Source organism: Leopardus geoffroyi, chromosome B1, assembly GCF_018350155.1.
Source record: "Leopardus geoffroyi isolate Oge1 chromosome B1, O.geoffroyi_Oge1_pat1.0, whole genome shotgun sequence".
In the NCBI taxonomy this organism is placed as follows: Eukaryota; Metazoa; Chordata; class Mammalia; order Carnivora; family Felidae; genus Leopardus; species Leopardus geoffroyi.
In genome coordinates, this window is record NC_059327.1 from 102,222,617 (window position 1) to 102,344,512 (window position 121,896).

At 38.4% G+C, this 121,896-nt stretch overlaps 1 protein-coding gene across 3 annotated transcripts; it reads left to right on the top strand.

Moving 5' to 3' along the window:
• The first annotated feature begins 47,086 nt into the window (after positions 1–47,086).
• Positions 47,087–121,336, top strand: TRPC3 (transient receptor potential cation channel subfamily C member 3). 3 transcript variants are annotated; one of them, XM_045468532.1, is made up of 13 exons: positions 47,087–47,708; positions 64,875–65,646; positions 72,353–72,541; positions 81,379–81,543; positions 84,254–84,470; positions 86,131–86,364; positions 88,666–88,930; positions 91,669–91,864; positions 93,175–93,384; positions 94,710–94,757; positions 96,575–96,658; positions 117,498–117,573; positions 120,475–121,336. In XM_045468532.1, the coding sequence occupies exons 1-13, from the start codon at positions 47,482–47,484 to the stop codon at positions 120,615–120,617; spliced, it is 2,826 nt and encodes a 941-aa protein (XP_045324488.1). In that variant the 5' UTR covers positions 47,087–47,481; the 3' UTR covers positions 120,618–121,336. The 3 variants fall into 3 exon arrangements, with proteins under 3 accessions (XP_045324488.1, XP_045324498.1, XP_045324494.1); XM_045468538.1 differs by lacking the exon at positions 94,710–94,757 and having other exon boundaries at positions 47,088–47,708; XM_045468542.1 differs by lacking the exons at positions 94,710–94,757; positions 96,575–96,658.
• Positions 121,337–121,896: the final 560 nt, after the last annotated feature.

Sequence of the window (121,896 nt, forward strand, 5' to 3'; positions counted from 1 at the left end):
TTTCCCATAAGAGGAGATTATATTTTTATTTATTATTTTTAAAGGTCAAGTAGGACTCAGTTGTCCACACTCTTTTTTTTAATTTTTTTAATGTTTATTTATTTTTGAGACAGACAGAGGCAAAGAACGAGAGGGGGAGGGGCCGAGAGAGGAGACACAGAATCCAAAGTAGGCTTCAGGCTCTGAGCTGTCAGCACAGAGCCCTACGCGGGGCTCAAACTTGCAAACTGCGAGATCATGACCTGAGCTGAAGTTGGACGCTTAAGTGATTGAGCCACCCAGGCACCCCAAGGAGATTCTATAAATTGTTAAGGCAATACATTATATCATACTCTGCAGAAATTCTATGAAGTATTTTTTGTAAGGTGTGGAAGTATGTCCTAATTTACCTGTTATACAAATCAATAGTTAATAGTAATGTTTTAGTAATTATTTATTTTAGAATAATTTAATGATAAATTAAATTATCGGCTTCCTTCCTCATGACTACGATGGCAAAGAACCCCTCTCTATGTGCCCCAGAGTTCTTCAGAGTAAAACAAAACAAAACAAAACAAAACTTTATTACCAGCTATTCTGTAGAAATATGTGATACTGTAACAAATTTATTTCCCACTACTAACAAATTTATTTCTCGCTACTAACAAATTTATTTCTCGCTACCTAATGGTTAGGAAAGCTTCCTTACAATGTAGAAATATTGACAGTCAGCAAGTGAGACAAGAAAACAGAAGTGTTACTTGTGAATTATTCCAAGAATTTGTTTCTCCACTCTGTTAATCCCCCCACTATCTTTCCTTCTAGTACTGAATGGTCTAGGTTTAGAGATGGAGAAGAATATGTCATATGCAGAGACAGAAGATGAAGTATTTCCCCCTTTCTCTCAGTGTAACATGAACTTAATGTGCTGGAAATTTTTATAAACCCACTGTCTTGGTCAGAACTATTTTGGGTGGACACAACTAAACCCAACTAGTGCTGGGACTTGAGAACAACTTGATACCAGGTCTCAGACTCTGCTACTCTTACTTTCCCCCCATCTCTCCTTATGATGCCTGTCTCTCAATCACTTGTAGGTCAGCTTTTTATTCTTAGATCTATTACCTCATGGGTATATAACCACCAGAATCTCTTAGGCCAGATATCTCCTGGCTTCATCACCAGAGGGAGACTGAGACTCTGGTCCCGGTTGAAAGTTTGGCGGGGGAAGTCTGGCCTGGTTCGTGTTCTCCCAGCTGAGCCCAAACCTGGAATCAGCTGCAAGCAGGGCCACCCAATCAGAGAAGGCACAAGAGTGGGATCTGTAAGTGAAGGGCAGCTCCTACTTGCATGTGGTTAGAGCAGAGGAAGAAGCATTTCCCAGATGAAAGCTGTAGGGTTGTGGTCAAACAAGAGCCACTCTGCCCATTCTTACTCCAACAAGTGAGGGTTAACAGGCTCCTTTGTATGTGTTTATTCAACATGTATTTACTGAATGCTGCCTTATGCCAGCTAGAAGCTTGGAGTTGGAAGAAGCAGCTATGTGTGTATTCCAAAGCCCCGTCCAATTTATGGTATGGATGCTCAATAATTAAAAACTTGGGCTCTGAGTTAGCAAACATGAGCTTAAATCTCAGCTTTCCCATTTACTTCATGTGTGATCTTGGGCAGGTGATTTAACCTCTCTCAGTCTCAATTCTCCTTACACTCAAAGCACTTCAGCAAAGAGCCTGCCATATAGAAAGCACTCAATAAATGACAGATATCATTATTTAACGACATCTCAAGAAGATCTTATGTTCCCCACTGTGTTAATAAAATGGTGGACTGTCTTCATGAAGACCAGATAGAAGTTAGAAAAAAATCCATACTATTTTGGGGGCGGGTGGCGCTTGGGCATCTTTACCAGAATACCCCCTGTTCTGGCACAGAATATACAGAAGCCTCTATACAAACTAGACCTTACCTCAAATAATTTTCTCAGTTTTTTGTGGCACCTAGTCCTAAATTCCTTGTGTGTCTGGATTTTGTGCCCTTTCTCTGCCCCTTCTCTAACACTTGCTTGCCTCGCCATCTGTGTTTTGACACTCTGCACTCCTGATTCGCTGTGCTGGATTCAGATCTTCTTCACCTTCACCTTCCCAGCAAGTGTTCTGACTCTCCAAACAACTGAGGCCTACACACTTTCATACCATTGCTGGGGTAGCATACTGAATAGAGAAGCAGGGACACATTGAGATATCAGCATCAACACGGGAAGAACAAATCAAAAACAGCGAGATGGTGAGTCTATGTATTGGAGTAGATGGAGATAGAGTGAAAGTGGCCCAAAACCCTTACAAGAAGAGAAAGATATATCTCAGAGGACAACAAGTAACTACATTTTAGTGGAGGGTTGCCATAAGGCAGTTTATGGTCTGATCCAGAAGGAGCTAAGAAACAGCAAAGCAAGGAAAATGAAGATACATAGTGTGAAAAACATGTGCGAGTGGAAGGGTTATCAGGGGCTCCTTAAATCGCCAGGAGGCTGGACAATCTACTTGGAAATGGGCAGGCACCAAGGCAGCTCTGGAAGACCAAGAAGGAGGAATCCTGGCAGAGTCTTCTGATAGGTAAGGACACCACTAATAAAATGTGCAAAGTACCTATGTTCCTTTGTTGTGTCCCCCACTGCAGATTCAGACACCTAGGAGAGAGCATCTGATTGAGGACGCATACCCCCTTGCTGGCCTGGGAATTTGAGAGGAGAGATCGGTCACTTCAGCTGTTATGGAGGGAAGGTCCCAGATTCACCATCTGCCGGCATCACATTCAGTGGGAGACAGGTAATTCCCCGAAGAAAATCAGGATGCTAGGGAATGGGGAGCAAATACCCTCTACACATTCCTACAACATAATATTTTGGTTATTTCAATATGGAAAAATAAGTTGCACCGATTAGAGGAAAATAAATGTTTCCATGATTCCAACATTCAGCGATTTTTTTCTTCCCAGAATCCATTTTTGTAATTGTAAATTTTATGTAGAAATCCAAATGCAAAACAGATAAAAAGCAAAACTACTGCAGTAGGAAGGGGGAGAAAAGTCCCCACATTCAGCCCCACTTTGGGCAGCTCTGAGGTATGACCATGGAAAACCTGTTGCCTTGAGAAACACAGTTATGTGAATGGAATACTACTGGCAAGGAGAAAAATTGAAATCCTGCCATTTGCAGCAATGTGGATGGAACTGGAGGGTATTATGCTAAGTGAAGTAAGTCAGTCAGAGAAAGACAGATATCATATGTTTTCACTCATACTTGAGAAACTTAACAGAAGGCCATGGGGGAAGGGAAGGGGAAAAAATAGTTTCAAACAGAGAAGGAGGCAAACCCACTAGAGACTCTTAAATGCAGAGAACAAACTGAGGGTTGATAGGGAGGGTGCAGGGGAGAGGTGAAAATGGGTGATGGGCATTGAGGAGGACACTTGTTGGGATGAGAACTGGGTGTTGTATGTAAGCGATGAATCACGGAATCTACCCCCGAAACCAAGAGCACACTGTATACAATGTATGTTACCTAACTTGACAATAAATTATATTAAAAACAAAAACAAAAACACCAAAAACAAAACAAAACAAAACAAAACAAAAAACCTCTGCTGAAAGTCCTTGATGGCTATTTAAAAAAACAAAAACAAAAAACAAACCAAAAACTATGACCACATATTAAAAGGCAATTCTAACATTAGAGTTTGTACAGGAAGAAAACATGAACCAACGTATTTATATCCTAATTCTCATCCTCCCTTCCTGTGAGCCAGAGGTTCAATTTTGGCTGCTAAGAAATTAAAATGCAAGAATGACAGACCGCCCATAAAAATGTTTCTTTGGTTTTTAGATATTTCTTCCATGTTACTGTGTCATTTCAAGTTATTCTTTGAAAGGCTAGAAAATGTACTCTTCATCATTAATATGTTGCACTTGGTACTTGAAAAGGATAAGACTGGATGCTGTGTGATTGTTAGAACTGCTGGTGCAACCAGCAGAGACTGATCTCTATACAAGTAGCTTCAGTGGAGAATAAACTAAAGACTGGAGGGCATGAACTCTACAATTGCAGAGGTATTCTCCCCAGCTCAAAACGAAAGTGCACTGACTGGGCAGAAAAGCAGATTGCTGGCACCCAGTCCCGCTGAATGAATAGGAGTTCAGAGAAATCTGCACTTTTGAAAGCTGGCACATTTCTATAGCATCAAAATCTATAGGCAACTTTTTCCCCCCAGTTTAAAATGGTTTCCAGCATCTTCAAAAACAGACGCTTATATAAAATTTTTCATTATGTGCTTGTTTCAAGTTCTAATCTTTTTTTTTTTTTTTTTTTTAATTTTTTTTTTTTCAACGTTTATTTATTTTTGGGACAGAGAGAGACAGAGCATGAACGGGGGAGGGGCAGAGAGAAAGGGAGACACACAGAATCGGAAGCAGGCTCCAGGCTCTGAGCCATCAGCCCAGAGCCTGACGCGGGGCTCGAACTCCCGGACCGCGAGATCGTGACCTGGCTGAAGTCGGACGCTTAACCGACTGCGCCACCCAGGCGCCCCAAGTTCTAATCTTTATGTTTGAAACTTTCATCCCTAAACCCCTTTGCTTAATTGCAAAGTAAATCATGGCCACCTGAATGATACACATTACTATCTTGTTCTTCCGTCCCAATTAGAAAAGAGACAAATTTGACTGTTTAACAGCTAGGGTCAGAAAGAGGAGATTCAGGAACTTAAAGAAGTTGTTGTTGTTGAAAAAGTAGACTCATAAAATCCAGCACAGATTGTACTAAACCTGCTAACTTTCATTTCTAAAGAAGCTGAATATGGGTGACAGGAAACCGGTAGTGGTGGGGGGCGGGGATTTCAAAGAGATCTCACGTTCTAATTCTTTTTTTCACAATCTGGGATATTGTTCAATATGCATTTAGGGGACAGGCAGAGGAAATGCTAACATTAATTAGCCCTTGAGGAAAAAAGCAAACTTTCAGAACAGCTTATTTATATATAGGAATTGATTTTATCCTCAGAGAATTCATTGTTGTACCTGTGAGCCAGAATTACTAGGGCCAAATTCTTATATTTAGCCCATGCTAGAAGCATACGATGATATTTATGGAACATTTATAAGCCTTATATAACTTCTGACTTTTTATTCACCTACACAGATCGGTGATAATTGCTTTGGGGGGGTCAAGTAATAATAATAACAATAATAATGATCATTTTTTCCACTTGGAATTGATAATCCAGTTGGGTAAGTAAACGTATACACATGGAAAAGTAAATAACAAGGCAAAGCAGTACATATTTAAGATCTAAATAGGAAAGAGCATCCTAGGAATTAGAAGAGAGATATCACCATGAGCTGTAGCAATCATTGAAAAGTTTGTGTATTGTGTAAGACCCTTAGCTGAGTTTTTACACATTGGTGGGATTTTGATTAGAAAAAAAAGAGGGAAGACAGAATTCATTTTAGGCAGGAGAATTCCCATGCATGATACTGAGGGATACATTAGGGTAAATAACACTAGCTGCTATAATAAATAACCTCCAAGTGCCAGTGACCTAACACGATAAACCTTACTTATTCACTTGCATCCCAATCTAATGTTGTGGGGCCAAGAGTGGGGAGAGAATAAGGTGTTCACCTGTCCCCAGTCACGCAGAGTCCTAGACTGATTCCATCTCTTGATGTCATCATCTTCCATGTGTGGTTTCCAAGGCTACCACCAAGGAGATAAGTAAATGGAGGACTGTACATGGGACATTTTCATGGGCCAAACCTCACTGTAGTGTAAATCACTTCTGCTCACATTCCACTGTCCAGAACACAGTCAGATGGTTCCATCCTGACTGCAAGGAAACTGGGAAATGTAGTTTATCTGTGTACTCAAGAGCAAACTTGAGTTATTTGGTTATTGAGTTATTGAGTTACTGGTTATTGAACCAGGCATTGTTTTTGCTTCAGGAAGTCACATGAAGGACAGTAGGAAAAGCATATCACAGTGGCAACTTTAATGGCTATCACTGGTCACCTCCCTAATACCCATTTTCTCCTTCCCAATATTACCCCAAGTTTTATACCCTATGTACCTCCTTCACTTCAAGGGATATTGACACTAACTTTAAGCTGGAAGAAGAGAAGACAAGTTCAAATTAGGTGTTAGAGGGTATAAATTGGATGCCATTCTTGGTCCCATTATAGATAACTGACATGGTAAAAATGGCAGTATTCAACAATGGTATGAAGTAGACATGAAAAAGAGGGGAAAGGCCCAAAAAGAAATAACATATTTGTAATTTTTTTAAGTTTACTCATTTTTTTTTTTTTGAGAAAGAGCAGGCACACACATGAGTGGGGCAGGAGCAGAGGGTTTGGGGTGGGGGGGGAGAGAGAGAGAGAGAGAGAGAGAGAGAGAGAGAGAGAGAGAGAGAATTTCAAACAGGCTCCACACCTAGTGCAGAGCCTGACTCAGGGCTTCATCTCATGACTATAAGATCATGACCTGCACTAAAATCAAGTTGGGTGCTTAACCTACTGAGCCATCCAGGTGCCCCTATTTCTGTAATATTTTTAGAAATATTTTTCTTATTTGTAATTTTTTTCTATAATCTCTTACTATTACTAGACCATGAGAGTCTGGATTATTGTCTTAGGAAGGAAGAAGGCAAATACCAGAAAAAGCAAAAGACGCCAGGATGATATTTCAGTATCTCAGAATTTAAATGGCATCTGGGAGGAAGTACAGGATAAGGGGAGGGAAAGAATCCAGAATTGACCAAAAGCTTAAATGCTAAAGGACAGACACTGCAATAATTTAAAAATACTTTTTTAACCAAAAGATGCTGACTTACCTTGGACTAAATAAATGTCCCCCCCTCATTACAAAGTAGAAGTGGAGACATCATTATTGCAAATACTAAAAAGTATATTTCTACCCATTACAGTTACTAATGAAAAAGTCTGTCTGTCACAGACCAGTTAGAAGAGTCTGTGTGTTCCCAGAAAGCAGGGCTCTGAGACAAGGTTTGCACGCAGGTAGTTCACTTTGAGAAGTGATCTCAATGAACAAGGGGTGGGGGAACTGGATAGAGTGAAACAGAGAGGGAAGAGAGCCAATACAATGGTGTGTTGTCTGGCCACCACTGTAGGCTATAGGGGCTTGATGCCGATGGCACTTCCTGGGGAACCATGTAGGGTGAGCCTCAGATCTATCCACCCAAGGGATGAAGGAGCAAGGCTCCCATCTATACCCACTGTCAGACTGCAGGTAAGAGGCCCAGCAGGTCCCATGGGCATCACACACTGAGGCATCAGAGGAGGCCCAGCATATGAATCAAGAGATGCTCAGAGCACCTTCTGCAGCCAGGTGCTCCAAGGTGATCCTGTGTGAAGCTGGGTGGCCCAGCAAAGGCCAGAGCAAAAGGTAGACTGGGGTGATGGGAGATGTCTGAGGCAGTTGCCATGTTCCAGGCACAAGATGATGAGGGCACAAGCTAGAGTAGTGACAGAGTGGATGAAAAGGAAAAGATGTCCTGCCGCCCTACCCTTTCACCTACAGGGCTCTTCCGTCCTTTCAAAAAGAGCAATAATCCCAGCCTACACACGAAAGCAACATTTACTTATGGACTTTAATGGATATGTGCCACTTAAGGAAGCCTCTTAAAAAATGGAGAAAGGGGAAAAGGCTACCAATTTCCCTTAAAAAATTTCCACCAAGTAAGTCAGACCAATTTGAATGTCATGCCCCCCTCAGTGTTACCACCAAGTCTAGTGTAAATTGTGGCTTTCCAGAGAGCGAGTCATTAATTAATGCATTTTGCTTGCTTTTTCTATAGAATTCTGTGATCGTTGCCATTACACAGAAAAAGCAGCTAAAATACTTCTGTCCCACTTATGTCCAGTATCCTGCCCAGTATAAATGAAATGCTTTTGGCTTATACCCATGGTCAGACAAATCTTGTTGTTGGTTGTTTTTTGTTTTTTTGTTTTTAGTTTTACCAGATAATGGTCTCTGGGCACTGGATTTAGTCCTTTAGAGAGTTTCTCATATCGAAATATTCCCTATTCCATGCTCCTTCGTTCCTGCTGGGTTTTCACAGTTCAGCATTCTTGACGTTGTCGTTATGCTGATAGCATAATGATAGCAGTAGCCAGTAATGTCATAATTAATAGAGTCAAAACTTTACTGCAGGTTCCAAAAAAAAAAGGAGATTTGACATGAAAATGAGGATAAAGAAAAATGTCTTGGAATTTTTCTGTTAATCACTGCACTCATATTTTTCTAAGCACAAGAATCCATTTAGCTAGTGACACCTCTTTTAAATGATTACAACTTCAGTTATTCTGATTGAAAAAATTTCCATGCTGAGTACATAAGACAGAAAATTACAAGCAAGCTGTGATTCTAGAATATATTGCTAATGTAGTCATTTTTTAAAAAACTGAGCTAACATGGAGAATTTTCAAGTCAGTGTTAATACATCTATTTTTTTCCAATGTTTATTGAAAACCGTTTTTTTGAAACCTGTTTATTGAAAGCTGTTATGTGCTAGATGCTAGGAATTCAAATTTGAGGAATTCTCTACCCTCAGGGAGTTCACAGTCTAGTGGAAGAGACAGAAAAATAAATAATGATACTCCCTGTGGAAAATGCCATAAAAGCAGCATGCATAATGTGTTAATGGGTTGGAGAAAACCCCTAACTACTTCTGGGTGTGTGGAGTGCTGTGAAGGGGATAGGGATCGGAGCAGATACGGAAGAAGGCTGCGCAGAGAAGTGGCTCTTCTTGCATCCAGTGAACAAGCATCAGAAAACAAGGAGGGGGAGGGGCAAGCGCCAAGACGTGGCTCTGTGGTTTATTTGAGGCGCTGCAAGGCACGGGGAGCGCTGACTGTGGGGATTCTGCTGAGCTTGAACTCGACACCTCATCCAGGTATTGGGAAGGCAGTCTGGGGATTTAAGCTGGAGAGCAACATGATCACATTTGCATTTTAGAAAGAAAACTGTGGCGGCGGTGTGGGAAGTGGATTGATGTGCTGGTACAGTGCCCAGTCAAAGGCAACAAGCACCTGAAGGAAGGCAGGTGATGGAGTGAATAAAGAATGTACTTGAGAAATATTCAGGGTACAAAACACACTGTGTCTATAACCAACAGTGTGAGAGCCAGGATAGGGTTTGGGTGGACTGTGTTTGCTCTTTTTCCTTTCCTTGCTGACATCAATACTCCTTGCTGCCATCGCTGCTTGCCTTCCTGCCAATAATTCTCCCCACATGAGTAGATGAGTGACAGGGTAAAAGTGGTGTCTTGTTTGAAGGTACCAGTTATAATCTCACCTTCTGGCATTTGATTTTGATGTAGAAGATGGGCTGTTTTTAGATATCTGGGGGACAGTCACGTTTGCACTAGAATTCTAGAATAATAACTCGAATACATGTAAGTCTTTGCAGTTCACAAAGCAATTTCCCATTTGTCCTTTCACTTAAGATGCAGGGCAATGCTCCAGTGGGTAAAGCCAACTCTCACAATTCCCATAGTGCCACGGGCAGTTGTGACTGAGGAAGGGTAAGTGACTCGCCCAAACCCACGCAGCTTCTGAGGAGCTGGCCCAGGGATCCCACATTATCTTTCTCATTCCACAAGTTTACAGTACCCCACATTAGCTGAGCCTTTTCGTTTTAGTTTGGAATGCCATACATTGCTTTTAATTTCTCTTTCAATGCTTACCACGTCTAACAAACTTGCTTATAATTCTCAAAAGGTTAGGAGTTAGGTGCTATACCAGTTTGTGTTACATCACAGATTTCTGGGGCAGACAACTTAAAATGTAATGCTAGACTTGCTTCTTCTGAAGATCCTTAGCTATTTCACCAACTCTAGTTTCTCACTGAATTGCCCAACTCTGGCTCTGCCTCCCTCTTCAGCTGCCATAAACAACGAAAACAATAACAATAACAGTGGTTCTTCCCATTGCTGATGGGCAGGAAGAGCACTTTGCAGCTGTCTAACCTCATTCCCCAATTTAGTATCAAGCCCTTTTCAAATGGCCGAAGATTCTATGATGGTGGGTCCCTGCCCCAGGTCTCGCAACCCCCCTAGCCTCTTCTCTAGTCTCTGCAATGAGAGAGCAGACAGACAGAGACAGATTTCTCCGCTGAAATGAATTATGCGACCTCTTCCTTATAAGGGAGAAAGCCACAGCCAGTTTTCGTGTCAGATGCATTTTTTTTCTCTTGGTAACATATTACTATTGTACATTGTGGTGATGGATGCTGCCTGTTTAATAAGATATAAAAAGATGATATTGAATGAATTGGGCTTTTTTTAGATATCTCTTCATTCAGTCAAGACCTTCACTGCCATCCTAGGACTTGCCATCTGTACTGACTGTAGCAGTGCACAGCCCCTCAGGTGATAACTTAAAAAGGAGTTGGGCTTGCACGAGATGCAAGAAAACTCCTTGCAAAGCAGTGCTATAATTTTGACTTAGATAAACCGCCTCTTAAATAGCTAATTTTTCTCCCACCTTTGGAATAACACAGTGTCTTACAATTGCATAATGTCTATAAATTATTGCAAAGTTTTCAAGTTACCTCTATTTGAGATAATGAATGTCTTGTTTTCCTGGAACAAGAAACTAATGTAGTTGTCTTTGTGCCAGTGAAAATGAGGCAGTCTCGAATTCATGCAGATGTGGACATCTGGTTCTTCACAAGGTGAATCCCTGAACTTATACTAAATAAAAAGTTCTGGGATTAGAAATAGAAATTAGAAGTATGCCTTTTGCTTCATAGGAAGTCCTTCTTGAAATTTTTCCGGTAACAACACATTCAGTATCTTGTGACTAGAAGATTTTAATATAAGCTTTTTAAGAAAAAAAAAAGAGTAAAACACACTTTTGCTTTCTAATACATGAAGTCAACTTCATAACTAAATTGTCTTTTCTGACAAGCAGTCAGAAATGTTGTATGAGTCCAATTAAGTCATGTACTTTACATCCGGGCTTTTTAATTGCCACTTTGATGGAGCATAATAGATAGCTTCACTCAAGAATTTTGCTTTGTTTTCTTTAATCTGTCAACATTTTGATTTGGCAATATATATAATGTCTCTGGTTTCAATTGCATTCCTTTTTCAATTTACATTTGATGATCAGACATATGTGAATTCACAAATCCCCTTCAATTAAGAAATGGAATTAGTTTTCAGAATGATTGAATAGAAGACTAAAATCTTAACCCAGTTCTCAAAACTGAACTGGTATATTAAGAAAAAAAATCTTAAATTCAAGATACATTAGTGTTGGATTCAGAATTCTTTATTTTTTTTAATAATTTTTTTAATGTTTACTTATTTTTGAGAGAGAGAGAGACATAGTGCAAGCAGGGGAGGGGCAGAGAGAGAGGGAGACACAGAATCCAAAGCAGGCTCCAGGCTCTGAGCTGTCAGCACAGAGCCCGACACAGGGCTCAAACTCACAAACCATGAGATCATGACCTGAGCCGAAGTCAGCCGCTTAACCAACTGAGCAACCCAGGTGCCCCTAGAATTCTTTATTTTGACTTCTGAATAACATTTGTCTTTCCCTGCAATATTTGCTATTAATAAACTAAAATTCCAACAGTAATTCATTGCAAAACAGTAATAAGAAGCTTGCTTTTGACCTGCCTAGAATCCTTTCCCCATCTTCTTAAACAAAACCTACGTTATCCTTCAGAAATCACCCCTCCTACACTCTCAGTCTATAAGGCTGGGGTAGGGGAGCTCTGCCTCTCCCAGCCAGGGCAGGGTGTGGGAGGAGACCTGCCAATCAGAGCACTGTATCTCTCAAGGATGGGCAGAGCCAAGAGATGGAGAAAGAAAGAGCCTTAATTGTTTGAGCCTGGATCCAGCTGGGCCACAATCCAGTCTACCTGGAGGCCCTGATTATGTAATATTAAATCAACTTGAGTTAGATTTCCTATTACTATGGACAGAGTCCTGACTGTAAGAAATAGCTTCAGGGTGTATTTACTTGGCAGTGTCTCAAAAAATGTTTCCCTTTAGTTTATCCCTGTTTTGCCAATAAGCAAGTTCTTGAAGCTAGATATAAGTCACTTACGGTGGTAATGTCAAAGGTGGCCTAATGAATGTGCTTACATTCAAGAACTTATTATTTCTGCTTCTGGATTGGTAGCTTTAACTCACATGTTATCCTCAGGAAATCTTATTTGTAAATTCACAGTTTGTATTGTCAAAACTATTTCTGAAATCCAAGTTTGCGTTTCATTTAATAGGTTTTGTTTCTTTGCTTCTTATTTTTAAACTTTCTAAATGTTTTAACATCTCACATGAGAGAGGGAAACTGGACAGTATGAGATGGCCTCTTCAGTGAGGAAAAAAATATCTTCAAGAAGCCTGTCCTCCTATGTTGCACCACAATGAACATTTCCATTTAATTTTTTTCTGTTATTTTTTTTTGTAAGAACTTACTTTTATGTAAGAATTTCTTTGATTACTAAGATATATAAATTGAGCTGCTTTTAGCTATAAGAGGAAAATCCCAACTCAATTGGCTTAATAAAAAAAATTATTATTTCATATACCAAGAAGCCTAAGGAGGAGTAGCTTCATGGCTAGTTAATTCAACAGCTAATTGATGGGTTCCTTCTCTGTTTCCACTTTGCCCTCTTCAGGGAAATTACCCTCAATAGCAAGATGGCTATACCAATGCCAGAAGTTATGCACATATGACAATGTCTAGGAAAGAAGAGCTATTTCTTCTCTGGTGTCTCTTTTCATCAAAGATGAAATCAGATCCCATTGGCCAGCACTGGGTCATGTGTTCATGCGTAAACCAGTAACTGACAAAAGGAATGGGAATATACTCTTGACTTAATCCATCTTCCTGGATTTGAAGATGGGACCAGCCTTCCCTAAAAGGACAGTCGTGTAAAAGAGAAGGAACATCTGAATATAGAAGTTGGGAAGGGAACCAAAGAGTTCTGCACAGGGTCAGCTTCATGAGTGTATATCCTTTATAGTTGCATAGAGCCCAGCTCCAAAGGGCCCTGTCCTTAGTTTCATATTCTGCTAGCATGGAATTCTTAATTAATTTAGAAAATTAGTTAGCCTTAGTTCTGGTATATCAAATAACTGTGCCAGTGGCGTGGTAGAATGTCTTCTTCACCTTTTTCTTTTCCATCTCTCTTAGAAAGAATGCAAAATAAAATTGGATTCTGCAGAGGTGACACAAAATTTGGTAAAAAAAAAGGTTGAAGACAGTAGCTGCCAATGTAAAGAGGAAGCTGTCAGTACAGATTGAGCAGTCAGAAAGAAAATAGAAGGGATGGAAAGTAGAAAGCAGGAATGGACAAGAAAGAGGGATACCCTGGAGTAAGCCAAAACAGGTCAATGCAACTCATTTTCAGGGAGCTTAGTACTAAAGGAGATTGTATTCTATAGGAATTGGTCAAAGCAAATGTGGTGGTTAACTTTATAGCTGTTTACTTATCCTTGTATTTGCTTATAGTTATTTTTATTTGTTTTTTAAATCTCTCTTTTAACGACTCTATTTCTCATGCTATTTTTTTTTTTTTTCTGCTGTCTCTCCAGGTTTTTTGTTTTTGGTTTTGTTTTGTTTTTGTTTTCTGTTAGCTGCTTTCCTCACATGAGTTATTGTCTCTTTCCCCTTTTCAAGAATAGTTTCTACTGTTAGGTAAAAAGGGGTCTGCCTTATCCACATGTGAAAAGGCCTGTTGAGAACATGGGGCATGAGCTGAGCCATAATGAAATCTTCCCACCTAACACAGGTTCATAGCCCACTTATCGCTTGTTGCTGTTCATGTGGCTGACCCCACACCCAACCCCATCTCCAGGAGTGGGCACATGGTGTAAGCCTGGCTTGCCAGTAAGGTCCAGACCCCTGGACCCAGTGGTTATTTTACTCAGCCACTCCTTAAATAAAATTTATCTCCAGGACATCTGACAGAACAGTTGGAAAAGAGGTGCTCATTATTTGCTGGAGCTCATAAACTGATAGGATACAAGCCTGGAGCTGCTGGCTGACACTTTCTTCATGACTTGGTCAGAGGTTGAGAATGAAGCTAGTGCAGGGGCAAGCAGGGCAAGTAGGCAAGGAGAGCGACAGATTTCCAACAACTGCTTTTGAGCACATGGGGTTCAGTGAGCTGGAACTCTAGCCCTGACTTTCAGTTATAAGGAATAACAAATTCTCTTTTTGGTTTAATTCAGTTTAGTTTAATCCAGTTTAATCCAATCACTTTTAATCTGAAGAGATCTGACTAATAGATGTCATTATCACCACCAGACAATATAAATGTGTAAGTATTTACAGCCACTTTTTAAAAAGAGATGTGTTTTCAAGGAAATTTCACTTGCTCTCTTTCCAATGGTTTAATATCATCTTAGAAAAGTAAGAGACAAAAAGTGCAACCTGCCCTTGTGAACATGCCCTCTGACTGGCCAGGACTAGTCAGATGCAATGGTCTCAGCCAATCAGAACTGAGCAGGACCTGGTCCTCAGCTGCCAGGAGGGAAGGACCATTTGCCTTCACAACTTATGGAGACAGGGCAGCGGAAATTGATGAGGCATTGGGTTAAATGACATAGATCAATTGAAAAGATGACTAAGCCCCAAATCTTTAGTTTATACACATGAAAGAAATGTCTTCAAGCAGTAAAGATGAAAAGAACAGGGATTTTAAATCAGATTACAAAACATATATGTATACATATCTAGATGAGGTGGTAACTTGAGAAAACTTCAACTTACTCCCTGTAGGACTTTTCACATAGCCCTAGATTTCACCTGCTTTGGAATTCCACTGGCCTTCTTGTTACTCTTATCTTCTTGTTCTTATTAGTAGCAATAAGAATAGACAACAAAAGGTGTTGTGGTTGCTAATCATCACAGACACTAAAGTCTGTTTTCTGGAAATTAGCCCCATTAGCTACAGAGACTATTTGAAGAACAAATATATTTGTAAATTATACCTATTATGTTAACATTACCAAAACCTCAAGATTTCAGTATTTCAAATGTGTAGTAAATCCTAAACTTAAGAAGCAAACCATCTTAGTACATACTTTACTAAAATCCAGTTTAAATCCTTTATTCTTTTGTTTTTGTTTTTGTTTTTGTTTTTTGGTAGACAAATTCCTTAAAAGTACTTACTCCACTTAGAGTCACCATTTCTTCACTTTATTGTCCTACTTCTGGCCAGCCAGATCCACCACCAGACCATAAAGGAGAATTAGGAAAGGCCCATTGAAGCTCTCCACAGTCCCCCAGCTTCTATCCCTGTGTTGTAACATGGTTTTCCTCTAACCCTCTCTTCGCAGCTTCACACCCCAGGTCTGCAAGCCCTTGGAACACAACTTCTCCAGAGCCTGAAACCTGACTTTACTTAAATGACTATAATCTGATTCCCTTTCCCCTATTACCTTCCCTACACACACACACACACAGTTCTTTTTGTGCTTTGAGGGGAAAATTCTGCCCCTAAATTTTGGTACTAAAGAACCCAGGGTACTAACGAAAAGTAGTGTGGGGTGAATCAGGGAGTGTCTGGAGGCCCTTCTATGTTCATATAGAACTTCATCTCTTCTTATTCCTCCCTGTCACTCTATGCTTTCTAAAATAATTCACCTCAGATTTTTTTAATACAAAGACCCCTTATTGTATGTGACTACTGTTTAATTTACAAAAATCTGACATGCACATGAATTGAGGGGAGAAATGTTTGTATAAAGCTGAGTATGCTCTACAAATATGTATTAACATCTAGATTTCTCTTTGCAAAGGCCTATGTGTTCTGTAAGCAGAAAGAATATAAAAGTTTTATGTTAAGTGTAACCCTCTATCTTATCCTAATTGAAAAAAAAATTAAGGGGCGCCTGGGTGGCGCAGTCGGTTAAGCGTCCGACTTCAGCCAGGTCACGATCTCGCGGTCCGTGAGTTCAAGCCCCGCGTCAGGCTCTGGGCTGATGGCTTAGATGCTGGAGCCTGTTTCCGATTCTGTGTCTCCCTCTCTCTCTGCCCCTCCCCCGTTCATGCTCTGTCTCTCTCTGTCCCCCCCCCCCCCAAAAAAAAGAAAAGAAAAAAGAAAAAAAATTAAAGGCAATAAAGTGTTTGCCTACTGGAAAGCTGCTAAAGAGAGCTGGAGGAAATGTCTTTGAGGAAGGGGTTCCTAGTGTCTCTGCAGAAGTCAATGCCTGTTCTCCCCACAGACAACAAAGCAGAGACAACTGTGACCAAGACAGATGGTGGGGAGAGTTTCTTAAGACAAACCCAGTATCATGTCTAAAATGATCCACATCCTTCTGAGACTCTGAATCAAAAGAACACAGAGATGATAGTGAAGTTTTAAGCCATCAGATTATAAACCAAATGGCATTTCCATCCACAAAGAGGCACTCACATAATCAGACATGTTTACAGTTCATTCTTTTCCTTTCATTGGCATGGATTAGAGTGCATACTGCAGTGGTTTTATCAAAAGGTTGTAATGTAAGACATTACATGCTGAATATCCCTGAACGGCAATAAATGGAGTATGGCTCCATGAAAGAAAAGAGTCCACAGAACTAGAATAAATAGTGAAAGACTGAGATATTCAACAAATTAGTACATATGTAAATTTTAAAGGATACTTGAACTAAGGTATTTTTTTTTTAATCTGAAGAGAGGTATTGTTTTCCCAGGCAGAAGTAATATGCTCTATATCCAAGTGATTTTGGCAATTAAATTGTAAAATCTGGTCTAATTATTCTTTAATTTTCCTTGGATTAAGATGAGTTTTTAATGTACTAGTTTAAAAAAGAATTGGCTATAAAATAGATTTTGGATTATTTGTTCACAGAAAGTGACCTATGTTTCATTTGGGAGTTACTGGGATTGAGTAAAGGCTAATGTTTATATAGTGAAAAGCTTGAATAAATTCATTAATTCATTTAAAATGGTATTGTTCAATTTATACTGGTAAACATGAAAATGTGGGGTTTATAGTCTAGTGGAGGAGAAACAACAATAATAAATAGATAAGACAACTTTTGAGAATGGTAAGTACCCTAAAGGGAATAAATAAGATGGTATGAAAATAGGATACTGGTAATAGTTACCATTTATTGAATACTTACCATACACTACATTCTTTACATGTAATCCTGTAATGTAGGTACTATTATTAACCCCATTTTACAGATGAGGAAATCGAGGCATGTGGAGGTTAAATAGCTTGTCCGAAGTCACATAACCAAAATACTTAAAAGAAATATATTCTTAAAATCATCAAAGAAACAAGACAGTTTTTTAAAAGGCCAAAAGTGAAGAGAAAATGAGAATTCTGGAAGGCAAATTGGCACAGAAGTGGGCATAGAAATGCTTTTGCCTTGAAGGAATTTCCCAATCTGGGTAAATCAGAAGCTTTGTTTTAATGGCTTTGTTAGATAAGGGAGAATGACTCAAAGTGGAGAATTCAGTAGAAGACCTCTTTTCAGTAAACTGGGAGCTCTCCCCCAAGAGGCTGCACATTCAGGATAAGCATGAACCAGTTCAGAAGAAAATGAAAGCCTGTGATTTAATTATTATCTCAAGACATAAACTTAGTTTAAGGTGAAAGTGCTCCAGAAGCTTAGCAGCAGCAAACAAAACTTCTCTCTAGAGGTTAGTACTTTCATTTGTGGACCTCAAATTGTTTCCATAAATGATTTTCACATACAATGTCCAACACACAAAGAAAACCAGAAATATAAGAAAACTAGACTTGAGTAAGGACCAGTAGAAACCATAAACAGACTCCAAAAGACTTTGGAGGCAACAGAAGAACTATGCTGACTTTGTTGAAATAAATAAATAAATAAATAAAAGATAAACTTGAATTCATCTGCAAAAAATAGAAAGTTATAAAAACTGGCAAAGTAGATTTGAAAAAGAAAAACCCATAGATCTTCTAGAAATAAAAAATATAACCAAAATTGAAAAATCAATGAATGGATTTAACCTCAGATTCAGCTGAAAAGGTGAAGAAAGAATTAATGAACTGGGATACAGTTTAGAAGAAATTATCCAGAGTATTGTATGTTATACAGAGAGACAAAGGGAAGGAAAATACAGAGGAAAATGAAGAGAATTAAAGGGTAGAGATGGTAGGGTGTCATTTGTGGGCACCTGATTAAGAAAAGATGATAAGACAGGACACAAAACAGTATTATGTAAGAGATTTTGGAAGAATTGGGAATATTTAACATTTATGATTCCATTTTCTTCCACCAACATTTGTTGAACATATCCTTACAGTCGCTGTTACAAAATATACAGGACTGGTTCCCAGTCTCAGAATGTTCATAGTCTCATTATAGTGTAAATAACAATAGAAGATAGGGATAAAAAGGATAATGGTCTTATTTTTGAGGTTCATTCTAAGGAAGAAGAAATAGGTATAATATCTAGGTAAGAATCAGGAACTCTGAACAAAATACTTAACTTATTAAAATGAACTATTTCCCCAAGATGGAATGTACGACTTTATATATTAGTAAGTTTTCTGACATCTGAGCCATTTAAACATAAGGTGAATAGCACTTTGAGGAGACTCACAATAGGATGTAAGCTTGAACTGTGTTATTTTAAAAAAAATTTGTTTTATGTTTTTATTTTTAAGAGAGAGGGAGAGAGACAGAGCATGAGCAGGGGAGGGGCAGAGAGAGAGGGAGACACAGAATTTGAAGCAGGCTCCAGGCTCTGAGCTGTCAGCACAGAGCCCAATGCAGGGCTTGAACCCATGAACCATTAGATCATGACCTGAGCCGAAGTTGGACACTTAACCGACTGAGCCACCCAGGCACCCCAAACTGTGTGATTTTTGAAAGATCCTTCTCACCCTGAGAATCTATTACTCAATGTGTATTAGTTATCTCTTACTGGTTAACATATTACCATATACTTACAGTCTTAAAACAATATACATTTACTGTCTTACAGCTTCTGTGAGTCAGGGATCCAGGTATGATATAGCAGGGTTCTCTGCTTCTGGGTCTCTCACAAGACTGCTACTAAGGTATGGCTAGGACTGAGGTCTTATCTGGAGACTTAACCGGGGAGGAGCTAGCTGTTGGCAGAATTTCAGTTCTTCAAGGACCATTGGACTGAGGACTGTTGCCCATAGGCCATCCTCATTTCCTTGGTGGGCCTCTCCAGCACAGCAATTTGCTTCATCAAAATATGTAAGGGAGAGAGTCTGTTAACAAGACAGAGGTCATTCTTATGTAACTTAATAATAGATATGACATCCCATCCTATTCTACTAGTTGGAAAAAAGCCACAGAAGCTGCTCACATTCAAGGTGAGGGGATTATTTCTTGTCATGCAATGAAGGTTTAGTATTAGGAAATCAGTTAAGATAATCCACCATATTATCCGAATCCAAGGGAGAAAACCTCCAATCCATGATCATCTCTACACATGCAAAAAAAAAAAGACATTTGATAAAATTCAACATTCACTCCTAAGTTAAAAGACCTAGTAAAATAGGAATAAAAAGATGTTTCTTTAATAAATAACTTAAAGTGCTAGAAGAACAGTAGCTAGTATGGCAGATTGATCACTTGATGCTCCAAATTAATAGCCTCCCTGTATCCATGCCTTTTTAATTTTTTTTTTCAACGTTTATTTATTTTTGGGACAGAGAGAGACAGAGCATGAACGGGGGAGGGGCAGAGAGAGAGGGAGACACAGAATCGGAAACAGGCTCCAGGCTCTGAGCCATCAGCCCAGAGCCCGACGCGGGGCTCGAACTCACGGACCGCGAGATCATGACCTGGCTGAAGTCGGACGCTCAACCGACTGCGCCACCCAGGCGCCCCTATCCATGCCTTTTTAATGTGAATTTGCATCTCCTCCCATCAAGAGGTAGTCTGCTTCTCACATCTTGAATCAAGCTGGCCTTGTGACTTGCTTAGGCTAAACGAATGCCACAGAAGTAAACATATGCCAGGTTTAAGCCTAGGCCTCTAGAACCCTTGCATGCTTCCACTTTCTCTCTTGGACCTTTGCCTCCAACCTGAACACACACTCTGGCTAGCCTGCTGGAGGATGAGAAATCACATGGAGGAGAGCCAAAAGGTGCCAGCCAAGTCCAGGAGGCAGAGCTACCCGTCATCACATGGGTACATGCAGACATGTGGGGGAGACCAGATGATACCACCCTAAATTGCCTACTTGATGTGCAGTATCATGAACTAAATAAGTGGTTGTTTGAAACCATTTAATTTCAAGGTCATTTCTTATGCAACAATAGCTATTGATACAGTTAGCAAGTCCATAAAAATCCTCAACTAATGTCCTTTGTTTGGGAAATGATAACTTCATCCCTTCCCCTCAAAAGAATGGAAACAGGGGCACCTGGGTGGTTCAGTCAGTTAAGCATCCGACTTTAGCTCAGGTTATGACCTCACAGTTTGTGAGTTCGAGCCACGTGGGGCTCTGTGCTGTCAGTTCAGAGCCTGGAGCCTGCTTCAGATTCTGTCTTCCTCTCTCTCTGCCCCTCCCCCATTCACATTCTGTCTCTCTGTCTCTCAAAAATTGAATCAACGTTAAAAAAAATTTTTTTTTAAAAAAGAATGGAAACGAAGAAGGGAGAAGAAGGGAGTTCAGGTTATATCCAATTCACTGTAAATTTCTGAATGATGACAAAGGAAACAAGTCATGAAGTGATTATTCTATATAGATAAGAGCTTTAATTATTGATTTTTAGATGCGACTTAGGATGCTCATACTTTGCTACTCTTATCCTAATGAAGTTATTTCTAAGAAAGCCCTGATGAATTTAAAGAATAAGTGGCTTGAAAGAATTTTAGCTAGCATTCACCTTTTATCCTTACTCATATCTTGAAATTTAGATTCATGATAATTACTCCAGCTTTATATTCATTTTTTGCTTTTGCCAAGATGCTTATTATAAGCTACAACACTTTAAGTCACAGTGGAGACATTAAATTTCCAGAGTCATAATATTACCTTCATCTTTTGGTTCAAAATTCATCTACCTCCCACATGTTCTTATGGCAGTTGAGCATTTTTCTCCCATTTTTGTGCAATTAAAATGGAATCCTTACATTTCTGTTTCCTTTTGGAAAATTTCCAGCAAATGATGGCATTGGAAGGATGATTTGGGGCACACTATCTCATTACTTCTTAATTCTTTTCATTTTTATTGCATAATACTAATTGCTCTGCATTAAATCCAACTTTTCCTTTCCTGGTGCTATGCAGAATTTGCTCTAAAGTACAATGTAACTCAGATACTCAAGATTTTCCTTTACAGATTAGCTAGTCATTCTAACTATTAATAAAAATAGGACCTCTAGTTTACATAACACAAACCAATGTAATTCTGGGAAAATAGTCTGTTAAACAACCAGGGTCATGATTAAATACCAATGTCAGCTCTAGTCTCTTCCTGAGGATGAAGTGATGGGCCTTGCGGATCCTTCCATAAGTCCCCACGATGTTCTTGAATCCAACATAACTGAAGGGCATAAGTAATTTCAAATTTGTTTAAAATCTCCAGAATGGAGATTTCCCTCTAAACTTAGTCCAAATTTAAAAAATACAAAATAATAAATGAATAATAAATACAGAAACATAGTCCCAACTCTTGAGTCTAATCTAAAATGAGGGAACCAAATAGTCTTCAAGGGTAAAACTTTTCCCTCTTTATTTTTATCTCTGAGAGTCTATTGATTTTCTAATTACCTGAGTGTAAGACAGCTCCCCTGACACAATAGTTTTAAAATTGTATCACTGCTTAGGATTTCTCCTATCTTAGTTTTTCTCTGTTTGCTACAATCTCTTCTTGATATTTATTTTATAGATACTTATGGAGCAACTAATATGATCATGACAATAGAGAGATAAAAAAGTTCATGGTTTTCCTTCAGGAAGAGAAGATATTGAAGTTGTTCTTTTAAGAACACTCCTTTGAAAGGTATTGTTACCTCTATTATCAAGAAAGCTTTTTGGCACTTGTGCCTTAAGGAGCACATCCACAGTTCCTCCTCTTTACTAATAAAGAGAATTATGTTTTGTAGTCAATTTCCAAGCTCGGTTTTCCTGCTTAGAAATGAATGCACTCTGGCCAATAAATTAAATTCTGAAAAACTGTAAAAAATACATTTTCAAATGCTTGGCTCTGACTCAGTTCTGGTAGGTTCTGATAGTGAATTGGGAGGACAGAGGAGGTGCAAAGAGCTCCAAACACACTTCTCTTCCCATTACCATCATCAGAACGCACAATTTGGCTTGGTTAAAAGCGGTGCTACTGTTAACCCCATGAGATAAAGGAGTCTGTTTCAGGCAAATCCTTTTCACATGCACCACTTCATCACTTTGGTTTTTGTTTGTTTCATTTTGCTACAAATATACTCCTAAAATAGCCTGCAAACTGGGAATCATTTCACTAGCAAGATGGTTATGCAGAAAATGTAACATGGTGTGAAAAAATTATGAACCCCTGGGACCAGGTTTTGTGACAATGATCCTATTCCTCTTAATCATGCCGTACTCACACCCAATCAGATTCCTGTCAAACTCTCCTTCCTAAGTTCTTTTATTTCTCTACAGTCTGTCACCATGACCCTAATTTACTTCCTTTCCTCTGTTCTATGACTTTGGGTTTTAATTCGATCTTCCTATTTTCTGTCTTTCCTGATTTCAGTCCATTCTAATTTTAATCATCTTGAGGTCAACTTCAGTCTTATCACTGACATGTTTAAAATTCTTTCCTTGTTCTCCATGACCCACAGGATAGGATTCGAAGCTCTGTGGAGGTATTAACAACACTGTCTCACCCCAACTTCTGTCTCCAACTTTATCAGCCCTTCCCTTCTTTACACACCCTATGGCAGAGCCCAACTGATTTACTCACTTGTTCCTATGTCCACTTTTCTCATTACTGCCCTTATGCCTCAGTTCCCTTTAACTGAAATGTCCTCCCTGTCACTTCAAGTATATATATTATCTTTCCTTCACAGATCAAATCAGATGCTGCCTTTTTCACAAAATCTCCCTAATAATCCCCATATAAATGTAGCTGATCTATCCCCCTCCCCCAGCTCTGGTGGAAGAAACATTCATTTTCCCTTTACTTTTGGTTCAAATAGCTCTGAAGTGCTACTTCACAGAATATCCTCTCTGTTGGAGCGTCCTCCTTCCATAGTAACTCCAATATCCCCAGATGTGCTTTCTCAGTCTCGGTGGTCGATATTAATTTTCCTATCTCACAGGGTGGGAAGGGTGGGAACCAGAAAACCTATTCCATCAGCCCAGGGGCCTATCCTCACACCACGCTTCATGTCCATTACTTGAGAATCTTTGTCATCTTGGACAGTACTACCACCAAGTCTGGCAGCCTGACAGCTGGCACAATCCCTGTCTTCCGAAGAAATTCCTTGGTTCATCTAAGATTACACAACTGTTGTTGCTCTGACTGTCATCTCCACAGCAAGGGGAAAAGGAAGAGTCTCTCTACCTGCAGGCACAAGCAGCTGCCTTCATCTCCCACCACTTAACGTTACTGTTCTGAGGTTCCATCTTTCCTTAAGTCTACAACAATGGGCAGAATGTGGGTAGTGCCAGAATAGCTCTTTCTTGAGACATTTCTATCTCAGCCCCATGCCACTCCATCCCTTGCTGCCTGACTTGCAACTTATTCTGAAGACTGAGGCTTCCCATGGCTGTCCATTCAGTTAAATAAGCCTTCCAGGTAATCATCCAAGTCCTTAGGAGATATGTTAGTTAAATTCCTTAAGTAATAAAACAAACAAACAAACAAAAAACAGAAAAACATGAACAGACAGGAAAAATCTCAAACTGAATTAAACAATAATGAGATTTGCTGAGTGACACAACTGGAAACTTAGAAGTAGGATAGGCTCAAAGTTGACTTAGCCCAGTAAACAGCCCTTTTTCCTTGTGATTCTTGGCCCCATCTTCCTCCTAGTATTGACTTCATCCTCAAGGCTGGTGATGTGATAGCCTTAGAGGTCTGAGCCTTACATCCACACATGACAAGATCCAGAAGAAAAGTTAGAGGCTCGATTCTGCAAGTATTCCTGGAGTAATAGGTAAAAAACTTCCCAGGAGCCCCAGAAAATCTCTCTTCAGGTCTCACTGGTCAAAATGGAGACTCCCATTCCTCAGCCAACCACTGGCAAGGAGGAATAAGATTATCAATCAGGCTCACCCCATCACGAATTACATGGGTTGCATGGGTGGGAGGGGGCATCTAAAAAAAGTGGTTCATTGAGAATGACAGGAAAGAATGCTGAGTAGACATCCACTAGAGGGGAATTTCACACATGCCTTATAATAGCTGCCTTCTTTCTGACTGGTGATATGGAAAACATCTCATATACATTGATTAAAATCTTAGATACTGCTATATTACTCAGTATTTTTTTAAAAAAGCTTTTAGAATCTTGCAAATATAATATTGAGTGAAAGAAGACAGACACAAAAGAAAATATGTACTTTATGATTCCATTTATATAACAGTTCAAACAGAGACAACACTCTATTGTGTTATAAATAAGAGGGGTAATGACTGGAAAGGGCATGAGGGGGTGTTCTATTTCTTGACTTATGCTAGTTACAGCATGCGTTTAATTTGTGAAATTCATCCAACTGTACACATATGATTTATATAGTTTTTGTAATGTATGTTCTACTTCAATTAAGAAGTTAAAAGTAAAAAATAAAATTACAGTGTAAAGTGTCATGCAAGGTATTACAGATACCAAGATAAAGTCTATTCAAGACTCAGGGACTTTATAGCAGAGCAGAGGATTCACATAGGTCAGTAATCCATTAGTACATAGTGTTAGGATATTTTCTATAATATGGGGGACCGAACCCAAGGCTGGGGAAGTCTTCCCAAAAAAGTATGACATGTAAGTTGGAGCAGACACAATGTATGGGTGTGAATTTGCCCGGTGAGGGCTGAAGGGGTTGCTGTGAGTGCACAAAGATAACAGACTGCCTGAGAGTAGGTTCCTATGGTTGGATCTGAGTACTTAAGGAGAAAGCCACACATTGAGGCCAGAGAGGTTAACAGAGGCCTTTTAAGTTATGTGAAAGAGACGGACCTGAGGGCAAAGGAAAGTCACAGAAGACGACCATGATCCATCATCCGCCAAGAACACACCTAGCGTTTGTAGTGAAAGGACTTGTACTCGTATCTAAGAGATTGAAAATAACATCCTTGAAGAGTTGATAGGCATCAGGGCTTGGCTGAAAGGAATTACTGGGAAGCAAACTGGCCTGCAAGTCAGATAATCTAGATTCTTACTCCCACTTTTCCTACAACCTTGATCTGGTGTATCTTCAGACAAGGTGGAACAGTGTAGGGAAAGTACACTACTGAATAATTCCACTGCATAGGCACTAGGGTAAGCACATCTATTTTATCTTTTTTAATAATATCATTTAATATATCCCCATGCCATTCTGTTCTTAGCCCCATTTTATAGAAGATGAAATTGAGCCTCAGAAGGGCACAAGTGGCCAAGGTGAGATTCAAACCCAGGACTTCTGGGGCCCTGGCACAGCTGTTCTTTCAGTATGCCAAGAGACAGAAGTCCCATCTCTCTGGGGCCTTATTTCACTCATCTGTAAGGTGAAGGATTTGCCTTTGTTTATTTCCAAGGTCCTTTCTAGTTCCTTCTAAGATGCTATGCTATAATTAGGATGCAAATCCTTCACCCAGAGATTAAATTGAAAAGCACGTTTTTTAAAATTTTTTTAAATCTTTGTTAAAATTTTTTTTCAATGTTTATTTATTTTTGAGAGAGACAGTATAAGCAGGGGAAGGGCAGAGAGAGAGGGAGACACAGAAACCAAAGCAGGCTCCAGGCTCTGAGCTGTCAGCACCGACCCTGACAAGGGGCTTGAACCCATGAGCCATGAGATCAGCTGAAATCTGAGGCTTACCTGACCAAGCCACCCAGGTGCCCAGAAGTATTTTAATACATTTCATTTGCAAATTCTTGGTCATATTTTTATCATGCTTTTAATAAATAAAAGGAAGATAGGCTTTCAGATATTTCTTTATCTGAAATGCTAAATTTTACAAGAAAAATAAAATATTACTTTAATAGTAATTCGAAACCTGGGGTGCCTGGGTGGCTCAGTTGGTTAAGCCTCTGACTTTGGCTCAGGTCATGATCTCACAGTTTGTGAGTTGGAGGATCAGGCTCTGTGCTATCATATAGGGCTCTGTGCTGACAGCTCAGAGCCTGGAGCCTGCTTTGGATTCTGTGTCTCCTCTCTCTCTCTGCTCTTCTTCCCCTTACACTGTCTGTCTCTCTCTCTAAAGTAAATAAACATTAAAAAAATTAACAAAAATAGTTATTAGAAATCTGGAGGCGGGGCGCTTGTGTGGCTCAGTCAGTTAAGTGTGCAACTTCGACTCAGGTCATGCTCTCACGGTTTGTGAGTTCCAGCCCCACGTCGGGCTCTGTGCTGACAGCTCAGAGCCTGGAGCCTACTTCAGATTCTGTGTCTCCCTCTCTCTCTGCCCCTACCCCACTTGTGCTCTGTCTCTGTCTCTCAAAAATAAATAAATGTAAAAAAAAAGAAAAAAAAAAGAAATCTGGAGGCTTTTTAAAGCCAGGCCTCTGTATGTTAAAAAGTAATATTATAGGGGAGCCTGGGTGGCTCAGTCAGTTGAGCATCTGACTCTTGACTTTGGATCAGGTCATGATCTCAGGGTTATGAAATCAAACCCTATGTCGGGCTCCGCACTTAGCATGGAGCCTGCTTAAGATTCTCTCTCTCCCCACCCCGCCCCGTCTCCCGCTTTCTCTCTCTCAAAAAAAGAAGAAGAAGAAGAAGAAGAAGAAGAAAAGGAAAAAGCAATAGTATAATTTCTGTAAAATATCAGTAGAAAAAGATCACCTCCACTTGACAGAACAATGACTTTTTCTAAATACTTAAGCATGGTATACAACTAATTTTTTTGTCATTAAGTCCCTATTAATTACTCATTCTTTTCTAATTCCTGTGAACTTCACAAATTCATTCCATCATGATCTCTCCTAATGCAAAATAAAAATGCCATTGCTAGTATTATCTAATATATTAGCATCCAATGTATTTGGTATCAGGCCACTTAACCCATTGAAATCATTTAGATGTTTTTTTTCTTTTGCCATTGCTGACATCAACTGAATACTCTGTAAAGGAAGAACAAAGAAGCTCCACATAATCTGACCTTTTTCTCTTTAGTAAAGGAATTAATATTGTGACCCAATGGCTCTATCTATATCAACATCTATCTATCTATCTATATATATATATATAGATATATATATAGATATATACATTTAATACACAGTTAATTGTTAATAGTGATGCTCATAGGGAGAAAGTCATACTGTGGGAAAGGAGCATGGAAAGGAGGTATCAATTTTCCTCATTATACTTTGATATTGTTAGACTAACTTTTTTACAGTTAAGATCTTTTCATGTATTACATATATACTTTTAATTTTTAAATTTTAATTTATTTTTTATTATTTTATTTTTCATAAATGAAATATTTTAATAAACATATTCATGAACATATTCTGAAAATCTTTTCATATATTACATGTATACTTTTAATTTTTAACTTTAACTTATTTTTTATTATTTTATTTTTCATAAATGAAATATTTTAATAAACATATTCTTTATTCCTCTTCACTCATTTCACCAGCAAAAGTGGTTCTAAGAAGGAGGCTTATAGCAATACAGGCATACATCAAGAAGAAAGAAAAATCTCAAGTACATGTACAATTAAAAAAAATAACAAATACCACTTACTTACCTTTCAAATTCTTAAGAATTAAGTCATCCTGAACAACTGTGCAACCCACTAATGACCATATCTAATGGAATCTTATAATTAAATAAAAATACACGTTTTACCACCATTCTTACAAATAGTAGTGTTTTATGTTGAGAACCCTATTTTTTAAAAGCGTTTAATACTATTGACAGAAAGGGTGTGACAAAGAAACAATTCTATCAGAATATTCTCTGTAAGTGTGAAGGGTAATGATATTAACAAAGCTTCACGTCTAAAGCCAAGAAAATTTCTGGGTAATAATAGCAATGTTCAAGAGCAGTGAATCCCTAAGAGGGGTGAAATGGCACTTGGGCAACCAAGACTGAAATCCTGACTCCCACAGTTAGGTTTAATTCTCAAAAGATTTCTTGAGTGGCCACATCATTCATTAGAGGCACATAACTGAATAAGATACAGTCTTTTCATACCAAATTGGAAGGCTGTTGTCTGCCTAAGGAACCCCAGAGGTACAACGGCAGTAATGTTATTAGTGTACAAGGGAAGGAATAATTAATTCTACCCTGGGAGAGGCGAGGCCTGGTGATTATGGAGGTTTTCAGAGCAGGTGACTATACTGGGCTTAAAGGACAGAGAGAATTTCTCCAGGCAGAAAAGATAGTAGGTGAGTTCATTTCTTGGAAATATAGGAGGATGATCATGATGGCCACAGCACAAACAAAGGCATCTAGACACCTAGACTAGGTGTACTCCTGCAAAGTAACGAGTCTGGGAAGTGGGAGGGTGGTGAGCAAAGGCTGCTGAATGAGTAAGAAGCAGCAGGATAGGAACTGCACAGGTGACTTAGGCTGAGTTCAATCATGGCAGGATGGCAGACTGGCAGCTTCTAATGGCTCTCTATGATCACACTGCCAATTCCATGACAAATTCTATTTCTTTAACTTTTTAAAATACGTTTATTAAAGTTTATTTATTTGTTGAGAGAGAGAGAGAGAGAATGTGAGTGAGTGTGGGGAAGGGGCAGAGAGAGAGGGAAAGAGAGAGAGAGAGAGAGAGAGAGAGAGAGAGAGAGAGAGAATCCCAAGCAGGCTCCACAATGTCAGCACGGAGCCCAATGCGGGGCTCAAACTCATGAACTGTGAGATAATGACCTAAGCTAAAGTCAGACACTTAACCAACTGAGCCACCCAGGTGCCCCCCAATTCCTCAAAAATTTTAAATAGCATACCTTTTTAAAGAATTGTTCAGCTCACGAGAAATCGGGAGAAGTAGGCTAAGGGCAACTTTTTTCAAGTGCCTGGGAGGATGATGAAGGAGAAAAAGAAGTGCAGGTGTGTAAGGAAACTGGCCTGCCGAGTAATCTCAGAGAAGCCATTCACATTCTCCTCACGTGTGAAATGAGGGTGTTGGGCAAGGAGATCTCTAAGATCCCAGCACTAGTATTCTAAACGTCTCACAGCAGAGTGCTTTTCCTCCCAAACCCCTCAATATGCACTACTGCATTGACTTCTCAAATCTCTGTGAGCAGGCAGGACCCTTGGAAGGGTCATAACTTTCATTTTTCTATTCGTGTTGTCTCTGGAAATTTACAGCCTAAGAAATTATTCAGGACTTTTTAATTTTCAGGTAAAAATATGACATTAAGAATATTCAGATGGGGTGCCTGGGTGACTCAGTCAGTTAGGCATCCAACTCTTGGTTTCCACTCAGGAAACCACTCACGATCTCACCATTTGTGAGTTCCAGCTCCACATCGGGCTCTGGACTGACAAGCTGAAGCCTGTTTAAGACTCTCTGTCTCCCCTCTCTCTTTGCCTCTACCTCACTCATGCACTCTCTCTCTCTCTTTCTCCAAGTAAATAAATAAACTTAAAAAAAAAAAAAAAAACCTTAAAAAAGAAAAAGAATATTCAACTGGCCAAAAGTGGCAAAGAAAAAGCCACTGCCATTTCATTTTTAAAAATCCTAAATTTACCTCACGTGAAGTGAATACTGCAAACGGTAACTCCTGGGTGAAAAAAAAAAGTCAGGAGGTTTATCCTTATTTCTTCCATAATTCTATTAGAAGATTTTTTAGCTTCAGGTCTAGAAAATACTATTTTATGAAATAAATAGGCATTAACATAATATATTCAATAAATATCATTTTATGAAAATTATGATGTATTTATTCAAATGAGCAATTTATGTGTTTTAATAGGCTTATAATTATCTAAGAGTGAGTGAAATGTTAGGAAGTCATCCTTTAATAAAGACTTCTATTTCAGAGAAACAACTTCCTAGTATTATGGGAAAACACTGACACAAAATACATTACTTGAATAAAGCATTCATTTGGTTATGCATATTTTATTTCAAATAAATTATTTTTAGCTTTTAAAGGAGCAGTTGAAAAGTTCTGTTTCAATAAGGAGGCTACTATTGTTTTTCTTTGGGTTATCATATTTGCTTTGACCCCAGAGAACAGGATTTATAGACTTCCATATCTGTAAAATCAATGAAAAAAGACATATTCTTTGGCAGTCACTATAGAAATCTAATTTCAAATGTATGTAATTTATTGGAAGCAAATAGGAAGGAAGGGAGGGAAGGAGGAGAAATCAATAAAAAATTAAAATTTTCATTAGATAAATATAAGTCACAAGTGCAATGGGGAAATATTTATCCTTGCATCTTTCTCAGTTAGCAGACATGAAAAAAATGTTATTAAAACACTGTTATCACTTTTATTGTATCACTTTTTAAATTTATCCTATGCTTAAGTTTCCTCTGGGGGGAAATAAACATCCTTATACAGGGTTTTGAAAATTATTCTGGAAGGAAATCTGTGAAAATCTATGTAGTGTAAGAGAAGAATGTAATTCAATAATTATTTGTCTTAGCTACCCCATAGATAACATTCAGGGAAATCTGAACCATCATTTCCATTATTATAAGTAAGAATACTAATCTTGTTTTGGTGCTAAGTAATATATTTCTTTACAGTGGAATTATCTTCTCTAAATGACAATAATTCATTCCTAGTCTTTCCCATGGGAGGAATTAACAAACATGGATAAACACCGAGGGAAAAAAACAACCAAGGTTATGGTCCTTATTTGAAATACATTTAGGTACTAAGTTCAACTCTCTTTATTTTGCCACTTCACTGACTGGAATGCAGCTTGTGCCTTGCTACTAGCACACTTCTAAATACCTCTCAAGAAAAAAACCATTGATTAAATGACTGATTATCCTACTGTACTCTCCTTTCTGTAGCTGAGAAAATATGTCAAAAGCTCCAAGAATAAAAACATATGACTGTTTTTTTTCTTCCCCATATTTTAATCCACTTCAAGAAACAGGAAAGAAAGAAAGTTTTACATGCTATATCTAAATTGAAATCTCAGGGGCACCTGAGTGGCTCAGTCGGTTAAGTGTCCGACTTCTGCTCAGGTCATGATCTCGCGGTTGGTAGGTTCAAGCCCAGCGTCGGGCTCTGTGCTGACAGCTACCTTCCAGCCTGGAGCCTGCTTTGGATTCTGTGTCTCCCTCTCACTCTGACCTTCCCCTGTTCACACTCTGTCTCTCTCTCTCCTTCAAAATAAGTAAACATTAAAATAAATAAATAAATAAATAAATAAATAAATAGAAATCTCAGACAAGGGATAGGGACTGTACTGTTTACTGTAAAGTTCTTATGTGTTTTTTTTTTTTAACGTTTATTTATTTTTGAGACAGAGAGAGACAGAGCATGAACAGGGGAGGGTCAGAGAGAGAGGGAGACACAGAATCCGAAGCAGGCTCCAGGCTCTGAGCCATCAGCCCAGAGCCTGACGCAGGGCTTGAACTCACAGACTGTGAGATCGTCACCTGAGTTGAAGTCGGTCGCTTAACCGACTGAGCCACCCAGGCGCCCCAAGTTCTTACGTGTTATGAAATGGCTTGCAGTCAAGGAGCTAGAAGGTTTCAGAACTGTGCTTTGCTGAATGCCACTAGAATTGAATGTAGGAATAGGATTATACACAAATGATGAGGTCATCAGTGCAAACAGCTAGCTTTATGTACTAGGAAAGAAAAAAGTATACCTTGGTTAGATTCATAGTGTATCAGATTAAACACGGGAATGTTAAGCAGAGAAGTGATTCTCCCACGAACTATTAAATCATGACCTGAGCTGAAATCAAGTCAGACTCTTAACTGACTAAGCCACCCAGACACCCCAAAACCCTATTGAGTTTTTAAAATATTTATTTATTTGAGAGAAAGAGAGAGACACAGAGACAGCGTGCAAGCATGGGAGGGGCAGAGAGAGAGAGAGAGAGAGAGAGAGAGAGAGAGAGAGGATCCCAAGCAGGCTCTGCACTGTCAGCGCAGAGCCCAGTGTGGGGCTCTGTCCCACAAACTGGGAGATCATGACCTGAGCCAAAATCAAGAGTCAGACGCTCAACCAATGGAGCCACCCAGGCCCTCCTGATTTTTAAAACATTTTATACTTTTACATCCAATTCTTCTAAAACATGACTGGAAGCTCCTTGACTGAAGGAAAAATGGTCATTTAAAATATCTTCCTACAGTGTCTTGCACTAGGTTGGTATTCAATAAATATTGGTTGATTTGGATAATAAAATTAAGCAAAAATCAAATATAATTTTAGCAATTTTGTCTTAAACTTTTTTTTCTACTCACAAAGGTAACACATTGTCAGTGCTTAAAATATAAAAAACACAGAAAAGCTAAAGGAAAATTCAAATCCTAAACACTTTTCCCCACTTGCCTTTTGCCCCCAGAAATAGGTGAAAGTACTTATGGTCTTTTTGTTAAGTCGGTTTGTAGGGGGAAAAAATGGTATAAAGCTATACAAAGAGTTCAATTTTTAATTCATATATATCATGAACTTTTTCCCATGTCAATAAATATTCTTCCACCACATGACCTTTGTGCCGGTATAGTATTCTATTGCATGGAAGCACCATAATTACTTTTCCAAAATCCTATTGTTTCTATTTTTTTCATTATAAATTGTGGAATATTGTGAATATTCATGTTCATATTATATCAAATACACATAGCAATTAATAACTAATCAAATAATTGAGTTTTGATAAGGGAGGATATTTGATGAAAAAGAGACAAAGAATGAAATTGAGTTTACACAATCATATACTGCGTATTTTAATTTTCACATAGAAAAACTAGTAATCTCTTGAGTTCTGAAAAAACAAGATACTAAGATTTTAAAGAAAAAATATGCCTTGATAAAGTGACTAATTTCTTCTTTTAGGGTATAAAATGATTATAGATAATCAAAGTCTTAAATCATTTAACAATGAAGCAAACAAAAGACTTAGCATTTATTTTCTACACCATTTACTTTACCTCAGTGAGTGACCAAAAAGGAATATGGGAAAAAATTCTTGCTAATTCAGTAAAGTTCGAAGACAAGTGCATTCCAGATAAATTATATAAATGCTCAATACATTGATACATGATCATTGATCAATTCAATCTTGACTTGTGTCACATGAAAAAATCTATATGATTTCTAAAAACCTCTAAAATTCTAGATTCTGAGTAAATACTTAATTGTAAAGTATGAGAATGAGAGCATCTGTCACAGGCCAACATTTTTTTTTTTTAATAATTCCATCACCAACACAGTTGATGGAAAAAAATCAAGAAGTATCTCAGAAGATGTCATCTAGAGCAATTAGTTCATGGACTATTTATTTCTACTTATTTTCTAACCATCCTGGTAGCTGGTGACCTTTTTTTTTTCCTAATCCAAAAACTTATTTAAGAGGTAAAACATCGGACTGTTAATAAAGAAAGGCTTTGGGGGAAAAGATTATTCCTAAGGTTATCAATCTTTTCTAAAATTTGACCCAAAGTAGCTTTATACCTTAAATATGGGCCGACAAATAAAAGAGTAATAAAATAAAGTTTTCAGAGAAAAAGAAACAAAATGGATTTAAGGCATGGGAAAGAGAGGTTCACAAAGAAGCCAGAACTTCTGCTCTAAAGAACTCACAGTATTTTCAGAATTTAAAATTTTAATCTATCCCTGTAAATGCATGTAGTTATTGCGTAAAAAGAACATAAAGACTATCAAAGTTTAGGGAGGATGATGTTTAGATACATTTAAGAAGTGCCTAGGTCCACATCATCACCATCACCCCTACCCCCACCATGGTATTCATCGGTTTCCATCATTAACTATAACAAAAAATGTTCTGATCAAAATCAAATTCCCCAAGCATTTATTAAACACAAGGTTGCTAGAACTCAAGAATGAATAAACATGGTCTTCATCCTCGAGTAACATCCTGAAGGGAAAACTCTTTGTAAGAATAGTGGTTGCTCAGAAATAACACATTCTTACATGTATATTTTTGTCACTTCATAGAGTTAATCTATAGTGTTATCCTTGCTCTAAATAAAACATGACTCTTCACATATTTCTGCTTGCCTCCATCTCCCACCGCCATCTGTGTTGTGATGGTCAGAGAGTATTAACAGCTCTCTTGATAGTCTCAGTCTTGATTTAATGTGAGGTCAGGCAGGAGGACTGTATGTTTTCCTACGGATGCATCCAGTTGTACCAGCAGAGGCATGACGCAGCAGAGTTAGTTCTGCCAAGTGAACATGGGGAAGGGGGAGAGGGTGAGGGAGTTGAGGGCATTACATCATGGATGGTAATAATGATGGTCCTAAAATCTAAGTTGGGTAAGGGGGCGTGTAGAAGAGAGAAAAGGATAGGATTGATGAACTGGAGATTCTGGAAAGATGGAAGCATCGCCAGAATTGTGCTCCTAGAGGAAGTGAACTGCCCCTATAGGGGGTGGTAAGTGCAGAGGGTGAGAGGTTCCGAAGCTGAGATGCCAGAGGGATTTTAGGGACTGGTTATGACAAATTCTAGGCTATGATCATAGAGTCACCACTGAGGTAGAGTGCAGGACAAGACAGAGGAAAGGAGCTCAAGAAGTTGAGAGGCCAGGGTGTTGGAAATATCTACATATATATTGAATTTTCAAAAATTAATATGGGATAAGTACTGGAGAGAGTGACAGTGAGTTGGGAGCTAAAATCATAGAAACATTGTAAGTGGCACTGGTATAGGTACATGATCCCAATAATGAGGGTTAGTTGGTAATATCGTATCATTTAATGACATTAGATTCAAAGCTGAGGGAAGAGGGAGGAAGTTTCAAGCAAAAAAAAAAAAAAAAAAAAAAAAAAAAAAGAGTAAAGACAGTTACCCTGAAATCATGGATCCAGATTCCAGGTCTAAAATACAAAGAGTGTGGTAGAAGAAACAGCCCCAACTTGAGAAGACTGCAAGGGAAGAAGCATCCTCAGAGGATAGTCAGGTTCTCTATAGAGCGAGAAGGTGAAGGAAACATTCACAGAAGAGGTTGAAGATGTGGTAGATTTTAGCTGAGGATGGATCATGAGTTCCAGAAGGCACAGTGGAAGAAATTCAGGAGTTTGGCGAACGATGTGTGAACCATGGGTTAGAATTAGAAATGGGCAGGACTGATGGGAGAGGAGGGTGGCCTGCAGTCTAGAGTTCCTCATGGTGAGTCATGTAAACGTGTAGATAAAAGGCATGGTGGAGACAGTCCTGGCCGACTCAAGGCAGACAGTGTAGCCCTGGGGAGGCTGTAGCTGCTACAGGGCTCCTTCAGGCCCTCAGCAGTTACAGATAAGGAGGCGGAGAAGTGCTATCTCAGAAGTCTTGACACCTGTGAATGAGAGGGTGAACCAGAGAGATGCATCTTATTCAAAGTGTACTAGATTCACTCTTGACCCCTGCTGCTCAGGACTAACAACGGGAATTTAAGCAACTGCATTCTCCTTACAGGGCAGTTTCTCAGTATATATATATATATATATATATATATATACTGACGGAAAAATTTTAGGAATTTTCCTCAAAATACTCTCATGTGGTGACAATTCAGAAGCAAATTAAACGATGAATGGGATGGGACCTGGGTGGCTCAGTCAGTTAAGCATCCAAATGCGGCTCGGGTTATCATCTGGAGGTTGTGAGTTCAGAACCCGTGATGAGCTCTGTGCTGACTCCTCAGAGGCAGGAGCCTGCTTGGATTCTGTGTCTCCCTCTTTCTGTGCCCCTCACCCACTCTCACTCTGTTTCTCTCTCTCTCAAAAATAAACATTTAAAAAAAATGATGAATGGTTAAACATAGTATATCAATATTGCAAAATAAGGTAGATGGTTAAGCAAAAACTAAAAGTTGCAGAACAGTAACCATACTATAGTTTCACCTATATATTTTAGAAAACAACAAAAAGCCTATGTGTAGCTTATACAGCAACTACTTCAAAAGAATTTACAATGTGCAGGGCACTGTTCTAGGTGCTTTACTCAATCAGTTACATACCATTACTATAATTGCTATTTTATGGATAAGAAAACTGAGACCCAGCAAAAATAAGAAATTTTCCCCAAACCCCTGAAAATAGTATTTTGCCCCAAACACCCTGGCTCCAGGGTCTGTTCTTTTAAATGCATTAAACTGCCTACCAAGGATATAAGTATATAGAAAAAATCCTGCAACAGTATGCCCCCAACTCTTAACTGCAGTTACTTTTGAGCAGAGTAGGTTTGAAGGAGGTAAAAGGTGAAAAGAATTTCAAGTTTTTAAACTTGAAGTTTTTAAAACTTCTAATAATTTTAAAACTTGAAGTTTTTAAAACTTCTAATAATTGGAATATGTTCACTTATATAGTTTGTTGGGTTTTTTCTTTCTTTCTTTTTTTTTTTTTTTACTCACTTAAAAAATATTGCTGTACAGTTCCAGTCTGCACCAGGGTTGTGCACAAGGTACAGTGGTCTCATTATTTAAAAGGGTAAAGGGATAATGATTAACTTGCCTTGAGGAAGGAAATTTCAAAGAGGAGAAGATTTTTTTGAGCCTTAAAGGATGAACAGTTTGCCAAGAGGACAGTTAGGAAAGGGCATATAGTTGGTGCTCAATAACTGTTTTTGAATGAATGTATTCTAGGCAGAGGGGACATACACAAAGTCTCAAAAGAAAGGTAGCAGGAATAAAGATGGAAGGATAGGCAAGGGCCACATCATCAAAGGTCTTATGTGCTAAGTAAAGGATATTATCTGGCACAATGAGAAGACTTTGCAGGGTTTTAAGTGGTGGAGATCTCGCTCTTCTATGCATATGGGTTCAATAGGCTTCCAGCACATCATCTTACAGATGCTCACTCCACACTAAACAGAAAGCAATAATAGAAAAAAAAAATTGCTGCTGCTACTGCTGCTAGCAATTTGAGATCCTGGGACTCTGATCATGACCATCTCTCTCATATGATACACCAGTCTGATATTTCCTGTATTTAAGATCATTTTATTCATGGCCGCATTAATATCATGGGATTTTTAATTTCCTTAGGAACTGGTGATTTTTTTTCCTGCTTTGTACTCAAATTCATATTTTGCATTTATGAAATGCATGAAAGAAATTTTCCCCAAACCCCTGAAAATAGTATTTTGCCCCAAACACCCTGGCTCCAGGGTCTGTGCTTTTAAATGCATTAAACTGCCTACCAAGGATATAAGTATATAGAAAAAATCCTGCAACAGTATGCCCCCAACTCTTAACTGTAGTTACTTTTGAGCAGAGTAACTTCTGAAACAGATCTAACACATGAGTAAGATCTTCTTCTATGTCCTCACAGAAAGTCATTCTAATTAAACTATCTAGTTTTTCTCCCTTAACAGTTCTGATAGACATACATCCTTAATGCCCTCTTGTGCTCATTTTATTATTCCTCCTGAAATTAATTCATTTGTGGATGTTGGGCTTTTGCCAAATTATCTATAAAGGTGTCTTTGTTGATGTTTTAATGTATTTGGCTACAGTACACATAATGTTTTTGGCCGTGGATAAGCTGAATATTTTTAAGTAAGTATTATTGGTGGCAGAGGCCCCTCAATGCATTTTTGGTAAAAATCCACCTGCGATTCTCTAAGCTGATTTTACATGAAAATTGAAGCCATTTATGGCTTGGGAGTCTGCCATGCCTTTCTGATGTGTGAGAAGCCTCTTTCTCCCTTTGGGATTTCAGCATGTTAAGCTGCTAGCTAAACAGTTGAGTAGGGGAAAAAGATTCTCACAAAATAAAACATTCAAAAGAAATGACTCTTCGGTTGTTCAGTAGCAAGACTAATGCAAAACTTTAATGAGAAATATTTCTGCGTGCAGGAATTGCTTGTGTGATGAGGATGCCAACCTTTCCATTACTGTGCCTGGGTTGTGCAGCAAGTATCACCTCACAGCACGCCAACAATGTCCCTGGGACGAAGCTCCCTTTCTAGCGTAAATCACATTGAAGCCAAGATGTAAAGCTTCTTCCACTTGCAAATTATATTTGAGACAATTCTGTTTGTCAGTGAAGCCTAAATCTATTGTGCGCAAAATCTATAACTTGTTTTGGTTTTGGTTGACAAGAACACAAATCCTTATTAAATGCTCTCCATTCCTATCTCCGACTCACAATTATAACAGAAGTTCTGACTGGGTGATATCCAAGGCTTGAATTTAAAAAGTGCAAACTTTCAGTGAGGATTCAATTTTTATTGAATTTGATTTGTACATATACAGTTGGACTTTTCCAGTCTGTGTAAATATAAGTGGCATTGGACATCAGTTCCTCCCAGGAACCCTCAGAGATATCACTTAATGTCCCCCTTTGAACTTATTCCACTGCTAAGAGTTAAAACGATGTCCTTTGTAAGGGCAGTTACTCACAGACTCAACTCATTGATTAAGGTGTAAGCCCCATCATTATTTTTTTTTTCTCCTGCATCTAAAATCTCTTCAAAGAAAGGATTTATTGCACAAAGAAAAAAAAAATCTGTAGAGGGAAGTGAATCACATTAAAAAAAAAAAAAAACAACTAATACATGATAAAGATATCAATGTATGTGAATGATCATTTAGCCAGGACAGTGCAGAGGGATTCAAACATTATAAGGTGATCATACCAAATGTCCTTTAAGATATGTTTCAAATCCACATAGTTTATGATTTTCTAGACAATGTAATCCCCTTCCTTTCCTTTATCCCTAAAATCCTTAAAGACATTGTAATTATATAATGTCATATCAAAAGTATTAGTAATGGAGTTTATGTTATTGTGTGCATACCTTATAATTCTAATTTTAAATAAAAACTTGCATTACAATGAGACCATTGAAAATCCGTATATATTTTCAAGATAATTTATTCCAGAGGCACTTGGGTGACTCAATCCGTTGAGCATCCGACTTTGGCTCAGGTTATGATATCACAGTTCGTGAGTTCGAGCCCCTTGTCAGGCTCTGTGCTAACAGCTCAGAGCCTGGAGCCTGCTTCTGACTCTGTGTCTCCCTCTCTCTCTCTGTCACTCCCCTACTTGCATGTGCACTCCTCTCTCTCTCTCTCTCTCAAAAATAAATAAATATTACACATTTTTAATAAAAAAAAAAGATAATTTATTCCAGGTGAATATATATGGAGAAGCAGAAAACTTTGTCTTCTGTCCTATTTCTCTTTCCTTTACATTCTCTTAACACTTTGGCCTAAAGTTAAGAGTTACAGGATAGAGGAATTACGTTTCAAGATTAGGGATAGGAAGTTGGGGGCTGAGGAGGGCATGGCTTAAAGCAATGGGGAAACACTGTCTTTTATATATTCAGAGTGTCTAAGCGGGGCTCACTTCCCCCTCCCTGACTCCATACCTGCTCAGACTTGGAGTGTCAGTAAGTCAAGTCTCCTCTCATCCACTGGTGGTGAGTAGATCTTGTGCCTTTAAACGAAGGACAGCAAACTGGTACGCTGATACTAACAGCTTTACCCTAAGTCTATTACTGAACAATGCAGACTTCAGAATGGGATTGCATTTGCAACCTCTAAGAGATGTGTGTGTATCACAGAACAAATTTGACATAGGAGGGCTATAGGAGTGGCAAACGTAAAGAAAATTACACTTCAGTTTATATGACCATTTTCAATTTGTCCTAAGAATTCACCCTGCATAGGAATAATATAAATAAGAAATGAATTAGCTCATTTCACTGTAGATTGAAAATACTATGACTAGAAAGGTAGAACTTCTCTATTTTTCAAACTCCCTTTCTGACAGGTGACTTACGGGACACACTTCTGCCAGTTTCCCATTTGTAAGTAATCAGTACTTCTTTCCTCCCTCAATGAAGGACAAATATAACTTTGAGGAACATGTCTTTAAATAGGTTTCAGAAGGAGGTGGGCAGGGATCATAGGGATTAGGATGCAGCAGAGGCGTTCTTATCCTTGCCAAAAATAGAGCCTGCACAGATTTGATTTCTGTATGTACACACAGACAGAGGTCGAGGAAATGAAAGCTAGACATGCACCCTCATTTTCCTCCGGTCTCTAAACACAACAGCACTCAGAGCCTCAAGGGGCAGTGCGGGCATCAAGCCACTCCTCAGATTGTCAATACAAAACTATAAGCACTCATCAACTCTGTGTCTTATTAAGTAGACAGGATTGATTTCCTCTGGTACTCATTTCACATAAACAATAATATTAGCAAATATGTAAAAGAGTGGGCACATAAAAATTAATAATGCATTTGGTCCCATGGGAAAGTTATTACAATCCCTTTAAGAACCTAATTTATTCCTGAATTGTGGTGAGCATAGGAAAACATGTCGACTTGTTGAATCCTATGTTGTGCATCTGAAACTAATGTAACACTGTGTGTGTCAACTGTATTTTGATAGGAAAAAAAAAAAAAAAAAAAAAAAGAAGGAAGAACAGATTTCTGCCCTGGGGACAGCTGTGGATTTTTTCATCTGTAAATGTAACAATTGTCAAGAACTATAACGCATCTGAAATTTTACACTGTTTGCAAGCTAACATGCATCATGTTAGTCACAGTTTCATGGATGCTGGCAGAAGGCACAAAACTCCGGGACCAGGGACAAAGGATGGTTTATTACTCACAGTAATAACGGTAGCCAAAGCATCAGCATTTGTGCCAGTTCTCTGAGTCCTAGTTCCCACAGAGTGACATGAAGAGGGCTAAATGATACCTGCACATGTAGTGGGCTGCATTACAAGAGAGGAACCTGAGCTTAGGGAACTGAATCTTTTATAATGATCAGTAAGCCCATGTAAACTTTGCCTCAGAGGGAGCATTGTTTACTGCTCTTTGCAGTAAACAAACCTGCTCTTTGCCCCAGAGAGGGACTCTATCTCTGTCTTCCAAGGCTGTTTTCAACACAAACACCCTTGAAAAGATATTCCAGAACGAGAGCAGCCATTGCCTCTGCTTGCAAGATGTATGGAAATGTGAGGCACTCATGGAGAATTGTCTTCCAAAAATAAATAATAAATTTCTGTCCTTATTTTCTCAAGATTTGATACTATACATAAAGTCTCTAGCTCTGCCCCTTAGCCCATTTTCCACTGTTTTCAAACTGGGAGTCTTTCTTGATAATACTATGAGCAGATGCTGATGGGGAGAGGGCTGGGGGCAAATTTAAATCATTTGGGTGCTGTAACTTTAGTAGTGGCAAGATGAAAGTCAGAAACTCTGTAGGAAAGATACCCCAAAGCAGGCTCGCTACTTGGCAACTCTCTAACCCTCCCCATCCTCCTCCAAAGCATCTCTCTTTCATTTCACTTTAATACACAACTAATAATTCCGCTGAATGGATAATCATTGCAGTTTTGAAAAATGTAAATCTCTTGAAGCATTAAGGACTCTTAGGTTTTCACACACATTAGTGTGAATTTGTGTAAGATACTCGTCCTTTAAAAGCTAGCTGAGATTGGCTGCTCTGAAGGAATAGCAATTTTAACTAGTAGGGGATAAAAAAGGGTAATTGTGGAGTTTGGAGCACTTTTGGGGTATAGCAGGCCAGAGAGAGACCATTGTGGGAGAATTAAAACAATATGAAGTCACTGAGTCCATACTGAAGGAAGCTGGGCACTAATAAGGTAGGAAAGGATGTGAGAGAAAGAGTAGAGAGAGAAAGACTAGGGAGATGCCCAAGAGAAATCACACCCATTCTGATTTTACTTGAGGTTGGCATTGTGCCCACAGCAGAGGAAGAACATTCCCTTCCTCCTTCTCCTCACTTCTATGGATCTTCATCCCATAAATACTGAGTATCTGTTGTTGCAACTGCCCCTGTACTATTACTGTTACCATTTATTGAACACTTGCTTGGCTTCCAGTTTTATGATTACACAGGTGTGACAAGGTCAGATAAGACATGACAGTCCTATGTGACAGACAGACAAGTAAGTCAACAGTTATACAGTTTAGTAAATGCATCTCAATCAGACAGGATAGGTCCTTTCTTTAGGACCCAGACTTCACACGTCTATAGTTGGTTCTATAGTTCACAACAGTGAACTAATAGTAGCTAATGCTTATACAGTAACCTCTTACATGCCAGGCAAAGTTTCAGTGCAATTGACAATGAGAATTTTTATAACGGCCCTATGAAATAGGCACTATGATTATATCTTATAGATTACGTATCTATATACCCCAATGTCATGGAACGGTAAGCAGCCAAGATGGGGTTTGATTCCAGGCCTTTGGGGTATACTGACACTGAAACAAGTTTAAACTAACTGGGCATTTGTGAGCTGCCCGGGAAATATAACCATCACTTACAACTTACTTCTACAATAAAATAAATTCTGACTTCCAAACTTGAGAGTCATGAAGAAATTTTTCAAACAAGTGTTTTAAGTTAGGAAAGTACTTGAGACCTCCTGGGGCTAGAAGAGGCCTGGGAACATTAGTGACCTACGGTTAATAGGACACTATAAATTCTGTGCAAAATACATTAGAATATTAATTGCCACACTTTCAGGGATCCTCCTTTTAGGTTCAATTGTTCTTATAGGCAGTGGTTCCCACCTCACTAGCTCATGCTGCTAAGAAAATTAACGCCTTAAGTTTACTTTAAAACGCAAAGAATCAAAAAAATTAAAATAAAATAAATTTTAAAAAGCAAAGAATCAGAATGAGAAGACAAGCCACAGACTGAGAAAATATGTACAAAAGACACAACTAATTAGGAGTATTATTCAAAATGCACAAAATCTTAAAACCCAACAATAAGAAAACAAGCAACCAGATTAAAAATGGGCGAAAGATCTTAACAGACACCTCACCAAAGAAGATAATCCGGATGGCAAATAAGCATATGAAAAGGTGCTCAACACAATAGTCATTAGGGAAATGCAAATCGAAACAGTGAGATACCACTACCTACCTTTTGGAATGGCCCAAATCCAGCACCCTGACAACACTAAGTGCTGGTGAGTGTGTAGAGAAGCAGGAATTCTCATTCATGCTGGTGGGAATGCAAAGTAATACAGCCATTTTGGAAGTCAGTTTGGAGGTTTCTTATAAAACTAAACATACTTTTACCCTATGATCCAGCAACATGCTCCTTGGTATCTACGAAAGGAGTTGAAAATGTATGTCCACACAAAAATGGACATGGATATGGATGTTTCTAACAGCTTTATTCATAATTGCCAAAACTCGGAAGCAACCAAGAGGCCCTTCAGTAGGTATGTAGATAAAGAAACTGTTGCACATCCAGACAGTGGAATATTACTCAGTGCTAAAAGGAAATGAACTCTCAAGCTATTAAAGGACATGGAGGAAACTGACATGCATGTTGCTAAGTGAAAGAAAGCAATGAAAAGGCTACATGCTCTATGATTCCAACTATATGATACTCTGGAAAAAGCAAAACTACAGAGATAATAAACAGATCAGTGGTTGGCAGGGGTTAGGAGGGAGGAGACATGAATAGGCAGAGCACAGAAGATTTTTAGGGCAGTGAAACTACTCTGTATGATGGATAAACGTCATTTTAAATTTGTCCAAACCCACAGAATGTACAACACGAAAAATGAACTGTAATAAAAACTGACTCTGGGTGATAATAATATTTTAATGTAGCTTCATCAATTTTACCAAATGTGCCACTTTGGTGAGAAAAGCTGATTGATAATGGGGGAGACTATGCATATATGGAGCAGAGGGTATATGGGAAATCTCTGTACCTTCTAGTCAATTGTTCTGTGAAAGTAAAACTGCCCTAAAAAAAAAAATCTTTTTTTTTTTTTTTAAAGCAAGGCAAAATCCCTTTATAAGAGAACTTCTATTCTTAAGGAGGAAAAATTGTGCACTGTTTGGAACATTATACCTGTTCCCATGCTCTGCTCCCTTGAGAAAATTGCTAACCTTTATCCCGGGGTGCAAGAATTACTGCTCAATAGTGTCTTCTTATTAGGTGTGTTGCACAAAAAGGGAGAGAGAGGGAGAGGGAAAGAAAGAGGCAGTGAAAGAGAACAGGAGCCTTCCACAGTGTGTGAAGATTCACACAGTGTGTGAACAGATTTTAAAGAAGATACAGCAGTTTCTTAGATATTTAAGAGGAAATTTAGAGACCAACTTCTGCTATAAGGTTAACAGTCACTTTTAATTTATCTGGACTTATCATGAAAATTATGCTTTACTTATGCCTCAGTGGCCACCTCTTCTTGAAAATAATCTGCCTCAACAGTTGGATTTTCTGAACATTGAATAACGATTCCCCCCCCCCACCCCACCAAAGGAGTAATGGATTCTGAATGTATGTAAGGCAAACACTCATTTCATGAATACACAGATAGCTAATAACATACATGCAGTGATAGACTCTCTTTTACAAAAGAAGGAAATAAGACAGATAAAGCTGGCTTATGCCAGGGAGGTCCATATTTCCTCTCTCTTCAAGAAACTACTTTCTTCGGATTTCCTCTCCTCTGGGTTTTCATCAATTCCAAGGACATGCTCCTTAGAAATAAAAACATTAGCACTCTGGAAAGAGCAGTTCCCTCAGACCAGGAGAGTTAGTTTATGTTATGAGCTGAAATTTGCCGCCCTCCCTCCCCCCACACAAATTCATATGTTGAAGTCCTAGTCCCCAATACCTCTGGATGTCTATTTGAAGACAGAGCCTTTAAAAAGGTAATTAAGTTAAAAATGAGGTCATTAGGGTGGGCCCTAGCTCAAATGACTGGTATTCTCATAAGAGACTAGGACACAGGCACAGGAGGAAGAACACGGGTTAAGATGATCATCTGCGATCTGTCAGAGGAAAACAACCTTGGCGACATCTTGATCTCGGACTTCTGGCCCCCAGAATTGTCAGAAAATAACTTTTCACCAGGTCTGTTGATACTTTGTTATGGAGGCCCCAGCAAACTGATACAGTATGTAAGAGTAAACCCTGGTGACTCCAGCATTCCTGAAATGCTTCTCTCCAGAGCCTTAGAAGAGCAGTTCATGAACTTGTGTACATAATTATAAAGATCCTGTAGACTTCATGAGTTAATTCAACAAACATTGGTGGAACTTGTCCAGCTAAATGGCAAAGACAAAAAGATAAGCTTCCAAGTGGCTCAAAGTAAATAAAACCCTAAAAATCCTCAAGGAATTCAATCTAAAGAGGAGACAAGCACAGAAAGAGTTAACTTCAATATGAAGTGACTAGTAGTAAGATTGTGGTATGCAGAAGGGCTGTGAGAACTTCCCTGGGATGTTGAAAGGGCATCAGATTGGAGGCCACATCTAACTTAAGTCTTTAGGAAAAAGAAGTATGCCAGGTGAACAAGGCAACAGAGACATTTCAGTGACAGGAGTACCACAGACAAAGGCAGGGGAATGAGAAGTGTCTAGAATGTGGATGGTAAGTGAGATGTCCTGGGTAATTGGAGTTAGGATGTGTATGAGGGAGGGTTCCAGGAGAGAGTGAAGAAATAGGGTCAGCCCACGGAGGGCTGGGCATGCCAAATTTGGATTTTAACCTGAAAGCAGTGGGAAGCCACCAGAGACTTTTACAGAGACAAGTCACGATCAGACTTGCTGTGAGCATGGTCTGTTTAATAGCTTGGAGAGTGAAATGGTACGAAGAGAGGAAGGTTGCATACGGATAGCAGGGAGGTAGATGGGAGCCTGAACTGAGGCAGTGGTACTGGGGTGCAGAGAGCAGTCCTGCTTCTGGGATATTTCAGAGATGGGATTTACATTGTGAAGATTTGCATACTCCCACTTCTACATGTGCTCATGTGGGAAAGGTGCTTCCAATTGTAAAGCATTAGACAATACATACTTGTATTTTCTGTCTCAGATGTACAAATAAATATAATTGTTTCCTTAAACATAGATTTATTATCAACTTAATAAAACATACAGTATTATATTTACTTTTAAGAATTAAATTCAAAAGAGCTACACTTCCTTATTTGTGTTTTTGGTTAATTTGGGGGAAGAATTGCTCCTGGAAAAAACACAATATAATTGAATATAGTTAAAAATGAATATCTTATTTTATCTCATCATAGTATGTCTGGTATTTTTGTGATTCTTCCAAGTTGGACCTGATTGAAATCTGCATATTTAAGGCAATAGAGAGCCTTGGAAATACACTCAGTCTAATCTGAGTTTTCTCACTAAACTACCTACCATGACTAGTTTACTCAGTCTTTCTAGGCCCCAGTTTTCTTATTTCTAAAACAAGGGATAAATTCTTTGATCCTTAAGTCTCCTTTTGACTAAAATTCCATGAGTCTTTTTTCCCAGAGGAAAAAAAAAATACTGCTTTTGACTTTTAAAATGAAAATTTTTTGTTTTATTTAGTACTGTTTTTTAACTTTTCAAAAGAAGACTTTAAATTTTGCTGAATATTTCTTGGAAAGTAAATAAATCTTGTCAGATGGTTTTGAGATTCATTAAAAACACACACACAAACAAACCTGAAGCACCATGCACATTTAAACATTACCGTTCTTGGGGTACAAAGGCACTCAAGGAAATGTACTCAAACCTCTGCGGGTTCAACTAAGGCTTAGAGTAACGCAATGAACAAGAGATATTTGCTGAAAAATATTTGGAGATGAACTGGGTAAATACGACTGCAGAAAAATTAACAGCAAGCCAGATGAGTCCCTTTTCTCTCCCTTAGGAAACTTGCTTCTTCTGTAAACGGAAAGGGACTCTGAATCCCCTGGCAGAGAAATGGGAGAATAGGGAGGGAAGTTTCTCTGATTTCCTCGCTCCCTACCTGCTGATCTGGTTTCCTCTCCAGCTCTCTCTGTCCGGTTGGGAACTGATTCTCCTCCTGCTCTCCCTCCCTCTCCCCCTCCCTCCCTCTCTGTCCTTCACCCAGAGTAACGTTAGTGTCCTAGCAAGTGATGCTGTCGGAGACGGGAGCCGGGCTCGGGGGAGGCACCGCCGCCGCGGCCGCCGGGCGGGAGAGCCTTCTCCAGCACCAGCGCCCTACTCGGCCCCGGGCTTCCTCCGCGCAGCCACAGCCGCGGCGGCCGCTCCCACGGTTTCATGGTGGGCGGCGGCGGCGGCGACTGGGTTTTGGCTCCCGCCTCTGACTGCTCGGCGTCCCCTCGCGCCGTTCTCTCCTGCAGACTTCCCGCCCGGGGCTGCCGGGGGCTGCCGGAGGGGCCGGCGGCGGGGAAGGGGTGCCGCGGCCAGACCGCGCGGCGGCGGCGGCGGCGGCTGGCAGCCGGCATCCCCGCGCTCCGACCGCGGCGGGCGCGATGTCCACCAAGGTCAGGAAGTGCAAGGAGCAAGCGAGGGTGACCTTCCCCGCGCCGGAGGAGGAGGAAGAGGAGGAGGAGGAGGAGGGTGAGGACGAAGGCTCGGAGCCGCAGCGCCGCCGGCGGGGCTGGAGGGGCGTCAACGGGGGGCTGGAGCCGCGCTCTGCGCCCTCACAGCGGGAAGCGCACAGCTACTGCCCGCAGCGCTTCTCCCCCAGGCTGGACATGTGAGTACCCGGCCGGCCCGCGGCCCGCGCCTGGGGAGGGCAGTGCCCGGCGGGGCGGCAGGGGGCGGGGGGGGCGGGAAGGCGCGCTCCCGGCCAACCCGCGAAGTGCCTGGGACCCCAAAACGCCTCCCGGCGCGGCACGGCACGGCAGTTCTGTTCGGGGCGATGTAGGGGTGCGGACCTCGGTCAGGGGCTCGTCCCCTTGGTTCTGCTTTGTGGAGGGACTTGGGGGCCGCTGAAGGCGTGGCTGAGGCTCTGTCCCGGCTCAAGCGCACGGAACGGCCCCATGGACGGACAGCACGGACGCCAGACTCAATTTCCAGCAAACAGGCACGTCTTCTCCTACACAAGCACTACTGCCCCATAGGCTAGGACCCCTCAGCAGATGCACCCCGAGCTTACCCTAGGAAGTCGGAGAATGGGAAGGTCTGCACAAAGCCAGGCGCGCCCTCGAACTCCGACCCCCTCCCCCCCCTCCCCCGCTTCTCAGCGTGGAACCACCCTGGGAACCGGTGTCCCCCGCGAAGCTCTCCGCCGTCTGAGGCCCGGGCAGGGCAGAGGGGAGAAGGGAAGGGAAGGGAAGGAAGGTGTGCTCTACGCAGTGTGAGTGTAGGTTTGCCGGGTCGCCCCGTTTCTCGACGGTCCATTCAGTTGGGGGCATACTGAAGCCAAATCCCCACGGGAGAGTGGGCGCAGGGCAGCCGCAGGAACTGTTTAATGACAACTTTGGCTGTAGTTCCCAGGCGGCCCGGGGTCAGTAGTTGTTTTCTTTTTAAAGGAAGATAAATGCCGGCACTGTAGTGTGTGAGAAAGAGCAACTTTTCCTAATTTCCAGATCTTGGAGACATCCTTAGCAGCTACGAGACGCAGAGAGGATGCAAAAGAGAGTGCTTAGTTTTATAGGGTCCATGGCATTTCTCGTGTCCCACACGTTGGGCGTGCCACAGGGTTTACTGTCTTTTTTAGGAAAAACGCACAGACCTAGGTAGAGAACTTGAGGTCAGACGTGGCGGGCAGCCCTAACCGTCTGGGTGGGGTAAGACGGGTAACCAGCTACGTGAGGGGACCGAGGTTATGCAGTGCCCCCTGCCGCCCTCGAGCTGCCACATCCCTGGTCCCAGGCCTCCGCGGCGACCTCCAGACCGACCTGATCTCGCATTGTTCTGCTCGCTCAGAGCCTGCTCCTGGCCCTGCCGTATTTGCCTATAAAACCCAGAGTCAGTGGCTAGGAGTAGATCGCCTAGGAAAGGGTTCTGATTTAAAATGAGCGACGCATCCTGATGTGGTTCAATTACTGCTGAAGATTAGCCTGGAGAGGAAATGGTCCAGGAAATGGAAGGAAGGTATATCCTGAGGGATTAAAGCCCTGCCAGCTCGCTTCCCAGCCTCCCTAAGATTTTAAGGCATTGTCTGTTTTTCCTTTTACCAATTTCTTGATTATTTTTCTTTTACCTTAAATCCACACTAAATGGACACCACAGCACTCTAATCTGAGAAAGTAGGGTGGAGCAGAGATTACTCACTTTGCCTTTTGAAATTTGAGGCCAATTACACAAAGCACTGAAGCAAGTTCCACTGTAGACTTTTTTTTTTTCTATTAGAACATTTTCCCCCCATTTTCTGACTTTACATAATTCAACAAGTAAACGTGGTAGTGTGTTTACTTTGTAAAGCAGTTGAGAAGACCCAGTCATTTTAAGGACACAATAAATGTTTCTTTGAGAGGTAGGGCAGCAAGCTCTCCATGTCTGAGTCCTGTCATTTTGTAACATCAGGCACTAGTTTGATATCTGTAGCAGAAATCAGCTCTTTATTCCACCTTCAAGTAGAATATGGCAAGAATGTAACAGCTCAGAAAGCAAACACAGCAACCCTATGTTGGCACTGGAGCAGGACAACCAGTCTCTCAAAGCCCCAGGGTCATTTTCAGTAGGCAGAATAGAGCAGCTGAATTTAAAATTCAGCCAGGATGCTCAGGATAGAGTCTCACTTTGACCAAAAAGATTCCTCAGGGTAATCCTGTTGCTCATTTCACTGCTCCATGCTCCAGTGTTCCATCTGGGAGTTTTAAGCAGACTGACTTAGGAGAAAGAATGTCATCTGTTACATTACTAACAAGAAATTTTAAAAGTCCTTTGATAGAACTCTTGATTCAACTATTGATTCAAACCAAGGCTTTCTTTATCCCAGTTGTTTGCAAACCTAGGAGCAAGTAGTATGTCATTGGCAAGATTACCTCATTTTCAGTCTTAGCTATTAAATATCTGATGAAACTCCAAAAAGGTATATGAAGGTACTTCTCATGAGTTTCGATTCAAAAGCATTTCTTTTTTTTAAAGCTTATTTATTTATTTCAGGGAGAGAGAGAGAACGCATGAGCAGGGAGGGGCAGAGAGAGAAGGAGAGGGAGAGAATCCCATGTGGTTTGATGCATGAGTTTGATGTGGGGCTCAAACTCACAAACTGTGAGATCAAGACCTGAGCCAAAACCAAGAGTCAGACACTTAGCCGACTGAACCATCCAGGTGCCCCAGATTCAAAAACATTTCTTAAGCATTTGCATGTGCAAACTGCAGGTTAGGTACGGCAAACCCCAAAGATGAGTATGACAATTTTTCTGCATTCAAAGAGTTTAAAATTTCATGAAGGAGAGATGGAAATGAAACTGGGCATGAGCTATTATGAATTAGAGTAAAATAAGCTCCATAAAAACATACACACAAGGGTGGAACTATGAAGGATCAAGTGTAAAGGAGAGACCCACTATGTAAAGTCAGAAATCAAGGAAACCTTTATGGGCCTTAAAAGATAGGATAGGAGACAGAGACAGAATGATAAATTAATTGAAGCTCTCCCCTCAAAATGCTAGGCATGTCTGAGGAATATTAATTGAGTTTGGTTAGAACATAGAATATGTCGGGGCTCCTGGGTGGCTCAGTTGGTTAAGCGTCTGACTTCGGCTCAGGTCAGGATCTCATGATTCGTGAGTTTAAGCCCCACGTCTGGCTCTGTGTTGATGGCTCAGAGCCTGGAGTCTGCTTCAGATTCTGTGTCTCCCGCTGCCTTTCTCTGTCCCTCCCCTGCTCACATTCTGTCTTTCAAAAATGAATAAACACTTAAAAAAAATTTTTTTTAAAGAACATATAGGATGTGTAGGTGAGCAGTGAGATTTAGCTGGATGCATTGGTTTGGGCATTAATATAAGGATCTTGCCAGGAGGAGGCAAAAGGGAGCCACTAATGATTACAAAGCAGCAGCAATTTGATTAAAGCCAGTCTGAGAGCAGAATGGATTGTAGTGGCAGTTGACAGAATGTGAATAAATAAATTAGGGGGCTACCATAACCGTTCAGGCTGAGATTAGGATCTGTAATAGTGTAGTACTAGGGCGATGGAAAAGGGGAGAGGTTGGAAGAGAGAATACACAGAGAATCTATGGAAATAAGCAACTAACTGCCCACAAGGGTTTAAAGAGAAGGCAGGGTCAGAGATGACTTGGTGATTTTGACCTAGATAAACTAAGATCATTGATGTCATTGTTGAAAAGAAAAGAACAAAGAGGAGGGCCTGATTTTTCAGATAATTCTGATAGAGGTGTCAAGCAGGAAGATGGAAATACAAATTTAAAGCTTGAGAGAATTTGAGAATCTACTGGCTGATGGGAGTATATATTACCCAAAGAAAGTGTGGAGAGAGAAACAAAAAGAGCTCTTGACTCCCTATTCTGAGGGAATTTTTGTTGTTATTTAGAGAGTGGAGAGAAAGAGTAGCAAATAGAGGACACAGAAGAAGATGAAGGATAAGGTGGGTACTAAGGCAAGGCTGCTTAGAAAGAACAGTTTCAAGAAAAGGGAAGAATTGATTCACAGTTGGAAAGTACTTGATAAATCAAGAGGGAAATTTATGAGTCTCCTTTTATTTTTTTTAAGTTTATTTATTTTGAGAGAAAGAGCATGAGTGGGGGAGGGGCAGAGAGAGAGAGAGAGAGAGAGAAAGAGAGAGAGAGAGATTAGGAGAGAGAGACAGAGAATCCCAAGCAGGCTCCATGCTGGCAGTGCAGTGCCCAATGCAGGGCTGGATCCCACAAACCGTAAAATCATGACCTGAGCTGAAATCAACAGACACTTAACCGACTGAGCCACCTAGGCACCTGATGAGTCTACTTTAAGAAAGAAGAATCAGGGCACTGGGGTGGCTTAGTTGGCTAAGTGTCCAACTTTGTCTCAGGTCATGATCATGGTTCATGGGTTCAAGACCTGTGTCAGGCTCTGTGTGGACAGCTCAGAGCCTGGAGCCTGCTCCGGATTCTGTGTCTCCTCTCTGTGCCCCTCCCCCCCAAATAAAAAAACATTAAAAATATATTTTAAAAATACGGTTATCATTAATTAAATAGAAAGTTCAACATCAAAATACTTAATTATTCTTAAAAATACAATGAAGTTTAAAAAGTATTTTCCCAGGGCGCCTGGTGGCTCAGTCGGTTGAGCGTCTGACTTCAGCTCAGGTCATGATCTTGCGGTCCGTGAGTTCAAGCCCCGCGTGGGGCTCTGTGCTGACAGCTCAGAGCCTGGAGCCTGCTTCAGATTCTGTGTCTCCCCCTTTCTTTGCCCCTCCCTTGCTCTTCCTCTGTCTCTCTCTCTCTCTCAAAAATAAATACAAATTTTAAAAATGTTTAATAAAAGAAAGACAAATCAATTCTTGTTGAAATTAACATGTGCACAAAATCATTAGATTTCTCAGTGGTGTTATCTTTAAAAAAGAAAGACTTCTGGAAAAGAAGATTCTGTTTAGTTTTTCTTCAGAGAAAGTGCTGCCAAAAGTGTGTCCCAACAAAAGCAGCAATTTGTGTTTATATAATACTTCATGCTGGAACTGGGAAGGGATCCCCTGTTCTTAGTGCCTGCCCTCCCTTGGGCCTGGTATCCCCACATTTAGAGCTCTCTATTTCTATTTCTGGAGATTTCACATCCTATCTTTATTACAGGGGTGAGGGTTGTCACTTGATCATATCTGTAAGGGGGTAGAAATCTGGGGAAAGAGTTTCTACCTACTCTGTATATAGACTTTCAGCCAAACCCCCCTATTTTGGGCGCCTGCCTCATCTCTACTTGCTGGTATTTCTTTTGTCTTCCATTTCTGGGCTTTTCTGGCATCAAGCAGAGTGGATTAGCTTGCTTCTTGTTATAGGCACTCTGGTTGGACCTTCCTTATCCCCACTAAATCATTTCCTTTTCTTCCAACTCATCTTCTTTCCAACTTCATGCATTGTGTAGTTGGAGATGCTACGAATGTCTTCCAGTTCCATGGAAGATGAAATTTGTGTTACTTTTCTTTGTTTTCCTTGATATTTAAGGGGGTAATTTTGGAGAGGAGAAAGGGGAAGAGAGGCCTTTGTTCCATCATCTTGAAACCAAATATCCCTATAATTGTGTCTCATGTGTTTTTTAAGCCCCAATGAAAACTGTGTTATTAACAGGCCAAGATTACAGAAGGAAGAATATTCTTAATCATGTCTGATTTTATTGGGCAGATGGCATAGTTGGTAACCTATACAGTGTGATGTGAAGGTCATCTGAACTCCCCCACCTAAAGTCATCTTAGTACCACACTTCCTGAATTTAACTAATATAGAATATTTTGGAAAAAAAAAATAGAACTTTTGAGTTGCAAAGGATTTTATCTAACCCAGCCTTTTCTTTTACAAATTGAGAAACTGAAGCTGAAGTGTGACCTCTAATTCATAGCAGCCCCAGGTCATTTGAAATCTCTAGGCTCTTAGCACTGTGCTGTTCACACCTTGGCCTCCTTTGGGTTCAGCTTTTTTCTCTTCCTAAGAGAAATTTAAAAATGCATTTACTCCTGGGAGGAATGACACAGGACACTACTAATTAGTATTAATTCATTTATGAGATCCAATTAGTTCATCATTTCAACTTGACTGCTGATGGCCGATCAACTTGAGAAAGTTTGTAAGCTAGGTAGGAGGACTAAGAATGGAAACAAAAAGGAGGAAAGAATATCTCAAGATGTAATTGACCTCCTGCCAAATATCATTTATGGTTTTCTCTTTCTTATTATCAAAGTGGTGAGAGGATCCTAGACTAGGACTGGAGCATCATTTTATGGTGGAGTTAGAATTTTAGGGATTTTTTTATTACTGCCCTAGGATAACAAATGTCTGTCTGTTCTCTCTCTCCCCACCCCTCCTCTCTCTCTCTCAGTATTCTTAACCTTTGAGCTTTGCCTTTGCCTACAATCCCATAAATCCTTACCACATTCGACGGTAGGAAATAAAACACCACAAGAAATATAACGGGAGGAAGAAACCTGTTTTTATTGGGCTACTAGGCTCTTGGTTAGGAAGGAATACTTTGAATTTCTTGCCTCAGGATTGAGATTGCCTCCTGGGGGGGGGGGGGCGGGGTGGCATGCTCGGGTAATGGTGAATGGCTGCTTAGCAGTCTTCTGAGGCGGAAGGCTCTTTTCTTGACCAACAGTCTTCCTTATCAACACTACGCAGTAGAAGTCTGGCAGGGGAAACAGATTAGTGGTCTGTGCAGGGTGAGCATGTAGGAGTCTGGCCCCAGATAGAAGATCTGGAGTTGTGAACCATGGGTGGACAACCTCACACTTGTGCATATGGGGCTCAGCAGTGACTTTATGAGAATATTTAGGATTATGATAGTGTTTTGTCTTTAATTTAACATCTAGGTCAAGGATGTTTGTCTACAGTTACCTAGTCATAAAAAAAATCCCCTATTAAAAAATAAAACTTTCCCTCTTTGCACTATTCAAATAATAGGTGACAGTACGGATTTGGTCTTAGACCTTTTTAAAAAATGAGGTTTAAGTGTCCACAAGTATATGACCCATTAAGGAAAGGGCATGGCAATGCTAATATTCTATACCAGTTTTGCATTTCTGATTACGTTTTGTCAAATAGTACTGATGCATATGGGTTCTCTGCTGAAAAGTAGGTTGAGGGTGATGAGGCAGGAGCAAGCATCCAAAAACCTCAGATTTTTGACTTAGGATATAGATGATAGTGATAGAAAACCAGATCCCTTGCTTCTAGTAATATTAAAGGTCTATATATATAATATATATTATTTATGTTTATGTTATATATATATAAAGCTATGTATAGAATAATAATAAATATAATATAATATAATACATCTAATAGCATCTAATATATTTAAATAGCCAAATATGAACTTCTCTTGGGTCAGTAGAAGTTTTTGATTTTATTATTGAGTTTGTTTTATCTCAATTCCTGTTCAATTATACATTGAATTCATTTGATTTCTAATTTCATTGTCATTTAATGTTCCTGAAATAATAAACATTCGTTTTAGAGAGTATTGTGAAAGAGTTTATTTTTATAGATAAGCTTCATTATTAGAGGTTATCAATTCTAAGTTTTATCCTTGGTGTGCCCCCATATTATCCTTACAAACATAATTTTAATATCAAAATCAAGAGATGTGGAGTTCATCAGATACTTTTTGTGGTATCACTAAGAATTAAATGTGATAAAGCAGAAATCTGCTTTGAAAGAATAATTGTTTACTTTAACTTCTGATTATTATTTTGTATTATTCATTACTTTTTTTAATAAGAAAATTATTCTAATTCTCCTCCACCACTATTTCTGCACATTATCGTATGTGACCAAAGGTTTTCTTTAGCCTGGAGGAGAAGATTGTTTGTCCCCTGGGTATTCAGTCTGGGGGTTTAAGCACTCATGCATCTGTGTAGTCATGGCTCCGACAGATGGATACTCACCAGCCATGTACTAAAAGCCAGGCATTTATCTCTTTATAGATAAAGAAAGGCAGTCTCTGCTCTTACAGATGTTACTGAAGAGCCAGGCATGAAAGCAGACAATCACAAAACAAAGTAATAGTCAGTTTAACAGCTAACAGAGTTATACACAAAATATAGTTCCTGGAAGCAGGAGCATCTAAGTTCCAGAAGGCACATGTGTTTAGAAGTATTATCAAATCATGCAGGCAATGATTAGGGGTCTTCACCTCTGCCTGCACTGAACTTCTAGAGGAAGGAACACACTGTTAAATGGCCTTTTTGTTTTTCTGGTTTTAGCTGTTGAGGGGTCTGGCAAAGAGCTTTCATGAGAAGGATGACTGGGAAGGTGACAAAGAGAGGAGATTGGAGCTTCCCTCCTTAAATATACAACAGCTTCTTGTCTCTGACTTAGCGATTAGGGCATATACCCAAATTAGCATTGTCTAATAGATTTATTAAACTCATACCTAGAGTATTCTGAATATAGCACAGGCCAACAGAAACTGTCAGGAAATTAATTACTGTGGAGACCCAGATATCTCTCCAGACTTGTAAGTGCTGGAATTGCTACCTATTAATTTTTGCCTGTGATGAGAATCCTTAGAAGTGAAAGCCGTGCTTTCCTGTTTCTTAAATGGAGCTCCTCATCTTGTTGGTTTGGTTGCTACTGTGATAATATGTTATTGAGCTGTTTGTGATGTCAGTAAATGTGGGCTCAGCAGTAGGCGGTGTGGGGCCTGGGACTGCCCGTAGCCCTGGACCCTGTCTACCAAACAGTTGAACGGATGGGGCTGCCTTCCTCTAGCCTTGAATACTGGTGCCCGTGGGGGCTACTGAAGTTCAGAGTATCTCCCACTCCACTTCTTGCCCTCTACAAATACGTATATTAAGAGATTTTCAAAACGTGTTTTTGGTGACACTATTGAGGCTGTTTGTGAGACGCCCTTTCCTCCTTTCTAGCACACTCACTCGTAAACCATGCTATGTAGATGTTGAGTGTCTCCTGAGGCAGGACATTGACTGACAGCTGCCTGCTTGCCAGGGGGACTATGGGGTTTGTCTACTTTTTTACTTTTCCTCTCTGGCTTTCTTGTCCTTTGTCAGTGCCTGCTGCTTCCCGCCCTCATCATCATTTCCAATTATCACCACCCCCGACACTGTAACATGGTGGTTGCTCTCTAACACTTTTCCTCCCTCTCTGAGCTTTTCTCACTACTTATCTTCTGTGGCTCCTTCTGCTCTTCTTGGCCTTCACAGAATTACAGACTGGATCCTGGCTGGTTGGCACATTCACTTTCTTCAGTGTGGTGAACTGCTTAGTCAAAACAACTTGGGTGTTATTCTCATTGCTTTGGCTCACATTGATGGTGTTATTACTCTGCTTGCTTCCTTGCTAGATGGATTGAGTAGTTGACTGTTTCTTTATTTCAGTAAAGGATTTGACTTCTTTAATAATGTTCATTTGTTGATGAGTGCTAAAGAGATTGTGATTCAATCCGAAGAGCAATTTTTGAAGCTGTTCTTTATAGAACCCAAATGTTCCCAAACATAAGCTAAGCATACATTTTAATAACGTTATTTTGATATGCAACCTTTATTCATCTTTTTCTTATTCCCTGGAGACAGCATGGTAGAGAATAAAAAGCCTGGGAGAGGACCTCTGAGCTCTCTTCTTTATCCTTTAGTGACCTTGAGGAAGTTACTTACCATTCTGTCTGAATCTCTTTGTCTATAGACTTTGGATCAATTGGGCAGAAATGTGAGTAGGCCTAAGGATAGAAACAAAAAGAACAGCCTTTTGTTTGTTTTAGAAGTGTAGGTGTAGCAGGGTCAAGAAACCAGAACAACTTGGATGAGCAGCTCCTATAATCTACCTGTAACAGGTCTTTCCCTTGAGTCTCCTACCTGCTGACCAGGAGAGGGAAAAAAATGAACCAATTGTCCAATGTGTGGTTTAAATTAGTTTTTTAAATTTTGTTTTTGTTTTTGTTTTGCTTGCTAAACAGATACTTATTCTCATTCCACAAGTGAATTAAGCAATCAATAAATTAAGTTAATTAATCAATTAAGCAGTTATGTGAGTTAACAAGAGGGAAGACTTGCCCTACATTATCACAGGGATTAAGTCAACTAACAATGTTTCCTTGTGCCCTGAGCTTATATCTAAGGGACATTTTCTTACTAATTCTTCCCCCTAATCCCTACAAGGGGGCATACTCTCTTTATGGTTTATGTATACACTCCTAGTTGAGGGCATTCTGTAGAGATGCTGTGAAGCCAATGTCATTGATCCTAGTTTGATATTATAAAGTGATTTTTCTTTTTAATAAATAGCCTCTCACTTGGATAAAATAACTCAGAATCTCAAACAGCCACCCTCCTGCTTCCTCTATAGCACCTGGGCACTGGGGAAGGGAGCTTATGTGTTCCCTTGAGGAAAGAAAGAGTTGTCTGATGCTTCTGGTCTCTGGGAAATGTTCATTGTCTGCTCGGGTGCTGCTTGTCAGTGAAAATAACTTGATCTTGGTAACTTGCCTTTGTTATAACCCAGATATGCTCCTTGGTGTATATGGTTTCAGTTCAGCTCCCATGAGCTACAGAGCTCTAATAGAGCTTACAGCACTAGTGGTGTCCTAGTCTGGGAGCAGGCTCTCTGGTTCTCAGTGCCGGCTTGCACCACAGGGGAACTGAGGGTAGCTTAACCATTCCCTACTTAATCAGGCTGGGCTGTCCCAGATCTCCTGCCTTCAGTGGTTCTTCACTTTCTTGGATCCACATCTTAACTTTTCTTTCCCCTCTATTATTTCTTTCTTCTGTCAGGACAGGAAGTATCATAGCTTTGCTGTCAAAAGTGGGAGAGCTATCTTGTCTGCCTGATGAGAGCATTCTCTGATCAGGTTCCTTCAGAACTAATTAGGGAAATAAAGGAACAGAGAAAATCCTTCCTCAAGACAATTTCTGTTTTTCCTAAATTCTGCATGAAAACTCCTCTCTTTTTCCTGCAAAAAGCTGAAAATTACCTTGATATTTCTCTTTGCACTCCTCTAAAATTTGTGCTCTCTACTTCTTCCCTAAACATAGGCACCTAACTCTAACCACTCACACCCCTCCACCTCCCCTGCTATCCCCGCAGTAAGGTCAACCAGGGCGAGGACACTGTTTTTGGAAAGACAAAAGAGAAAAGCACCTTGCTAATATTTCCAAAAATACCCTTGATGGTATAGAAATACCCTTGATAGTATAGAAATAAGCACGATAATATGTTTATAGGACAGTGAAGAATGAATCTGAGGAGCAAGGAAAACAAGGTTGACTAGTCAGCATCCTTGAAAGTCAACTGGAGAATTCTATTTTGTTTGCTGTTCTTGTCTAAGAGAAGTGTGAGAGTAAAAGCAGAGTTTAAAAAGGGCAAGATGCTGGGATGGCTGTGGCGTACAAGGAAGAAAATCAAGAATAGCATGTGGTACTGGAAAGAATCTGGAGTCAGACAGACCTCAAGTTGAAGCCCAGGTCTGCATTTTTCTATGTGTATTACCATGGGCAATTTTTCTAAATCTCAGTTTTCTTATCTATGAAAGGGAAATAATACCTGCTTCATAACATTGTTATGAGAATTAAATATGATAGTGTACAAACACACACACACACACACATATATATATATATATATATATATATATATATATATATATATCAAGTACCCAGTAAAGTTTAGTAGTAGCCTTCCCTCATGCCATCTCTGTTGGAAAAGCTGTTGTGATAATCCAAATATGATTGGTTAAAGATCTGGAAGATGGTGCTGGCAATGAGAATTGGAAGGGAGGGTCCAGTACATTATCTAGTGACACACAGGGGGTAAGTACTCAATAAATATCAAAGGAACAGCTTCAGAACTCTGAGAACATCAAGATGGTGAGACATAGATGACCTTAAAATTGCTAAACCTGAATAACCAGCCTGAGATGCAAATGTTAGGAGGGCGTGCTGGTTAAGGGAGAGGGTGAGGTGGGACATTTTAGAGTGACCAGGGGATAGATAATTATACATATGGGATATGAGGTCAAAGGAGAGGACAGAGCCTGGAAGGAGATTTGCAAACTCAGTGGAACAGATTTTTATTGAGTACTTACTCCCTAAGGGTCACTAGATAATGAGAAATAAAGCATGACCTGACCATCCAAGAATATGTGCACATATGAGGGAGTATTTATTAATACTTTATTTTTTAAAAAAGAATTAATACAACCATACAATATCTTTAAAACACATGGTACATAGGATAATTCATTTTATATCTATGTGAGAAATCATTTAGGAGGAAAGGAAAGACTGTACCAAAAATCTGGGGTAGAATAGTGATGGTCACTGAGAACTTTTAGATCTAAACTAAATTACTAGATTTCCTGGGCAAAAAAAAAAAAAAAAAAAAAAAAAGAGAGAGAGAAAGAAAAAAGAAAAAAAAGGCAAGGGTTATATACAGTTTATATATTACTAGAGTAGAGGAAGCAAACTCATCTGGAGAGAGAGGCCTATTAATACACAATTCTAGGATGACTATAGTAAATGGATACAATAATGGACAACCTCTTTAACCTGTTAAATATAGTTTCGAAGAAGGCCTAGTAACCTTTTAAAAATATAAATCCTTGAAACAAGCAAGGGCATGACATTAAATGGTCACTGGTGAGGCATTTTACAGGCTTCTTATTTACTGTGATTCATGTGACTTGCTTCCTGGACATGAAATGTTACATGTTAGTAAAACATAGGGAACCTAAATGCATGTAAGGCCATTTGTCCCTCAGGCTCCACTGCTCATGTGTTGTTTCAGCTTTGCTTTTGGCAGGGCCAGTGTGACAGATGTTTAAAAGGCCTCATAGTCTGGGGTCGTTGATCCAGGATAATGTCATTGTTTTTATGTTTTTAGGTTCCCAACCTTTACTGTGCATAGGAATTGCAAAGAATGCTCATTTAAAATATATATTCCAGAGCCATGCCCCTGAAAGATTCTGATTTAGTTAATCTAAAATGAGGCCTAGCAATCTGCATTTTAATAGGAGCTCCAAGTTATCCTGGGGTGGGTGGCCCTCACTTAGAGAAACACTGTTTGAAGTCAGATGAGTTGATGTCAAAGTTATGAAACCTGAGGAGTATTACTTGTATTTTTGCCTCTGAATGGAATGGAGCAAAGGGTTGCCTTTGGATACACCAAAATATTTTTTAGAAAGAACTTTTTATTTGCTTAAGTGTTTGGAGAAGTAACAAGAACCCAAAATTTCTTTCATAAAGGATGAAAAAAATTTTTTTTCCTTAAGATGTATCATCACCGTCTTACTCAGCGTGCGCTATCAACAAAGTACTATAGACTGGGTGGCTTAAACAACAGAAGTGTTTTTTTTTCTTATGGTTCTGGAAGTTCGCAGTCCAAGATCATGGTGCCAGTATGGTCAGGTTCTAGTGAGAGTTCTCTCTTCCTGGCTTGAGATGGGGAGAGAGTGAGGGAAGGAAAGAATGTGAGAGCTCTCTGTTTCTTCTTCTTCTTCTGCTTCTGCTTCTGCTTCTGCTTCTTCTTTAATGTTTATGAGAGAGAGAGAGGCAAAGAGAGAGAGAGAGGTACACAGAATCCGAAGCAGGCTCCAGGCTCCGAGCTGTCAGCACAGAGCCTGACATGGGGTCCAAACCCAGAAACTGTGACATCATGACCTGAACCAAAGTCAAAGCCTTAACCAACTGAGTCATCCAGGCAACCCTCTCTGTTATTTCTTCCTACAAGGGCACTGATCCCATCATGAGGACTCTGCCCTCATAATCTCATCTAATCATAATTACCTTCCAAACCTCCCAAAGGCCTCATCCCCAAATGACATCACACTGGGGTTCGAGCTTAAACATATGGATTTGTGTGAGGACACAATTCAGTCCATAGCAGTCAGATATTACCAGCCATCCCTATCAGCCTGAGCTTGCACAGGGACTTGAAAGCATCTGGTTTAGCTCAGTGGTACTCCAATGCTTTTACAAGAAAGAAGGCCCTGCACAATGTACCCTTGCAGTGCTGAATGAGTCAGGCCATTGGGTGGGGATCCAAAGGTAGGAAATGTCTGGAAAAATGATTTTAGTGTTAGTATTACTAAAGTGAAGCATTCTCTTCCATTCACCCACATTTCTTCCTTATTTCTCATGCTAGAGGAGATGCCCTGTCAAAACTAGCTGAGATTGGAGCCATGTTTATGAATTGTGGATGAGTTGCATTCAATGTGGCTCATACCATTCTATCATTCCAGATTAATGAAGCTTGTCTTAATACTGTAAGAAAAGTTAAAAAAAGAAAGAAAGAAAGATACTTGCTATGTGGATTTACCATGAAGTAGCATTAGATCAGCTCTTTTATTTTGAAATAGCCGTATAATTTGTTCTAATTCAGAAATATGACTTCACACTTAACTCAGTGTTAGAATGTTTTAAAGACAACATCAAAATGACTCATGTGACTTGTGTTGTATAGTACTAAAATCCCACGTTTCAGCTCAAATATACAATATGGAGATACTGGTTCTTAAAGAGGGAGAAATTCTAAGAAAAAAAACTTTCAAGTATTAAGCAATGCAAAGAAAAATTCATTGAAGAATCATATTCTGGTATTTTCACATCAACTCTTTGGGGAGAAAAGGTGGGGTTTTATAAGTGATTTTCTTTTTAGATAGCAATCACTAAATAAAGAGACCTTTCCATTAAGAGGTAGCACTTTAATAATGAGTTTATTTCCCCAACGATAACCTGAGTAGAGATTGGAATTCTTCAGACATATATACTCTGCATATATATTCTGTATTATAGAAAATGTCAATATATTGTCATTGGTAAGCACAGAATTCATCTTTTATACCGTATGGAGATTCTAGACATTTGAAGAGTTCCAGTTTGTAGCTTCATAGTATAAATATTAACCCAATGAAGTCAGTACCATTAATAGTAATAAAACATACTCAACTACTACAATGACAGTTTTTACAAGATTTGTTTAAAACCCTTGTCATAGTTTGATCTTAAAACAAAGTTTTCTTCCATGCAGTTCAGTGAATGCTATTTCCCAGTTCTTGTCCACCTAAAAATCATCATCATACCAACACACACAGACACACACATATATACACACAACACCCCCACACCCAGCTTTGCACTTCCTTGTCTCCTACACACACACCACATACTCACAACCTCACTCTGCATGCTACCCTACACAACATACATCCATATCCTACTAATATGGCATTTATTTAGCTTCAGAAAGATTATAATGCAATGGTTGCCAATATGTACATTTACTTAAAAATTTTGGTCAACTAAGGGGTTAAAATAAACATCAAAAAATGAATTTTATTTTTTAGTAAAAATATTCAAACTGTGGTTAAAACTATTCAAAAAGTGCAGAAGGGTATAAGTGAAAAGCAAAAATCTCCCTTCCCCTATGGCTCCTCAGTTCCACTGCTCAGAGCCCAGTATAACTATGGTTAAAAGCCTCTCGTATTGCTTTCTAGAAATTGCTACAAATACATATATATGTATGTATATACATATGTGTACATAAATGTGTAAATTTATAAAGGTGTGTATATAAAAATGCTATATTTATTTAATTTTTAAAAGTTGATCACCTGACGCTAGTTGAGCAGTTAGAACAGGGTGCCAGTCATAGCCCTCTTGCCCTTGGAGTTAACAAGCCTCTCCGGACCTCTTTGGATATGTCACCTGTGTAGTCCCAGGTTTGCCTGGCCACATTCCTCTGGTCTCCATATGGGAAACATCTGCTGGTGCCTTCTGTGTTTCTCTCTTGGTTTGAGGCCGGCAGAAGTGAGAATTGAGTAGGGGCTGGTAGATGCCTCTGAGTTCTCCTGTTCCCTAAAGTCCACCCCCAGACTCCCAGGGAGAATAGAGTCCTCGCTAGTTAGTTTTCAACCCCTGACTCTGTGAATACTGTTTTATCAATGGTGGAAAGTATTTCTGGAATATATATTATAGAAAGAAATCCTTTTTTCCCCAGCCATTCACTTTTAACTTGTCATTCTTATTTGCCTTAAAAGTGGATAATGTGGAAAGAGTTTTAACTGGTACTTTTGGTGCAACTCATACAGAAAACAAAAATTACAGATATTTTAAAGAAGGTCGATCATAAGAATTTCAGTCAGCAAGAATGTTAGAGCTGGGTAAAGATGTAAATTTGTACTTAGAATAATAGCCACTGAAACATTAAAAGTAATCACAATGTTAAAAATTGTATTGTTTAGCATCATTTTTCAGAGACTTGGAACTTCTAAAAAAGATTTTTGTTTATGTGCTCATGAGAAAACTCTGAAGCACTTTGTAAATTTCCATTTTACACCTGGGGTAAGGAAGTCCGAAGAAATGAATTTACCCAGCATCACAGAAATCACAATGTGAACTCAGTCACTGTACACATCAATTAATGAGATCATTTTCATAGTGCAACTAAGTCTCAACAAATGTGGTTGGTATTTGGATTTGGTACACATTGTTCTGGATATACTATTAGTGCCCAGTTGCTTTATTCATAAAATAATAGTAGTGATTTTTAAACCATAAATCATACCATCTCCTTTTAGTTCAAACAGGCAATTATATAGTATTGGTAATTAACGGCTCTTATTACAAAGTCACAGACGTTTTCAACAAAATAAGTTTTAGACTGATGCTTTAATTTTATAATTGCTAAATCTTGCCTGTGTCATTGAAAAAAGTGAATCTCGTTTTTTTTTTTTTTTTTGGGGGGGGGTGGGGACAGGATACCCTTAAGAGAAAAAGATAACAAAGATCCTGAAAGATCCTTGGCCTAAATAGTAGGCTTTTATTCCCCTGTCAATTATTTTATTTAGTTAAAAATATGCAATGACTTGAGAGGATTCTTCTGGCCTAATTCTTGAAAAATTTACTTTCTTTAGCCTTAAAGTCTAGTGCTTTGGTGCCAAGAACCTGCTAGGCCTTCATTTTCAAGACTTTTAGGACCAGTACGGTTATTTATACAAGGTCCAATGAGTTCCACCTGTACCAGGGTCTCAAGGGAGGCACAGATGTGTGGAAATTGTTTATATTATTGTTTCTTCTGAATGCCATGTTCTACTGAACAGGAACCCTCGTTGTGATAGGCTGCCAACTCCTCTCTGGGTTCAAGCAGCCCGTATTAGGTACAGGTGTAAATTTCAGGCACGTTGCTTAGCAACTGACCGAGCTGCCCGCAGGTCACAGGTCTGCTGCAGGTGCTGTGTACTTGAGAAGGGCGAGGTATGAGGAGGAAGCACTATGCCCTAATAGTCTACAGTTGTTTTTCATTGCTGCTGATTAGGTCCATGGAGGGAAGCCCATCTCTGAGGCGCAAGACAGTGATGAGGGAGAAGGGCCGGCGCCAGGCCGTCCGGGGCCCCGCTTTCATGTTCAATGACCGGGGTACCAGCCTCACAGCCGAGGAAGAGCGCTTCCTCGACGCTGCCGAGTACGGCAACATCCCCGTGGTGCGCAAGATGCTAGAGGAGTCCAAGACGTTGAACGTCAACTGCGTGGACTACATGGGCCAGAACGCGCTGCAGCTGGCCGTGGGCAACGAGCACCTGGAGGTGACAGAGCTGCTGCTCAAGAAGGAAAACCTGGCACGAATCGGCGACGCCCTGCTGCTTGCCATCAGCAAGGGCTACGTGCGCATCGTGGAAGCTATCCTCAACCACCCCGGCTTCGCAGCCAGCAAGCGCCTGACCCTGAGCCCCTGTGAGCAGGAGCTGCAGGACGACGACTTCTATGCTTACGACGAGGACGGCACACGCTTCTCTCCCGACATCACGCCCATCATCCTGGCGGCGCACTGCCAGAAGTACGAGGTGGTGCATATGCTACTGATGAAGGGTGCCAGGATCGAGCGGCCACACGACTATTTTTGCAAGTGCGGAGATTGCATGGAGAAGCAGAGGCACGACTCTTTCAGCCACTCACGCTCGAGGATCAATGCCTACAAGGGGCTGGCCAGCCCAGCGTACCTGTCCTTGTCTAGCGAGGACCCAGTGCTCACCGCCTTGGAGCTCAGCAATGAGTTGGCCAAGCTGGCCAACATAGAGAAGGAGTTCAAGGTAAGCTCTGTGCTCCACCCTGGCGACCCTGCATGCTCATCCACTTCCTGGCTGCTGCCAGATGGCTTCCATAGTCTGCTCTGGAGTCAGTTTTGCCCAGTGGATTTAAAATCACAAGGGACTGGGATGTCATTCAGAAATGACCGATGATTTCCACCTCGAAACATGGTGCCTTGATAAATTTGCTTTGGGGATGGGTATATACTGAATCTGAGAGCTATAGTTATGGTGCTGCTCTGTGTGGGTGAGCATTAAGTGGAACGCAAGACTTCTCCCCTTTGATTAGAGGAGGAATTTGGTGTGACTTTTTTCCTCCCGTATCCTTCCTCTTTTATAGTTAGTGGTATGGTGCCAACACGACACTGAAGTGATATTAGTTTTGCATGTACTGTTTATTGGCCCAAACATCTGTGTATGCCTTTAGGTAGAAAGTCAGAAGACTAATGTGGAATATGATTAAAATAATTTTATTAATATGACAAAAATGTCTCTTCTGAAATCCACAAATGTATATTCAGAGTGGTGAGCCATAGACCTCAGGTCAACCCAGAAATACAAGGATAGCAAAGTGTTTTGCATTAACAGATTTTTTTTTTTTTTAATGAATGAGCCTTTTTTCTGAACATTGTTTCTAGTTAAGTGGTATTATTTTTTATAAAAAATGAATGATAGAATATTTTAATCTTCAATTACTACATCCTCCTATGGGTTTTGGACGGTTCTACCTATTAAATCTGGGGCACAAGGAGATTTCATGGTTCTGGTGAAAGCATGTTTTTCAGCAGGTTCTTGTCTCCCGTTGTCCACCTAAGGAGATTATTGTAGACATCAATTCCTTAAATTATTTTCTGGATGCTGAGTTAATCTTCTTTGTAGTGTGGTGTCAGATCACAGAAAGTGATTATTCTGTCTTTCAGATCTTATTACAGTTTTTCATACTTACGTGAGGTTTACACAAATGCAACTAGCAATATAATTCAAGTTAAGGGGTTGCAATAAAATGGTTTAGGACAAAGAAATGAGCTATTAAGCCATGAAAGGACATGGAGGAAACTTAAATGCATATCATTAAGTGAAAGAAGCCAATCTGAAAAGGCTACATACTATATGATTCCAACTATATGACATTCTGGTAAAGGCAAAACTGTGGAGACAGTAACAAGATCAGTGTTGCTAGGGGTTAGTGGAGAGGAGGAATAAATAAGTGGAGTACAGAGGATTTTTAGGGCAGTGAAAATAATCTGTATGATACCGTGGTGATGGATACATGTCATTATACATTTATCCAAACTGATAGCATGTACAATTCCAAGACAGAACACTAATATGAACTATGGACTTTGTATGATTATAATGTGTCCATGAAGATCTATCAATTATAAGACATGTACCACTTTGGTGAGAGATTTGATAATGTGGGAGGCTGTGCATGTTTGGGGCAGAGCACATATGGGAACTCTCTGTACCTTCCTCCTAATTTTATTGTGAACCTAAACCTGCTCTAAAAAAAAAAAATGTTTTTTTTAAAAAAAGATGTTAAAAAATGGTAGGAAAGTTTTGCATGTTTTTTTTGTTTGTATGTTTCCTTTTCCATACACTCCAAATTACCTAATCATAAACCCTCATCTTGTCCTGGTGGATCTCTGACCTTAAGTATAATTTTGTTATTCCATTAAATTTTTTTCTGATATAAAAGCTACATGTTTATTATAAAAATTTTGGAAAATGTGGAAAAATAAAAAAAATCACCTTATATTTACTCTTTGAAGAGATTCATTATGTGATATTTGAAAAGATGAATTTCCTTGGAGTCAAAATGAGTTATTCTTTTAGACAGAACTCAGAGAAAATGGAAAATTTCAAATTCTGTTTAGAGAAAATAGAAAAGCATCAAGGTTAAATAGTTGTAAATATCACTATTTTGACAAAGTAATAAAAAATGTAATTCTAAATTTATTAGCCACTATTTCAAATCTCATCAAAACCTTGTGGGGTTTTTTTTTTTGTTTTTTGTTTTTTGGGTTTTTTTTTTTTTTGCATTTTGCTTGATATATATTGAAGATCTGTAAAAGAGATTCTACAAAAGGGAATTTTTTCTAATATTATCCTTTAATAATTTATAAAAGAGGCTAGTGTTTGCAATTCTGTGTAGAGAAGTCATCTTCGTGAAGTGATAGTTAAAAAATTTGTTGTTCATATTTTTTCCTGAAGCTGGCTAGGTCTGTATTGATGATACTTTAACTCTCCTTTACCCTGACTTAAAGAGTCACCTCTGATAACCTTTCAAATGTAGGAAAATGTTACAAGAGGCAAAAAGAGGAGAAAATACTACTGAGTTAAAGAGGGCGTTCATGAAGCTGCCAAGTGTCTAAGGATCTGCAAAGATCATCTGAATCTCACAGTTCCTTTTTCTGATCTATACAGAAAGTACTCGTGTAGCATAACCCTCTCTGACCCTGAATATAGATGGTTCCTCAGAAGTTACAGTTTCTAAGGACGACAACTCTTCCTCCAGACTAAAGGTTGCTTTTCTTTCCTGTTCCTGCCTGTCCTTGTTATTCCTTTAGTACCTGCTTTCCTTTCATCTCTGTGCCCTCTCATCCCACGCTCCTGTCTATCAGTCAGGGCTTTAGACAGACAGAGAAAATAGTGCTTTCACGGTGCTGACCCAGAGACTCAGCTTGGAAAGGGCAGTGGAAGTGAAGCTCATTTCTGAGGCAAACAGATAACCTGATTTGCCCTATGTTCACTGTATTCTTTCCATAGAGAAAGAGTTCAAAATATGAGATCAAATACTAGCCTTGAAATTAAAAAAATATGTTCCCTAGTGAAAAAGAGGTGATTTTTTTTCCTTTTTAGACACCTGTATCTATTTTATCTTATCAATGGCCTGTAAGATCTAGCATCTCACCCCTCAAATCACCATCACTTAGGTGCATCCGAGAAGGTTCTTAGCCAGTGTGCAGTTTCCAAAGTTCTTTGAAGAATGCAGGAGGCATGGTGCCAAAAACATATGAAGGTCATTACCCCTGAGAGGTTGAAAATTCTAGGATATAGATTTAGATAAATTAATGGAGGACGGCTTGGTGACAGGTTATTAAGGAAATAGTTTGGATGTGTAAATGATGTCTGAAGCTATTCTGAGAAACAGAATATTGGACAGAATGGACTCTAGGTCTAATCCTCCAAATGTCAGTGGCAAGGAAGCTAGTCATTTATTAAGCTGTGAGAATGCAAAGTGAAATTTCTTAATTCTGAGTCAATGCACTTTATTTTTTTAGAAAGAGGGCATTTGCCTTCCTTGTGCCTCAGTTTTCTTCTCTTTAAATTAGAAAAGCAATTTTAATTTACATCATAGTAGGGCTGTGAGGAAGAGGTAAGTAAATATAACCAAAATCACTACAGCAAAAAGCAGGATGATACTCTAGGAGTCAGCTGGTTGTATAGACCTCTTATTTTACAAATGAAAAAACAAAAGCTATAGCCAAGGACCCATCTGCTAAGCCTAGATTTAGGTGCCTTGGGTCCCAGACCTAGATATTCTATCTAACGTGCTGTACCTGATAACATGGGTGTATTTTTATAGTACCTCATGTGTACCATGCTCTAAGCAATTAATCCTCCTAGCAGCAATATTAGGTTGGCTTATTCTCATCAGAGAAGCTAAGTAAATCCCACAGGATCCTACAGCTAGTAAGTGGTGGAAGAAGTATTTGAACCCAGTAAATCTGGCTTCAGATTTCTGCTTTTAAGCACTACCCTAGCCTGCTCCTTTTGTTATTAGGGAAAGGATCTGATAGAACCAAGCCTGCTTAGAGTTGAATTTCAATTTTTGTTTTATTTCAAAAAAATTTTTAAAGTTTATCCATTTTTTTTTCAGAGACAGAGACAGAATGTGAGGTGGGGAGGGGCAGAGAGAGAGGGAGACCCAGAATCTGATGCAGGCTGCAGGCTCTGAGCTGTCAGCACAGAGACTGACATGAGGCTCAAACTCATGAACTGCAAGATCATGACCTGAGCTGAAGTCAGACACTTAACTGACTGATCTACCCAGGCGCCCCTCAATTGTTCTTTTAAGGATAAAAAGGGATTGAGATGATAACTACAAACATTAAAATAAGTGTGCTGAAATCTGTAGACAGGCTGCCACAGGGACCAAGCATCATTGTTTTTCCCCTGGCTTGAGCAGGTCCTCAGGGTTTTGAGTTTCCGCTCTGTAAAGAAAGTAGCAGGGCCATCTGGTAACTTTGTGGAGAGCCATGGTATTGGAAGAGTGGCATGATGAGCATGATTAAGCAAAACTAAGAGAAAATTACTAGAAAATGCAGATCAGACAAATGGTCTGAGTTGTGAAGGAACATGAGACAGGCCCTCGTGGTAGAACTAAAATAGTCACCTTGTGGTGCAGTGCAGACTGTTGCTAGTTTCCTTTGCAACTGAGAAAAGCTGTCTTTAGCTGGAGCCCTCCATCTTTCCCTGGGAGCCCCACATATATTGATGAAGTGGTATCCCATGACCACAATAAAAGAAATTCTCATTATCTCCAGCTGTGATTATTTTCCGCACTTGGGCAATACACTTCTTCGAGCAGGAAATGTTTACATTGTTAGGAAGACAAAGTGTTGTTTTTGCAACTTGTATGATTACCAGTTTTTGTTTCTTGACTGATGTTTTAGTGGATGTGAAAAAACCACACGACTTTAAGATGAGACAGTTTATAGATTATGATTTACAAAAAAATTAATGTTTATTTTTGACAGAGAGAGGGAGACAGAGGATCCCAAGTGGGCTCTGTGCTGACAGAGAGACACGCAGGGCTCCGACCCAGAAAGTGTGAGTTAGAACTGAGATCGTGACCTGAGCCAAAGTCAGATACTTAACTGACTGAGCCACCCAGCCTAGATTATGATTTTTAAAAACAATGAATTATGATTTATGTATTACTACAGAAGCAGTTATTAAGTTTCTTCAAGCATTGAAATAGTCTCTCTTTTTTCTGATCAGTGAAGAAATGGTCATCCAATGTTGCTCCAAATCTTATAGAACAGTCTGAACTGAAGAGAAACATGAGGAAATTTCATCTAAAAAAAAAAAAATGTGTTAAAAGGGAAGCTTTATATGGAAACAGACATGGATTTAATACTTCTGGATGCTATAATAAAATATTTCATTAGTCTTTCAGGAATGAAAGTCAGATGGATATTTAACTGACATTCTGCATAGAAACCAGAGACTGAACGTTTTATTAATTTTATCAGTTGCATGGTACCAACTTGAATGGAAACCAAAGATTGAAGTTTTATTCATTTTATTCTCTTATTAGGGGAAAAGGATTAACTGTAACTGTTCCTTATCTGAATTTCTGATATCTGAAATGGAAACTATTACAGTCTATGTAGCCTTTAAACAGTCTTTCTTCTTTTAGTTGGTGACGTGATTTTTGCCCATGAAATCAATTGTGTATTTGAGGGAAAAAATTCAAATTCTTCATGTCTTTTTTTTTTTTTCAGTAGGATTTTGGGAAGCCCAGAAATACTGCTATGCTAAGATTACTTAGTTATTATACATTTACAGTATCTCAGAACATATCGAAAAATTCTGTTTTCCTCAAGTGTGCCGAATTAAATTATCATCTGGTTAACTTTCTTAATGGGCTAAAACTTAGTGAAAGCCATAGAGGTGGAACTGGGGTTTCTGAAAGTAAGATGCTTTCCCAAGAGATGGTCATTGATACCATGACTGGAACCAAGGGGCCAGAAATAGAACTCCATTCAGAAGGTAACAGGAAATGCTGCCAAGTGACTTCCTTATACCAGTCCATGGCACTATATAAATATGCTAATGAAATTAAAGATTCACAGATTATTTTTAGCAAGGTGTTAGTTCCAGTGGCCTGGAAATTTTCTCTCAGGTATTGGTATTCTGCAACCCTTGAGAATTCAATTACATATAATCAGACATTTCTCTCCTTCCAGTTCTGCAGGACATGATAATGTGCCCTTCAGACAAACAAGGAAAAATACCTCCTCTCCAGGTTGGCTCCTGTCCATCTCTTTACATTCACTATAAACCAGTCGTCCTCAGATGTAAATGTGTATCAGAAACACCTGGAGAGCGTGTTTACACAGGTTGCTGAGCTCTTTCTTCAGTTTCTAAATAGGAACATCTGAGATGGGGTCAGAGAATTGACATTGCTCACACATGTCCAGGTGCTCTTGCCGCCGCTGGTTTGAGGATTACGCTTTGAGAAGCTGTGTCCCCAGCAAGGCAAAGGATGGTATAAACTGAACAAATGATTTTCACATATAGTCCATCTTGTATATCAGATTGCCGCCTCAGAAAATTTACCATTTAAACCAATTTTCATAACAGGAATTGTTTTGTTTCGGCTTTAAGGAAACTATTGTTTATCTGCATAAGAGAGCCTGAAGTCTTTTTGATCCTTTGCTCTGTCAGCATTAGCATTTAGCCAACATCTCTTAATACAAGCCAGGGACCAACGTGCATACCATTCACAGAGCTGTCTGATATGGTTGGGCGGGTTGCGGAAGGTATCGGCTAAGAGGGTGTATGGGGGCAAATCCGGCCTGTATCTAACCGACAATTCTACCCAGAAGAAGGGACCTTTTTTTGTGATTCGCAAAAACTCTAAATACTTCTCATTGAATTAAAACAAACTCCTTGAATTTAAACCTCTCATTCTTAGAATGACTACCGGAAGCTCTCCATGCAATGTAAAGACTTTGTAGTGGGTGTGCTGGATCTTTGCCGAGACTCAGAAGAGGTAGAAGCCATTCTGAATGGAGATCTGGAATCAGCAGAGCCCCTAGAGGTACACAGGCATAAAGCTTCACTGAGTCGTGTCAAACTTGCTATTAAGTATGAAGTCAAAAAGGTAAGTGGCCTACTTTTATCCAGCACCATATCAACTATGCAATAATCCCAGGAAAATTTTTTAAATAATAAAAATAAATGTTAATAGATATATAGATTATAATAGATAGATAGATATAGATATCTATCTATATATCTATAGATAGATATAATTAATAGATAATAGATTTTTTTTTCTTCATGAAAGAGATTGAGTGAAACGTGGTAAAGTTGTGAGTCAAATATCTAGCTTCTGTGATCCTTTCCACTTTTTGTCTGCTGCAAGACCTTGAATAAGTCATAAACCTTCTCTAAACTTCAATTTTCTCCTATAAAAGGAGGATCATACCTCTTACCTGTCTCAGGGTTTTGATGCAATTTCAGTGGATTAAGACATGCAAAAGAACTTTGTGAACCACTCGTAATGCAATTAAAAATAATAAAATGTTATTTCTATACATTTTTGTAAGGCGCTGTTACACTGTCATGCTAATCCTTGTGACAAGCCTATGTTATCCATTTCACCTATAAAATAGGTAAAATAGATGATGAGATTTCTTTTCTACAAGGAAACTGAGGTTTGCCAAACTTAAATGTTATGTCTAAGGTCACACAGCTGTGAATACCAGAAATAAGATTTATGATTACTTTTTTACTCTGGTATTTCAAATAAACTTAAGTGTATGTATTTGCTGCTTGTATGGGGCTTTTAAATAATCCATGAAAATTGTAGCTGTGATGTTTTACTGTAATAAAAATCTCAGTTATCTAGAATCTAACAGCTTTTATATATTAGATAACTAATTATACACACACACACACACACACACGTTGTATTTTAAGAGAAACTGATAAATCACCAAAAGTAAGCTGTTAACAGGAATAGATCTGGTTTCATGAACTGGTTAATCATGTATCACTGAATGTTCTGTCCTCCGTACATGGTGCTTAAGAGGGCAGGCCCTGGAGCCAGTTTGCAGGGGTTCAAGTCCTGAGTTAACCACGTGTTCCCTGTGTGACCATGGGATAGTCACCCAACCAGGCCAAGCCTCGGTCTTCTTATTAGTGAAGTAGGGACCACAATAGCAACTACATTTTCAGTTGTTTGATGATTATAAGAGCTAATGCACGTAATTAGCACGGGTATAGTACATGGTGATTATTCAACATGTATGAGCTAGTAACATTTCTACATTATGAAAATTCATTCTCAGGATGATGACTCTTAAGCAAGTTTAGCTTTAGTCATCAAACACAAATTTCATGTTCAGTGTGTTTGTTCCAGTCCATTGTAGCAGACTATAGCCAATTTAGGCAGAAAGTAAGGGATATGAGGGGACTCACAGAATCACGAGGGGAGGTGGAAGAACAAGCTTATCTAAGCTGTGCTTCCGGAAACCTTACTCAGAACCAGGCCCAGAACTGAGGTCTGCACGTGTGCCTCTGACCTGTGGAACCTAGGCATGTACTGGCACCCTAGCAGTAAGTGAGCATGAGGAGATCTTTCTCTCTTTCCTTTTCTCTCTTTGTGTGTGTGCACACTCCACAAAGTGGAGAACTTCCACATCTAGTGTTCACAAGGTTTTAGCCAGCTGTTAATCACAGATCTCTCCTCAACTTAAAAAGACAGGGAAATTTGAAGATTCTTAGTTAATACTGATGTAAAATAACTTTTCAAGGAATTATCAGTTAAAAGTAAATTGGCTCGACTGCCTTCCTCCTAAAGCATTTCTTTCTTTCTTTTTTTTTTTTTTTTAGTTTTTATTTTTAATTCCAGTTAACACACAGTGTTATATTAGCTTCAGTGTATAATTTAGGGATTCAACACTTACGTACAACACCCACTGCTTATGAGGAGTGCCCTCTTTAATCCCCATCACCTATTTTAACCATCCCCCCCCACCCTCCCCTCTGGTGAACATCAGTTCTCTATAGTTAAGAGTTTGTTTTTTGGTTTTCCTCTCTCTCTTTTTTCCCTTTGCTTGTTTGTTTTGTCTCTTAAACTGCACATATGAATGAAATCATTTGGTATTTGTCTTTCTCTAGAGAATTCTTGCTAGTTGAGGTTTTGCTATATTGAAGGAAAAAAGATAATACTGAATAAGATTAATATTAAACCATTTTTAGAAAACCGTCTGGACATTTATTCACAAATCTTACAATACACATCTCTTTTCTTTAGCACCTGAGAGGAGAGAATTGATTTCAGTTGTCACTGGTTCTTTATCATTGCTTTGAAAGTGTCATATTAGCAGAGACAGCTCATCTGTAGATGGGCTTCTGTGAACCAAACTGTCTTGAGACAGTGAATGTCTTCCTGGCATGTTAATTTTAAATAAATTGATGTATAGCTTATTATGTATGAGGTGTCATTAATAATAAATTTGCTATCAGTCAGCTACTGCCAGGAAACAACAAAAAGTGCATTTGAAACTGAAAGGATATTTAGGGCTTTGCAGGTATTTCTGGATTCGTTTGTTTTGTGATATAAAGGGAGTATTGATTCAAGTTTTTGACTTAGAAGCTTCACTCAATTAATGTATATAAAAATTTATTCTAGAATGCCCCCCAAAGCCCCACTTCCCCCTTTCTTTTTCTCTCTCCAAGATGTCCTTCATTCTTCACTCAACATTTACATGTCTCCATTTAGCAGAGAGAAAAGATGCCCCATCCCTGCTGGTGCTTCCTTTTTCCTTTATCTCATTTCTGGTTCCTAAGTAAAACCACTTCTTGGGTTACAATGATGTGTGAACCCTACCCACTGTGACACTGAGGTAGTCTACAGCTAAATGCAAGGCATTGGGATTTCAAAAAATATGTTATGGAATTTTTCCCTCTTGATAACATAATAAATTTATATTCAAGTCAACTCATAATTCCACCAAGGAAACTAGTTTTTTGTAACAGCTGTTTCCCATAAGAGACTCAAAGTCTCTTTTGCTATGTACTCAAGATCTCCTCCCAGCTCTGGGTCTGGGATTACTGGCTTCTTTCTGGCCTCATAGTTCCCAGAGCTCAGTCTTCCCTGGGAATCACACCATGAGGTCTACCTAGGCCTTAGAGAGCTCGATGGCAGTTAGTCAAGAAAATGAAAATATAGAAGACCTGAATGGGAGAGATCTGAACATGAATTTAATGTTTATGGGAGAAACAACTTTCTAATATGAAAGCAGTTGAAGAAATAACAAAGCAAAAGTGTAAACAATTTAACCACATACAATTTAAACCTCTGTACACAGATCATAAAAAACAGCAAAGTGAGAAAGGTATAATTTCTCAATTCTGATTTATCAAGGATTGATAATCTACAAAGAGCTCAAACAAATTTTTAAGAAAAATTTCTAGAGCCCTATAGAAAAATAGGCAAAGGGCATGAATAGGTAATTCACAGAAAATTTAAATGGATAGCAAACCTATTTAAAAATTTTAAACCCTCTAGTAATAAATGCATCCTAATATACAAACACCATTTCCCCTCTCTCAAATTATTAAAGAATAGAAAATTCATACTCTCAATTCTGTTGGTGAAATGGGCAATCTTATGCTACTAGTGGGGAACAAATAATAATGTGTTCTCTATCAGGGAATGGATGTTACAGATCATTCATCTCAGAATCATTTCTGAGGAGTTTCTAAGGTAAATAATAAAACTGGAAAGATAGTAAATTTTATTACTGTTTGTAGAGCTACCCATGTTATTCTACAAAAGAGAATGGAATAGATCAAAAGATGAAATTTTTTGAAATGAGTACAAGAAAATTAACTTTTAGACAAAAATGTTATTTTCCCGTTTGAATAATGGATTATTTACCTTTCCCAAAAAGCTCTGAGTTTTTTTTTTATGTTCTAATTTATTTTTGAGATAGAGAAACAGAGCATGAGCATGAGCGGGGGAGAGGCAAAGAGGGAGGGATGTACAGAATCTGAAGCAGGCTCCAGGCTCTGAGTTGTCAGCACAGACCCTGATGTGGGGCTTGAACCCACGGGCCATGAGTTCATGACCTGAGCCACCCAGGCACCCCTAAAAGCTCTGTGTTTTAATTCTGTCTTTACCTCTGTCTTCTCTGCAACTTGAGGATGAACATCAATCCCTTCCCTCAATAGAAATAATAAGAGCTTTACTAAGCTATTCTAAGAAAGTCCTTGACAAAGATAAAGGATACTAGAAGTTGATAGACTATCGATCTGGAAAACCATGCTGTTGAGAAAGAGAATTTCCTGACTTCTTCTTTGCTCTCATTTTCTCCATGGTGGGATTAGATTTAACTATAGAAATATCACCTAGAAAAGAGACACATGGTGGTGCCTCGGTGGCTCAGTCAGTTGAGTGTCTGACTTCGGCTCAGGTCATGATCTCCCAGTTCATGAATTTGAGCCCCACATTGGACTCTGCTGTCAGCATGGAGCCCTCTTTAGATCCCCTATCCCCCTGTCTCTCTACTCCTCCGCTTCTTGCACATGCGTGTGTGCACTCGCTCTCTCTCTCTCTCTCTCTCTCTCAAAACATTAAAAAAGAGAGACTTGCAGCAACATATACACATAAAATTATCCACTATGAATGAAGAAAGTGTGGCTTCCTTAATTCCAAACATTGAGCAATGCAATGAGAATGCTAAATATCCTGCAGAGACCTTGGGTGCGGTGCAGGTGCTGGCCAGCCTGTCCTGAATCCCACACTGTATAGCCTCTTGGCCAGGTTTGTGCCCAGCACTGAGAAAGAACAGAACATTGTGCACTCAGTGGGTTCAAAATCCAGAAAACTTACACACTGTAAGTTTTCAGTTTATATTTCACAATTCAAAAAACTTTAAAAAGAAATTGACTGATGTAGCTTTTATTCACAGCAGCATTTTAAATTGTATGAACTGTGCCTTCAACAACGTCATTAAAAACAAAAACAGAGTGTTCCTAACATGTTTTTGTACAACAGTATTTCCATGAAGATAGTTCTTGTAAAGGCTGATTTGATAATAAGACAATGTAACATGAAATTTTTTTTTTTTAATTTTTTTTTTCCACGTTTTATTTTTATTTTTGGGACAGAGTGAGACAGAGCATGAACGGGGGAGGGGCAGAGAGAGAGGGAGACACAGAATCGGAAACAGGCTCCAGGCTCTGAGCCATCAGCCCAGAGCCCGACGCGGGGCTCGAACTCACGGACCGCGAGATCGTGACCTGGTTGAAGTCGGACGCTTAACCGACTGCGCCACCCAGGCGCCCCTAACATGAAATTTTTTTTAAGTTGAAAATTATCTCATGGTTTTCCATTAACCTGCCCTGATTACTGGTTCAGTTTACAATCTGTTAGTCATTTGGCACTGGAAAAAAAATGTTTGTTCTCAATGCTACAATAGTTTTGTTCCATTGAAAGATTGAGATTTTCTTATATGTCAAGCATTCTCCCTTTAAATCAGAACACCTCAAATAAAGGCATTATTTTTGTAATGATTTCAATTTGCTGGTCCACTGAAGTTGGGAAATAGCATACAAATTTTATCCAACTGGCTATGACTGGAGTGACAGCACAAGAGGTTTTTTTAGAAGGTAAACAATTTTAAGAGATAAAGGTCACTGCCCTATTTTGAAGTCATTGAAAAGAGAAAAACTCATCTCCTAGAGGGATTAACTCTTTTGCCCTCACTTGTTACTGTTGTATTGATTTTATTATTTTTTAAAAATGTTCCTTGTGTACTTGCATTAAGATTTTAAATTATTAGAGGAAAATATCCATTTGTATTTTCTTGTGAATTGAAAGGAATGAACAGATACCATAGGCTGGTGTATTACTATCTCAAGAAGAGAATAGAATTAATAATATAGGAAATATACCTTTAAGCTGAATTTTAAAGTGTGACAAGTAAACTTCAGACACCACAGTTTTAGCTAATATTTAACGTATATTAGGGTTTTGTACTATATTGTACAAGTCACAATGGGTCAAATATTGATCATTATATAATACCATATGGGAATGATTGATTTCTACCAAGTCTTTAAGGGCTGTATAACCCTTATACAATGTAATTCATGCCATAAAGCACATCTTCAAAGTTGAAGATTAACTGGAGGAGGAGGAGCAAGGAGAGGAAGCCATATTGCAACATTAATATTTTTGTCCTTAAGAGGTTAAAACCTAAGAAAGAAAGGCTGGACACTCAAAAGGGAAATTTGTCCATCAATTTTACATTGGTACATGTCCACCTGTCTCTTAACTTCATAGGGATTTTCTGTCCTGCAGAAAGCCTTGGCCTATAAAAAAGTGCATGTTGACTTCCTAAGCGACAATCTGATTTGATGACATCATCTCCACTGTAGATTTCTCTGAATGCACTGTTCCCCATCCTAAGCTGAGCCTAGCTGGAGTCATAGGACTGCTTTTTATTTGCATCTGTCCAAATGTAAACCCTCCAACTTTCAAATTAGTATTATTTTAGTTATTTTAGTTTTTTTAGTTTTTTAATGTTTATTTATTTTTGAGAGACAGAGAGCACAAGTGGGGTAGGGGCAGAGAAGGAGACACAGAATTGGAAGCAGGCTCCAGGCTCCGAGCTGTCAGCACAGAGCCTGATGCAGGGCTCGAACCCACAAACCGTGAGATCATGACCTGAGATGAAGTTGGAGGCTTAACCGACTGAGCCACCCAGGTGCCCCTCAAATTAGTAATATTTTAAATGTTGATTATTTATCTTGGCAAGCATAAGAAGTCTGTCTCCATTTTCCCCCCACATTTATGGAGAGCTTACTGTGTGCTGTAGAACAGGAATCCCTAATCACTTAATGTGCACTGATGCTTCCATTTTCACCTTCTTCTACCAAATGCCTAACAGAGTGCCTGATTCATAGGAAGAGCTTACAACATTTTGAAGAGTGAATGAATGAATGAATGAATGGTACATTTAGGAACTCAGAGGGGATAAGGATTTAACACGGAAGGAGGGGTAAAGCAGGAAGGAAATGATTCAGTAGAGTACAGGGGCAGAAGTGGAAGTTTGGCAAAGTTCTCAACAAGAATCCTAGAAAGTTGTCACAAAGATTCCAGGGCTTTCAACCTTGATCATATTTTATCATGGGTTCAAATAATGACTGTATTGATCAAAAATCAGAACTTTGAAAGAGTAACAGAATCTTGAGTCTGGAAAGGCGTTCTAATACAGACTTAGCAGCTAGCAATGACCAGTGAGCTTTAGGACCTGGGACTTTTATAATTGAATTGAAAGAAATTTCTAGGGTAAAATCTGCTTTTTTACATTGAACTCATTAAGAGAGAAAAGATAGCATCCTCTTTATAGTACTTTAAATCTCCCAAATCCTACCAGTTTGTATTGTTGAAATAAGTTCAGTGAAGTACTTCAAATCTAATATTTGTAAATTCATCTTACCACTTCTGCCAGCAGGTGTCAAGAGCCCCTTGTGCCCTGCGGCACAGCAGTCACCTGAGTGATCATCAGTGGACTTCCTGGAGGGCGATGCACATAGGGGCAAAAGTGGGGGGTTAGGGGAAATTGCATCTCTACTGTCTACGCTGGGGGATGAGGTTTTATTTTTTTTATTTTATTAATTTTTTTTTTAATTAGAAGAGCTAATGGGAAACAATACACCAGTAAGTGGAAACCCATTAATTTCCTTATAGGTGTGGTATTTATTGGTAATTAGCCGAATAACTTGAGGAATTGCCTGGAGTTGCTAAGAATCATTAAGATCATTAACTATAACTTGATCAAAGATGAACCCTTTACATAGTAGGAACTGGAGCTGCCTTCCTTGCCTCTAAGAGTTTGTAAAAAAAACATTTCATGAGTACTTCTTAACAGGTTCATTGTTATTCTGTTTTTCAGAAGATAATGATACCTTGATTTTTGCGTTGCTAAACACTCTTTAAAAATATATGTAAGCTGGCACTCATAGTTGATTTGTGAATGACCCTCCCTGAATAATCTCCATGCTTGGGCAAAGTGCACCTGGCCATTCAAAGACAGGCATATCCAGCCACAAATGGGCACCTGTTAGGGTAGGGACCTTTTTACATGAGCCTGACTACAAATACATTTTGCTACCTGAACAAGGACAGGACTTTAGTGAAATCCCAGTCCATCAGAATAGATGCTGGCAGATGACTTAGCAAAGTGAGATGGCAAAATAGAATAAAATGGCAGGGCTGAAGTAAGTATAATGTGCTCAGTTTTCCTGGTTACAATTGTAGTTACAAAAGAACTGTTGGAGATAATTTTTTTTAACCTGTGATAGAGGCAGCAATAAAAAGAGGACAGATTACTGAAATAGGAAGGAAGGGACATGTGCTGCCAGTGCCTGGAGGCAGTGTAAGTGCGAACCAAGCAGAATTCTTGCAGATTCATTGGCTTTTTGCAGATCTTTGCAGTTTGCAGTGATAGTACATACATATATGTATGTATATTTTTCATACATGTAGCACTTTAGGAATTACTTATGAAACTTAACACATTTCTTTTTTTAGCTATAGTCTAATATAAGCCAATTCTTTTCCATTTTGAACTGAACATAAGTAAGCTGGCAGACAACAAGATGGGACCACTTTCACAAAGGAAAGCATATGTCACCCAGATTATGGACAGGAATCTGTGTATTATGGAGAATTTCAATCAGAAAGAAATGTGATTAAGGATGATATCAATTTTGTGCTCTTGTTTCCACTTAAGTACTATTAGTTCTGAAGCAATTTTGGAAAATGGAGGGAAGGTAAAGGAAAATATTACCAGAACCTTCTAGTGCCTATATTCTGGAAAAGTGTACATTAATATCTTTAGGATTATGCATTCAGTAGTTGAAGTATCCCTAATGATAGTAACCTACCTCTTTCTCCCCCTCTCTTTCTGCCAACAGTTTGTGGCTCACCCCAACTGCCAGCAGCAGCTCTTGACAATCTGGTATGAGAACCTCTCAGGTCTGCGCGAACAGACCATAGCTATCAAGTGTCTGGTTGTGCTGGTGGTGGCCTTGGGCCTTCCATTTCTTGCCATCGGCTACTGGATTGCACCTTGCAGCAGGGTACATGTTTTTCTACATCCATTTCCTCCGTGGTTGGTGTGCCGTGTGTTTTGGGGATGAAGAAGGAAAAAGCTTCCTACTTAAGGCTCTTATCAGTTTTACCCTGAATGTTAATGGACTCAGGGACACAAATTCTGCTTTTTAATGACTGGATCAATTCAAATAAGAGATGAAAAAGGATTTGGTACTAGTGGAATAGATCACATTTGAAGGCGTATAATACTTAGGCTTTTAAGGTAAAATCCGCATGGTGGTCAAGAGGGAAAGTGGCTTGAGTGAAGTAGTACTTTTGCTGATTCTGTGGACAGCTTAATAAATCAAGAGCGTCAACTGAGTTGGCCTGCGTTTAGAACAGTCCTGTTGCAGTGGTGCCAAGGAAGTTAACCTGAGAACTGGAAGGGCAACTCACTGGAACCTGTCAAGAGATCTGAGGCTCAGTGTATCAAGCACAGTCACGAACAGTGGTGTTAGTTTAAAGAATTCAAGAAAGTGCATGCCAGGTTCCCCCCAACCCCCTGCCCTTTGTTCCTTCAGAAGATTCTTAAAAAAAAAAAAAAAAAAAAAGTAGAATTTGGGTTTGGGGTCTTTGGATTTTTTAGATGGTTTATGTTTAGTTTGCTTGAATCACTTTGTTCACTATCTTCATCCCTCTCTCAACTTGCTAGTATAGACTCAGTTTAATTGTGCCTAAGAGATCCTCTGAACAGGATATGGGAAGGCATACTAGTCATGCTAACAGGATCTGTATTAGGTTAATAAAGGGCACCGCCAGGGAGAATAAGCCGTTTTGAGGTCCTTTAATCCTGCTTTTATATTCTGAGATCTGGTTTTGTTTAAATCAGAGGCAGTTTCAGGAAAAATGAGTCAAGGCCACTTACAATGATCCTGGAAATCCGTCACCTCTCTGGCTGCATAGTCTTCCTGGCAGAGTGAGTCCTGCTCTGCAGGCACCATACACGTGTGAGCGTATTCATCCATCTCATTTCATTGTTGAGCTGCCCATGCAATTTAAGGCAGAAAGTTTGTCATTTTGATCAGGTTTGATGAGTTAACTAAGTTCCTTTGTTCTGTATCATGGAAAAGTACCTTATGATTCCTCAAATACATAAGCACTAAAGACTAAAATCTATAAGTGATAAGAGAGCATGCATCAAAGCAAAAATCATTTCCCACACAAATAATTTCCCTTTCTGAGGGAAACGAATAGGAAAGTTGATGTTTCTAAGTGTTTGCCTCTTAGGACAGCTTAATCAGTGAAAACATGGAAGTCCATTCCTTTTTTCTCTTCACTTACAAAAGTGCAGCTAATAGTATAGTGAACTCTGTGTCCCCCAGAGAGGGGAAAGGACAGAATTGAGTTGTTTCTGGAGCCCACATTTATACCTGCCACGTACCACCGAAGACAATATAGCAAGAATCCCCCACGTATATCCTAGTTTCACGATAGGCATGCTGCTTTATTTTCGTGTTCTTTAAAGTTTTAAAAGATCAGCCTTTATGAGAAACAGATTTGGAAACTCTCAAGAAATCACTGTGTGCTACCCCAAATGTGCCTCTTTGCAGCTGCAGAACAGCACAGCAATATGCAAATGTGGTGTTTATTTGTCTATGTCTAATATGGAAAATATGACATTTGTCTGTCTGCATTCATGTTCAACTCCAGAAATGCTTAACATTCTTCGGTTATTTGTTGACATCAAATTAAGACTCTGGACATGCAAAAACATTTGTTTGAAGTTGCCGTCTCTTAAATGTGAGCCTTGGTACTTTTTAAGGTCACAGACTGAGTTTGAAAGTTGGTTCTGAGTATGTAGACTAGAGAACTTATTTGATAAATCAACCAAATGTACCTTTTTCTTGGGCTACAGAAGCCCTTGGGACAGGCAGAATTGTTTTTCATTTCTACTAGAACATGGGGCTTGTAAGGACATTATATCACATGGGACTTTAAAGGAGTTACCTTAAAATAATTATGCTCTGAACTTCAGACATGCTTTTGTACTATTTATATGATTTTCCAAACTCAGGGCTGACTTAATTAAGTTAACCTACTTAGAGATTTTAATTATTGTATAACTCCTTCTTATTGAGGTAATAGTACATAAAATATTTACTTGATTCTAATATTATCTGCCTTTTTCATATCATACAAAGTACAAGTTGATTTCAAAAGACTTACAAGTGAGAACTAAAATTCACTTCTGTAGTAGTAAGGTTTTTAATATTCAAAGGCCTTGTTATGTGCTACAAACACATAATGTTTCAACTATAATGAATGAGTCTCTAAATTCATAACATTTCAATTGTAAAGCAATAAAGCATATGCACTACAATTTGGAGTTTCTTTTCCTAGACTCTCAAAACCTAGACATGGATTGTGTGGTCTTTCGTGGAAAAATAAGAATAACCAGCATATGCCTTGTGATTTTCAGAAATGCATCTGTGAATGCAGTGTTACCCCCCAAGATAAATTGGATATTTAGAAACAATGAAGTTTAAAGACTTCTTAAATAATTCTTGGAGGCAGCATTCCCTAAAAGGAGTGATTTTCATAATGTATAGCTCTTCACAAACAGAGGCAGAATTTTGAAGTTATTCTCATTTCATGTTTTTCTTTTACTCTGTATAATAATTTTCATAAGTAGAAGCTGACATTTCCAAAATAAAAGTCTCGTCTTCGTCTTCTTTCTGTTTGTTTGTTGTACTACAGCTGGGGAAAATTCTGCGAAGCCCTTTCATGAAGTTTGTGGCACATGCTGCTTCTTTCATCATCTTCCTGGGCCTGCTCGTGTTCAATGCCTCAGACAGGTTCGAAGGCATCACCACGCTGCCAAACATCACTGTTATTGACTATCCCAAGCAGATCTTCAGGGTGAAAACCACCCAGTTCACTTGGACTGAGATGCTAATTATGGTCTGGGTTCTTGGTAAGCTTTCTATGTTAAGTATTTTAATTTCTACCAAACATTGTGTCTATATAACAATTGCCTTTTTTTTTTTTTAAATGTTTGTTTATTTTTGAGAGAGAGAGAGAGAGAGTGCAAGCAGGGGAGGGGCAGGGGCAGGGAGACACAGAATCTGAAGCAGGCTCCAGGCTCTGAGCTGTCAGCACAGAGCCCGACACGGGGCTCAAACTCACAAACTATGAGATCATGACCTGAGCTGAAGTCGGGAGCTTAACCAACTGAGCCACCCAGGTGCCCCGATTGCCTTTTTTTTTTTTTTTTAACGTTTATTTATTTTTGAGACAGAGAGAGACAGAGCATGAACAGGGGAGGGGCAGAGAGAGAGAGGGAGACACAGACTCTGAAACAGGCTCCGGGCTCTGACCTGTCAGCACAGAACCCGACGCGGGGCTTGAACTCATGGACTGTGAGATCATGACCTGAGCTGAAGTTGGACGCTTAACCGACCGAGCCACCCAGGCGCCCCCCCGATTGCCTTTTTAATTTAAAATGTTATTGTGCATTATGTGGTGACAACATTCTCATTGTAAGATAAGCAGTAGAACAAAATAATTGAATAATTTGAAAACTAAAAGTTATCTCTTACCACTAAATAAAAATTTTTATGACTAACATGAACCCAATTATAAATATATCACATTTTTAACTTCAGTTTTTGAATAAATGTAAATTTTAAAAATCTGACCTGCTGTGATGATCAAATATTTAATTGAAATACTTGTGAGATAATCTAGTAGCCATTAGCTGATGAATAAAAGTTTTTTTGCAAAAAAAAAATTTTTTTTGGCTTTCATTTCAGAGGTCTTTTTTAGGAGAGTTTCCATTTTCAGAATGCTGGTTAGGAGCTCCAGTGGCGCAATCGGTTAGCGCGCGGTACTTATACAGAATGCTGGTTACCTCACCTCACAAAAGTTCTTTTTAAAAAATTTTTATTAGTAAAGTGCAGTTGGCATACACTGTTGTATTAGTTTCATGTGTACAACATAGTGAATTAACAAGTCTACATATTACTCTATGCTCAGCGCAATAAACGTAGTCACCATACAATGTTATTACAGTGTATCCCCTGTGCTGTATTTTTCATCTCCATGGCTTATGTATTTTATAACTAAAAATTTGTACCTCTTAATGCTCTTTATTTCTTCTATCCCTTCACTTACTTCCCCTCTGGCAGCCACCACTTTGTTCTCTGTATTCAAGAGCCTTTTCATTGTTGCTGTTCATTTGATTTTTAGATTCCACATGTAAGTGAAATCATATGGTATTTCTCTTTCTCTGTCTCACTTATTTCACTTAGTGTACACTTTCTAAGTCTATGTTGTTACAAATCCAACATCTCATTCGTTATTATGGCCAAGTAATATTCGTGTGTGTGTGTGTGTGTGTGTGTGTGTGTGTGCACGCGTGCGCACCATTTCTGATGCTATGTGTAGAATTATGTTTCTCCGAATTCTAATTCTTATTTACTTGAACATTTTTCCTCCATTTAACTTTGCCCAGGGCCTCAGGGTGCCTGATATGGTACTTTATATATGGAGCTTTTTATAGGTGGGGACTGATAGTGGACAAAATAAGCTAGTCTAAGCTATAAAATGTAACCTGTACCTTCCGTGTGTGACAGGAATGATGTGGTCTGAGTGTAAGGAGCTCTGGCTGGAAGGACCTAGAGAATATATTTTGCAGTTGTGGAATGTGCTGGACTTTGGGATGCTTTCCATCTTCATTGCTGCTTTCACAGCCAGATTCCTAGCTTTCCTTCAGGCAACAAAAGCACAACAGTATGTGGACAGTTATGTCCAAGAGAGTGACCTCAGTGAAGTTACACTTCCACCAGAGATACAGTATTTCACTTATGGTAAGTTATTAACTGAAGGGTCCTCTTATGCATCAGGAAGGGTACTGGAACCACATTTTGGAAGGAAATGTCAATGAGAGTATGTTTAATGTGAGATGTGTGTTAAATGTGTATGAACAGAGGAGAAAGCATGAGCTTTAGAACTATACAAAACTGGATTCATATCAAGGCTATGGAGCTCCCTTGCTGTGTATAACTTTGTTCAAGGTAACTTACTTCTCTGTGCCTCAGTTTTCAAACCTATAAAATGAAGGTGTTGCGAAGTGAGAGAAAATTATCTTCAAGCCTAACAACATAAGTACTCTTACATATTCTTAGGATATGAAACTGTCTTCATTAGGGGAAAAAATAGATTGATAAACTGCTCAAGGTGGAAGATGAGTACCTTGAGTGCATGGTTTGGAGGAGATAAAATAACAAAAGGCACTAAACTGCTGTACAGGTGGAGTGAAGGAAATTTTGCAGAGGCGGGAAGTAGGAGCTAAAGTGGCATGAGAATGTAAGCTCTGGGGAACAGGCAGAAATACTGGGGGGGACACCCTGCCCCTCAACACAATATGGAAGGGAATTCATGCCTAACTTGTGTGTATCATGAAGAGCAGGGAGGTCCCAGCTGATATTCAGGGTGCAAGGATACTGATGCCTTCCTTGCCCAGCACAAACCAATGGTAAGCAATGTTAGCCTTCCCTCCATTGAGGCCAGGCTGGAAAGGTGTGATTAGCAAATTTCCATGTAGTTGCACAATCTTAAATCTGAAAGGAACCTTAGAAATGTATTGCCTAGGGGCACCTGGGTCGCTCAGTCAGTTGAACATCTGACTTCAGCTCAGGTCATGATCTCACAGTTTGTGAGTTCAAGCTCCACATTAGGCTTGCCACTATCAGCCTATCAGCACAGAGCCTGCTTCAGATCCTCTGTTGCCCTTTATCTGCCCCTCTCCTGCTTGTGCTCTCCCCCAAAATAAATAAATATTAAAAAAAAAATGTATTGCCTAACGCTTATTTTAATGATAAGGAAACTCAGGCACAGAGTTTAAGTGAGTTCTGATTGTAAGAATCACTTTTTATAAGTGTAATTAAGGCTTATATTGTGATAAGTACTAGTGGCATGTTAACATAACTGAAGAAGGCTGGGCGCCTGCTCCAAGATGTAAGATGGATGTTTCACACATTGTGAAATTTAAACACATTGTCTTGTTGTCAGCAAGCAAAGATTTTTTAATTCCAAGGAGACCAGATCAAATGAGCAAATGATTACCATTTATAATCAAAGAATTAGCTTAAATTGTATCTTGTGTAATATATATCTTGACTATTTCAATAACCTCTTTATTTAGGTTGATTCATGTGTATCTAATGACTATAATCTGGAGGGAAATTAGTGAATTCAGGATTCGCTCCTTACTATGTGTATGATTTTGATCAGGGATTTAGCCTTAAGTCTTGGTTTCTGCATCTCTAAAAAAACGATAATGATAACATCAAATCCGTAGAGTCATTGGAAAGCACAGTGTCTAGTACACATTAAACATTCAATAAACATTAATTTTTGTTGTTGGAAATATCTACAATGTATCCATTCTTCTGGGAGTAACTCTGCACAAAATTAGCGACATATTATTTCATTGAACTTCCAGGGAAATGAGTATCCAACAGTCTGCTGTGAACTTACTAAACGACCTTGAAAGTGGTGGGATCTTCATTTAGAATCTATATCCAAAATTTTTGCACCTCAATAGCATCTTACATTTTACAGGAACAAGTAATATTGCTCAGATACCACACTGACAGCACCACTGTGATTCAGTGATATTCTCACTTGTTGTAATACAACATTTTATTTGCATAAACTGTTAGATGAACTAATTTCTCCATGAAATATGGAAAATAAGTTTTGTGCCAACTGAGCCTATAGGGTGACAAAATAGCTGGTGCATATATGAGAAGACAGATTAGTCAAGTCCGTTGTTTTGTCATTCTGGACACAGTCTGTGTCTAATGAAGGGTTTTAACTTCTTTCTTTATCTTTTGCACTTGACTCTGTTTCTACTCAATGTGGAGCAAGTTTAGTATCTTCATAATCATGTTTATTAGATTAAAAGGCTCCATGTGGGTGTAGAATTCATATGCTTTTGGTTTAAACATAAAAATAATGCCCAGACAGTTAATTAAATCTAGAGTAGTTTCAACTGAGATAAAAGCCACCTTCCTACAAAATAGATCCTATTTAAGGTATTTATTTTGTAGATTGCAATGAAACAAAGTCCCATTTCTGATATCTCTCTCTCTCTCTTTTTCTAGCCAGAGATAAATGGCTCCCTTCTGACCCTCAGATCATATCTGAAGGCCTCTACGCCATTGCTGTTGTGCTCAGTTTCTCTCGGATCGCATATATCCTCCCTGCAAATGAGAGCTTTGGCCCCTTACAGATCTCTCTTGGAAGGACTGTGAAGGATATATTCAAGTTCATGGTCCTCTTTATTATGGTGTTTCTTGCCTTTATGATTGGCATGTTCATACTTTATTCTTACTACCTTGGGGCTAAAGTAAATGCTGCTTTTACCACGTAAGTAAAACATCTTTGATAAAAGGTTTGATGAGGAAAATTTCTAACAAATCCAGATGAATCAAACACACCACAGATTCAATAATCATAATAAAGATGTTTTTAAGAGCAAAACTATCCATTGAAAAACAATGCTTATGCATGATTACATTGCCCTAAAGGCTCATTTCTTTGAGTTTAGTAAGGGACCACAGAACAGAATCAAAATTTGGAAAAATCCTAGATGAAGCTGACTATTTTAAGAGAATTGGACAGCAGATTTTTAATACTGGACATCTATTACATTATGTATGACATTAAATTTAGTTTCAGTAATTTGTAGTCATTACTATTCAAAAAAGAAAGCACTGGCCTTTATTTTAATGTATCATTAATCAGTACAAAGGAGTTGAGTAAGAAGAAATTACAGCTAAATGTTGTACAACTCACTATAACACTAGGATCACTTCCTTCCTGTGGTCACACTTGTTTCTACATCGGAGACTCACCTTGCCTGTGAAGTCTTCCTTGATTAAACTTCCTTAGTCATTGTCCCTTTAAGTTCCCTCAGCAGAGAGACATCCAGTTGTGAGATCCCCTAACCCTGCATGTGGGTCCTCCCTTTGTACTGTAGTCCTTCAAGGTAGGGAGATCATTAGCCCTCCCTGTCTCCCTTTGTATCCTGTAATGCCACAGCTAGAAAGAATCTAGACCTTCAATAAGTTCCCTGTAGACTAAAATAGAACGTCAAGCCCTTCCAGACATCTAAATTGTTTGGAAATGATTTTTGTCAAATATTTAATACAGAGCAAGTCTTGGGGGTAGAAGAGAACGGAAACTCACTATTGTAATGAAAAAAAATAAATTCTGTTTGAACCCAGTAGGGGAGGGATGGAGATATCCTACACATAGTGCCACCCCTGTGAGCCTTTAAGAACTCATTTCTACAACACATTGTCTTCACTGTTTTGTGTGAACACATGGCCACTTGATATAGTGGAAGGATTCTAGGCTAGCAATCAGGCAGACCTGGATATGGATGCATTATCTCTGCTATTTTCTAGCTGCGGCCTTTGGTTAAGTTACTCAGCAGTCCTCTGCGTTAGTTCCCTTATTTTTAAAATAAACACAATAAGGTTTGAACCGGGTTATTGTGAGGATTATGTAAGGTCATTTATTTGAAGCCTCTTGCCCAAGGTAAGAGCTCAGGCACTGCCAGTGTCCTTTCCTGTTTTACTGTCTGCCTCCTCCCACACATACGTATTCACAGGAATCGATATTCTTGAAGTTAGAGGAGAGAAGTTTTGCAAAAAGAGCAAGAGGAAGGAGTCAGAATTTGGGGACACTGTTAAAGTAATGGTGGGAACAAAGAGGTTATAGTTTTTCTCAGTCTCCTGCTACCATCTGTGCTATAAAATCACACAATGAACTGTTTTGTAATAGACACCAACTATATAGAAATAGGAATCTTTCTATTCAGCCTCATAAGGGTGTGGCACAATTTCTAGAACATGATAGATGTTCCATCAATATTTGTTGAATGATGGCATGAGTAAATAAACTAGTGCTAAAACCTATAAATCTATGGAATTGTTGTTTACAATCTGTTACAACAAATCAAAACCAGCACTGTTTCCATAAATCTTTTTTGGGAAAAAGGACTTACTTTTGAACCTTCCTTTGTAATGGAATTCTACATGTGTAATCGTTTAAGGATTATTTTTGTGGTTCACGTATCAGTGAATACAACTTGGTTATATGCCAAAAGCAGCCAAATTCAGTTGGCAAAATTCATTTAAAGGATAAAAGTAGGTGATTAGTCAGGTGAGGGCCTAAGTGTTACTTGCTGTTATGGAAGAATCAGGGAGTAGATTATATAAATGAAAAGAACAGGAATCTTGCAATCTGTTCCCTCCTATTCATTTCCAGTTAAATGTAACTTTTAGGTAATCTTGTGGCAAAAAAAATTCATAGAGTGGTATCTACAGTGAAAATCATGTCCCCTTCTTTACCCTTGGGCCCCAATCTCTCATATCTCCTTAGTTCACAGAGGCAATGGTTTCTTTTGGATACTTTCAGAGATATTTTATACATAAACAAGAATATAAGTATTTGTAAACTCCTTTTTAGTCAAATTGTAGACTATTTCATACTTGCTGTATCTTATTTTTCAGTACTTCTTAGATACCATTTTATATAAACACATGAAGATAGATGTGTCTCATTTTCCCAGTGGCTACATAGGAATCCATTATATAGATGGAATTATTTACCAACTCCCCTACTGATAGATATTTAGGTTGTTTTCATTCTTCCCTACTACTACAGTGCAGGGAATAGGTTTGTACATATTTTTTTTGAAGTGAGTGTATCATCTTAATCCTGACCTTGTTCTACTCCAGAAAACCTGATTTAAAGGTCTAAATGACCTATAAAATCAAACCCCCAATTTCCATCCTTTAGGAGAAAGGAATGGGTATTGTGGCATGACTTTACCTTTCCCCTGCTGAGTTCAGGGAGTTTTCACTTGAAGATAATTTACAGAAAAGGTAGGCATTGGCAACATCTAATCATAAACCCCTGAAGGAACAATTTCTGTTAAATACTATAATAAAATAATTATACTCAGAGTTTGTTGTGATGATATTTAATGATGGCATTTTACATCTTTACAGTATTCAAACCCTAACTTGTTTTTCTTTTTATTTTAATACTGAAAACTGTTAATTTATTTACTGTGTACCTTATTCTTTCAACAGTGTAGAAGAAAGTTTCAAGACACTGTTTTGGTCAATATTTGGGTTGTCTGAAGTCACTTCTGTTGTGCTCAAATACGATCACAAATTCATAGAGAATATTGGCTACGTTCTGTATGGAATATACAATGTAACTATGGTGGTCGTTTTACTCAACATGTTAATTGCTATGATTAATAGCTCATATCAAGAAATTGAGGTAAACCTGCTTTCTATCCATGGTATCTATTCTTGCCATCTCACTCTAATAATATCCTCCATCTGTTTTTATGCCCTTTGGTGGATGTCCAGTTCATGTCAATAAAGAGGCTTATACCTAAGCAGAAGGAGCCTGGACATTTCCCTGTGTTTCCTTCCTGGATAGATAGTCTCACAGGCTCTAGTGTCTTCTAGGAGCACAGCAGGGGTCCCCATGAATTTGCCATCATGCTGCCTCCTCTTAGAATATATTTCAGAAGTTTTGAAATTAATGGCTAGAAGAAGTACTGACTATAGGGAAATTATTCTTTCCTAGGTTAGCTGGCCAACCATCTGAAAGATCCTAGTAGAGGAATTACTAGATGTCTGGTAAACATCAGTGATGTCCTGTATCCAGCCAGAATTTTTAGTATTCTAGAAATCATTTTACTTCATGTTTTGGATTGCTCTTGCTTTGGTGCCTTCCTTCATCATTGTATGTATGTTTTCCTACGTCCTTCCGGTTCGTATTCAGTATCTCTTTAGTATTTTGCTATTTGTTAAACCTCCGAGTCTCTGTGTGTGTTTTAGAAATCACATAGATTCTCAAAGCAGAAGTTAGGTCCCCCAGAAATGAAAACTGTGGCACTCTGAATAACTGCTTGAGTGTGGTAATGGCAGGGTGAAATGAACAAGCCAACTTCTTCCACCTTTGAACTTCCTCCTCTTCGTTTTTCTCTCCATCACTCTGGGCTGTTACTGAGGATAAAAGGAGATACAAGACAAGAATAGTCTACCCAGGGCCTTATGTGACATTTGAGGACAGATGGCAGACACGACATCCAAAGTGCAATTCGTCTGAGTGCTATTCTTTTCCCTTTGCTCTAAAGTATAATATGGTGTATCTATAGCCTGCCTTGGATGGTCTAGATGAGGAGGGAGGGAGGGTGGGTAAAGACTGATGAAGTACCATTGATTATGAGGAATTGGCAGAGGTGGGGAAGAAGGGAGGAGTTAATGTTTTCATTCTTCCTTGACCCTGAATTTTTCTTGCATTTTTGCTTTGTTTTTGGCTGGGAGGTTGGACACTCTGGTTAAATTTCAGGTGTTACAGGCATATGGAAGAGAAAAATTGAAAAGATGAGTATCATGAAAACAATACTAAGAATATGATATAGGCCAATAGAAGTTATATGCAGATAAATGTATATAAGTGACTTATCTATTTCAAAAGCATAATTTAGGTTCATTGTATGATCCTACTGGAATCAATTACTAGAATATTTAGTTTTTAAAATGAGACATTGTTTCTTTTCTATTTTTGTGATACAGGATGACAGTGACGTAGAATGGAAGTTTGCCCGTTCAAAACTTTGGTTATCTTATTTTGATGATGGAAAAACATTACCTCCACCCTTCAGTCTAGTTCCTAGTCCAAAGTCATTTGTTTATTTCGTCATGAGGATCATTAACTTCTCCAAATGCAGAAGGAGCCGGCTACAGAAGGATATAGAAATGGGAATGGGTAACTCCAAGTCCAGGGTACGTACCAAAAACTTACCAAGACATTGCAATGAATGTTTTGTCTTTCTCCTTGTCTTTTGATGTTTGTTCGGTAATTTTTATGTATGAACTTAGAAGATGTTGAAAGTTACTATCCATTCCATAGTCTTTCATAGATTAACACTTAATATCTTCACAATGTTTCAAGAAGTCACTTAGTCTATGCATTACTTCTGGTCAGAATTTCATGCAAAGTGCCAGATTGAAAACAAACAAAAACACTTTTTTAACTTGTTAAAAGTAAACAGAAAAGTTATTGTTAGAAAACACTTTGTATTTTTGTGTTCCATCCTTCTCAATTGTTATTTTGAAGTTAAAGAATTTTAACTTCACATTTTCCTCTTGGCTGCATATATAGTTTACCACCACCATATTCTTTCTTATTTGTAGAAACTCTTTATCGAGCTAAGTAACCTTTTTCTTTAATATCATAAAATCAACACAGGCCTAAGAGCATCCTCAAATATTCCATTTGATATTTCATAAATACCATTTTTATAAATAATCAAGAATGGTTTGTCCCAAAGTTTTCCTGGGTAAGTCATACTTTGATTTTAGTTTGAGTCATACTGTGATTTTAATGAAGATGAGTTTTATGACAATACTTTATTATCATGAATTTAATTTGCAGAGATAGAATTGGTATAGGACACAGGAGGAGATGAGCAGACCTCAGATAATAAGGGAGCAAGACATAACAGGAATAAATGTGTGGAGTTACTTATACTAGTAACTAATTTTTGCCTAAAGTTGTGAAAATGATCTGTTCTTGCATTACCTTGGGAGCCCACAAGATAGCAATGTTACTCCGTAAAGTACAGGCCTTTCTGAGCAGAGATGGATAAATTTTCTCAGTTGAAGTTGAGAAAAAAGACTAGATTATTGCAATTTAATTTCTTTCTTTAAAAAAATGTGTATTTCCAAGATTTGTAGTACCCTGGCATCTTATTCCTTAGGAAGGTGGCCTTTTAAACCTTTTTAAATTTGACTTGGACATGGGCTCTTAAGGCTATTATGTTCCAAGGCATTGATTTGGCTGTGTCATCCTATGATTTCAAATAGTACCTCATATGTACACAGCAAGAAGGAGTACAATGTAAAGAATAGAGCCTCCATGTCAGACCAGGATTTGTATTCTGGTGCTTATGGCTTATTTTCAAGTAACATGGATAAGTCATTTCATCACTCTGAGCCTTAGTTGTCTCATCTGAAAGAGAGAAAACTTGGTAGGATTAATGTAAGGATGATATGAGATGTACAAAGTTCCAGCCTCAACAAATATCAGTGCCCTTCCTCATTCACAGTTTACAAAGTGCTTTGCTGTACATTTGAACCTCATGCAACACTGTGAGGTAGGTATTATTATTATTCCCATTTTATAGATAAGACAACTGAAACCATTAAAGTAGCATACTTACACAAGGTCAAGGGAGCTAGCTGGCCTGTGTGGAGTAGGTGTGAAATCCAAGTTTTCCAGCATCAGATGCCTCGCTCTTTCTACTGCACATGGCTGCCTTATACCCAGCACCTACTGCTATGGCTTGGTTACTGGCCCATTTCCTCCCCATGGGCTGCTCCTTCAGGGACAGGGTGGCTAGTCTCTTAAATGGGCCAGGCTCTAATTGCCATCCTGGGCAACTCCCACCACTACTGAAATTGACTTTGTTTTGAAGGTGCTTTGTTTCTCTGGGGATTTATTAACTGAAGCTTTATTATTCAAAACCGGAAGCCTCTGGAGAGCGTGGGAACTCACAGCTCTTGCACTCACACCTTGAAGTTTTCTTTCTGTAGGCAACTGATTTCACGGACTCCATTCTTAAGAGTATCATAATGAAGGGGAGAAATACTGTCAGGGGAAGAAGAGCACATTCAGATGTCTGTCTTGTGGCTACCTATACCTCTGTCAAGGAAATGCAGCTTGCTCAAATGCATGTGAGGGGAGCAGAAGTGCTCTATTTATGGTGTCCTCTTCTGCCTGTGTTACACCATTGGCAGGAAGAACAGCTTTTTTCAGAGAGGTGGCTGGAAATAGAAAAAAAGTTGAGCACTGATCTCTCAGAAGCCATGAGCCATGGCTTCCCAATCTCCCCATATCTGGTTAAAAACTGCCATTTTAATTTTATTTTTTAAATTGTGCGTGGAGATGTTTAAATCTCTTTAATATTATTTGTATTATAAATATTAATAAATACTCTCTGCATACTGAATTTGGTAAAAATTTGGAGAAATTATGTCTCTGTTTTTCTCTTTTTAGAAGAGAGGAAGGAGCCTCAAGAAATCTTACGCGCTAACCTGTAAAACTAACCTCAGTCAACAATCAGATACTGACCTCTAGTGGCAAATAGAAGAATTAATTTTATTAGCTAAGGTTTTCTGTTGGCAAGATTGTGCCACTTCCTCTTAGCATCCCACACATAGGATCCTGAGTAATGATCATGGAAGTCAGGTGGTGGAGTGAATACATATTTTCGCATAGGTGGTCCTGCCTTTGGATCATACTGTATTGGTAGCAGCTTGCCCAAAAGTAAGAGGCAGGCCCTGCTCACATACATAAAAAGTAGCTAGTAACAGTGTGCTTCTCTTACTGTCTCTTTCTACCCACTCTAAAGTTAAACTGTAAAGAGAGAGCAAGAAAAAAAATTTCTTTAAGCCCAATTATCTTGAAAGTTATGAATCTCGCTTAGTATAAGGCCAAGATACCTAGAAATACATGTTATTTTGGCTCATATTTCAGGGTTACAAAATACCAAATGATACCATTTGAACTTGTAGTGTGTTCCTGTCCGAGTGTAGGAGAGGAATACAGGCTCAGGAGCAGACAGTTCCTTCTATGCATCCTTACCTTCTAGTTGCTGTGAATACATTTTGATTAAGCACACAAGTCCTCAGGGACAATTACATTTAGTATGAGCCAACTTTTTAAAATGTTTTCAGTTAAGCAGTTCTGTTGCAGTGCACATTATAAACATTTTGATAAATGTGAGTTATGTTGCTGCATTCATTTTTACCTTTGAAAATCTATTAAATCACTGATAAAACTGCACTTCCACAAAGTTTTCCTTGGAAATGTTGACTCCAGAAATGTTATCAATGAGAATATAGTAGATTATATTTTTGACTTACAAATGAATGTATTCTAATTTACTAGGTTAATTGTATTTTTTCCTAGTTAAACCTCTTCACTCAGTCTAACTCAAGAGTTTTTGAATCACACAGTTTTAACAGCATTCTCAACCAGCCAACACGTTATCAGGTAAGCATTCAGTAGACATATCTTTTTATCCGTATGTAATTCCGTGTGTGTGTGTGTGTGTGTGTGTGTGTGTGTGTGTGTGTGGTGAGTAGAATTATATTCTTTGGATATACTATGAGGATAGAACAGAACAGGGAAAAAATAGTATGTTAGTAGGAGGGGACTTTAGAAATCAGAGTTCCACATCCTTCATTTTTTTGGTTGAGGAAGAAGAGTTCCTTTGTGATATTAAAAGCAAAGTGTTGCCACACCTTCCAAAGAACATCCTCAAATACCTTGAGCTGGGGAAGCAGTGGGAGATATGGTATATTAGGAAGATAATGCTTTCACAGTATGGAAACCTGATACATTTCTCTAGGTAATCCATTTTTCCAATGGATTCTTAGGCTATACTGTTCCATTAGTGCTACTTTAAAATATCTTTTGCATTTTGACATTAGATGTGACATTTGAACACTATTTTCCAACTTAGATGAGGTTGTAGCTTTTCTTTTCCATCTGGTTGATCATTTTGACTATCAAATCTGTAGATTTCTGATGAAATCTAGAGATCACAAGATCACAAGAATGAAGATCCAGGAATTTATAATGTATGGTTATGTCACTTAATGGGTACAGTGCTCTTTGTACACTCATCTTGGAAGCAGCAAATCCTGCAAATTGCTTGGCACACTGATTGTCAAAGTCTTACTTTTTAATGGCTACATTATATTCCATTTATATGGTTATATTTACATTTAATATATCAGTCTTCTATTGATAGAAATAGAGGATATTACCAATATTTAGCTATTATAAGCAACACTGCAGTAAGTAACCTCATATATATGACATTTGAAACATGCACAACCGTATAGAATTGTCTGGTTAAAGTGTATATAGGCATTTTAATATTTTAGCTATTATCAAATTGATTTTGATTGAACTTGTACCAATTTATAGTCTTAACGATAAATGTGTGAAAGAGCTCATTTCCTCCTTCATGCACTAACAGCGTGTTACCAAAGGTTTTTTTATCTTTGTCAAATAGATGGGTGAATATGGTATCACAGTGTAGTCTTACTTGGCATTCTTTGTAATGAATGAACTTGACCATCTTTTTATATTTAGTATTCCACATGTTTACTTTTCTTGATGGGTTTTTTGTTATAAAGAGGAATTCATTTATGAAATATTTGAAGAATTAAGAATTCTTTTAAAATTAGTCCTTTGCCTGTGATACAAGTTGAGAATTTTTTTTCTGTTTGTTGTATATATTTTTAATATTTTCACCCAACTTTATGATTTTTGTATCGTCAACTCTACAAACTTTCTATCGCTTTAGATTTTGTGACCTGTTTAGGAAGATCTTCCCCCACGTAAGAATACTTGAGAAACTTTTTACACATATTTTCTTTAGTACTTTATTGTTTTACTTTTCAGATGAAAATATATGATCCATATAGAATATATTTTGATGCAATGTGTGGGGTGGAGATCCAAATTTATTCGTTTTCCAGATGATTATATAGTTGGATGTGTTGAATAAATATCTTTTTATTGACTTGAAATGTCACCTTTATCACTTACTAAATTTCTTTATCTACTTAGATTTGTTTCTAGGATTTCCATATGTTGTAGAACCACATTGTTTTAATTATTATAGTTTATAACAAAAGTTAAATAAAATATACAGACACAGACACACATATACATATGTCCTTACTTCAGGACTCTTATTTTACATAATATCCTGGCTATTCTTTCTTGTTTCTATTTCTGTTTGAACTTTAGAGTCAGCTTGTGTAGGCAGTAAAATATTCTGTTCTTTTTGTGATTGTATTAAGTAAAATTGAGTTCTGTATAATGTCTGGCTTCCTTTTCAACAACATGATATACCTTTCCAACTGTTCAGATCTTCATTTGTGTATTCAGTATCATTATAAAGTCGTCCTCCTGTTGTTTGTATTGATTAGGATATTAAGTTTGGCGCAAGCCTCACAAAACCACCAAATACCAACCACTATGTAAAGTATATATATAGAAATTTATTCCTCTCACCTATTCAAGAAGTCAAGAGGTGGTCATCCCAGGACTGGTATGCTACCTACCAATGTTCAGGGACCAAGGCTTTTATAGCATATAATTGTGTCATGACTGGCTTTCAGTCTAACATGCTTCATGGTCCAAGAAAGTTATTGGAAATCTGGCTATTATTTATGCATTCCAAAATACATTTAGAAGGTGATAGGAAAGAAAGATATGCCTCTTTCCTATAAGGAACTTATTTAAAGTTGCACAGTTTATCTGCAGGGGAGGTTGGGAAATATCTTAATTCCTAGGGGCCATTTGCCAAGCTAAAAAAAAAAAAAAAACAGGGAAGAGAATTGTCAGTCTCTGCTGAGATGATTATGTTATTTGTCTTGGTGCTTATCTTTATGTCTTTACATATATTTCTGTCTCTGTTACTTGATTTATAAGTTTCAAGTTTTATCTTTTGATCCTCCAGCTCTAAAATGAGAGAATCAATGTGTTTATTTTATCTTTTATCACTTCCCCCTTTCTCCTAACATTTATTAGTTAAATCATTACAACTGTGATGGAGGAAAAAAAACTTTACCCATTAGGTTTTGTCAATTAAACTGACAAAAGACAGATTAATATGAGGGAAAAAAACACATGTGTATTTATAAAAAGCAAAATGCATACACACAGGAGAACTCCCTGATGAGTAACGCAAGGGGGTAGTTAGAATTGGGAGCTTACATACCATCTTAACAAAGGGTAAATTTGGGTAGAAGCGACAAGACAAAGGAAACAGGTAAACAGGTTTGGGCTCTAAAGGGTACTAAATTGTGGGAAGGTAAGTATACAAGAAAACCAATGGAAGATTAGGGTTGCTTTATTAAGGTTTTCCTGTGCAGACCCTGTGCCAACTTTCTGTCTCCAGTGATGATGGTTGTTTTAATTCCTTCTGGTTTGGAACAAGGAGAGGGAAGACCTTCACAAAGGGAAATTTATGTCTTGCATTTAGGCAGATAGGAGAGGGGGAGTGAGCTCTTTCTGTGTTTTCTGCTTCTTAATCGACTTCAGAGTAATCCTTATGCCAAAGTGCTGGTCAGGATTTTAACCACATTTGTTTTCATTTTAGTCCCACAGAGTTGGCACATGCCACGGATCTTTTTGCCATCATTTTCCTTTGTGGACTAAAGTTTGTCTTTAGTTTCTTCAGAAAGAGTTCATGGGAACTATGTTCTGAGTTATTTTATATTCTAAACTTTTCTATTTTCTATATATTTATATTGACTTGCTATAAAATTCTTAGATATGACTTTATTTTCTTAATGTATTTGTAAACGTTGCTCCACTGCTCCTAGAATGAAATGCTGATGTGGAAAAGTTTGAGGCCAGATTGTTTGTCTTATACTATTGACCTGAGATTTTGATTTGAATGCCCACATTTTCTTCATTCATTTTCTAAGTCCAATAACTTGCTGTTGGTTTTTCTGAAGGTGAATCTGTATGTATTTTTTCCTGCACAAAGTATGGCTCTTCAATCTATACATTCCAGTCTTCTTTTATTTCTGAATAATATCCTTATATCATATCTTGAAATATTTTTTTCTGTTCCTTTATTTGGGTCTCTTCTTTAAAGAATCCAATTAGATGCCTGCTGAGTCTTCTTTGCCTGTCCTCTGTAGCAACCACTTTTACTCTATTCCAGTTGAATTTTTTATCCATTTCTCCTTTGGCTCCTTTTCTCTCATACTGTATTGTTCTTTGTCTTCATATGTGCTGTTTCAAATTTACCTTTCATTTCTGTGACAATTCTCTTCTTCCTCTTTTTAAGACTTTCAAGCTTATCTATCATTTCCTTTTTTGACTCACAATATTTTCCTCAGCCTTTGGTGCTCTTATTTTAAAGACATGATTGGCTCATTGGGTATTCATTTCTGCTTTGTTAAAGATTAGTTGACCATATAGTTGATGAATCCATTTCTGGGTTTTCTATTCTATTCCATTGGTCTGTGTGTCTGTTTTTGTGCCAGTTCCATACTGTCTAGATGACTACAAGTTTATAATAGAGCTCAAAGCCTGGAATTGTGATGCCACCAGCTTTGCTTTTCTTTTCCAAGATTACTTTAGCTTTTGGGGTTTTTTCTGGTTCCATACAAATTTTAGGATTGTTTGTTCTAGCACTGTGAAGAATGCTGGTGGTGTTTTGATAGGAATTGTATAAAGTGTGTAGATTGCTTTGGGTAGTATAGACATTTGAACATTGTTCTTTCAATCCGTGAGCTTAGAATGTTTTTCTGTCTTTTTATCATCTTCAATTTCTTTCCTAAGTATTCTATACTTTTCTGAGTACAGATCTTTTACCTCTTTGGTTAGATTTATTTGTAGGTATCTTATGGGTTTTGGTGCAGTTGTTAATGGGACAGATTCATTGATTTCTCTTTCTGCTGCTTCATTTTTGGTGTATAGAAATGCAACAGATTTCTGTACATTGATTTTATATTCTGTGATGTTACTGATTTCATCTATCAGTTCTAGCAATTTTTTGGTGGAGTCCTACATAGAATATTATGACATCTGTGAAGAGTGAAAGTTTGCCTTTCTTCCTTGCCAATTTGGATTATTTTTATTGCTTTTTTTTTTTTCTGGTTGCTGAAGCTAGGACTTCCAGTACTATGTTAAATAATAATGGTGAGAGTGGACATCCCTCTCTTGTTCCTGACCTTAGAGGAAAAGCTCTCAGTTTTTCCCCATTGAGGATGATATTAGCTATGGGTCTTTGGTAGGTGACCTTTATGATGTTGAGGTGTGTTCCCTCTATCCCTACTTTATTGGGGTTTTTATTAATGCTTTTTCTGCATCTATCAAGATCATATGGTTCTTATCCTTTCTTTTATTAATGTGGTGTATCATGTTGATTGATTTGCGATTATTGAACCACTCTTGCAGCCCAGGAATAAATCCCACTTGATCATGGTAAATAATTCTTTTAATGTACTCTTGGATTTAATTTGCTAGGATCTTGTTGAGAATTTTTGCATTCATATTCATCAGGGATATTGGCCTGTAGTTCCCCTTTTAGTGGGGTCTTTGGCTTTAAAATCAAGGTAATGCTGACCTCATAGAATGAGTTTGGAAGTTTTCCTTCCATTTCTACTTTTTGGAAGAGTTCGAGAAGAAAATATATTAATTCCTCTTTAAATGTTTGGTAGAATTCCCCTGGGAAACCATCTGGTCCTGGTATTTTGTTTTTTGGAAGATTTTTGATTACTGATTCAGTTTCTTTATTGGTTATGGATTTGTTCAAATTTTCTATTTCTTCCTGTTTCAGTTTTGGTAGTTTATATGTTTATAGAAATTTATCCATTTCTTCCAGATTGCCCAATTTATTGGCATATAATTGTTCATAATATTCTTTTATAATTGTATTTTTGTGGTATTGGTTGTGATCACGCCTCTTTCATTCATGATTTTATTTATTTGGGTGCTTTCTCTTCATTTTGATAGGTCTGGCTAAGGGTTTATTGATTTTGTTAATGCTTTCAAAGAACCAGCTCCTGTTTTACTGGGTGGTGGTGGTGGTGTTTTTATATCATTTTTTTCTGCTCTCATTTTTATAATTTCCCTTCTTCGGCTGACTTTAGGCTTTATTTGCTGTTTCTTTTCTTGTTCCTTTAGATGTAAGGTTTCATTGTGTATTTGAGACTTTTCTTGCTTCTTGATGTAGCCCTGTACTGCTATGCACTTCCCTCTTATGACTGCCTTTGCTACATCCCAAAGGTTTGAACTATCGTGTTTTCATTTTCATTTGCTTCCATGTATTTCTTTATTTCTTCCTTAATTTCCTGATTAACCCATTCATTCTTTAGTAGGATGTTCTTTAACCTCCAGGTATTTGTGGTCTTCCCCAATTTTTTCTTGTGGTTGACTTCAAGTTTCATAGTGTTGTGTCTGAAAATCATGCATGGTAGGATCTCGGTCTTTTTGCACTTGTTGAGGGCTGATTTGTGACCCAGTACGTGATCTTTTCTGGAGAATGTCCCATGTACACTTGAATGTGTGTTCTGTGCTTTAGGATGAAATGTCTGAATATATCTGCTAAGTCCATCCAGTCCAGTGTGTCATTCAAAGCCATTGTTTCCTTGTTGATTTTCTACTTAAGATGATCTGTCCATTGTTGTAAGTGGGGTGTTAAGTCCCCTGCTGTTATTGTATTGTTATTAATGAGTTTCTTTATGTTTGTGATTATTTATATATTTGGGTGCTTTCAAGTTGAGGGCGTAAATATTTATAACTGTTAGATCTTCTTGTTGGATGGACCCCTTTATTTAGACCTAGGGCCCTTCTTCATCTCGTGTTACAGTCTTTGGTCTAAAATCTAGCCTGTCTGAAATAAGTATGGCTATTCCAGCTTTTGTTTGACATCCATTAGCATGATAAATGTTTCTCAATCCCCTCACTTTCAATCTGCAGGTATCTTTAGGTCTGAAATAAGTCTCTTGTAGGTGGCATATAGATGGGTCTTGGGTTTTTTTCTTTTAATCATTCTAATAACTTGTGTCTCTTGATTGGAGCATTTAGTCCATTTACATTCAGAATGATTATTGATAGATATGAATTTAGTGCCACTGTATTACCTGTAAAGTTGGTGTTTCTGCAGATTTTCTTGTTCCTTTCTAGTCTTTGTTGCTTTTGGCCTTTCTTTCCCACTCAAAGAGTCCCCCTTTAATATTTCTTGCAGGGCTGGTTTAGTGGTCACTAACTTCTTTTGTTATTGTTTGTCTGGGAAACTCTTGATCTCCCTATTCTGAATGACAACCTTGCTGGATAAAGTATTCTTGGCTGTATATTTTCCCCATTCAGCACATTGAATATATTATGCCACTCCTTTCTGGCCTACCAAGTTTTTGTGAAGAGACCTTCTGCTAACCTTATTTGTCATCCCTTCTAGGCTAGGGATTTCTTTTCCCTCTCTGCTTTCAGGATTCTTTCCTTAAATCTATTTGGCACATTTTATATGATATGTCTTGGTATTGGCCTGCTTTTGTTGATTTTGATGGGAGTTCTCTGTGCCTCCTGGATTTGGATGCCCATTTGCTTCCCCAGATTAGGGAAGTTTTCAGGTTTAATTTGCACAAATAAACCTTCTCCTTTTTCCCTTTTTCTGGGACTCCTATGATATGGATGTTACTAAACTTTATGGAATTGATGAATTCCCTAAGTCTACATTTGTAACCTAATATTTTTTCCTTCTTATCAGCGTCATTATTTTCCATAATTTTATCTTCTGTATAGCCTATTTGTTCTTCTTATTCTTCCATCCTTGTGGTCATCATATCTAGTCAGTTTTGCATTTCAGTTAGCATTTTTAATTTCAGCCTGATCAGTTTTAAGTCTTTGATTTCTGTGGTAAGGGACTCCTTGGTGTCTTCTATGCTTTTCTCAAGCCAACCTAGTATCTTTATGATTGTTGTTTTAAATTCAGGTACAGGCATTGATCCGTGGCTGTGATCTCTTCTTGTTCTTTCTTTTGGGATGAACTCCTCTGTCTTGGCATTTTTTCTAGGTCTCTGTCTTCTGTGCGTTAGGAAAGCCTGTTATGTTTCCTACTCCTGAAAGTAATGGCTATATTAAGAAGAGGTCATATACTGTCTAGGGCCTGGTGCTTCAGGAAGCATTTCTTTTTTTTTTTTTTTTAATATATGAAATTTATTGTCAAATTGGTTTCCATACAACACCCAGCACTCATCCCAAAAGGTGCCCTCCTCAATACCCATCACCCACCCTCCCCTCCCTCCCACCCCCCATCAACCCTCAGTTTGTTCTCAGTTTTTAAGTCTCTTATGCTTTGGCTCTCTCCCACTCTAACCTCTTTTTTTTTTTTTTTTCCTTCCCCTCCCCCATGGGTTTCTGTTAAGTTTCTCAGGATCCACATAAGAGTGAAAACATATGGTATCTGTCTTTCTATGTATGGCTTATTTCACTTAGCATCACACTCTCCAGTTCCATCCACGTTGCTACAAAAGGCCATATTTCATTTTTTCTCATTGCCACGTAGTATTCCATTGTGTATATAAACCACAATTTCTTTATCCATTCATCAGTTGATGGACATTTAGGCTGTTTCCGTAATTTGGCTATTGTTGAGAGTGCTGCTATGAACGTTGGGGTACAAGTGCCCCTATGCATCAGTACTCCTGTATCCCTTGGGTAAATTCCTAGCAGTGCTATTGCTGGGTCATAGGGTAGGTCTATTTTTAATTTTCTGAGGAACCTCCACACTGCTTTCCAGAGCGGCTGCACCAATTTGCATTCCCACCAACAGTGCAAGAGGGTTCCCGTTTCTCCACATCCTCTCCAGCATCTATAGTCTCCTGATTTGTTCATTTTGGCCACTCTGACTGGCGTGAGGTGATATCTGAGTGTGGTTTTGATTTGTATTTCCCTGATAAGGAGCGACGTTGAACATCTCTTCATGTGCCTGTTGGCCATCCGGATGTCTTCTTTAGAGAAGTGTCTATTCATGTTTTCTGCCCATTTCTTCACTGGGTTATTTGTTTTTCGGGTGTGGAGTTTGGTGAGCTCTTTATAGATTTTGGATACTAGCCGTTTGTCCGATATGTCATTTGCAAATATCTTTTCCCATTCCGTTGGTTGCCTTTTAGTTTTGTTGGTTGTTTCCTTTGCTGTGCAGAAGCTTTTTATCTTCATAAGGTCCCAGTAATTCACTTTTGCTTTTAATTCCCTTGCCTTTGGGGATGTGTCGAGTAGGAAGTATTTCTAATATATTCTGTGTGCATGCTGCTGTTGTGTTTTGGCTGCTGTTTCCCTCAGGTCAGTCCTCTGTAGAGTTTGTCCTTGCCTGTAGTGGGGACTCGTTTGGACCTTGTCTACTGTGTTGTGCGTTTTAACTAGGTGTGTTTTACTCTTCTTGTTAAAAGAGGCTAGATCCTCTTTGCCCTAGGGCTGAAATCGCAGCACTGTATGGTCAGTAGACTTGGTGCACGCAGGAGATTTGTGCTCATCTTCTGGGGGAGGGGCTGCCTACTGCTCTGAATCTCAGGGACACTTGCTCTAGTAAAAAAAAAAAGAACCTACAGAGTGCAGGAGGGAGGGCATTGGTGTAAGCAGCTGAAACCTCCACTGTGGGTGCTGTGCTGATCACTGTAGCCTGTCTGGGCTGATGCAGGGGAGAAAAATGGCACCACCCTGCTCTCTTGACACCAGAGAGGGGAGTTTGTGCCTGCCACTTCTCAGGAAACCCTCACAGAAGAGTGAACAATTTCCTTTTGTGTGTACCAGGCATCCCTCAGATCCCTTGCCTTCACCCTGTCTGTGTCTGAGCCATCTTCCCACTCCTGTATTTTATCTCAACTGGTTGGGTTTCAAAACTCCAAATTTTGGGGACCAAATGCCGCTGATCCTCTCGAGGAGGGTCTTGCCACGCTGGGGCTGGCGACAGTTTGTCCCCAAATGGCTGTTACACGAAGGCACAGGGGCTTGGAGTTTATGGTAAAGTGCAGCAAAAAGCTGGTGTCCATGTTAGCTGTCCTCAGCAGGAGTCTTTGCTTGTATGCTAGTGAACGGGGCAGCTCACTGGTGCCTGACCGCTCTTTTGTCCTCTGAGAGGCAGTGCCACCTCTCCCAAATGCATTCCAAGAAGGGGAACTGTCTCTCCCAGTGTGATGCAGGGGATCCTCAGACCATGCTGTCCACTCTCGGTCCTCTTCTCTCCTGCACAGGAGCCCCTCTATGCCCACCAGGCTCCACCCAGCTATGGTGCAGATTTCTGAAACTTCAGACTTTGAGCTCCACTCTTTGTAAAAACTTGGGATAATCAGCTCTTCTCATTTTCCCTGTTCCCATTTCCCCAATGGTTTGGGGGAAGTATTTTTTCTTGTGCAGTGCCCTGTGTCCTATTCTTTTTCTCTCTCTCCTGTCTCCCTGATCCAGCTTCCCTCCCCTCCACAGCACCAGCAATTCTTTTCTACCCCAATCATGTCTCTGCACCTCCCACCTTCCACGATGTGGCCTCTTTTCTCCTTCTAGTTGTGAGTTTGTTCTCTCAGTCCTCAGATTGATTTCCTAGGTGTTCGAATAATTGGATATATATTATCTAGCTGTGTTCAAGGGATGAGGCTAGCATAGAGTCCTCCTAGTATCTGCCATCTTAACTCCCAATCTATTACTCAGCTTTAAATGAAGTCAGTTCTTGAATCAGCAGCTTTCAGGAGGTTGGAGTGGTGTTAGAGAATTCCAGATCCTCCTTCGCAGCTAATAGAATTTTCCTATGGGCACAGGATTGTATTTGTGAGTTCATTTTTTCTTTATGTTTCCCTAACAGAAAATAGCAATACAAGACTAGTCAGTTGCAAGGCAGACTCTCCCTCTCCACCTCACGAAATACATCTAGCAAATATGGATTTCCTTTATAATTTCTCCTTCACTCTTCTATTCCAAACTTCTCTAGATTTTGTGTCAAAAGGTCAAGGGAAGTTCTCAGCCATGAATGTCTGCCTTTGGCATTTCCTCACACCCTCATTTGATTTTTCATATGACATTTCTAAAGAAGAGTATGGATGCATCACAGGAGTTTGTGTTTCTGTTTCTTATTCTCCTTGTTGCTTTTGAATGATTTAGAAGAAGTGGGGGAAATTCCCAAATTTATTGTCAAATTCAATCTTCTTGTGTCTGAAAACTGTTCTGCTTCTATATGAGGTGATCTTTGCTACGCTGCCTAGAGGCTCCAGAATGCCATACATTTCATATTTTATAAGAAGAATTCCCTGTCTGTAGCATGATACTCTGTGGTGCTCCAAAATTGATAGTATAAAAATAAACTCTGAGAAAAAAGGTTTAAATCAGCTATCAAACTTCACAGATGAATCAAATTTCATATAAATGCCTTGATTATATTTAGATAAAATCTCTTTACTATGGATTCCATGAGTGATAACAATTGGTTTTAGTTTAATGAATTCTTGTTTCATGCAGTGTAATTATAATATATGACTTACTTAAAGAAATCCCAGATCTTAATCTGCTAAATGGGGATTATTTTCTTCAAAGTGGTGACCTTTTGGGATACTCTAATTCTAATGGTGCTACCACAATTCAGAACATTTTTGGAATATCACTAAAGAATTACTTTTATAATAAGTTTATAAGATACAAAAATTGCTTCATTTTCATTATTAAACTCAGATAATTATTCACCTTATTAATAAGACTCAGTGCCATATGACTACTTTTTTTTCAAAAATAGTCATATCCATCTTCAAAAACGCATGGCTGTTGCCAGCTGCACCTTATGTGTTTTACATCCAAATGAGTGTTTCCTTTCCAAAACAATTACTTCAAAAGTAGAGAGACTCAAGTTTGCCTCAAAGTATAACAGAGGAAGAGTTTCAAAAATACTTTGATCAATTACAGTGTTATTTATACTAACATTAATTATTAATAGTGTGCTGAGGTCATTTTTGTTATGTGTGTAAATATTTTTTTGTTATGTTACAAAACTAGAGATGATTTTTTCTGGAGAACATAAGGACTTGGAGGGATAGCTGTGATTGAATTCTGCTCATGAAAAGTTCAAGTTAAAGGTACATGGATACGCTAAAGTGACTTTACGAAATGGGAATTTTTTCTAAGACTCCACAGACACAAGGTTGTAGGTTCTTGGGTCCTATTCTCTCTGGTGTCTCTTGTAGCAGCTCTGCTTTAACTACCTTCTTCAGCTTGGGAACTCCTTTCACCAACGTAGTGTTATACTGTCTTTGGCCCACATGATGGTCCCTAGTCCGAACCACTAAGACTACCATAGGTGGCTTGGTTTTACTGGAGGCACATGGCATTTTTCTCTAAAGGAGGCAATATGAGACATTCACATTAAGCTTCATTCATAATGAGGTTGATGGCACATTACAGACTCCCACTATTATGCATGGTCCTTGGTAACAAGGATACAAAGATACAGTCCATGCCTTCAAGGATCTCTCCCCTGGAGTGAAATTTCAAGATTGAGGTGGGAAGGAAAGAAAAATAGATGAACATTCACACAACCCTGTGAAACGTGGCATAGGTGAAATGTAAATAAAATGGTATGAGAACCTTGGGAAACCCATAGAAGGGGAATACTTAAAAACCCATCAAGTAGAAGCAATTCTAGTCTCTATTTCTCTAAAGAACAGAACTTTGACTAGTGGTTAGAAGGTATAAGGAAGCAGATTTGATGCAATACAACAGAATTGTTTTTTAACTGCTACAGTTGTCTAAAAATAGATTAAACCAGCTGTCTGGAAAGAGTAACAGGCTCTGAATCACAGATGTTTATTCAGAGGCTGTGCAATGGTGATGGATCAGGATGTCTCACAATGAGTGGTATGAAAATATGAAAAACACATGACTTCCAAGGTCCCTTTCCTCTCTCAAATTCCACTCTCTACTTCTGAGTTCTTTATATTTGTTCATATTAGTCTTACCTTACAGTCCTACTTTATAGATTTCTAATATTCATATTATGGAATACTCATGGACAGTCAAATTTGGCTTCTCTGTAGGATTAAATGAGAAAATGAATGTAAAAGTACCTGAAGGAGTTCTTCACAGGTGTTAGTTGAATTTGAATTAGTGACAAATAAGCAATGGAAAAGAAAAGGTTTGATGCCTTTTGGGAGTGAGGGACATACCCATATATCCAACTACCCTCATTTCAGTCCTTCTCCCAGTCTTAATGAAGGTTTAAAAAATGAACTCAGATTTGTTTGCAAGAGATAATTTTTAAGGTAACTACCATCTAGGCTTTCAACATCCTGGATAGAGAAAATCTGTGATCTACTCTACAAAAGTCACAATGTCTATCTTAAGGAGTAATTCACAGGATCATACCAAGAAATTTGGATAATACCTGGAGGTTTGTGGACTTCTATTCCATTAGTTAGTAACTTGATCAAGAGGGAAAAATAATGAGTTTGTTAATGATCAATTTTGTTTTGGGTACTGGCTTTGATTAAGGAATCAGTTGAAAATTTAAAGGTAATATTTACAATGGTAATTTTACTTGCCACATATGAGTTTTATGATCCTTGCCTATGGTATTATTAAGCATTATTAATATTGGTTAATCAAGATTTGCTTTATAGAAATATACATGATAATGAGAGCATAATAGTTATACTAATTTGAACACCTACTATGTAATTTACCTGTATTATCTCTTTTACCATGTAGGTTCTAACATTTCCATTATGCAGACTAAGTCACCAAGGTTCCACAGCTTGTAATAATGTAGTTAGCAACTCAAATCCAGGCAATTTGCCCTTGCAACCCACTTTTTTAACTGCTACACAGTACTGCCTTGGGTTCACTGGACAAGCTACCTAATAGAATGGAAATAGCTAACCTTTGTCCCTTGTCTGAACTACACATCATTTTGGAATTCATGAATTATCTTTCCAATATGAACTAAAGGATGAACTATTACCAGGTAGTGTCATGTGTGGAGAAACTAATTTCAATCCAACATCAGGTGTCTTCTTGCCTTATAGAGAAGCTCAAACTTAGTACAGTGGTAGATATAAATATATTTAAGCTATTAATATTAAGATGCAAATTTTAAAAAAATGAATTTTTTTGTGGGATAAATGGAAAGCTTTAAACACACCAGATTTTGGAGGGGAAAAACTTAAGCCTATAACCACAATTTTCCCTAGTAATATATCTACCTATTTTCCCTTCAATGGGGAGTGTAATCTGAGTAACTTTGTACATGGTGTTTCTAGGGAAGCTGAACTCATTTTAATTTTTAAAATATTGTACTTTCCTCTTCCTTTCTGGAAGTAAATATAAATTTTCATAGATTTTTTCTTTTATTTTTTTTAAATGTTTGTTTTTGAGAGAGAGAGAGAGCGCGCACAAGTGGGGGAGGCAGACAAAGAATCTGAAGCAGGCTCTAGGCTCCAAGCTGTCAGCACAGAGCCCAATGCAGGACCTGAACTCAGGAACCGTGAGATCATGGCCTGAGCTGAAGTCATAGACTTTTTCTAGGCATAGTTTTGGATAACGTTAAATGTTTTATAGGTTATTATACTAGAGAATGTGGGTAGCAATATTTTAGTCTTCAAATTTTATCTTTATAAATAATACTAGCAAGAACTAACGTTTTCTAAGCAGAAATTCTACTTTTAGATGCATTTTATTGTTTAATCTGTACAACCTATAAGTTTTTATTACCCCTCCCATATTTTATATGAGTAACTGGAAGCTTAGAGAGGTTGTTAAGTACCTTAAGTTCACTCAGCTATTAAAGACATGTGTTCACATTAAGAGATTTTTTTAAATTCTGAACCCATTCTGTCTCCCTTTAAGCAATCTTATTTTTTGTGGAGGTAAGATTTCTAAATAACACATTCCTGAATGGTTCTAAACAAGACACTTATAAGCTCTGAATTATTCTCTATTTATATTAACTAAAGTTTTTACAGCTTTGTAGAAGTAAAAAATATTTGTTTATTTATTATAATTAAGGGCTGTTGCTGCTGAAGATGGAATGAATGCCCAGGCTGGTGAGGCACATCAATTTGATAGGCACCTCTACTTAGGGGATGCCTGGGTGGCTCAGGCGGTTAAACATCTGACTTCGGCTCAGGTCATGATCTCATAGCTCATGAGTTTGAGTCCCCCACCGGTTTAGCTTGAGCCCCACTTCAGGTGAGCACGAGTCCTACTTCTCTCTTTCTCTCTCTCTCAATCTCTCTCTCTCTCTCAATCTCTCTCTCTCTCTCTCTCTCTCTCTCTCTGTCTTCCCTTGTGGAATTCTCTCTCTCTCCCACTCTCTCTCCACCCTCACTCACTTGTGCCCTCTCTCTCTCTAAAAGAAAAAAAACACAAACACAAACAAAAAACCTACTCAGAAGAATATTTTAGTAGTTGTATGTTGTTGGGTTTGTTTTTTTGTTTTTTTTTTTTTTTGGTTGTTTTTGGTTTTTTGTTTCTTGGGTTTTTTTTTTTTTTGTTTTTTTTGTTTTTGTTTTTGTTTTTGTTTTGATAGAACAGGGGAGGGACAGAAAAAGAGGGAGAGAGAGAATCCCAAGCAGACTCCATGCCCAGCATGGAGCCTGCCGCAGTGCTCAATCCACAAGCATGAGATCATGGCCTGAGATGAAATCAATAGTAGGATGCTCAACCAGTTGAGCCAACCAGAATCCCCTTTAGTAGTTTTGATTTTATTAGATTTTGAATTTTAATTATGAACTATTTCTAACACAGAATGGTACCACAAATATCCTGTTAGACATCTGTGCCACTACCATCTTGATTTAATAAATGTTAACATTTTACAATATTCTTTTTGGACCTTTTTTGTAAGGATTTTTTGATACAACAAAATTCCCCTACGTACTCTATTACAATAGCCTTTATCCCTCCCCAGCGATCTTCACTATATTGAAGTTCATGCGAGTTCTTGCCATGTTTTCTTCTATATATTTATTACTTACATGAGTACACTCATACCTTTATGGACTGGTTTTATGTGTTTTTGAAATATACATAAATTAATAATATACTACATATTCTGCTTTTTTCCCACTTTATGCTTTTGAGAATGATCTATGTTAATATGTGTATATCTTGTTTTCTATTCTCACTGCTACAGTATAATCCATTGTATGAATATTTAGCTTATTTTCCATTTTTGAGTATTATAAATAATGCTGTAGTGAACATCTTAGTAAATGTCTCCTTTTATGCATTTGTGTTTTTTATGGATTACATACCTGAGAATAGTTCTATCAGTTTATATTTCCATCAACAGGGTATGAGAGTTTCTCATTGTTCTCAGGACTTGATATTAACAGATTTTCAAAATTTTGCCTACTAAAAATAGCTGCCCTGTACATCTTCAAAAATGTTAGCATCATGAAAAACAAAGGACAAGGAACTATACCAGATTAAAGAAGACTAAAGATACGTAACATCTAAAAACAGTGTTGTTCCTCATTTGGGAAAATGAAACAAAGTCTGGATTATGTATTAAATGGTTTTTGCTCCCTTGTTAATTTTTTTGAAGTTTGATCATTGTAGCATGGTTATATAAGAGAATATTCTTGTTCTTTGGGAATACTCGTCGATGTATTTAGGGATAAAGGGACACGATGTCTCAGAATTATTTTCAAATGCTTTAGCAATATAATAATACAGAGAGTGAGATTAAGCAATGTAGCAAATTTCTAACATTGGTGAATCTAGGTGAAGGGTATATGTGAATTCATTTTACTTTCAACTTTTCTTTAGATTTGAATTTTTTTCAAGAGAAAAAGTGTTTGCTAAACTCATAGGTGTGAATTTATTAATTTACTCTTCTCTGAGTATTAGTGAGATTGAACATCTTTTCCTATGTTTGTTGGTCATTCAGATTTCCTTTTTTGTGAATTTGAATTCCTTTGCCTAATTCTACTTTGCCATTTGTCTTAGTGACTTGTCAAAATTCTGTAATATTCTCCTTACTGATTCTTTGTTGATGTGTTTTGCCAACAACTTCTCTCACTTTTTGGTTTGTCTTTTAACTTTGTGTAATGGGTTCATTAAGGAGTCTTAACCCATATAAAATGACTTTGTTTTCAATAGTTTTCCACTAACTGTCCTATTTTGAACTCTTCTTTTCCATTGAATGGAGGATCCCTTTACAACATCTGGTCAAGATTCCAGAACATTCCAGTGACTTGGTTATTAGAAAGTCTCATTTTTGTAATTAAAGAGACAGTTAAGTTTATTTTGATGTATAAATCTTCAAATCTAAAGCTCTTCTTCTCCTTATTTTTTTTAGCATAAGCTAAACGTTTCCATGTCTCTAGTGGAGAAAGGCTGTGGTCTACTTTGTACATATCTCCCCCTGCTAGCTCATCAAGGTGCTAATCCTCTGCTACGTGGAATGGGAAGAAGAAGCCAGAGGGCAAGCATCTTTTCATTTGAGCTCACTGTGGTGAAGTTTCTTTCTTGTTGGTCACTACTGCTCTAATGTTGACCAAGTTTTAACATCCTGACTGTGGCAGACACCCATGTGCTGCCTCTCTCTAACTGGGTTGGGGGCATGTTTAGAGGGTTTGAAAAGGCCATGTAAGCTACTTTCCTTTTGCACAGCTCCTGAAGCAGAGATCTGACTCTGATTTAAGGTTCACATCTGATTTTCACCTTTTCCAAAAGGATAGCGCATCATCCCAGCCCCATTTATTGAATCCTTTCCCACTGAGATGTTTTCTTGCCTTCCACCCAATATAGTGGAAATTTATCCTTTTGCCAAATAATGAGAATACAGGTTGACCCAAAGGCTGTTTCTCTCTCATCTCAGTTCTTTTTTCCCCCTGACTTAATTGCCAGGAGCAGGTCAGCAAGTTTGCCAGAATAGACATTTAATTGGAAGCAAGATACCAGGCCTTTTGTTTAGGCAACTCTAATCTTTATGAGTGATTGCCTTGGCTTTCCACCCCCCTCCTTAGCTTCTGGGAACTGGAGGTGTACCACCTCCCTTCCACCCAGGAAAAAGAATAACCTCTCCAGAAGTCCATGATCCCTCCCATGTCTCTGCCCTCTTACTTATGTGGGGTGAGAAGGAAGTTGGTGGTAAGTACTGGTCTAGCAATTCTCAGTAAGTCTTAATGAGAGGTGGCTGGTCCCAATTGCTAGTGACAGCTTGGTCTTAAGACCAAGGAGTACTTAGTATCCCTTCTCATCAGTTTTGGATTTATCAAGACCAAGGAGTACTTAGTATCCCTTCTCATCAGTTTTGGATTTATCAAGACCATGGAGTACTTAGTATCCCTTCTCATCAGTTTTGGATTTATCAACAATTCCAGGACAACCGGAAAAATACCATTTGACATAAGGTTGCATTTCATTGGTATTTTCTTGCATAAAAGTTTTTAAATGTCTTAATATAGTCAGATTTATTAATCTTTTCCTTATAGCTCATCCTTTCTTTTAGCTTTTTCCTTTTTATTTTATTTACTTATTTCAAGAGAGAGAGCATAAGAGGGGAAGGGCAGAGAGAGAGGGATAGAGAGAATCCCAAGCAGGCACCACACTGTCAGTGCAGAGCCCTACACGGGGCTTGAACCCACGAACCATGAGATCATGTCCTGAGCTGAAATCAAGAGTCAGATACTCAACCAACTGAGACACCCAGATGCCCTTCCTTTAGCTTTTTCAATAACTATTTCCCTATTCTTTTCAAAATTTTGCTTTTCACATTTAGATCTTTTGTCTATTTGACTCTTTAAAAACTTTTTTGTTTATGGTGTATGAGGTGTAGAGATCTAATTTTAATTTTCCCATAAGGATAGTTCTTGTCTCAATACTATTTGTTGAATAGTCTTTTCTTTCCTGCTGATTTGTATTACCACCTTTCAAGCTGCTTTTAACTGATACACATTTCTTTGTATTTTCTTTTTATAGGAATCAACTCTGCTGTCCCCTAAACTAAATTAGATCCCCGATATGTTCACCCATCATAGTGAATTGTTCCATTGAAACTTTATTAGTAGGAGTTGTGTTCACTATTGCATGCCTAGCATTTAGTACAGTACCTGGCACACAGTTGGCTCTCAATAAATGTTTGGTGAAGGAATGAGCAAATCCAGGCCAAGATCCACGTGGCTGTGAGTCTGCCCTAAAGTCTACATTCACAGATTTCAATAGGTTTTATATTTTACTGTGATTGGTAAAATGGATTTTTCCTTTTCAATAACATAGGCTCTCTCTTGATCTGTTGTTCTTTGAGACAGACATTGTGAATATTCCTAGATTTATCCTTTTCTTGAGCTTGGCATCTAATGGGTCACTTAGGTTCATAATTTCCACTTCCTAAAAATTAAGACAGATTTTCTATTCCTACTATATTTTCGTTTCAGTTCAGGCCTTCCCCCTCTTTTCTTTATTTTTTAATGTGATATTTGATATATGCACAAGAATGTGTATAACACATAATAAGTTAAAATTACATGTACACCTATGGAAACTACCACCTGCCTAAGAATGATAACATTATCTATCCATGGCCTCTACTTCGTTGCTTCTCTCTGGCCCGCCCCTTGCCTCCACCTAAGAGGTAATCACTAACTTGAAGTTTGGGTTTCTCAGCCTCTTGCTTTTGTTTTCTTTTCAAATATAGACTTGCTACATAATGCAAATATTCCTACCAAGCATTATATAGATATACTTGTTCTTGAGCTTTTTAAGAATAGTTTCATACTTTGTGAAGTCTGCAAATTGAATTTTTCATTCAACATTTATGCTTCTAAGATTCATCCATACTGCTGTGTGTGGCTATGGCTAATTTCATTATTTAATTTCGTTAGTGAACACAATGACATTACATTGTGTAACATACCACCATTTGTCTATTCTCCTGTTGATGTTTGTTTAGACTGTTTCCAGACTTTTATTTGCTATTTTGGACAAGATTGCTATAAGCATTTTTGTTTATGTCTCTTGGTCCACATGTGTAAAGTTTTTCCAGGCTCTGTATCAAAGAGTGGACTTTCTGGGTGAAAGGGTATGTGAGTATTCAGCTTTAAAAGATAATGCCAAATTGCTTTTCCAAATGGTCTACCTATACTCATGCCAGTAAAGTGTAAAAGTCCCCATTGATGCATATTCTTTCCAACATTTGGCATTATGAGATGTATTAATCTCTTGCCTGTGCAGATGTGTAATTGTGTCTCCTTTTAATTATAATTTGTATTTCCCCAAGAAAAGAATTTGAAATTGTTTTATAGGCCTACTGACCATTCTTGTTTCCATTTCTGTGCAATGTCTGTCTGTCTTTGCTCTTTTTTCTATTGGGTTATTTGAGTTTTTCTTACTCAAAGTCACATATTTTAGATCCAAATTTAATTCTTTATCAGTTATAGGTATTGCCAATATTTTCTTTCAACTTGTGACTTTCTTTTTTACTTTTTTTATAGTATCTTTATAAACAGAACTTTTAATGAAGTTTTAATTTTAATAAAGTTGAATTTATCAGTCTCTTCTATTATAGTTGGAATTTTTAAATCTTGTTTTAAAAACACCCAGATCTACACTGAATTTATAAATATATTTTCTTATGCTTTATTTTAAAGGATTTAAAAGCTTTGTCTTTCACATTTAAGATGCATCTGGAATTAATTTTTGTGTACATGGTATGAAGCAGGGCTCCAATTTTATTTTCTTATTATGGGTAAACAATTATCCTGTAAGAGAATTTATTTAGATTGAAATATACTCAAAATATATATTGCTATGAGAGGGAAGCACACAATATAACAGAATATATGGTATTTAGAAAATATAAAATATACATGTGGTAATTAGTATGTATACAGAATTTAAAGAGACATACACCAAAATAACAACAATGATTATCTTTGGATAGTAGAACAATTGATGATTTTTGTTTATTTCTTTTGTTATTTTCTGTATTTTCCACTTTTTCTCTGTCGAACATATATTTGACAGTGAGAAAATAAGGTAGTATAGGTTATAATATAGTATCAGCACATCTTAAAGAGAAATCATCAGTTGAAAGAGAAACCATGAATTGAAATCTTCCAACTTAACTTTTTTTTATATAGCATCTTCCATTCCTAGGGATATGGGAGAATGTTTGTGGATTATGCAGTAAGTCTCAGTAGAAGGTGAAAAACCATTAAGTTGTGGAATCTGGGTGAATCTTCTGTAAATAGTTATATAAAATCTCTCTCTCCTAAGTTGTGTTTGCTTTACAGGTAATGTGCGACTCTTTGGAGAATAGGATCTGGGTTACTTATATGTATCATTGGTGATATAATCATTTCTTTTTGATCAACAGCAGATAATGAAAAGACTTATAAAGCGATATGTTCTGAAAGCACAAGTGGACAAGGAAAATGATGAAGTTAATGAAGGTAAGCATCTCCAACTTGAGAAACATTCTTTTGCAACTAACTTGATGAACTTGGGAAACTTGTTATTGAAGGATACTTTAAAAATCCAATCTCAGGTAATAGTGCCAAGATTGACAGGAGAATCTTATGTTAATTTCTAAAATTATCTTTTTAAAGGAATGGTTATTTAAAATGTCATTCAGAGACCATTTGTCTCTTCTCGGAATGCCCTGATTCTTAGAATGTAAAACCTGCCATCTTTCTGGAAGCTTTTAAATCCCTATTATATAAGGTAGTCAGTAGTTTCAGTTCTGTTTTCAGTGAGTGCACATGAGTGTTAACCTTTTTCCAATAAAATAATATTTATTTTCCAGTAAAATAATTGACTGCTTGGCTCAAATAGAATCCACATTTCTTCAGGAAAATCTTTGCTTTGTTATACACAAATCTTGCTCTCATCTAGTGTTTCTCTTTTGCCTTTCACTTTTCTTCTTGGCTCCTTCCTTAATGGTGCCTATTTTTCCACATATGTCCTAGGCAGGGCATCTGTCTGGATTATAAAAATGTTTCACCAAAGGCTAGGTGGGTCAAAGCACAGGCCCAGAGTTGGAAAAAAAAAAAATCAAACTTGGAGAAATAAGTTGCCTTAAAAATGGAAACTGTAGCTTACAACACCAGTGAGATGCCACCAGATGATCTCTATCTGTGCTGATAAGGGAGAAAGGGCTAAACTAAATAAAACTGGTGATGGGTTTTGAAGCCATTACTTGATGAGCACAAGGAATCCCTTGAAAATCTGAGTCAGTCCAATGATACATGTATGTAGAAAAGAAGTCTATGAATGTGTGATTGAGGATCAGCAAAAATCCAATCATGATGCCCTAGAAATTGTCTCAGGGAGATAGGATTGGAAAGGGGTTGTAGTCTAGAAAGTGGAAATCTGATCATTTGTGCAATAACCTCCCTGGGGGGAAGGGGTACAAAAACAAAGTGATCTGGGAAACTGGATGGCTGAAAGCATTATAACCAAGGAGCATCTTCCAAGTCCTTGCACCAAAGAGGAAAATGAGTTAGTGAGAATTTGGAGTTTTGAACAAAGTTCGAATTAAACTATCATACAGTTTAACAGCTTCATTAATAAATGAAGGGACTGAAGTCTGAAGAGGCTGAGTAATTTGTGTTTGCTGTATTGGCAGACTACATGTAACACTTAATGTATAGTCTTCTGGGGCACCTGAGTGGCTCAGCTGGTTAAGCATCCAACTCTTGATGTTGGCTCTGGTCATGGTCCCATGGTTGTGAGATTGAGCCCTGCTTTGGGCTCTGTGCTGGGAATGAGATCTGCTTAAGGTTCTCTCTCATCCTCTTCTTCTGTCCCTCCCCTGCTCTCTCTCGTTCTTTCTCTCTCTCTCGCTCTCAAAAAAATAAAATAAAATAAAAGTATAGTTTCCCCATAAGTCAAAAATTAGGAAGGAGGATATGGCAGTAGGCATGCAAAAGGGGATCCACTGGGTTTATAGTCCAAATGTAATACTTAATGGAGTGAAAATCTACTTATTTCACCAAAGACTGGCCTTGTGATTTCAAATTAGATCATATTGCCAAATGGGAAAGGAAGAAGCACTTTTTTTTTTGGTCTAAACAAAATGAATCTGAAAATGTTTTATGTGTAGTCCTAAAAAATAGAATTCCTTAAGATAAAGAGGTTCTGACTTTCATATATATAAGAACATAGAAATTATACTTTATTTTTTTTTAATTTTTTTAACGTTTTATTTATTTTTGAGACAGGGAGAGACAGAGCATGAACAGGGGAGGGTCAGAGAGAGGGAGACACAGAATCTGAAACAGGCTCCAGGCTCTGAGCTGTCAGCACAGAGCCCGACACGGGGCTCGAACTCACGGACCGCGAGATCATGACCTGAGCCGAAGTCGGCCGCTTAACCGACTGAGCCACCCAGGTGCCCCTAGAAATTATACTTTAAACCATGATAAAGGTAGCAGGGAATATCATTAAAGGTATGTTTTACATGTGATTCTATTATAAAAAGCTGTTGAAATACCAATGATTTGAAGAATCACTTCTTATAGATTCAAGATAAATTTCTGCCCCAAAGTTCACCTTTCAATGTCAATGGCTTATCTACATGATAATCATTTGCAAGAGAATCCAGTTTTTAATTGCAGTCTACATATGATCAAAATACTGCCAAGCTTAATTATGGGTATAGTTGTGTTTTAATAGCCAAAAGTCTCCTACGGAGTTTCTTATGTATGTACACATTGCTAGTGGTTTCACATCTAAACTTAATTTCACCGTTGCTTGTTACTTCCTTATACATTGGTTCTCTGTGTCTTACAAACCCTTCCTTGGCTCCAAGTTCATTACCACTGCCTTCCTTAATAATCACTTTATGTTCTTCCCAACTCCTCAAACTTGACATAAAATTTAGTTGTTTCATATGAGTATTTGCCTGTTAAATAGATTGACTAAGCTTTAATTAAGTTGCATTTTGCTAGGGTTCTCTTCCATCCTAGCAAAGGGGGATAATCCACGTAGGTTTCAACCCTTATGGGTCTGAGGGAACCAAAGGGACCCTCTATAGACAGGATGGAGATACCCCGATTGCAGATCAGTTAACAGAAAAATCACCCTGTGTTAAGAGGTGATTGAGCCCCAGAACAACACTTTGAGTTCTACTACTGAAAACACAGCTGGGCTATTTTTATAGCTTTTGTCAAAGATCAGTATATTTTTAAAGATTAATATTTCTTAAATATCTTGAAGGAAAAAAAATTGAAAAAAGTACCTTGGACTTTATGAAGCAAATGTGTTCATATTGTATGAATTCATTCTTTGTTCTTTTCTAAATCCAAAGAGCAAATTACCCATGATATTTTTTTTTAATACAAATACTATAGGTGAATTAAAAGAAATCAAACAAGATATCTCCAGCCTTCGTTATGAACTTTTAGAGGACAAGAGCCAAGCAACTGAGGAATTAGCCGTTCTGATTCATAAACTCAGTGAGAAACTGAATCCTAGCATGCTGAGATGTGAATGATTCAGTAACCTGGAATAATGGCTTTGACTATAGCACAAATGTGGGCAATAATATTTCTAAGTATGAAATACTTGAAAAACTGTGGTGTAAATTTTTAGTTTTAACTGCCTTTATCATGTGAATCTTTAAAAGTTAGGTCTTAATGATTTTACTGTTTTATCACATGAAAATGGTCTTCATCTTGATTGTCTGCCTTGACCTTATAAACAATGACATGCCATTGTATTTAAAGGCCCAGTATTATTACATTACTGACATTTCCGTCCACTTTAGAATAAACTCTATGTCTTTGCACTACCTGTTTGCCTCCAAGAGACCGTAAGCTCCTTGGGGACAGGGACCATGTCTTATTCATCTTTGTGTCTCCAGCATCTAGTACAGTGCCTGGTACATAGTAGGTGCTCAATAAATGTTGAACCCAACTGAACTGAACTGCCAACAAAATACAAATAAAAATAAAAAGGTCATCACTATGTAGCATTCCTTCCGTTGTCCAAATGCTGAAGACATTTTTTAAAAAAAATAGAAACATGAAATTTTATAACTGGCTATGACTTGGTAAGATTTTCTTAGAATTTTTGGCATCACTCATAATCCTAGAACCTTTGAGCCCCGAATGAAGAATTTAACAATGAAATGGGTTAATAGAAAATATAATTGCATATTTAAGTTTCATAGAATTGTTCCAAACAACACATTAAAGATTTTTCTAAAGTATATACTCTTTGCTTTCTGTCTTAAATTTTCATTTGTTGTTTTTCAATAACGTGAATTTATTTAGTGGGATGGTGAGTTTTTTAAAGTTAGAGGATATGCAGAGTTGCTATTTTGTTATAACCTTCTAATTTCTGCCTCTGATGCTTTAATGCTAAGTAAGATATCAATGACTGACTTCTATCTTGCCCATTAGCTTCATTCTGAGTTGTAGAGGGTATGTCTATGGGAAGAACCAGGAAAAAGCAATGGCTGTCTACCTGGAAACACATATCCAAGCCTCACCAGGTATGTTTCGTTTCCCTTCGAGGCATCTCTTGCCATCATTGCTTACAATGATTGACATCCTTTTTCTTATCAAAGCATTTCAATTACACTTTCTATACAAAATAGGTGTGATGAATCTGTATTTGATTTTTATTTTATAAGTGAGTTAAATACTGGTAATATCCACAACACCTTATGCATCCCCTTAATAAGAATGGGGGTACAGGCCAGTAATTTCCCTCATCTCTTCACAGACCATAAAACAAAGTATTTTTTTTTACCAGCTAGGTTTTGTCTC

What these genes read in the sequence shown, in the direction of transcription:
- TRPC3 (XM_045468532.1), top strand. Translation starts at nt 47,482, where the DNA reads ATGTCCACCAAGGTCAGGAAGTGCAAGGAGCAAGCGAGGGTGACCTTC. An exon ending in GTAAATGCTGCTTTTACCAC is followed by an intron (nt 88,931 to 91,668) that starts GTAAGTAAAACA and finishes TTCTTTCAACAG; the next exon opens with TGTAGAAGAAAGTTTCAAGA. An exon ending in ACCTCATGCAACACTGTGAG is followed by an intron (nt 94,758 to 96,574) that starts GTAGGTATTATT and finishes ATTTTTTCCTAG; the next exon opens with TTAAACCTCTTCACTCAGTC.